Source organism: Lagopus muta, chromosome 2, assembly GCF_023343835.1.
Source record: "Lagopus muta isolate bLagMut1 chromosome 2, bLagMut1 primary, whole genome shotgun sequence".
In the NCBI taxonomy this organism is placed as follows: domain Eukaryota; kingdom Metazoa; phylum Chordata; class Aves; order Galliformes; family Phasianidae; genus Lagopus; species Lagopus muta.
In genome coordinates, this window is record NC_064434.1 from 43,735,306 (window position 1) to 43,858,602 (window position 123,297).

General features: G+C 41.1%; 3 protein-coding genes across 9 annotated transcripts; 1 reads left to right on the forward strand and 2 right to left on the reverse strand.

Annotated features, from left to right (window-relative positions):
• The first annotated feature begins 3,271 nt into the window (after positions 1–3,271).
• Positions 3,272–94,287, forward strand: LOC125689888 (uncharacterized). 4 transcript variants are annotated; one of them, XM_048937620.1, is made up of 46 exons: positions 3,272–3,366; positions 7,484–7,655; positions 9,006–9,078; positions 9,630–9,740; positions 10,404–10,517; positions 12,024–12,218; positions 12,851–13,010; positions 15,458–15,615; positions 16,582–16,734; positions 18,828–18,992; positions 22,502–22,611; positions 22,880–23,015; positions 23,121–23,324; positions 27,788–27,980; positions 29,765–29,892; positions 32,527–32,727; positions 33,682–33,803; positions 34,825–35,053; positions 38,084–38,286; positions 42,482–42,637; positions 43,741–43,831; positions 45,062–45,199; positions 47,892–48,046; positions 48,574–48,685; positions 50,783–50,832; positions 52,033–52,206; positions 57,187–57,304; positions 58,562–58,724; positions 61,244–61,382; positions 65,958–66,111; positions 67,257–67,352; positions 67,774–67,929; positions 68,929–69,161; positions 70,486–70,624; positions 71,220–71,340; positions 72,235–72,344; positions 73,094–73,243; positions 73,418–73,471; positions 76,056–76,223; positions 77,120–77,272; positions 80,385–80,519; positions 82,049–82,201; positions 85,107–85,310; positions 87,098–87,218; positions 88,977–89,107; positions 89,422–94,287. In XM_048937620.1, exons 2-46 carry the CDS (start codon positions 7,519–7,521, stop codon positions 89,533–89,535), a joined length of 6,480 nt encoding a protein of 2,159 aa, XP_048793577.1. In that variant the 5' UTR covers positions 3,272–3,366; positions 7,484–7,518; the 3' UTR covers positions 89,536–94,287. The 4 variants fall into 4 exon arrangements, with proteins under 4 accessions (XP_048793577.1, XP_048793578.1, XP_048793579.1 ...); XM_048937621.1 differs by lacking the exons at positions 3,272–3,366; positions 7,484–7,655; positions 9,006–9,078; ... (4 more) ...; positions 15,458–15,615; positions 16,582–16,734 and adding an exon at positions 17,056–17,162; XM_048937622.1 differs by lacking the exons at positions 3,272–3,366; positions 7,484–7,655; positions 9,006–9,078; ... (4 more) ...; positions 15,458–15,615; positions 16,582–16,734 and adding an exon at positions 17,781–18,015.
• Positions 94,288–95,019: 732 nt separating this feature from the next.
• CD164 (CD164 molecule) lies at positions 95,020–104,451 on the reverse strand. Its single transcript, XM_048937649.1, has 6 exons — positions 104,189–104,451; positions 102,265–102,348; positions 100,607–100,684; positions 97,880–98,008; positions 96,560–96,643; positions 95,020–95,722 (listed from the first exon to the last, which is right to left on the reverse strand). The coding sequence occupies exons 1-6, from the start codon at positions 104,307–104,309 to the stop codon at positions 95,562–95,564; spliced, it is 657 nt and encodes a 218-aa protein (XP_048793606.1). The 5' UTR covers positions 104,310–104,451; the 3' UTR covers positions 95,020–95,561.
• Positions 104,452–109,007: 4,556 nt separating this feature from the next.
• Positions 109,008–119,403, reverse strand: PPIL6 (peptidylprolyl isomerase like 6). 4 transcript variants are annotated; one of them, XM_048935554.1, is made up of 9 exons: positions 119,311–119,403; positions 118,685–118,780; positions 116,195–116,383; positions 114,978–115,040; positions 114,686–114,833; positions 113,059–113,112; positions 111,269–111,404; positions 109,921–110,054; positions 109,008–109,168 (listed from the first exon to the last, which is right to left on the reverse strand). In XM_048935554.1, exons 1-8 carry the CDS (start codon positions 119,395–119,397, stop codon positions 109,943–109,945), a joined length of 885 nt encoding a protein of 294 aa, XP_048791511.1. In that variant the 5' UTR covers positions 119,398–119,403; the 3' UTR covers positions 109,008–109,168; positions 109,921–109,942. The 4 variants fall into 4 exon arrangements, with proteins under 4 accessions (XP_048791511.1, XP_048791509.1, XP_048791512.1 ...); XM_048935552.1 differs by having other exon boundaries at positions 109,008–110,054; XM_048935555.1 differs by lacking the exon at positions 114,978–115,040 and having other exon boundaries at positions 109,008–110,054.
• Positions 119,404–123,297: the final 3,894 nt, after the last annotated feature.

Consider the following 123,297-nt stretch of genomic DNA (forward strand, 5'->3'; position numbering starts at 1 on the left):
TCTACCAAAAGAAAGCTGGAGGGGGACAAAGACTCTTTATCAAGGGATATAGCAATAGGACAATGGGTAAGGGCTTTCACCTAAAAGAAGTTAGAGTTAGATATAAGGAGGAAATTATTTACACAAAGGGTGATGAGGCACTGGAACAGGCTACCCAGAGAAGGGCCATAAGGAGGATCGGGGGAGCTATAGGCCTGTTAGCCTGACCTCGGTACCAGGAAAATTAATGGAACAAATCATCTTGGATGAGATCACATGGCATGTGTGTGGTGTCCAGGGGATCAGCCCAGCCAGCACGGGTTCGTGAAAGGCAGGTCGTGCTTGACCAACCTCATCTCCTTCTATGACTGGGTGACCGGTCTGGTAGATGAGGGAAGGGCTGTTGATGTATTCTACCTAGACTTCAGCAAAGCCTTTGACACGGTCCCTCACAGGCTTCTTCTGGGGAAACTGGCTGCCCATGGTATGAACAGGTATACACTTCTTTGGGTAAGAAACTGGCTAGAGGGCCGTGCCCAGCAGGTAGTGGTGAATGGAGTTAAGTCCAGCTGGCGACCTGTTTCAAGTGGTGTCCCCCAGGGGTCAGTACTTGGGCCCATCTTGTTTAATATCTTTATTGATGACCTAGATGAGAGGGTTGATTGCACCTTCAGTAAGTTTGCAGATGACACCAAGCTGGGAGATGGTGTTGATCTGCCTGAGGGTAGGAGGCCCTTCAGAGGGATTTAGACAGGTTGGACTGCTGGGCTGAGGTGAATGGGATGAGGTTTAACAAGGCCAAGTGCTGGGTCCTGCACTTTGGGCACAACAACCCCATGCAGCTCTACAGGTTTGTGGATGAGTGGCTGGATGAGTGTGAAGAAGAGAGGGACCTGGGGGTGTTGGTTGATGCTCGGCTGAACATGAGCCGACAGTGTGCCCAGGTGGCCAAGAGGGCCAACGGCATCCTGGCCTGCATTAGAAATAGTGCAGCCAGCAGGAGCAGGGAGGTGATCATCCACCTCTACTCAGCACTGGTGAGGCCGCACCTCGAGTACTGTGTTCAGTTTTTGGGCTCCTCACTACAGGAAAGACATTGAGGCCCTGGAATGTGTCCAGAGAAGGGCAACGAAACTGGTGAGGGGTCTGGAGCACAAGTCTTATGAGGAGCGGCTGAAGGAGCTGGGATTGTTCAGTCTGGAGAAGAGGAGGCTCAGGGGAGACCTCATTGTACTGTACAACCTCCTGAAGGGAGGCTGTGGTGAAGAGGGGTTTGGCCTCTTCTCCCAGGCAGTGAGCAGGACATGGGGAAATGGCCGCAAGTTGTATCAGAGGAGGTTTAGATTAGACATAAGGAATAACTTTTTCTCTCAGAGAGTGGTCAGGCACTGGAATGGCTGCCCAGGGAGGTGGTGGAGTCGCTGTCCCTGGCAGTGTTCAAGAGGCGCCTGGATGAGGAGCTGTGTGATATGGTTTAGTGCTTGTGGTGGCAATGGTGAGGAGGAGACGGTTGGGCTAGATGATCTTATAGGTCATTTCCAACCTTGTGATTCTACTCTATGATTCTGTAGATGCCCTATCCCAGGGAGTGCTCAAGACCAGGCTGGATGGGATCTGGGCAACCTGGTCTAGTAGAAGGTGCCCCTGGCTCTGGCAGGTGGGTTGACTGAATGATCTTTAAGGTCCCTTCCAACTTGAACAATTATGTGATTCTGATTCTATGACTTGTGCTAGTAATTTGTTGAAAGAAAAACAGTGTTTTCCCTTTTCACTAAATAACTGAAGATTCAGTCGCTGTAACTGAGGCAGAAAAAGAGGAATTGTTTCTTATTTATATACTTCTTCTTTTTTATGTTACTGTTACTCATAAGATTTATCAACAATGCTAGCATTAGGGAATGCTAGGGGTTGGAAGCACAATCAAAGAGTTATGCAGCTTTGCATGTATAGCCCTCCAGATCAAAAAGCTGACTGTTTCACGATAGCTTCCCATAGAGCATCCTGATGTTTTGATATGTTTGAAGTGGCTCACTAAAAAACTCTGGAAGAAGAATAAGCAGACTTAAATAGCTTTCCTTGTGTCTATGAGTAGAAGTTTGCACAGAAATGGACATAAAGCTAATGTGACTCTGGTGGATATTGCATCAATGGGATCAGGATTGGTGACAGTGAATGTGGACATGGAGAAGGGAATAGGAGGACATAAGGAGTATGGGTAGGGAATGAGATGGCAAGAGAGATATGAGAGAGAAGGTTCGTTTGCTTGCCTTTCCAAGAAGTTATAGGTCTGTAACATTTCTTTTAGCCTCCAGGATGAGGCAATATTGAAGGGGGTAAGGGGAGAAAAAAGCCTTTAAATTTTTAAATAAATGTTCTGCTACGGATCTCAAGTACAAAGAGAATGCAGTAGGCTTTTCAAGCCCTTCTACAGGTAACAACGAAAACTGGAGATGTGGTCTGTTGTTCAGGGCTTTGAATGAAGGCTAGCAATGATGTATTGTCCTCATGGGAAGTTAAGTCTTCAGATCAGAGTAAGTTTTCCTATGGAACCTGACCAGAAAATGGATTGTGACAATCTTTGACAGAAGTGTGTGCAAGCTTTATGGGGCAGGTTTGGGGTATGCTGGTGAGGAGTTTATAGACTCTAACCAGTTTTATCAGGACCATGGAAGGTCATGCTATTCAGCTGATATGTGGGGATGATTTTCCTCCATTTTACACATTTTTTCTTATGGACTATCTCTGCGTTAGAAAAGAACATTTTGTGCTTAAAAGCACTTAAACACATTTTAAAAAGGGTGTTTTCCTGTTACGGATAGCACTGCTGAGGTAGGCATCTGCATTTCTAGGTGCTGGAATTGCTGATTATGGAGACGAGAAAAATGAGTATCTCTGCTATTAACATTTTCAGACTATGTGTATTCTGCTGCCACAAGATAAGCCTGTGCCATTCCCAGAGGTAGTTAAATAACCTCTGAAACTCTGTCCATGTGAGAGAGCAAGCAAGAAGGGCCATGCCATGTTTTAAGGAACCCAAAGCATTATATTTCATCTGGAGGTCCAGCCTGAAATAAAAATCATCAGACATTTGAAAGAGATAGAAAAATTGCCATTATTTTGCCTCAGTTGCATAAAAATGGGGAGGAGTGAGAGCAAGAAGCTCTGCGGGCTTGCATCTGAGACCATTGCAGCTCCAGTGGCTTGGCGTTGCCATGGGGAGAGCTGGGCCTGCCTGGGCAGGGAGCCCATCAGCCGTCAATAAGCTGTGACCTGGCGTTTGTTGACTATAGAAACCCGGGGAGAAGGAGCCATTTTCTGCTGGATCTGGAGAAGGAGGCCCGAGCTTTTCCTGCTGTGGAGGGCGACAGCTGTGAAACAGTCAGCGAGGTATGGGATGGGGCAGTACTTGATGAAAGTACAGTGATGAAAGCATTGAATAGCTTCAAATGCACCTGGCTGCCAACAGAGCCCAGAATCTCTTCTCTGTTCCATTTTCTGGGGAACGAGGGATTGGGGGGAAGGGGAAAACTGCTAAAGCTGCTCCTGTCAGCAGCTCAGCAGGGAAGTGCAGGAGGTCAACGCATGCCTTTATTTGTTGGCACGTTCAGTCTGAAGCAGTTGTCAACCACATGAGGTAAGTCTTCAAAGTAATCCACAGCAATAAGTGGTGATGTAGAAACCACGATGATGAAGGGAACCTTGTGCATAAGTGCTGGCACAGCCCAGGTCCCAGGAGGTTCAGGTCAGTGGGATCTGAACGCTTCCCTTCTTACACTCTAAAGAAGTGCTGGCTTTGGACTCCATAAACATATATTTGGAGAAAGTGCAGTGGTTAGAGCAGTCTTTTTATAAGAACAGTATGTTTTGGCTTCGTGAATGCTTGCTGTACTCTTTTACAGATCCTCGTTTTTGATTTATATCTTGAGCGTTCTTGTTTGTCTTCTCAGATGAAGGCTATATATTCCTTTTCATTTTATAAATGTTTTGAATCTAGCTATAAAGGGCAACACATGAAAACACACAGTAATGCCCCCAGAAAGATGAATTGGTTTATTAACTCAAAATCCTGGCTCTTTTTTGCTGAGTTGAACAAAACTTGTCACAGAGAGAATTATCACTGACAACAGGTTTTGTTGGTATTTTAATCTAGGGCCGTATTTTGTGGCTAAACAGTACAGAAATTAGACAAACTATGAAGGTCAAGCAGTATAATTAAAAATACAGAGCAGCAAATTGTATCCAGTAATAATTCACTTTCCTGCTGCTAATGAAATATGCTAGCACAAATTAATGGCTTGTTACTTAAGCCTGCTGGAAAGACTTTGTCCCAGTACAGAAGGCATTCAGCCTGAAAATGTGTGCATAACAATCTTCTAACCAGCAAACGAGAGGTTGGACATAGCTATAAATCCAGCGTGTTCTGGGAATAGAAACTGGCAAAAACACTCTTCACAAAATATCAGGGCAGGATCTCACTGGGATTTGGACGGCGGCTGATGTAACAGAGTGCAGATGTTTATGTGGACCGAAAGACATTCCCAGAATAAGAATATCATACAAACACATGCTGATTTTTACAGCAGAAAAACAAGGAAGTGGGGATAATAGAGCATATGTTCTTATTTCTGATGAAGCATTTGTTGTTTTGCTCAATGTGCCCGTACTGGCAAGGCAGCCTCTGCGGGGTCTGCAAGTCGTTTGGGTTGTGAGTCTGGGCCTGACCAAATGTGAAGACCTTTCCTCTGATTTCTAGGGAACTTGTGTTAACTCTTCATGGTGACAGAAGTACTGTGTAAGTATCGGGCTGCTGATGGGCTGTGGATCCTATGCGTGACACTGCATGCAAACTTTTGTCCGGCCGCTTTCATGACAGCCTCTCATGCTTTGGCCTAAGTGTGGATCCCCTTTCCAAAACCACTCTCATCTCGCTTTCCCATGAAGAGTAGTCTCGCTGACCCAAAACTAGGAGACAGGATCTCACTGGTCTGTTGTTGAAGAAGAATAATGGAATATTGTCAGGCCTTATGGCTTATTGAGTCCTTTCCTTTATTACCATACAACTCCTCATTCTCCAATTTTCTTCAAAGACCTAGAGGGTTATATATGAAACTAAGCAGGCTGTTTGCCATACTCAAACTCTCTTCTCATATTCATATTCACTTCTTATACAGTTGTACTTTTCTGATGCTCAAGATATATATTTTTTGTAAGTGGAGTTTATTTATGGCCAGATTTACTATTTTGCCAGAAGTTTTGCTTTATCTGGTGAAGTGGCAATTTATATTCCCACTGCTTCACTTCCTTCAGCCAATTCAACCTTATTTCCATTTTCACTACTGTAGCCCATTCAGAAAAATCTGAACAAAGTAATTCCCATTAGTTTACAGCCATATCTGAATGATCTTCATCTGAGTTCCGCTGCCTTCAGAGTGGCTTCTTCCCTCTTGCTTCATTCTTTTTTAATAGCTGTAGGATAGCCTGCTTTTTATTTTTGTTAGCAATGTTTAGCTTAACTGGTATTTTTTCTTTAGCTCCAGGCTGCCCAGTGCTCCCATTTTTTTTCTTTTTCTGCTTTCATTCTCTACTTATGCTCAATAACTCATCGGTTGGCTTATCACCCTTGCTTACAAACCCTTCCCCTGTCTTTTGAGTACAAGTTTTGGTTAGCTTTTTACCACTGATTTAAAGATTCTCTAGCTTCTCTAGTGTTAAAATCTTTAGGGATATTTGTTGAATTTGACTTTTCTAATTATATTTGTTAATTTCTTTAAATTTGTCCTTCTGAACTTGATATACAGGTCTGTTTTATTGTTCTGTTATAACCTAGATTATGGTCTCTAACATTTTCACTGCTTACTTAAAAAGTCACAACTCTCATTTTAGCTCAATGACTGTTTGAAGGCATTTGTAAAGCATGGCAAACTTTATTTTTTAGTACTACTCTAGTAAAAATCTTTATCTTCATTCTTTAAGTAAATCTAATGCAAATAACTCTTTAACTTGTGCTGGCTATTCTTAAGTATAAATTCATTAAAATACCAGACTATCCTATCACATTTACCATAAATTCAGTCTTTCCAAAATATCTCACAACCTGCTGCAAAAGAGTGATTACTCTTTTGCCTTTTTTATATGTCTTATGTTAGAGACATATATGAGAGTTCAGGCTCTCACCTAGTGAACTGTTGTAGTGCAAAGACTGGTTTCCTCCCACCCAATTAGCTCAGTTTCTTGTCTGGGTTCAGTAAAATCTTGTACTTCATTTTTTTGTCAACAGTAACTCTTCCTTTCTTGCTCTTTTGCCATCCTGTCTCCTGTCGTTTCGTTGCGTCCTCTTTTATCTGAATTTCCTCTTCTTTCAGATGTGAAGCCCAGAGATCTGAACTGTCCAGTTCCTTCCCAAGGTTTCTTAGTTTGCAACTCTTATTATCAGGCCAGTCCAGTGGCAAGAGATGAAATTTACCTTAGGTATTAGGATACCATCAACCAAGGAGGTACAAGGACCAATAAAGTACATGCTACACTTGCGTTTGGCCTTGTGGTTGCCTCTTGTGCTTTAAATTAGACATTGTAAGTCTAGTGATCTGACTAAGTTTACTAGCTATTTTATTTTCAGTGGGTTTTTGTTTCTTTGTTGTTGTTGTTTTAAGAAAAAGGCAGAAACCATATGCCCACATCTGCCTAACAGATTCTGCAGACCACTGAAAAACTGATGGTAGAGAGCATTGCTCAGAAGCTGGCTACGAGTAACTTACCTCTTCCTTCCCTTTGCTCTCAAGAAAGAAAACTCAAGTCTTTCTGCAAAGATTTGTTTCTTCCTTTAAAAAGACAACTTTTTTTTTTTTTTTTAATTGATGATGCACTTGACAAGTGAGCAGAATGACTGTAATTCCAGATGTGAAGGGAGCACAAATACTCCAGAAATTCTCACAAATCAAGTGATTTTGCATCACAACTGAGTGGTAAAAGTGGATTATTTATAGACAGTACAGTTGTCAAAAAGTGGCATTTCTTTCAAGTTCTTTAAATTTTGGTCGATTTAAATAGTAGTTTTGAGTGAGAGAAACTGGGAGAACAGATCTTGAGTGTCAGTATATTTTGTTCCTGAAAAAAAATGAAAGCAAAAAGTTTCAATTATTTTCTTGTAAAAGATTTTGAAACTTCGAATTTCATGTTTGATTACCTAAGCTTTCTAGAGTGTCCCTGACAAACTAAATGAAGAAAGGAGGGGATATCATTTGTTAGTGAAATGCAGGGGGATGGCATTCTTGAAAAATTTTGGCCCATTATGGTTCCCTCCTGTTTTCCTCAGGCTAGCAATCAAAATGGGAAAAATCATTTTCACCCTGTTGTTCCAGCTATTAAAGAAAATTCCTCTCATTAAAGGAAATGCTGAATAATTAGCTCTTTAATGAATATTCTATGTGTTGTTTATATATACCTTATATATAGATATCTATAGGACTGGGAATTTATGCTATTTACATGAACAGTTCTGGTCCAGAGTTCACAGGTGATTTATTCTTGAGAAGGAGCAAGATGGATGAAGTATACCACATCTCTTCTACTGAGAAGGTCCAGCAGCTGGAAAGAGAACTAGCAGCACAGCTGGCAGAGCTGAAGGCACAAATAGAAGACAATGGGGTACTTCAGGGAACACCAAACAGGGCATACAGGTACCAATAGTTTCCTGGGGAATGAGGGAGAGAGTGAGATTGTAGCAATGCATTGTCCTCTCCTCATTGCAAATGAATGTCATGTGTCTAAATATTCATTTTAGAAGCCTGAAGGCCCTCATGGGAGCCAGGAATAGCAGCTTTTTCATTGTCAGTCTGCCCCAGTGTTGCAGCCGAAATGGAAGAGAATGTGAAAACATAAACTAAATCCCATTTCATGTCATGTATTGCAAACAAAACGTTCAATCTCCTTAGCACGTCAAGTATTTCCTCCTTATGGTGAAGAGGAAGTAGCTTTAAATATTATGCTGGGATGTCTAAACAGAATGGTTGCAAGTAAGACAGCTGCTCTTGCTCTCCTCAGCCATGATGAGATATTAGATGTGACAATGCATCCACGTTTGGCTTCAGGAAAGCTGTAGACCACCTAGAGAATATTTGGAGGAAAACAGAGGTCAAGAAAGTTTGACTAAGACACTTAAGACAAAAAGGAAAGCAGCTGGACTTGTGTCTCCACTGAGTTTTGTCTGGATTATAAATCTTCAGACACATGGGAGAATTCCTGTAAAGATGAGGGGAATAAATTCCTGTTTCCTCTTACGAATAGAACAGAAATCATGGGCTAAAATTCAAACATTCCCAAGAGAGTATTAATTAAACACTGATGTCTAGGTGAGGAGGTTGCTCTATCATGATTAGAAGCCTTTAAGAACAAGACTGATGAACACCTGTAAGCAATAAATATGCTTTTCCTGCCTTAGAGCAGTGGGAGGGCTTGGTGATCACAAAATCCTCCACAGCCCAACATTGTTGTGGTTCTAAACTTTTCCATTTGCACCTGCCGAGTATTTTTTTTGGCCAAGATTCAGAAGATGTTTTTACTGATCCAGTTTTCATCTGTGTTTTTAATTTACATGCATTCATTTTTGTACATTTAACAAAAAATTTGCAGTGTGTGCTTGCTATAAGTATGTAGACACGTGAGAATTAGAACAGTTTTCTTCCAGAATTTTTCACAGCTCCTTGTCATGAAGGCATCTTAGGAAGGAAGCTGGCTAAATGATGAAGGATGATTGTCAGGGAACTCTGCTACATAGCTGTGGGCTGTCATATGTACACAGAGAATTGATAAGCATCCAGATGGATTATTAAAAGGCTTTGACTTAAAAATAAATAAATAAAAATTAAAAAATCTTCTAATTAATCCAATCATACTGCTTGAATGTAAGTTTTTATGCCATTAAACTTTCTTACTGTTGATCTTGCCATTTGAGTTGTGTTGTGCCTGACCAATATTTGCTTTCCACCAGTTTGCATGTAACATCTTGCTGAACCATTTTTTCCTTGCAGTTCTGTTCCAGTTCCAAAAGATGCAACTTATTTCAGAAAAGAAAGAGAGAGAATACTGAAGAGAGTCTTACAGGTAGGTAGCTAAAGCCTAAATCAGCTTAAAAAAATCTCTTTGCTCTTAGAATCATAGAACAGTTTGAGTTGGAAGGGACCTTTGAAGGCCATATAGTTCAACTCCTCTGCAATGAACAGGGACACCCACAGTTAGATCAGGGTGCTCAGAGCCTCATCCAGCCTAGCACTGAATGTAGCCAAAGATGGGGCATCTGCCACCTCTCTGGGCAACCTGTTCCAGTGCCTCACCACACCTTACTATAAAAAAAACTTCATTCTTACATCCAACCTAAATCTCCCTTCTTTTAGTTTGAAACAATTTCCCCTTATCTTATTACAACAGACCCTCCTAAAGAGTCTGTTCCTGTCGTTATAGGCCTTTACCAAGTAGTAACTCAAAGTAGTAGTAATTCAAATTGCAGAAATGGATATGTTTTGTGAAATGAAGAACAGTCTGAGCCTGTAGCATTTGTTTATGTGATAAAGCCTAATAAAAGACTTCTCTTTATTTAACACTATTTATTTTCAATGGCCTGAAAAGGAGATCTGTTCACCACCCGCTGTTTGCAGGTGGCAGAAGCGAAGCCCCTTGTTATTCAGGCTGATGTCATGCAGAGGGAGTTAGAGAGCTGCTGGACAAGGGAGTACACAGCAACAACCTTGCCGCTGCTGCTGCACCAGGTGAGTTCGTGCTCGCTGCATAGCTCGGGGAGGCTTCCCCCAGCCCTGCAGGCTGCACTGTGATGTTAAAATAGGAATGGTATGCAGCTCCTGCCTGAAAACAGGCACGAAAGCGTTGTATTTGCTGTATAAAACACTTCCTTCTATGACGTGAAAAATGCTGCTCTTCGCTTCTTTGAAGAATGGGAATCTCAGTCAAATCAGATGGGTAGGAGCAATGTTCATGTATTCCCCTGATGCTTTTGCTCTATTCTATTACAACAGTGTTGTGGATTATTTTTATTCCCTTTTTTAAAGTAGAGAAATAGTGCTCAAATTGCTATGTCCAATGAATGGAATTCTGCCATCTTCCTTACGTGCTTTCTTCATTCCCATGATAACACTTTGTTCTTCTTTTTTTTTTCCTTTTTTTTTCTTCTCACTAGAACAACTTCTACTTCATAGTATAAATGTATACAATATTTATATTGTGAATAATAAATATAAGTCACTGTTTGTGGTGGCTAATTACCTATTCTTTTGGTGTTACTCTCTGATGCCAATGATGATCTATAAACTGCTTAAGCTTCCTGTGATGCTTAACAGCTGGTGTTTTTTTTTTGTTGTTTGTTTGTTTGTTTTTACTAATATGTGGTATGTTTGTTATTTTTTATTTTATTCAAGTTTTTTACAGACAGAATCACTCAGCTAGTCCAAAGTAAATATTTGCACATGCTCAGATGGAAAAGATTTTGCACGCACAGCAGTGTTATTGAGCAGCTTTATCCTCTCTATCAGGTAGGATCCCAAATCCAACATCTAACAGGAGTTAACAATGGCTTTCTTTTCATCCAAAGGAAGAACTACTAACATTAAGGATGATGTATAAAACTTGAAAGTCTTTAGATTTTATTATCTGTTACAGCAGCATCCGTAGCACAGATTAATATGGTTTCAAGCACTGCAACACTTATCTGGAATATTACTCCCATCCCTCCTTACACCTGACAGTACATAATACAATTATATATATATTAGGCATTTAATTCTGTTTAACTTAAGGTGCTATGGTTTATTGAACAAATGTGAACAAAAGGAAGATGGAAGGTTTTAACTTTTCATGTCTACTTTTTTGTTCTTATTTGTTGTAAAAGCAGTCTTTTTTTTTTTTAAGTTCAGTATCATTGATATCCCAGAATAAGCAGCTTTTTCTGCAAATAAACTGAGTTCTCTTACAGCTGAATATGTTTTTCTCTCTTCAGACATGAATAAATGTCAAGCAGAATAGTTTACGTAACTGTCTTGCCACTATTCTTTAGAGTTGTAATTCACACTTGTTGATTAAATCTTGTATTAAATCATCCATTTGTCTGTATTGTCAGTGACTGTATTTTCTATTGGGCATGGTTGTGTCAGCATTTTCAGTAAAACTTTCACTCTTTAGGTGGTTTGAGCTTTCTAGAGGTCATAATTGCAGGGGATCATGGTGGTAGAGCTTGGTAAAGAAGACAGTAAAGAGATTCACCACTTTCCCACACGAACTTAATGCCAAGAAACAGAACTGCCACTTGCTGTTTGGGAAATGTGTGAGCTGAGGCCGGGAGAGAGAGAAAAGATTCTCTGATGTAAGCAGGGAAGTGGCAAATGGCTGCGTGTGTTGATTACTAGGCCCTGTGCTATTAACACTACCATGGTAACTCATGCCATTATTGATAGTTCAGTAAAAGGCAAAATGTTGAGTAGAAGATGGTCAAAGTGCATTTCCAGTTCCTGGCCAGTTCCAGATTGACTCTAATCAGCATAGATGAGCATTTAGATGTGTGGTTCCCTAATGGGAAGTTTTCTTACAAGGTCAGCAATATGTGCTTCTAAAAAATTGCACTTCTGCTCAGTCTTTTAAAGGAGCAAGTTGAGGAAACTAGGCATTTGTATTTGAAAAGTCTTCAGGTAGTGCCTTCTCTGGTCCTACTTGAAGAGTCTGACTTATTTTAGTGGATAGGACATGAAAAGATCACTACACGTTCTTCACTGTTATCAATCTGTCTGCATTCACACCGATGTCTTGTTATACTCTCATACTGTCTGCTCATGGTCAGTATTAGACACTCAGAAATATTCACTATTTAAACTGAAATTCACTTTAGTCCTTTTGAAATATAGTTCTTCAGCATTTAGGATGCAAATAAACCTTAGAGGCTACTTTCAAACTGAGATTTCTTAAGGAATACAATGACCTTCTAGCTAATAAGAGAAAAAGATGCATGTGTGCAAAGATGATAGCATCTCTTCTGTATACCTAAACAGAAGCAAGTTAGTCACATCATGGATGAATACAATGATGCAGTTCAGAGGGCTGCAAGGCTTTCAGTGGCAAGGGAGAACTTCCTGACAGGAAAGAAAAATGCAATGAATGTAGTGACAAAGGAAGATCTGCTGATTTACACCCAATGGTTAGTGTGCCACCTACACTCTGTGAAGGGCATTCACCGTTTTCTCCAGGTAAGATGAGCATTTTGGGCAGTAAAATGTAATTATACAACATTCAAACCTTTGTAAACTGAGGAAGATAAAAGTCAGTGCAAAATCTAAGGGTTTGATGGTACTAAGCCAGACTGCATACATTTGACTTTCAATTCTTTTAGCACAATGATTTTGTTGGAAAGGAAATATGTAAATTTAGCTTTGTAATCGTTGTAAGTGAAATAACGAGTTCCCTGGCTGCAGAGTAGACAGTGCTGGGCTGTGTGGATTTAAGGAGATCCAGAATGAGAAGAAAACTTGATTTTTTTTTTTCCATACTTGTTACTGTGGTGATGTTTTGATAGAGCAGAATGTTATGAAAGGGTTGAGTCATCTTGATGAATAGTCTGTAGATTTGAGGATTATTTGTTTAAGTATCACCCTTTGAAGACAAATATGAACACATCCTTATTTTATATAGTTGCTTTAATATTTTATTACATGAGTGCTACAAGTCATCGACAGTGAATGATCTTCTAAATTTATATACAATAGATAATTATGATTTTCTTTCTCTTTCTTGTGTTTAATTTTATTATTTATTTTGCAGCTGAATAATTGCATGGCTTCTAGCTGACTGAGAATAACAACAAACATGTTTTTAACTCCAGGTTCTCCAGCATTTGCCTGTTTCTCACAAACTGAGTGTGGTTGATGAGAAATGTCCTGACGTGATCCAAGACAAATGGGACAAATTAAGGAGTGCCTTTGACAGACATTCAGATGTTTTTAATACTGATGTGTTTTGCTGTTCAAAATTTTTAAGAAATGGTGAGAAATGATCAGCTTTCCTTTAGAAATCCTATGGATAATGCATTTGTTTATGTATATTCTTCAAGACCGGTCAACAGCGCAAATCTGGGAAACATTGAATGCTGTGTTTGGGTTGTATGCTTGAAAAATTTGGAGTGTGGCTTCTACAGTCAGCAAGAATCCTGGAAACCTGGTGTCCAGATTCCAAGGGGTGCAGCCTTGAATTTGTGGCAGTCACTCCTCTGGCCTTGCTGTGCACTGGGCTGCAGAAACAGGCAGTTTAGAAGAATACTTGTGGGATCGGCTCAGTGGAGAATTCAGGATGTTGTCCTGATTACGCCAAGCCCTGAAACTCACCCTTTTAACTTTCTGCAAAAATATTATTCAAAATATTTCAGTGGGTGGCTGGTTTCTGGAGAAACTAAAACAAGAAGAGAAATGTTGTTTCAAGACACATAATGAAGTATCTCCAGAAAAATCTCCTTGTGGTCAGTTTCAAGTTCCGTTTCATTTTGGAGGAAGGGAGGGAGTGATACTGCTTGTATGGAGTTATCCATGTGAACAGCACTTAAGGCAGCATTCCTGTTGCAGAGTATTTGACTCCAGTGGTTAATTCTGTGCTTTTACAGAGTGGGAATGATGTCGCACTGCAGGATCTCATGGAATGGGCTCTGGGAAAATGCAGCCATGGCTTCTCTTCTGGGGATGAGGCACACCGTTTGCCTCCTTGAACTCACAAAGAGCAGAGTGGAGGAACAAAGAGGGGCTGTGACTTGCCCTCCCTCTTCTTTCTGTCCACTGTAAACTTCTACCGCAGAATGTGGGCCTGTAGGTCTGCAGGGGCCTAGAAGTGGCACCTGAGGGAGAGCAACGTTGTAGTGGATGTGATGGAGCATAACAATAAGGAAATGTACATTTACCTGGGAAGGATAAGGGACCTTCAGTGCTCAGTTAGTTGTCATACTAAGGTCTAACTGGTCTTGCTGGTGCTGCCCTCTTTCACTCCTCAGCCCAAAAGTGGTGCCAGGTATGGTTCTGCTCTGCCTCAGGAGTGCAGTGTATCAGGGTTAAGGCACAGGGAGAGGCAAGTAATGTTTCTTTCATGAGTGGGCTATGAGAGGGAGGGACAAGGAGAGGGCAGATCTCCAGTGTATACAGTTCATCTGCACCATTAATTTTGCAGAGGAACAGACAGTTACTGTTATTTAAACAGCAACTCAGAAGTGACTTAGCTCATTTTGATCTTCAGTATCTACTTATCTAATATTTGAGGTACAGTATCATATTACCATCATAAGCTCCATTCATCTTCTATCTGGATCTGAGCTTCATAGATGAAACATCAGAATGATTAAAGAAGACATGAAAAGCAAAGATGAAGTGAAGCTAAGATGGAACAAAAGAGCAGATGGCCCTTTATTGCTGAAACAATGAGATAATAAATTAGATTACCTGTAGTTCCACTAAACCCCAAGAGTTTTGATGAACTTTAGCAAGCAGTAGCTTTCCTATTAGTATCTTTGTGTGTATAAGCAGTATCATCAGTATAGGGTAAAGGAGAATGAACTGGCACTTTTTTGGACTTTCAAAGATATTTGGAAAAAACATGGCAGATAAAATGCTACTGTTTGTTTTGGCTTGGTGTGAGATGGAAACCAGGGAGTTTGAACAGTGGTCACTTTTCTGTGGAGAAAGATGGTGGCACAGGGCAAATGGTTTCTGCATTTAAAAAAACAACAATCAATCAAACAAACAAAAACCAAAACTGTGTAAAACATTATTTTCAAAGCATTGAATAAAGCTCTTTATGAAAAGATGACAAAAGCTACAGGAACACAGTAGTTTTGGCTGTTCAAGAATGAAGGAATACTGATATTCTCCAAGGCCTGAACAAGGTTAAGTAGGAGAAAATATTTCAATTTTTCTAAAAATGGGTGCTATGTCACAGACAGACTCTTCAACACATACTCTAAGCTCCTCAACCATCCCTAGTACACTCTTGTTTCAGAAGTTTGTGATAGCAGCATCATGCCAGTATCAGGTACTGGAGGAGTGATAACCCTTAAATAGCAATGTACTTGAAGTTCTTATGGCGTGACCTGGGAGGTGTGTGTGAGAGAGAAGAATGTTGTATACCCCTGAGCTATTACTTCTTGTTCAAGCAGCAGGATCTGTTACTTGGCATCCTTTCAAGGCATGCTTTCTTCCAAAGGCTGTGGAGGTGTCCTGAGCTGCAACAGCTGGTAGAATTTAAGGGTGTTGTGGAAGGCCCTTTCCTAAAAGTAAAACAAAAATCCATACAAGTGTAGATTGTTTTTCATTCTCTCTCCTGCTTATTTCTGCTTCTGGATGAAAAAATGAAATTACATCTTTGTGTGGATGCAAAGCAAGAGGCACTGATAGTACTGCTTTCAGTCATGTTGCTTGAAACGTTGACATTCTCCAGCTGATTATAATTATTGCAGAATCTTGCCACAAGGACACTGGATTCATTCTGCCCTGTCACAGCACTGAAACCAAGGAGCTGAAAGCCCAGCTCCAACTTCTGCTGGATCACTTTGATATTGACTACAACCTTAAAGATCTCAAGGACCCAGCTGATGAGATGAAGCTCTTTTATTTGGTAACTGCTTTTTGATATTTAAAAACAAAAAGTAAGAAATATCTTTAAAAGTATGGAAGAATGTTCTATTTATGATAAGTCAATGTTTTGTGTTATGGAAAAAAAGCTTGTGGGAACTTTGGATCTTTACAGAAAGCAGCAGAGAGGCCTGGATTACTCTCATTAGGCTGTAGCAAACACCAACAGTTTTGCAGAGTTTATACTTTGTGTTATTGCTTGAGTCTGTACCTTTGCTCTCCCAGCTCAAACGTGCACCTTTTGCATGCTTTTTTTTCTGCCCCTGTGTTGTGCATCCCAGCACTGCAATACTTCCACTAGAGGTCAGCTGATGCACATCATGACACAGGCATGCAGTGAGTAGCTCCTCAGTTCAGTGATTAACAGCAGGAAAATTCTGTTTTTGATCCATTTCACCAACCACAAGGCAAAATGTCTAAACCTCCGTCTTTTGTTCAGTGCCCAAAAGAGATGTGTAGATGTAAATAACGTTGTTTTTAAATACTTGCCTTGTCTTACAAATTGTGGCCTGTAGTAGTGCTGGTGGTACAGGTTTGGTTACATAAACAGGTCTGTAAGTCTGCCACGAACACAGCGTTTGAAATAACGTAGAATAACTTCATTGTAGGCCAGCAGTGGCTTATTAATTTTTGACAGGCTTTTCAAAGTACCTCCTTCTTTTGGCCAATGCTATTCCTAGCAGAGCTGATGACAGTAGATTTGGCATTGACTGAAAGACAGTGTGAGTTGTTGAAAATCTCATCTTCTTCTTAGGTGCTTCAGAGTTAACTGCAGGGAGTTTTATTATGTCTGATGGAAAGGGAAAAAACACAGGACCAAACTGTCTCCTTTGTCACTTTCCTGCTTCAGTTATTTATTTCAGCTGATAATATGCAGTGTTGCTTTTTTATAGAATTCAATATCCTGCTTGTGAAGTTTATTACACTATCATCTCCTTTTGTGCTACAGGTGGTCCAAAAATTTAGGAGCATCTTCTGCAAACAGCAGACAATGAGAACATTTCCAGATTATGACACAGAGATTTCTAGATTAAAGAACTGGGGCATGTCAGATCCAACCAGGGCTTTGAAGAAGAGAGCCAACTGGATCCCTTTTATAAAGGTAACTATGAGTAACTCTCCTTTTTCAGCTGTCATAATAAAAAGTCCTAATCAGTCTTCAGGATGTATCATGGTATATTTCAACAACTAAATTCTATAATGTTTCTTTTGACAAACAGTAATTATTTTTGAACAGTTCAGTTCTTAAGTACCTGCTGTACTTCTGCATATTAGTATAGTGAAGAAAGAACTCCTATACATGTCTGTTAAAAATAAAAAAGTAAAAGTGAATGTGTTGCACTTTCCTTTCTAAATATTGCTTCTCAAAATGAAAAAATAATATGGAGTGATATTCATACATTTTGTGGTTACTCTTCTGTCAAACAGATTAAGCCTAAAGTAGATCCCTGGCAGCAAAAGCTTTTGATAAAAATGAAACAATGGAAAAAAGTGGATAAGATGCTGAACGTTCATTCAAAATTTGTAGAGGTAATATAACTTAATTTCAAGATGTTTTAACTTATTTATTCACTTCCAATGAAACTGAAACATCTATAGAAAGGCTGCCTCAGGTTTATGTGTCATTTGTATACGCCTGAATTCACTGAAGACCCATTACTAAGGTGCTTGCTATAGAGAGATTTCTTTCTTCTCTCTTTCTTACTTTCTTTCTCTCTTTCTTTCTCTCTTGCTTTCTCAGTTCAGTGGTTTCCAAAGGCAACTTCAACACTTGCATAAATATTCAAAAGCTCTGAACTTCACCCAAGTCAGGTTAAAACCAGCCCTGGAATTTATGTGTGAAAGGTGTTTAAAAAATTGCTCAGAACGTGCTTTCTTTTTTGTGACCAAGGTTCGGGCCTGTGGTCAAAAGACAAGGTGAGATACTGCACTTGTGAGGCACAAGTCTAAAATTTAGTAGGGCATAGGACAAAATGCAGCCTAAGCCATGCTTCCAGTCCATGTGAGACTTTTATTCCTGAAATGTCACCATGCTTCTTGGTTTCCTCTTGCTGCCTTCTTCAGGGGCTGCATGGGGATTGTGGGTGGCGCAGGGTAGAAATGGGAAATGGATGTCAAAAATAACCCACAACCAAAACAACATGAAAACAACCAGAAACAGGCAGAAGCAGGCAGATCTGGCTCAGTGCGGTTTTGCTACCTCTGTGTTGGTGCCAAGGGCTGCATGTGGGGATGGTGTTTTCTCTGCTGCCTACCTGCTCTGTGCTGGACATCCATTACTTAAGATCTCATCACTGTCCTGCATCCTCTTTAGCTACTTGCTTTGTCCACACCTGAAGCTGACATCAGTGGAAGTAAGCCAAATGACTACAGATAGTGCTCTGTATGTATTTATTTTTCCTGATTCTTATTCAGTATTTACTTTCAGGGTTCTCTCATGAAGCATCTAAGGGCAATCTATGCTTTTTATTTTTATATGTGTAAATTTTGCAGCTTATTTAAATTTTTTTGCAGAAAAACTGAAATTGTCTTTAAAATATGCCAGTTAATCGAATGTTTTTCAGTGTTTTTGATGATACTCTCTTAAGAAATAAAAAGATTAGGTATTTACTGTAGCTTTTTTATTTTTTTTTTAATTTAGGACTGCAATAATCTTTCTTTTGTGATCCCTGTTTTCATACCCTTTAACCATGCCAGATATTTCACAAAGAAACCATTCTTTCATATCTTGCCACAGCACAGCATATAATTTCTCTGGAAAACTTGTGCAAAAGCCATCATCACCACAGAAAGAAAGTAATAAGAGCTTTGCAGCTCACTGAGACAATGAAAAATCATTGTCCTTGCCTTTTCCATGTGGCTTGCCCTGAAAATACTGTATTTTTAGGTTTGGTCAAGAAATATGTGTTTCTCCTTAAGGATGAGGAGTAACAGCAAAGGAGAGAGGAATTACTAAGAAGTCCCACCCCTCCATAAAACTCAGTTAGAAAAAAAGTGATCCTATATCCTTTATTATCTTTATTATGGTGCCTTCTTTCCATATGCTAGGACAGAGAAGTCTATCTATATTTTTACCTTACAGAGTACTGGTCAATGCTCACTGGGTGCTCTGAATTGCTCCTGATGTGCTGACTGGTATGCTGACTTGTTTGCCTTGTGAATCTTTCCTCTGTTTTTGATGTGGTTTGTAACAAGGTCTCAGACGTGGAGAAGGTGATGGAGGGTCTCCAGGATCATGCAGCAGCCGTGCTCAAACCACATCCTTTGCGGTCAGGTTCTGCCACTTGTTCTCATGCCTCAGAACAGCAGAACTACGATGACATCTGGAAGGAAGTCTACGCCTTCACTGAACGTCACCAGGTATTTGGAAGAGGAAATGATGAGTAATAGTCAATTAACATGTCTAGAAAGCATTTTTCAGTCCTGACAGAGGGGTCCTCTGATGTCAGAGTCCCCCTTTTTCAAAATTCAGTCTCCTGCTCTTTCTGCTAGACAGGGCCTTCTCATCGAACCGTGTACAGGATACCCCTCGGCCCTGGAGCTCACTAGTGGCTGTGCAGCAGTTGCTGGAGGCTATCCAGCAGCTGAACACCTGTGGATCTGACAGCAGATCTCTGATTTCTGCAGAGACCTGTTCTCACACCTGCATGGAAGCAAGTTCCTCTTCTCAAGGGGGAAGTGGAATTAGTGGGCATGGCCTTAAGAAGCCACAGTCGCTGCAAGAACAGAAGCTATAAGAGATCTTAAGTTTCAGAGAGAGGAAACAAAAACCCACTGAGTGGCTTGACAGAGTTGTGAAGAAGTAGGACTGACCTATCTCTCTGGTATCTGGGGAATTTGTCACATTGCTTAAGTGGCATGCTCAAGCTCTGTGACCAGTCTGCTGAACCTGAAAGTATGAAAGTATGATGAAGATGGACTTTGATTACCTATTTCTTTATCGCCCTCCTTTATTGCCATCATTCACAGCCACTGCTTTAAAGAACATAAAAGCATTACGTACAGAACTTCTAAATCTCAGATGTTCCCGTATCTGTAGTCAGATGCTTCATTTGGCTTGCTATGCTGTTGTCAGGCTGCCTGCACCAGTGGGCCTTGTTGGCAAGTCAAGAAAGTGCTGATGAATCTCCTTGCCCCGCTGTTCTTTTATTGCATCATTATTTTTATTGTTTTTTTTTTTAAAGAGGACAGGTCTCAGTTGCTAGAGCTGGATGCAGCCCCAGTGTCATAGTAGCCCACGTCCCTCCATCCTGCTGAGGGCCAGGCTCAGGCAGGGCAGTGAGTGATATAGGAGCAGGAGAAAAGCAGCAGAGGCAGAAAGATATCCCTTCATACCTCTCTCCTGGTGATGAATCTGCTCCAAGACTGATCCCAACTCTGTTTAAAAACAAACCCACACATTTTTGTTAGGAAAAGCTCCCACATGTAAAAACATGCAATTCTTCTTACTTCAGGCTGACTTAAACCCAGGATACAGGAAATATTTGGTTACTTAATGAAAACTTCAGGAAAGAAATGAAAAAGCACTGCATTGTACATCTCCTGTCAAGTGCATTGATTCTACAGTTGGGCTGGGAGAGATCTCTTGCCTTTTGCAAGAGACATGACTGATCTCAGCAGCATTAGGTTAATTATAAGCCTAATTTTGAAACTTGTCTTGTCACAATGGCATAGCAGTGCTAAACTTAGATCTTCCACAAAAGAAACATTACTCAAGTCTCAGTGTTTTTAAAATAAAAATTTAGCTGTTACCCAAAAAAGTGACATTGGTCATCTCACTCATTTTCAGACTGCATTTTCTGTAATACATTAGTGTGAAAATTTTAAGTGGACTTGCTTAATAATTATTCAAATAATTATACCAATATTTAAGAGATGAGCAATCAGTACTGTTGAATAACAAAACTATACTTTAATTCTATCTGACCTCACATTATTTTAAATAATAGAGATGGAAGATCTTATTTTTTCTAAAATTTAAGCAATTAGACATTCTTTACATTCAACAAGAACAGGATAAGAAAGGATGATCCTACTTGGAAGAGAGGTAAAAACAGGAAAATCAGCTAACAGGTAATGTATCATTGCAAGGATTACACAAAAGAACTTTGTATAAGTGTTTTGTGTAAGTGTTTGACAGTTTCTTGTGATTTGTTTGGCTTGAAGGAATTTTTGAGTGCTAAATACTCGTGTCAACTTGCAAATGTATGTGACAGTCCAGTCCTGAGTTTGTGTCCCTTGTATGTGCACTGTTGCTAGATTGTCTTATGTTGAATGGGATACATTTTACAAGCACTAATTTGTGAATTAATATTAATAGGATTTTTGATAATCAGAAAAAAAAATGGCAGAATCAATATTATAAAACCTTTATCACTCTGAAGAGAATTCCAACTGACTCCATCCAAGCTCAAATGAAGTAATAAAATAAATTGGAATAGAGAAGTGGTTTAAATGGTCAACATTTTATATATATATATTTTATTGTTTGCTGAAATTAATTGGATGACACTTAGAAAATCACTGCCCCTAATGTTCCACAATTAATAAATACTGTGTAATCCACAGTGATCATCTCATCTACACTGCTTCTAATGCCAACTTAATTTCACTGATGTTAGTGGAGTAATGCATGTGAGTAAACCTTGATGGGAGGGACATAAACAGGCTCGAGCAGTGAGCCCAGGAGAACCTCATGGTGTTCAACAAAACCAAATACAACATCTTGTACCCGGCTTGTGGCAACCCCAATATCAGTACAAGCTGTGAGATGGAGGGATGGAGCATAGCCCTGCTGAAAAGGACGTGGAAGTACCGCTGGATGCAAACTGGACATGAGCCAGCAAAGTGCCCAGAAATCCAACTATACCTTGGGCTGCATCAAAGGAAGTGTGGCCAGCAGGTCGAAGGAAGAAATGCTTCCCCTCTGCTCTGTTCTGGTGAGAACTCGCCTGGAGTACTGCATCCAGATATGGAGTCTTCAGTACAGGAGAGACGTAGACTTGTTGGATTGTGTCCAGAGGAGACCCACAAAAATGGTTGAAGGGATGGAACACCTCTGCTATGAGGACAAGCTGAGAGAGCTGGGGCTGTTCAGTCTGGAGAGGAGAAGGCTCCAGGGTGACCTGACAGTGGCCTTTCAATATCTGATGGGGGACTGTGAGAAGAAACGGGACAGATTCTAGCAGGTTTTGTTGTAACAGGACAAGGGAAATGGTTTCAAACTACAAAAGAAGAGATTTAGATTGGATGTAAAAAATATTTTTTATGGTAGGAGTGGTGAGGCGATGGAACAGGTAGCCCAGAGAGGTGACAGATGTTTCATTCTTGTGGACATCCAAGGTCAGGCTTGAGGGGCTCTGAGCAACCTGATCTAGCTGTGCATGTCCCTGTTCATTGCAGGGGAGTTGGACTAGATTACTTTTAAAAAGTTACATCCAATTCAAACAGTTCTGCATTTCTAACATCTGCAGGAGCCCAGAAATCATTTTCTTCTACAGAAGGTAAAAGGGGGACAGACTAATTGGTCAGATATGTCACTAACCATGGTTTGCTTGAGCTTTTGATAAAACAGATTTTCGGAACTTTTTGGAAGTGTTCTTTGATCTGACCCTTTCTGCTGACTTGTCTTTAACATTAGGATAGTTCTTTCATACTGCCCAGGGACATTATAAGGACAGGAAATCAATCAAATATTATAGAGTTATTTGTCATGACAATTTGATGTCTGGCTGAATCATGAATTTGATCCTGTATGGCAATTTCTTTTGTTTTTCTTTTGTTATGCTAAAGCCTATGCATAAAGCTGGCAAGTAAGAAACAGATGCAGACTCCCCGAAGCAGACTCTAACTGTTTGTGTTGTCACTAGGAACTAAACACTGAGGGTGATAACAAAGCTGTGGCTTGCAGTGAGGAAGGTGTAGGAGACAGCAGCTCCAGAAAGCTTCCAGGATCCTACAGAAAGAAGAATGAAAGAGGGTAAAAAAAAAAAATTGTTTATATGTACATAAATACATATATATTTAATAAAACCTGAAGAAAGTTGTTATCAGCCAATGTTTCTCTGATAAAAACAGTGGTGTCATCCTTTTTCATTATTCTGTACTTTAGGTTTCCATGACAGTGAGTCTTGCAGGCAGCAGCATACTCTTAGCCAATGGGCATAGCAAAAATTTTTTGCTTTAATATGTTTAGAAATCTCCTTGAGTAGCAAAACTACAATTATGTTTTTCCTGCCTGGAAAAAGGTATGGTTACATGAGCACCTGGCAGCTCCTGGGACTGGAAGAAGGACCAGCAATTGCCAACAAGGAAGACGTGGTGACAAGAGGAACCTATCTTTCCTTTCTTCTCCTACGTCACTTGAGGCTCCGAGAGCTAAAGGTTAAAAAAAAAATTCTGCATGGATCAAAGTTATTTGGTTTTCATGATGAGGGGGCTGTCCTTCAACTGAAAACACAACCATGTTTTTGTTCTGGTTCGTTTCAGAGAGTGTGCCTGGGAATCCTGAACTACTTCAGATCTGTGGAGAGAAGCCTTACTATCAGTACTGCAGGCCTCAACCTCAAGGCTGGTTGTCTGATTCCCAGTGCAGAAGACACCTCCTGGATCAGTGCTGCCAAAGGAGGCACTGGTGCTTCTGGTGGCTTGCACTCTCAGCCCTATGTTCACTACACACCAGCTGACTACAAGGTGAGGTACCACCTAGCCTGAAGTCTTCCAAAGAATGAATGTGTATGTTTGGTGGCCCTGCTAGGCAGGGGGGTTGTAACTACATGATCCTTGAGGTCCCTTCCAACCCGGGTGATTCTGTGATTCTGTGATTCTGTAATGCACCTTGGCAGGTTCTGATGTATTCCTCTGCTTCCATGCAGACTGTGCTGTGATAAATGGCTCAGTCATCTGAGGGATTCGGTCCAGCTTGTTCCTCAAAGCTATGCACTGTGCATTCATGGACTTTATGCCTCTATCTACTAGTGACCTGTAACAAATCCCTGAGAATCTCCAAGCACACAGCAGTACAATGCTGCCTAGATGCCCATTAACTTAGACTGGTACTGCTGGCTCACTCTAAGACCATTATGCCTGTGGGATTTTCACACACAGTAGAGGTTCCTGGGTCATCTAAGGCATTTTGCAATCTATGGAAATAAGTAACTCCTAATGATTTCTGAAATGTATTATTTAGACATAGATACAGCTTAAGGTTTATTGTTTTGAATTTTGAATGAGAGTATATGGTTGAAATGATAAAATCAGTACAATTATTTCCACAGATTGAAAAAATTATCTTCCAATAGCATTCCTAAGCTTTACCAAGCTTTCATTTCCCCAATTTTCTTTGTAAAATATACTGAAGAGGAAGTCATATAGTGCTGACAGTGGTTCAGTGTGATAAAAAATCTTGTCTTCTGAGCTGTAGAATTTCCTTTCAGTTCTTCTACCTAACATTTGTACCAAAATTCTCATGCAAAAAATCCTGAAGAAGTATTATAGTATTTTAATAGAGTTTTATAAAAGCATTTTTGAGTTCACATTTATTTCTCATTTACAGAAAAATTATTTGTTTTGCTGTAGAAATATACAGAACCAGATACACAAGCTAATTAATGGAGGAATTAAGACTAGAACTAAAAAGGAAGTAGGCTTCCTGCCCACATTTTTTTCTTAGATTAAAGCTTTAAAAAAAGGAAAACAAACCATAACAACCCCAAAACTTCCTGTCTCTAGACATGATAAAAGTCTCTTTAGCAATAAAATGTGTGGGGAGGGCATGGAGTTTCTGATATTTTTAATTTCTGATATTTTATCATGGAAACAAACAAACAAACAAAAAACTAATCACCTAAAATTCCTAATTGAAAAGTTACATGAAACTTGAAAATTGTGATTTTCCACTTCCTATTGAATGTGCTGGTTTATCATCTTCATAGTCTCAAATCAGAAAAGATTGAAAAATTATCCTTTCCAGTGGAGGATTCCATTTTCCTGGAAGCTGGCATTGTGAAAAGCTTTTCTTTTGATTCTGGAACTTTGTGTAATACATCTTTATTTGCAGCCCCTTTTCCTGTTGTGAAGCGAGAGAAACGATGCACAGCGTGAGCACTCACTGATCTAGAAATGAGAGAGACATGATTATACAGTGACCTCTCTTTCCCCTAGACTAATACAGAGATATAGTTATAAACGTTTGAACTTCAACCAAAGCCTAAATAAATATTTACTAATCCTATTACAGTTTAAGTGGCAACAAATTTAAAAGCATGGGCAACAGTATTTCCTTAGTAACAATTTCTAACATGATTTTCTTTTTTTAAATTTTCATATATTGCATTCTGCAATTCTGTCTCCCAGGAACTGAAACAATAATAGAGCCAAACTAATCGAGACCTACCTAACACACTCTGATGTGTGCTATAAAACCAAGACTGTATGACACTGTTTTGTTTTTCTTTTAAATAGTTTCAGTACCTAATCTGTGGCCAAAACTGTGATATGAATCGTTTCAGATAATAATCACAGTATCACACAATGGCCAGGGTTGGAAGGGACCTCAAGGATGATGAATCTCCAACCCCCCTACCACATGCAGGGCCACCAACGTCCCCATTTAACACCAGACCAGGCTGCCCAGGGCCCCATCCAACCTGGCCTTGAACACCTCCAAAGACGGGGCTTCCACAGCCTCTCTGGGCAGCCTGTTCCAGCACCTCACCACTCTCTGGGTAAAGAATTTCCCCCTGATGTCCAACCTAAATCTCCCCTCCCTCAACTTCAAACCATTTCCCCTTGTCCTGCTGTTATCAACCCTTTCAAAGAGTTGATTCCCCTCCTGTTTGTAGGCTCCCTTTAGGTATTGAAAGGCTGCAATGAGGTCACCCCGCAGCCTTCTTTTCTCAGGCTGAACAAGCCCAGCTCCCTCAGCCTGTCCTCAACAGGGGAGGTGCGCCAGTCCCCTGATCATCCTAGTGGTTCTCCTCTGGACGTCTGGGCCACTGTGATGGCTCAGTACAAAATATGTCTGAAAATAAGATTTGGAGGCAGTTTTTTACCTTCAGGAGCAGACTGCTTGGGATGGATGTTGTCAATAACATGGGTTTCAATGATAGAAGGCCCTGCAAACAATGCATTACTTTAAATTAAAACTTTTTTCTGTCCCATGCTGAGATTGAATTTGGAAGAATATAGAAGTATATGTGGGAACATGAACATTGCTTCATAACCCAAAAGGGAATTGCTAAGCTCCAGTAAACCTGCCCAAAGTTAGAGGAAGAAAACAAAAACCTCCATGTAAGCAGTATCTCACACAAATAACCAGTCAATTGTTTTGTTGCTACAGATGTGTAGCTGGGTATTAATGTTTTTATGGTCATAAGATATATTTAAATGGCTTGGAAGTCTTTAAATATGACTCAAAACAAATACTACAGAGATAAAGTCTTTTTTTTTTTTAAGGTTTGCTTTGTGAGAGCTCTCCAGTTTTTCAGTCACATGCTCTTTCTACAAAATATAATTGTCTTTAAGCAAGATTTTTAGGAGTGGAAAGTGGTGCAGGAATCACTAAAAAAAAATCCCTCAAGAGACTGAAAGGTGAAATATTTTAATAATGTTGTCTCTGAAGGTATTTAAAAACATAACTGAAAACCCCTCTACCTGCTATGGTGAAGTAACACTGGCTTTTGCTGAGTTATTTACCTAAATCAATATGAAACTGATTATTCTATAAACAATTCTGCACCCTGTCACAAGGAGTGCTGAAACAAATAATCCCTTTAGAAGAATAAGGAAAGAACAGTTCTCACCAAAAGAAAAAAAAGAAAAAGAAAAAAAAGGAATCTTTCTGATGAGGCTGATCCAACATTTTGTTCAAATGAGGTGTCTGTTTTGCACAGCTGTCTTATTAACTTTAAGAGAATGAGTAAGTTCTGATCCAATGTAGTTCTGCGAAGCTGGCAAGCTGTTCTCAGTACATTTGCACTTGAATGCTGAAGTTTCCTATGACTAAAGCAAATACCTTTTCTCTGTCTTTTCTTTAAATAGAATTTTGACATATCCAGATGAGAGCAAGATAAGTTTGGGTAGCACTGGGGATTGAGTAAAGGCAAGCATTAGCAAAGCTAGTGAAAGGAGGAAGCGCCAATATACAGTGCATTTTTTTTTGGCACTAAAATGAGAACAAAGGTGCACTGAAAACAAGGAAGTAATAAAGACAAACAGTTGAAAACTAGGAGCTTGTGTTTACTTGCTATATTCTTATAAAAAGAATCATTTCTAAAGGCTTCTATTGCTGTACACATACACTAAATAAACCAAGCATTTATTTACAGTGGGAGATTAATTTCTGTAATTATACACCTAGAGATAGGCATGTGTAATTCCCTTTGTGGCACTCCTACTCAAGAAACAGAATATTTTGAAACCTAATGCGTCACTTCTGCTGAATGTAGAATTCCTGCCTGGGGTGTTACCAAGTTAGCAGTGACTCATTGCACATGTAGACGATTCTCCTCTTAAAATGCTGAGTTTTTTTAGGAAAGTGAGGTCACTGTTCAGCTATTCTGTTGAACAAATGCTGACCTTACAAAAATCTGGAACATCAGTCAATGGGTGTTCCTTCTAATTACTGCTAAATACTTCGCCTATGTGAGCTTCTCTACAAACCTTGCCAGTGTTATTTACCCAAGAAGTCTTCAGAAAATGTGTTGACTTCAGATTAAAATGTCAGAATTTAAGACTTCTTTTGCTAAATTTGAGCTAAAAACAAACAAACAAACAAACAAACAAACAACAACAACAACAAAAAAAAAAAAAAAAAAAAAGAAGAAATTCTATCCTAGGTCAAAAGCTCTCATTTTGAAGCCTCTTTGGATCTTTTTGTGGACTTTGATATATGAAGGAAAAGCTAGCCACAATAGAAATTTCATACAGTTTATTTTTTAACTCTTTACGGTATGAAGTGTAGTCTATAAAGTATGAAGAGTGTAGGTGTTACTGAAAAAAAGTGTATTTTGACAATATTTTATTTTTTTGTTCTTTGATAATGACAAAACTCCGTGTTACCAGGCCTGATCCATTAGTAGATTGGCTGATTATACCAAATTGCAGTAGAACTGACTGCTTCTATCTCTGTTTCTCTTGAATTTTTTTGCTTGCAGGTTCACAGCACTCAGTTCATGGAGTTTGCAGATGTGGAAAACCATGATGACTTTCACACTCGTGAAGATGGATATATCCACACACAGGACCAGCATGGGACTTATATCATATATGATGTGGCACTGAAGGACCTAAAGGAGCTTGAGAACCAGTTGCTGCTTGTGGCCAGCCAGTACATCGAGAAAGATCAAAGTAAGATATCTACTGGTCCAAACCACATGGGATAGAATGGTTTGCTGTTTTCAAGGTGGACCAAGCCTATGCCTTCTTGAATAGTTGTACTTCTTCAGAACCATGTTCTGACTGAATGTTTGAGAACTTCATCTTACTAGTTAAGTGATAAATGTGGTATGAAGACCTAAGTAGGCATGTGAAATTGCTTGTCATATATTGTTAATGTCACAATTGTGCACTCATATGGGGTCACTGACATGAAAGTCATCCTGGAGGCAAAATAACACAGCAAGGACATGTATTGATGTATTTAAATAATACAATGAGCAAATACATCTTCAAGGCATAAAGACAGTCAGAAAAGAAAATGTTAATTATTTCTGAATGTTTTCATTTAATGTATTTGATGGCTTTTCTGCAGACTTAAATGTACCTCTGAACACTTTAAAACTTTTCTTGGTTGTAAATAAGAAGCTGCATAATATTTGGTGCTGCATACTTTTTTGTTTACCTTGCTTCTTTTTTGTTATAGTTGGAACAAGATGAGGCAGACTGGATTAAAGATTTCTAAAAAGAGCAGCCATACTTAACAGTAGAATAGTGAGGAGAAAGGAGCTAGAAATTGTAGAAAACTTGGGAGGAGGCATTAGAAAACAGTACGTAAATGGCACATACACATATGATATTCAAAGAAATGTAGAAAATATTTCTTGAGTTACTGGAATAGATTTCCGTATGGATGGGATAATATTTTGGGAGTTTTACCATACTTCCCTAAAACCGAATGTGTGGACATTCTATGTTAAAAAGGGGAGAAGTGCTGCCCCTGAAAAAACAGTCAGGAACAGGATGAGAGCCTGTGGGCTAAAATTTGGGACTGGACAAATAAAGGACAGCTGTTGATTGGGCTCTACTACAGGCCACCTTGATCAAGGGGAGGCTGTTGACAAGGCCTTCTTGCTTCATCTGCAAGTGACGTCACACTTGCAGGCTCTCATCCTGATGAGGGATTTCAACCATTCAGATATCTGCTGGGAAACAATGCAGCGAGCTGCAAGCAGTCCAGGAGGCTTCTAGAGTACATTGGCATCAACTTTCTCGTTCAGGTAATAGACATACCCACCAGAGGTGAAGCACTGCTGGACCTGTTGCTCACCAACAGTGAAAAGATCATAAAAGAGGTTAAGATTAGAGGCAGCCTGGGCTGCAGCGACCGTGCCCTGGTCAAGTTCATGATCTTGAGTAACATGGGCCCTGAAAAAACTGGAATCAGGATGCTGAATTTCAGGGGAGCGGACTTCAGGCTGCTAAAGGAATTGTTGGAGGAGATCTTCTGGAAAGCTGTCCTTAGAGGCAAACGAGTGGAGCAGAGCTGTCTATCCTTTAAGGATTTTTTACCCTTTAACTTTTCTGAGAGCTCAAGAGCTCTCCACCCCCCACAGTAAGATATCAGGCAGACGAGGCATGAAACCAGCCTGTGTTTTCTCTGTCTCTGCCTCTTTATGTGGGTCTCTTTGGACTCTGGCCCTTGCCTTTTACTTCAAAGAATACTTATCAAAAGATGATAGATGAGATATGTTAAACTAAATGCCTAGTGCACTTGTTCTTTGCTTCATAGAGTACTCTGGGGCCCTCCAAATCTTATGGGACTTGACTTTTCCTGGACTTGAGCTCCCTGGTGAGCAAAAAGCGCAACCCTGTGCTATAAATAAAAATAAGTACCACAAGCTCTAGGACTGCAGGCATGTGGAAATCTCTCTGATACTGACATCTGCTTGTTTCCTACTTTTTGTTTTCCTTAGGCAATGTAACTTGTGGGAAATCCAGTGGCAGCAATATCGTTGAGTGGGCACATGCCTTTGTGGATCGGTTTGCAGTGTTGTTTGATCTTTGGACCTGTGAAACTGCTCTCTTGGAAAAAAAATGCCAGGTACAGGTATTTTTCTTGGTCTGGAAACAGTGACTTGCAATCAGCTCACTTCAGGTTGTTTTAAGGCTCCCTTTCAGCAGTATTTCCTGTTGTGAATACATGTGGATGGTGGTACAAGTTCCAGATGCACAGGGACGTGCTGCTGGGCTGGGATGAGCCCAGAGGGCTGGAGCTATTGGGTACTGTAAATTGGGCCCACGTCCTTATTTTGCAATAAGGAAACGGAACTGTTCTTGTCAGGTGCATTTGTAGCTGCTGTGCCAGGGGTTGTCAGCATATCTGCAAGGTCTCAGTGAAACTGCCCATCAGGGTAAGGGATGATTAGGAAGGACAAGGCTACATGATGAGTGCTGGGGTAAACCCCTGCAGAGCTTGAGTCCTCAAAGAGTCCCAGATACCAATTTTATTCTGTAGTCCCGAAAAGAAGAGGTTCAGTCTGCAGCTGGTTGGGCTGGATTACCCTTTGTCAGAAGAAAGGAGAGAGGTATTTTACAGGATATACTATAGAAGATAGTCCTTTCATCAGTACAAGTGATATATAACACTATATACATTACAAATTTGTTTCTTCTTTCTTAGTTAATCTACTTGAGCCAAAAATGCCATGATTTTCTGTGGGATAAATTTTGTTTAAAAAATACTAGTTATGTCTATTAAGTGGACTGTAGCTTTGCTGTTTACTATGGCTGCTGCATATTCTGCAGGTATTCTCTTTCCTCTCTGAATCTAGTCATGTGTCTGTATTTTGCTATGGAACATGTATATATATTGTTTTTGCACAAAGATTAGCCTTGATATTAGACAAGTTCAGATTAGGAGACCCAGAGGAACTTGGAAATGTTTTGGGGGGGAGAGGGAGGGTTGGACTCGATGATCTCTGGAGGTCCTACGATTCTGTGATTCTGTGTATGGGACTCACCAGACCCCAGAACAACAAAGAGAACGTCAGGTAAAGTAGCAGATAGACCACTTCAGAAGCAGAAAGAAAAGGCAGTAATTAAGGTCGCTTTAGTATACTTGAAATGTTTTCTTTTCAATCCTGGGATAGCACAGGGCAGTTCTCAGAATAGGAATGCCAGAGGATGTTAGGGAATCTCCTGTGTGCCACTGAAGAGGCTTTAAATAGAAAAGCTTTTAAACTAAAACAGTTGTAGGTAGTTTAAGAATCTCATAGGACCCCTCTCCTGTTTTCATAGTGGTGCCTTGTGTAACAGCTATGTAATTGCCTAGCCCATAAGTTTCTGCTCTCATGCCAATAGACCTCACTTTCCACTGCTGCATCATTACCTCTGCAAATCTACCTTTTATTTTTATCACAGATCTTCTGTATTAAGAAACTTGCTTTTTTTGGGGGGGGAGGGGGTGGAATTCCAGTAGAGAAGAATGAAGCATCTACACCAGCAGTGCACTAATTCTCTTTTGACAATGTCAAGGAGCATATCCTGGAACCACTCTCACAATACAACTCTCTAGGCAGAATTAAATGTATAAATATGCTTTTCCTGAATGTTTCTTGCATTCAACTCAAATGAAATAGAATTGAGTCTCTCTAGCTTTGTTCCAAGCTGGGACAAAATTCTTTCTGTGTGAGGAAACAAAAGCGTTTTGTTCAGCAGCTGAGACAGCTTGGCTTAGCCAATATAAAACTTGTCTATGACGTATTGCTCAAGCACTGTATTAACCTCCTCCAAACAGTTCAGTTCAGACAGGTCTAAACCAGAGAACTTGTCTTCTTCCATTGAAATCTGCATTTTTATCTACCGAGTTATTTCTGAGCCCTTTTGCAACTTCCTCTTCCACAGTTTCCTGGATTCAGCATGGGAAGTAGCGTGGATAAGTTTCTACTTCTGTGTCAATGCAAAATAACCTACTGCAGATCATTTCATATTGATATGACCAATTTGTCCAAAAGCAATAGTAACCCCAGTTCATATTTTCTATCTCATAGTTGCTATTGACCAAAAAGTACTACAGTGAGGATTTAGGTGCTGCTTTTTCCATCCCAGGCTTTGGGAATTTGTAATTAAAATCATTAGTTCAATAAAGCTTTACAGCTGTTCTTGGTAGAGGAGTCTGGAGAGGGCATGTGACTTTCTGCATCTTTAATTACATATTGAATTAATTGGAATTTCTCAAAAAATACATGATTAACTGAGATGCTAATTGCTATATGAGATAACAGAGAGTCTTGCATGAATCTGCAAGTTTCAGGTTAGGGGAAACTGTTTTTCAAAGACATGACAACAGTGTGTGGGCTGGAGAAGAAAAAGAGCATGAATTAGATCTGGAAAATGGTAGGTGCTTTTTAAGTAGTAATCTGCTACTTGCTATTTTACAAGAGGAAGAATATATAGAATAAAAATCTTCATGCTTCAGTAAGAAAACATAACAAGGCAAGGTGTAAATAAAATATTTCCTGCAGACAGGAGGTATTCTATGCATTCTATGCTCTGTTCCTGATCCTTCTGATGAAGTGTCTTATGATATTCTGTGACAAAAACCAGATGCCATGATGGCAGGTCACAGTAAGTTTCATACAGGTGGCAACTTCCATGTTCAGAAATGTTTTGCCAAAATGAAATGAATATTTGGATGAATAAACAATTCTAAATGTGTTTCTGAATACCTTCCCAGCTTCTAGATGTTTACTTAGAGGCCTACCAACATGCTTTGGACCCAGAGGAAAGATTTGCTTTGGCCCAAGCAATAACTGACATCATGCATAAACATCCACGGTTTGATCTTGAGCTTGAATATTTTGTGAACATCTACAGAGATGAATGCATCTGTTTACAACTTCAAGCCCAGCTGCTGAGGGACATAGTAAACCAACAAGTATGTTGAATTTACAGTATATCCATCTTGGGCGAGCGGGAGGTGAAACTTTGGTTGTAGCCTGCGCTGCTTTACAGTGCCAACTTCAGTTACTACTAGTTTGATAGTGAAATCTATGCATGCTTTGTAAATTGAAATAAAAAAATTGAAAGTTGAAAGCTATGATTTCATCAGTATCAGAAAGAGAGCGCTGGAAAGGGTTCAGAGCTTCATGTGTCACATTAAAGTCACATCTGCTATCAGCTGAGATAGGTGGAAACAGTAGTTGAGAGGTGCAGAAGCAGGACAAAATTATAATGCGTAGATCTGTAATGCAGTGGATAAGAAAAGAGTCTTGTTTAGAGTCCATTCTCTGATCTTACAAAGAACATACAAACAAAATTTGCACTTTGAAGTCTAAAATGCAGTATATTTCAGATAGCTGGGATTTCTTTTGCTAATAATTAAGATACAGCATTTTAAACGCTCAGATTTTAATGCTCATTTAAAATCTGCCTAAGCTTCCTCTGTATCCTGACACAAGGTACTTCACTTCTTTGAGTTTCTAGTTCAGAAGTTTAATAAGTTATCCTTTGTAACGTATCTTTTGGTCTACAAATGGAAGTTTTTATTTCAGTGCAAGAGACCACTGTTAAGCTATTGTTGCCATGAATGATGCCATATTGGTAGCTATTAGAATTGGAAGGTTGTCAGCATCACTGGTGCTCTAAGTTTATTTAGGAAAAATATGACAGATTTCAAAATAATTTTAGAAGGAATAACTCAGCTCGAGTGGGTATTTATACAAACAACTTGAAATGATAATTTTTAACATATATATAATATAAAAATAAAACAATAAATTTATTATGTAAAAGTTTTTATAGCTTGAGTTTAAATGAAGAGTAGAAATCAGGATGCCTGACTGGATGTTGTTCTTGGCTAATATCATTTGTGTTTATTGCTAACTTTTAGATAGATGTCCAGAGAGAATACGTCCCCAAGATTTGGCGGAAAGGTCAGAAAGGTGGCATCAATGAATTTGGACTTCCTCATAATGTGATTACTAAGCAACTTGTCTCTCTTAACACTAGCTGGTGAGTGACTTCACACTTTTATTTTTCTGGAGAGTAACTCTTTCTGATCTAGTTTCTGTGACTGATGAAAAGAATTGAGGGCCAACACATGAAAAGTAAGACTGTTTGAGAAAACAACAGTCATAAGGTGAATTAGGCAGTAATATTTCATGTTATTTAGTCTTGTGCTATTTAGAATACCATTGGATGTGCCAGAAAAACATTCAAGAAAGAAAAGTGATTCCTCCCCCATCTTTGCTCTTCCCTGCTTTGACAGTGGGTTTGCTTAATTCATCTTGCACCACAGTGGGAAATTAATATTCCTGTGGATAAAGTAGCTGTGAAAGTGCATGTTTAACTTTAGCCTTGCTTTGGACTTACTGCCTTGATATTCAAACATGGCTTTTCAGTTTACACTGCCTTCTTGCCACCGTCTGTTACACATTCTCACCCAAGTGTCCAGTTGGATAGGTACGTACTGTATTTTCACACGAGAGCCATCTATTACCCATAACACAGACCTGTGCCACATTCCCCCTCCTGCAGCTATGCAACATTGTGGATTGTATGAAGGATTTAGCAGCTGATACATACACTGATACATACCCAGAAGCCAAGAGTCCCCGGCCTCTAGTCCTCTGTCTGAATCCCCTTGCCTCTATTCCTCCTACTGCACGCACATTTTGATTGTGTTGGTTACTCAAGGCCTAATTTTGAAGTGTAGACACTTTTAATGGATGGGCATGACATGAAAATGTGGCTAACAGACATGAAAATGTGGCTAATAAAGCAGATCAGCTAGCAAAAGATAATTTAGAACATTCTGTTTTCATTAGCAATTGAGACTACTTAAATGTGTTCCAACATAATTATGTTTATTAAGGTTTCAGCTCTATTTTTAGATTTGAAGATTGATTTCTGATCTACAGCTAAAGCCATTGCAATTTATTCTTGCCAATTAAGCAATTTCAGAGTTTCCTTATTTGAGAGCTTTGTTCTTTTTGTTGTCATTATTTATTTATTTATTTTTGTTATTTTTAAGTGCTGCTTCGAAGAATATTTATTTGCTGGAGTTTCATCCTTCTCTTGGTCTGGTGTGCTCAATCCCCAAGGCTCTGGAGTGTATCTACCAGGAGTTCTACAGCATCTCTAGACCCAAAACAGCCAGTAGAGCAATTAAGCTAGAAAAAAAAGTGCTTCAGCTGGTACTTGATGAATGGCTGACTATGGAAAAGCCAGAATCTTTCTACAGCTCTCAGATTCAAAAAGATGTAAGTTCCACTTTTGCTTGTGTTGGAAGTAACTGTTTACAGCCAAATCCCAGCCCAGTTCAATTTATGTTCAACTGATATACTTCATGGTTAGTATTAGGTATGTGATTCTTAATATCAGGCCAGTTATTTTTTTCAAGCTTGGAGAAGATCCATACCATCCATCTTTAAAATAAAATATGTCTGTATTTCTGTGAAAGAACACAGGTAGAACTCTTGATCTCACACTAGTATAAAATAAGAGCAGTCATATTAGGGAGAGGCTAAATACAGACATTTTAAAGCAGGACGAGATCACAGTAAGTCTCCAGGTTTTGCATTTGTGCATATACAGTTCTTAAACATCAGTAACAAAAAAGACTGGACATTAAAGCAAATATTGTTATAGGTGGAGCTGGTTATTACTATAATGTGCATCATTTCCTGATGTAAGACTCTTAACTTGGCTGGTTATAGTTTTATAAATACTAATTTTTGTGAATGAAATTACTGATGCTAGATGTCTCCATCAGGTTGTTTTTCGTATTTTTATTATTTTTTTAGCCAGCTTAGTTAATGCTGACAGCAAGAAATGAAAAATAAATGAATTTATCTCTTTTGTCTACAAGTTCATAATATAGTTATGTTCTTGAGCACATCACTAAATTTTGGAAAGGCTCATTAGGTACTGATATGCTACGCTTTAATTCCTGCCAAGTTTGGCCAACATAAATTAAATGAAAATATGCAATTGCACCAGAAAATATGCAATTGCACCATGTTCAATTGGAAGACAAGATGTGAAGTTTGTGTGCACTGGTGTATCTGTAACATGAATCAAATCAGAACCAATGTTACTCCAGAAATATCTCTGGACTAAGTAGTTTGTGTTTGATTTGGATCTGAGCACTTGAAGTGGGCACAAGGAGCTACTCGCTCTCACTGTCACATTACCTGCAGTGGAGACAGTGGTGGGCAAGAAAATAGAGACCAATGCAAGGTAGAAGGGCGTAGCCATTTCAGATACTTTCTTGCCCTGCCATTGTACAAATCCCAAGAATTTCTTATCCAGCATCTCTTTGATGCCAATAAAATCCTCTGGCAGTGCTCCAGTCTTCCTGCACATTGCAGATGACAAATGATTCTTTTTTTTTTATTTTTTATTTTTTTTAGTTTCGAATCCTAGAAATCAGTGGCAGAGATCTATGTATAGATCTTAAAGTTACTGCTCTGCTATTGCCAAGGCAGAAAGAGAAACTTCTTTTCCATTCCTTTTCTCTAAGACAAGCTGTGGATGAGAAAAATGCACACAAGAAGGCAATGTTTAGAAAACACTAAGACTGTTGCAGTCAAGCATATTTTAGGAAATTTACCTTTGCCAGCATGAATTTAGTTTGGTTTCCATTTGCATAGTCATGATGAGTGTGTCTCTGTATTGTCACACTGGGGTGTTTTTTTGGCTCATTTTTACAAAATAAACATAACTGACCTTCCTGAACTGCTCCATTTGTGACCCTTGACCATATTCTTTCATGTTTTTCCAACTTTTCACTGAAGAAGGTTTTACAAGATCCAATATGTATTCCCCATTTGACTTCCTAAACGTCTTTCAACTTCATAATAAACAAGTTACCTAGCTGCAAGGTACAGATGCTGCAGGGCTTGCAACATGTACTTGGGAAGATGAGAGATGTTTCTCTTACCCAAGCCATGATCAGCTATTCAGAAGAAGTTGCCTAGAGAGGTGGTGGAAGCCCTGTCCCTGGAGACATTCAAGATCAGGCTGGTTGGGGCTCTGAGCAGCCTGATCTAGCTGTAGGTATCCCTGTTCATTGTAGGGAAGTTGGACGAGGTGGCCTTTAAAGGTCCCTTCCAATCAAACGATTCCAACTCAAATTATTCTATGAGATCAAGAGCTGTTCTGTTCATAAACACACCATTTGATAGACTCACCCAATTGGTCTATTCTCATGCTTCACCAGCATCACCAAGTTCTCTTTAAAGCCTAGCATAGATTTGCTTTAATGGAATCTAAGCTTATTTGCTCTTGCTTTCTCTGGAAATGGGGAGCATGGTTTTTGTAGCAGCTCTGGGAGGAAGCACATAGGTTGCTGTGTCCCACCTATCCAGAGTCACAGTTACAAAAGCACGTTGGGGAAGAGGGACAAACTGAAAAATGTTGCACAATTTCTGACACTTGTCTTTGGGTTGTGGTCATTTCAAAATGTTTTTTTTTCAGTGTAGCCCTTAAGATTTAGTAAATGGCAGGTGTTGAAATCTAGAATTTATTACTAATAACAGCACGTCTGGCTTCAGATTTCCTCATATTCTGTGATTCACTCATCACAGATGGCAAAGCATGAATCCATTCAGTTACAGCAGTGGCCATGACAATCTGCCTGACAGAAGCAGGGTGGCATGGTTGTGCAAATTGTGACAGCTGGAGACAGAGCATCTTTTTCTTCACAAAGAGCCAAAAGCTGTTTCTGCCACTTCTTCCAAAGCACAACAGCCATTTTCTTCTTTCTGGCTCTCCACTTTACCAGGCTGTAGCCTTTCATCATTTTCCATTCCTGATATTGCTGCTCCTTTGGGTCCTTCCACCATTCCAGTAGCCTAGATGAGTTGCTGCCCCCATTTTGGGAGCATCATACTTGTACATATGTACAAGTACACGCTCATTGTAAGAGGAATAGCAGCACATAGTAATGTGAACCCAGTCACAGAGCCCCTGCCTTAGAAGGATGCATACCTCTGAAAGTCTTCTGAATTTTTATTAAAATAAAAAAAGGGCAAATATCGTGTATTCCAGGAATTGGAAAGTCCTTTGAAGAAAGTAAAGTTTATGAATTCAGTGACTGTACCTTTGAAGCAAGTGCCAAAACTCCAGTATATTTTCAGAGGTCAGAGTGGACCCAGTCCTGACCTTGCATGTGTTGCATGTCAGAAGCAATTCCAATCACGATTTACTCCAGAAAAAATATTCAAAGGCCTTTTGTTGTCTTCGTATGAATTACACTTGCATTAACATTTTTTTCACTTACCTTCCAGTTGTTTGCAGAGATACTCATAGAGGACCCTGTGCTGGTGCAAGACATTGCTTTGTCACTATTAGAGGAGAGAGCAGATGAAGAAAGAAAAGAAGGCAGAGAAAGGCAGCTCTTTATCCTGGATTCATTCTCCTTGCTCCTGGAACTGATCACACTCCGGCATCGGTTGATTGAGGTGGCAACAGAGAGCTCACAGTTAGCCAGGTTGGTGGATTGACAGTGCAGGTTTAGCTATGAGGACGTGAGAGAGGCAGTTTGGAGGGGAGAAGTAAATCCTTTCAAATTGGTCAGTTAGTATAGTTGGAAAAAGTCAGAGAGAGAGCACATGCATTTGTGTTGTGGGAAATATTTTTATCCAATATGTGGAAAGAGAGTCTGTCTGGGGTTTGCAAGGTGTTTATTAGCTGAGAGACAAATCAAGGCTTAACAGAACAGGCCCTTTGCCCAGTGAAAATGGGAGTTCTGTGATTCAATGAAATTTTGTCAAAAGATGGAGCAGCAGGAGGAATCTGCTGTTTCAGTGAAGATTGCCTCAATCACCTTCTTATGAACAGTATTAAAATATAACAAAAATCACACAGGAAGTGCATATAAGCTTTGTTCACTACCGGAAGTAGGAAAGCGTAAAGATTGTCCTGTATGTACTGATCCTTGCGGAGGATAAAGTAAAATATTCTGCACAAAGGAAATCAGTGTCGTGCATTAAGGAAATTATCCCGTAAGCTGGAGAAAATGACATTTGTACAGAGAAACAAGGAAGATAAGGGCTGAGCTAAAGGGGAGATCTATCCTCTGCAGGATAGTGTTGACCTGCTGTCTTGGATGCAAGTTGTTACTGAAGTTCTCCTTGCTCAGCTGCATATTATCTCACATTTTTATTAATGAGTTAAGTAGAAAGTATAAGGGCATGTTATTACAATCAGGACATTAGAGTGGTGGAAGATAAAACTGATACAGAAAATAAATGAAATATCTTAGAAAGATATTAGAAAGAACGCGTAGTTCTAAGGTATGAAGTAGCAGGAAGGAGATAAACATCACTAACACAAAGCTTAAGGCTATGCATAATAATAGGCAATTCTGTAAACTTCTTTGGAAACAGGAGGAGGAAGAACTGGGTGTATAGCTGGCAATTGAATAACTACATATTGCAACCGTGATGGGGGAGGAAGTCACGATATCCTACTGTGAATCAGGCAATGAGTTTTGTTTTCCATGGAGATCAGAACTGATGCCTTTTATGTGATTCTGGCGAGGCTTCACCCGGATTATTAAGTATAGTTTCGAGATTTATCTTCAGGAAAGATAAATGCAGAATGGAATGGAAGCAGAAATGATCTAATAGGATGATGAGGGGAAATAGAGAATGCATTTTACAGAAGTAAATGAAATATCTTGGCTTGTTTGTCCTAGCAAAATGAAGTCTGAGAGAAGATATGATTGTTCTCTATAAATACATTGGGAAGATAAGCATTGGGAATGGAGAACAGCTATTTAGGGGCAATTTTGGCAGCAGAACAAATGGAGCTAATCACTGTGAATAAATTTAAACTAAAAATTAAAAGGAGATTTCTAAGAATCAGACAAAAAAAGTTCTGGAACATAAAGAGCTGAGGGAAGAAAATGAACATAATTTTAAAATGTAGCTTAATTCATGTATGAAAGTATTTGTCATGATTTCATGCAATAGCAAAGTTGTGCATTTTGGACAGATGACCCTTCAGCCATATTTTCCCCTTGTAACAACTCTTTATCCAGCTTTCCTCTGTAAAATGTGAACTCCAAATTAAAAAAGTCAGAAGCATTTATTTTCAGCAGCTAAAAACCTAGATGTATCATAAAATCATAGAATCATATCATAGAATAGGTTGGGTAGGAAGGGACCTCAAGGATCATCAAGGTCCAATCCCCTGCCATGATTAGATTGGCCAGGGCCCCATTCAAACTGGCCTTGAACACCTCCAGGGGCAGGGCATCCACAGCCTGTCTTGGCAACCTGTCCCAACACCTCACCACTCTCTGAGTGAAAAGCTTCCCCCTGACATCTAATGTAAATCTCCCTTCCTTTAGTTTAAAACCATTCCCCCTTGTCCTATTACTATCTACCCATGTAAAAAATTTATTTCCCTCCTGTTTGTAATCTCCCTTTAAAGATTGGAAGGTCATAATGAGGTCTAATTCTAATTAAACTTATTACTCTGCTTTGGTTATCTCTATGTTCCAGTACTCATACATGCTCTCACATAAATTTTCTGGTAATTAACAAGGACTAAGGTTATAGTGCAACTTTTCATTTAGCTGAAAAATCAATATAAAATCACCTTTTTTCTTGAAGCCTATAAGAACTTAATATTTCAAAAGCCCTGTCTCCATGTCAGATTTCATTGGTGCTCACCAAATGATTTAGAAGTTATCTAGAGGAGATAGATGAGCTGACGGATTGGTTACGTGGTTGCATTTGTTTTGTGAAGAAGGCTAAGACCTACTCACCTGAGGTGACATACTTAGAATTCCCTGAAAGGCAGCAGGAAATTGTCTTTTTTTTCTCGCAAAGGATGGGAATTCAGTAGAAAGTTATGTCAGAAAGTAAGATTTCACAATGCATATGCAAGGTCATTAAGCATAACACTATCTTCATTTAATAGAAGATGATTAAGTCAGCCTAAATATCAGTATAAACATACGTAGTTTATTCAGGGTGACATTTTGAGGGGCTATTTTTACACCCTCACATGATATGATGAAATTCACTGTTCATTATAATATCAACTCAGATTCAGACTGAAGCATCAGAAAGGCTGGTAATCTTTCTTCCTGCTGTGCAGAGCAACATGAAATGAGTGCACATACGTTTATAGATTCCTCTTGTCTCATACTATAGGTTCTACCAGACTTTTGGGAGATTTGCAAGGATTACTCCCATCACTTGCCTATCTGTTCATTCCTGAAGCTTCTTTCTGTCTATAAAAACATATTTAAGTTGTATGCACTATTCCTAATAGCCCTTGTTGCTTCTCTTTGTTCCTCAGTCTTTCAATCTTCACCTTCGATTATCTAGTGAAAAGAAAAAGGACATCCTTTGGTACAACTAAACAATGCCAATTTAGTCTGAATTTTGCTTCTCTCTCCCTCTCTCTCTCTCTCTCCCTCTCTCCCTCTCTTTTTTTAATATATTCACCTTTTTGATATCTTTCCTTTTTCTCTATTTTTTTTCCTTTGCACAGTACTAGTAAGCTTATCTGTGTATTGCTGTTTGTGCTGTAAAGGCTATCCATGCATTTGTATTTTGTTACCTGTGAGATCAGCATTTGTAGTCATTACAGAGGGTTTTATTCAACCTTAGAGCTGATTTGTATAATTATGGATTGATGTTCATGGTGTCCTCCATATCCTGTTTTGTCTTCTGCCCTTTTCTTTCTGTAACTTTGCAGGCAGAGAATTCTACATGTTTTTAAAGAACTGGGAACTGTGACTTCTGGGTCCTATTTGTGTCTTTATCACGTTCTCACACCTTAACTTCTCTTTGACATATTTTCTTGATTGATAAAACACCTGCCTGTAGATGTTAGCAGGAAGCAAGGGATTATCTTATTTCTTCGCAGTCTGTTTCAAAAAGAAATTTTCTCTTTATAACATCTTCTTATACTATATGAAAAGAAGGATCACAGATCAGATTTTCTGTGTTTTTGTGGTTTTGCATTTGAAGGAAGAGACTGATAGATCCCTAGGGAGGGAGTATAGACTGTGTCCAACTTCAGGCACCTGGGGCTTTAGAGGCCTCCTGAACTACTGGTTGCATCTAGACGGTGTGTTTACTGCTGGTCGACTGTCCTGGTCTTTTGTTGTACTGCAGAGATACTGCTGGGATTGTGTCACACTGAGAATAAAGCTCTCTTAAGTTATAAAATTACTATTTTCATAGTAATAACATGTCTGAGTTCTGCTTGGCTATGAAACTTCTTTTGCAATCTGCCTTCCTTCTAGTTCCTAGCCTAAAGCTGTCTTCCCCTCTGTCAATCCCTTCTAAATAGAACATTTAGCACCTTTTCCTTGATTTTTCTATGTAATGTCATAAACTCTTGACTTACTGTCCTTTGTTTTGTAACTCCAAGTTCATATATATAACTCTGTAGTTCAATCTATGCTGATTGAACTGTCAATACTAAACAAAAATCAGCTCTCAGGGTGGAATGCTCATTTGCCATAACACTTGAGATGACAATAAATGTTTAAAGTTGGATGCAGATTTCTTCTTGAAATGAACCTTCTGGATGTAGATTTCTAAGCGAGCATTACTTAAACAGAGAGAAAATTTGTTTTTGAAATGCATCCATGTTTTTGTGTGGTTTTGTTGCTTGTTTTTGTTTTGTTTTTTTTTTTTTGTTTTTTCCCTTTCTAGCTTATATAAGGCTTTTGCAATGGAAGCAGGTTTTGGGGAGTTCCATTTGTATCTGAGGCCAGTGCAATTTGAATCTGCTCTTCACAAGGAGAAAGCAGACCATCTGCCACCAACATTTATTACCTCTCTCCTGGAAGATGACAGCTGTGTTGACAGGTAGACTGAACTTCTTTGTGTTTCAGAGAACATAGTCTTTTCTAGATTGGATGTGATCAAGTCTTCAAATAGATTAGGCTAAAATATAAAAACTTCCATGCATAAAACATACAAAATTATTCAGGTAAGAAATGTAAAATGCTACATGATTTCTTTTCTTTTTCTGTAGAGTTTGAGATCAAATATTTCTAATTTGAAGCCATTGAGCAGTGAAAGCAAGGTGGCACTGAATTTGCATGCAACTGTGGCAATTTTGGAAATAAAATGCGTTCTCTTCAAAGCAGAGGATGCACAACAAGCCATCTTTACTCTTTGAAGAGTTCATATGTATGTTTGTATTTACATATATGTGTATTTGTGTATAGCAAATACATGTACATACACAATATACACATGTTTGTAATTACACATACACACTTTGTTTATCTGTGTGTGTGTTTTAGACCAAGTTTTAAGATGAAGAAAGGCAACAGCCTGTGAATTTTCTTACTAAATTTAGGAAGGATATTCCTGTCATTTCCTAACATAAGTACAAGGGCTCTCTTTTTACCTTTGTGTGTACCACTTGCAGTCGTGTGCTATTACTTGCTTCCCATTCACTTGTGTACATGCTTACTTGCTGCAGAAATCTGTTTCTGCAGATTTCAAGTTAGTTTAGCAATTGCAAGCAACCTGGAATGAAATTTCAGCTGTGAATTGCACTGTGGGCAGCGGTGGACATCAGAGTACAGGAGATAGGACAGCACAAAAAAGAGTTAGGAAACAATGGAAGACCAACAAGATACCAGCACAATAAACAAGCAGATTTTTCAATGGTTTAGACCAGGATTATCTAGGAGAAGCTGAAGAATCATCGTAAACCACAAAACATCATGGGTTATAGTCTTTTTCTTACAAAACTACTTCCAAAAAGTAAAGCAACATTCCAAGATCACCTATTTAGGAACTAGAGTAACAGATTTCCTTATGTAATCTAAATGTAAAGGGTAAATAAACGGAAAGTATTTCTGAACTAATCACTATTTTCATTTCACTTTGGCTTCATTTCAATTTGGCTTCTTTCTGTGTCATACTTTGTGTTTATAAAAAATCTTCTATTGCAGATATATTCCAAGTAGCTTACCATTAAGCATTCAAGAGATCGACACTCACGTTGGAAAATTTAGTTTCAGGACAAGACATGGTGTTATGCAGGTGAATGGATTAATTTGCAGAATAAGCAACAAATATGTGTTATGTTGTCATTTATTTACTGGGTAGATAATGGCCTCAAGTCATGTATTTGCTAGATGCTAGATAAAATTCTCTACACTTGGTTTTTGAATGAAAATACTGTTTTATAAAGTGATGTTAGTGTGGCTTAATATAGAAATCCTTGCTGAGGTTAAATTCATTAAGTCAACAAAGTTTTGTCTGAGGAAATTTATTAAAGAAAGCAGGATGGATGTGTGTGGCTATGCGCACACACGGTAGACATAGACTAGATGTAGAGAGTTCTCTAAAGGAAGAAAATGACTTTAGTCTTCAATACCATCTTGTATACTTAATCCTTTCCTCTACTGTATGAATGTGTAAAACCAGTATTGCACGGTGCCACGCCATGGAGCTTTCTTTTTCTGCCCAGGGAGGCGATGGAATCGCCATCCCTGTAGGTTTTGAAGAAACATCTAAATGCGGTACTGAGGGGCATGGTTAGTGGGCATGGTGGCAGTGATTGGCAGTTGGACCAGATGTATTTCAACTGTAATGATTCTATAAAAATTCAACGATTCTTTAAAACTCTCCTCAAAATTTTCTTTCCATTAACTCACTCATTACCTGTATTCTACAGCATGTAATTACAAATTTACCAAGGAAAATTAAGTTCTTTACAGGGAGAGTGGTGAGGTGCTGGAACAGGCTGCCCAGAGAGGTTGTGGATGCCCGGTCTCTGGAGGTGTTCAAGGCCAGATTGGACGGGGCCCTGGGCAGCCTGGCCTAGCATTAAATGGGGAGGTTGGTGGCCCTGCATGTGGCAGGGGGGTTGGAGCTTCATGATCCTTGAGGTCCCTTCCAACCCTGCCATTCTGTGTGAGAATCAGGTCTGTTTTATTTACTATCTACTCCTTTGCCAGCCTGTCTGCATTTACTGCATGCTCTGGTAACATCATGATTTGCAGAGGAGATCTGAGAATATAGCCTACTAAATACAAGTGATTTAACTGTTTTCTGAGTCTCTGCATTTGGTCATGTTTCAGTGATAACTACATATACAAATGTAATAGAATGTTCTCCCTTTCTCCCCTTCATTTTACTAAATTAAGCTGAAGTAATCCAAAACAAAGTGATGTCTGTAAAGCAACTTTCCTTCAAAACTGTAGAGGCAATGCCTAATAAATACTTCATGCATAAAATGAAAATATTTTTTGTTTTCACTCTCCTTAGCTCTTGTGTCCATCTGGAATAAAGAACATGCAACTTATCCTTGCCTGCCAGATCATTCAGAAAAATGCTCTTTTGGCAGCTGTTCAGCAAGCATCCTTTTGTTACCTGGTCCAGTTTACCCATTCCTTGGACATAAAGGTTAGTGATTATAATCAATTGCATGGTGATCCTGTGCGACACTGAGAACAGCATCACCGATGACTGAAGGAACTGCTGTGATTGTCTATTAGCATATGACATAAAAATAAATGGTATCACATCAGTGACTTTATTTAAAGTCTATTAGTTGGGTAAGTGATGAAGCATAGCTAAAAATATACCTCAAGGTAGGTCTGAAAGAGATTGGAGATGAATTGAATTCAAAATGCATTGATTAAATCTCATAACTTGTAATATGCAGAAAGGCTAGCAATTGCAATTTGACCTTGAAATATGTACTTTTCTGGGATGGTGATACCATTATCTCCTGCTGTTTGCATTTTTCCTGTTTTCTGAAAATAGAAATATGGTCAGCACTTTTTCAAATGGGAAATATTTATGCCAGCCTGATGCTATAATGTTGGTTTAAAAGAAATCTGCTGGGTCACCAGCCATTAATCTTCCTCATCTTATATTAGGCATCATTTTATGTTTCTTATGTGAAGCTCAGGTGCTGCCCTTGCTTCACACATGATGCATTGATGTACAGCTCTGTGGTGCATTTTTTTATGTAGGTATTTCTCTTTCAGAGATATTACAGCTATTACAGTGACGAGCTAAGCAAATTTGTATGTAGTTTGAACTTGTATGAACTTCTAAGGCAAACAGAGATTCTTTAGTCTTCTCTTGCCTTTTCTGTGCTTACATTGACATCCCTTTCCATGCTCCTTAGGACACACTCCCTTAGTCCTGTCTTGTCTTGCATCCGTATGGTCACTTGTCACCTAGCAGTATCCTCAGCCCTATTCTTTATATAAGTAGTGCCTGCGTTTGCTGTATAGCTGGGCAAGAAGTGCTTTGTTTTCGGCAAGTTTGTATCAGCATGTATACAGATACATGCTGACTGCCAGAAACCCAGTGGGAGCTGAGCAGGCCTAGTAAGATGGCAAACAATCAAACTCTCCTTGCCTTTTCCAGGGGAAGGATGGTTCCTCTCTAACTGGATGTTGGTTATGCAAAACTGGAAGGAACTTTACACCATTCAGACTTCTTCTATCAAATGTATTTAAAATTAGGCAGAGGGTTCAAAAGTTGTTAGAGATATGCTGAATAGGCTAAGGCAACCAAGCTAAAACATTTCCCATGTGACTAGTTTCTTAGTTAGTTTAAAAAGGACAAATATACTTTATCTTGGCTCCCACTTGTCTCATTTTGGGTCATTCAGAGCAGTGTGAGCAGAGAAAAGGAAAAGATGTATTATGCTATTGTTACTTGCAAGCTCCTGAGCATGAACTGCCATTCCTAGAGAAATGCATAGTGTATAGTTTCATTATATTTTCTTTCCTTACAAGTGAAAGTGCTCCTAAGGCTAAAACTCACCCCAGAGATTTTAAGCTTCTTGAAACAAAGTTGCTTCATGGCTACATAGTTTGTATCCTGTGCTAACACAAAGGAGGACAGTGATTCCTCGTTATGCAGCAGAGATCCATCATCCCAAACAAGCTGAAGTCTTGATGGCTGCCCAGAAAACTGCTCAGTATGATGCTGGCAAAGCTGTCTCCATGTTGCTGAGCAGGAATGCTTTACACAACAGACTGATCTTGTGGAAATCTGGGCAGCACCCAGAATACATCCCTGGCGTAGCTGGCTGTGCAGCCTCGCAGGGCTTTTTTGGACCAGCTCGTTGGACTGAAGAGCCCATGGTCTTGTTGGTCCCTGGTTTCCATTCCCTCTCAAGTGTGAGATTTTCTGGTTAATTTCTGACCAGATCTTGTGGCACTGAAATGTTCTGTGGAACTGAGCAGCTCTAACCTTGGTTTCCTTCCCAAATCAATCCTCGATTCTTTTGTCAGAAATGACACTGCACATGTCTGTCCATTTATTTCTAAGGCACGTTGGATATTCCCTCTGCACAGTGAAGCGGGAAGAATCATTCTTTGGGTAAGAAGTCAGTTTTCTACTAGAACAGAGCCAAGGTGTTCTTCATCAGACCCATCTGCAGACTGGCATTACTGTGAGTTAGGGTAGTAGTTAGGAGAAGGGACTCAATAAACTCACTCTCAACATGTGGCTTTTTTGTGTTTTTTTTCCTTCTGGTTTCTCTCTACTCAAAAGACAGTAGTTTTTCTTGACTTGCAGGGGAAGTGTGCATTTTTAGCTTCTTTGCAACAAATAGGGAAAACCAGAGAAATCTGGACCATGCTGTGCCAATTTTGAAATCAGACACTTAGAAAAGTACCACTTGTTCCTTCTTGAATATTAGAATTGTCGTTTTGTTTTTTTTCTCATAAATATGCAGAATTTTCTTAGTTTCCTTCATAACAGGATCTATTGGGAATACTCAAGGGGAAGCAAAATCACTTCCCCTACAAGCAGCATGGGTATGGAACTATTTGTACATATTTGAAAAAGCAAATATTTAGGAGTATTCATATTTTATTTGTAGCTGATTGGGTGTCAAGAATGTTGTCTGATTTATAAATAGAGTACTGCCTCTGACTGTGTGCCTCTACAGCTTCATTATGCCTGTGTTCCATGAGAAATGTTTCTCTTCTGTGACTTTCAGTGATCCCAGTGAGTTATTATACCATAAAGTTAGAGTAAATTAGAGTATGCAGCATTGCAAATCTACCTTGAAGACCTGCCATTCTTTATGAGAGCTAGCACAACATTTATATTCTTGATATTTTAGGAAGGAAATGTAAGTCTAACAAGTCAGAGCAGTTCAGCAAGTGGAAGAAATTCTGTATCTGGGAGCCAAGCAGAGGATCAGCTTCTGCCAGCAGCCACGCCAGCCACATCATTTTCTCCTGGGCGTTTTTCATATTTGCACCGAGCCTTTCACAGGTATTTGTTACAGACTGGCCAAGCCCTACCACTGATAGGGGTTGGTCTGGTGTATGTGCGAATCCAGAGCACATCCTGCTTTACATTTCACTGGTCCTTGGCAGTAATAAAATGTAATGATGTGCTTTCAATCACAAGGACACAGTCCTAGGCACCCCACTTCTTGGTGTGGACCAGTCTGAGCATTATGATCCTTTAACTGTACCCTATCAATGGGACTCAGGCATCAGACATCAGATCCTGTAGAGATAACCTGTTATTAATATTGTGCCACTTCTCCTGTAGAGCAGAGCCTGGTCTTCATGTTCATGTGCCCACCTACTCACCCCAGGGTTCATCTTGTCTCTGGTAGCTGCTCCAGAAAATCTAGTGCATTTATTTCTGTTATGTATAACGAGCTAGTAAAATGCATAATGTTGGAGAAATTGTGTTTGATCTAGCTAAGTCATTTGAGCAGTTCAAGTGGCACTTAGGAACCTTTTGAGAGGGGATTCTTCTGAGGTCTTATGCTCTTTTTCCCTTGTCAGGCCTCCAGAAGCTTTTGTTTCCATTCAGCTGGAGAAACAAGGGCCCCGAGATATGATGCTGAACACTTTCATCCATAAGAAAGAAACGCTGGGCAGCAGAATGCAAAACCCTGTAAGTACCTCAAGAGGCTTAGCCTTTTTGAGAGAGACTGCTGATTCCTGGTGCAAAGGCAAAGCATTACCTTTGAGATTGCACTATACTTACTCTGAGCTTTAATGAGGAAGATATTCTGTTAAGGCACCCCTCTGAGCATAGAGCACCCCATTGTGATCACCTGCCTCATAATGCAGCTGCCTGTGTAGTCTAGGAAAAGCTTCTGTAAGTCTTCAGTTTCTCTGTGAAGCAGCTTTGGGGGTCAGCAACTACCTTGCAAGTGACCAAGTACATGTGGGCTATCTGAGCGCTGGTGAACAGTTTGTGATGGTAGATGAGGAGGAGGAGGCTACAAAGCTGGGACATGGTTAGGGTGTGCGTGTCAGGCTCAGGGCTGCAGCCTCACAGCATCAGTAGTGAGTGACTTGAAGGCCCATGGAGAGTGGCTTTGAGATGTGCTGCATGGAAGTGGAGGAGAAAGCCCAGCAGTTGTATTGTAGAGGTGGAAAAAGCAAATTTTCACAGAATCATAGAATTCTTAAGGTTGGAAAAAACCTCCACCAGCACATCTCAATCGTGCCCACTAACTGTGTCCCTGAGTGCCACATAAACATGTTTCTTGAACACGTTCAGCTATGAGGACTTCACCACCACCCTGGGCAGCCTGTGCCACTGCTTCACCACTCTTTCTGAGAAAAAATTTTGTATATTTAAGAAATGCTTTATTTTTACCTCAGCAGTAGGCTGGTCTCAACTTAGGGAAGGTGGAAGGTACTCAAGAGAACCTTCTTCTGCTATGCTGTTCCCTCATGCTCTCCCGTGGGTATGGCTGTGGGGCTTGTGACAGACATGTACATGAAAAGCAACAGCAGTCTGCAGTCACATGGCTAACTAAAGGCTGTGGTCACTAGCAGGGTTTGCTCACAGACTATTTCCAAACTAAGTAAGAGGTAAACTCTGACTATAATAAGGAAGCAAATTCTGACTATTGCAGCATTTCAATACCTAAAGGAAGCCTACAGAGGGGAGGGGAATCAACTCTTTGAAAGGGTTGGTAACTGCAGGATGAGGGGAAATGGTTTTAAGTTGAAGGGGGGGAGATTTAGGTCGGACATCAGGGGGAAATTCTTTACCCAGAGAGTGGTGAGGTGCTGGAACAGGCTGCCCAGAGAGGTTGTGAACGCTCCATCCCTGGAGGTGTTCAAGGCCTGACTGGATGGGGCCCTGGGCAGCCTGGTCTGGTGTTAAATGGGGAGGTTGGTGGCCCTGCATGTGGCAGGGGGGTTGGAGCTTCATGATCATTGAGGTCCCTTCCAACCCTGGCCATTCTGTGATTCTATGATTCTGTGATTCTGTGACTATAGTAATACTGGGTACAGAACTGTTCTTGGCTTTTATGCACAAATCACCCAACAATGGTTCTAACTAGAGACAGCCACTGCATGAGGAAGGCTTACTACCATAACTATTTCTAGCAGCTTTTTAAAAATAATCATTCTATTTTAGAAGAAATTGAGAGTCATAGAAAATTGTATAAATACCATGACAGCCAGAGATATGGCCTTTCGCACTCTTTATCCAGTGCCTAGATAAAGGTGAATACATGGATCCTGAATTAAGCTGCTTGTGATTCTGTATCTTTTGCTGAGTACATTAGATTAGATGTGGTCATTAAGAACTTAATAGTTAGTAAAAAGCAAACTCTCTGCACAGACCTTTGAATGTCAACAGAATTTATTTAGTTCAATGTTGTCATAACCTCCTTGCCAACTCGGTAGGCAAGATGTGTGTATGAGGAAATAACTGCTAGCTGCAAACTCTTCTGGGAAATGTTACACAAATTTTGAACAAAATTAGGTAAACCAGACGTGAATAAAATAATTCTGGATTTATTTACAAGACTGCCTTAAATGTTGGCTTTATCTGTCATTCTGGTTGAAATATTTCTCAACATTTATCCTCCTTGCAGTTTTGGAATTATAATGCTGAGATATCTGTATCATATATATCATTATATATATCATTATATAATATGTTATAATGTAACAAGTAGTTTGAGCTTTGTTAGATTTCCAGCACATCTAAGTCCTACTTGAAAATATTGTCTCATTATAGGATGAAATTCTGCAACTGAAAAGAGACATTATTGCTGAATATTGTCTTAAGTAAGTATATCTGATATAGAAAATTACTGTATGTCTAGCATATAATCAATTTATATCTGGTATAGACATATCCATGCAAACACATCATGTTTTAAACATAACTCTTGTGCTGGGGCTTTCTGTTTCATGTGGATAATATGAACGTATGAACTTTCTTTTCAGAATATTATGAATAGACCTGTAGGCCATTCTGCAAAATAAGGAAAATTAAAACACTTAGAGTGATTTAGAGATAATGTTACAGGCAATACAAGATGAGTTGCTGGATGAGGAGGAAATATGCCACTTACTTTCTTTATGAAGGGAAGGGGCTGTTTACTAGGAGTGAGTCAAGTGCAGAAAGGCCATGAAATATTGTCAAAATTAATGAAAATTATCCGCAGTGGATAAGAGAATGGAATAGTGTTGATGTACTGTCCTGTGATTTTCATCTACTTTGTAAAACAACTTGGAAGAAAGTAGAGTTTCAGATAGAGTTTTTCCAAGGAGCCCTGGAACAAGCTGCAAGTAGGGCAGCTGTTTCAGTATGTTTGGCAAATAAGGTAGACTCTTGGATTTGTAAGACATGTCTATTGCACTGTAAAATTGTACAATATGGGAAAGGGAAATTCTGCAGCTCACCCTTTGGTTTCACAAGCGTGGACCAAACTGGGCAGGCTACCTCCAACCCTGGTACAGCCTATCCAAGATGTAAGTAAGGCTGATCAGGTCAGTCTGGAGGTAGTGTTCAGCCAGGGCTGGACTTTCAGTGCTGCCTGAGTGATTGTGAAATCTGACTCAGAGTCACAACGTCTAATTGCAGTTCTGCAATTAACTCATCAGATTGCTTTTCTCCTTCCTGCTTCAGCTTCCTTATTGTTATGTAAGCAATAGCTACCACAAAGCAGTTGACGTATTAATTTGTGGATGCTTCTAGAGCATTGTAAAGACATTAGTCTGATGAGAAGCCAAAATTTTATTTGGGTCCTAAATGCCACTTTAGTGATTTTTATCCCTTTACTTGTCTCACTATGGAAGAAACTGATTTTTATCCCTCTAGTTTTCTTACTATGGAAGAAACATAGGCTGTAATTTTTAGCAGAGAAGTTGTAAGGGATGTCCTTACAGAAAGGTGTTAGGTTCAACAAAGACAGTACTTATTTGGGAAGGTGATGCCCTGCACAATACTGTGTATTTTAATCATATGTTACACCTTTTTAGGATGAATCAGCGTGTGTCCCAGCACGCCCTGCGAGGTCAGCTCATTGCGTTCTACAATAGCCTAAGAAGCCTCTTAGATGATTTCCCTGTTGTCAGAGACAAGTACTTTATAATTGGACTCTCTCAAGGAAAAAGAGAGCAAGAGTTAAAGGAAAACTTTGCAGCTGATCCCAGGTTTGTGTCATCTTTGAAAATGTGTTTCTGGGGGCCGTGGCCCTCAATCAGTGCATATTACTTAGCAAATGTGAATGACTACATGTTTGTATGGGGAGTGATAGCCTAAGGGTGCTCTGAGCAGTGTGTTCTGCCAGACTGCAAGCAGTTTAGATGTACAGAGAATGTGCACAGTCAGTCTCCTGCAAAAGCTGGCATACAAAGGAGGAAAACCTCAGAGATGTTCTTGCCTCTAGTCCCAAAACTGTATTTTATAGGAAACAAGTAGAGGACTGCATTTTCAGGATGGAAATCCTCTGCTTCAGTGATTAAGTATACGTATTGAAGTTATTGTCCTGTCCTTTAATTTTTTCTTTATTTAAGACTGAACTGAAAACTGTTAGTAAGTCAGTAACAGGCATGTGACTTGTCAGAAGTTAAGGAGAGGAAGAGTGCACTGGAGACAAGGGTGTGACCCTAAATCATCTGCTGCTTTCAAAAGAGACGTTTGTTTGGCCATGTTACAAGGATCTCCTTCCTCAAAACTTAAGCAAGCCCTTTTGCTGACTGTATGTCAGCCTCTGAGATGACCAAGTTAGCACCAGCCAGCAGATGATTTGGGATGTGAAAGTAGTCACCCAGTACACTGGTTTTGCTCTTATTCATCTTCTCCCCAGCAATTGAGAGGCTCAGTTGCAAGCACAGAAAAGAATATTTGTTAATGTTCAATCAAGAGCTTTAGTTCTGATAACAAAGCTTGGGAATGTGGTTACAAGCCAAACAAGTCATAAAGTATGGTTCAACCCTGTAATCACCACAGGATTGTTGACATCTCTCTGTTGTTTAACTCCATCTCATTTGTAGGTTTTTGGATATATACCAGCCTTAGGTAGCTCGGGTTTCTAGTTGCTGGAGAGTAGCCCCACCACAATCTTGAGATGTGGGTCTTTTGTTTCTATTATTTTCCTACTTTCATTACATATTGTCTAAGTCACTGCATTTTGTACTCCCACCTCAGATGTCCTCAAAAGCATTTCAGCTCAACAGTATTTTGCATACAATCACAGAAAGTTGTACATAGGCCATATAAAAGACAATTAGTTTTAGAAGGAGCTTTCTCTGAACATGGTACCAAGACATTACAGTAATCCTAGAAGCAAACTATTTTACTATGTTCCAAGCTCAGGCTACCCCTCACACCCCGTGCATTCACACAGTTCGGGGTGACAGTTCATGGTTGCACTTCTTGGAACTCATTTGGGAGCTGGAACCAAGAGAGGTTCCTTGTCACAGCAGCTGTTTTGTTCTCTAACCTAGTTTATTAGCAAGGGCTAAATCAAACATGACTTATTTGCTGAGAGCTGAGTTCTCTCAGCTGAGAGAAGCTGAGTTTGGCTGCAGAACATGTAGATCTACAGCCTTTACCTTTAATGTCTAAGAATACCTACAACTCCTACTGTCTTTGTGCTACCTGCTACACCTGGGACATCTAGCAAAGAAGGCTATGGTGCATCTCAGATGTATCTGTCCTGCAACAGAGAAGGAATGGAGGAACACTGCCTCTGGTGGGATATCCAACATCATGTACTCTTATCAGAGAGTGGCTTGTGTTTCTTGGTCCTGTAACTTTTCATCAGCAAGTAAATGGTTCAATGCACTGGAATACTTTACAGGATTACACTTCTACAGTTCTTCAAAAAGTGCAATACCAGTATTTTAACTTGTAACACAAGTGAAATGGAAACCCCTACCTACTGGAGGCAGTTAAAATGGAAGTGCTTGGAAAGCAGCTGGTGTGGATATGGCTGCAACACGCCCCTGGCTCAGTCTCACTCCCCTCCTGGGAAGCTCAGAAATGGGCATTTGTGCTAGAAAGTCATCTTAGCTGCAGGGAGCAGTAGGAGAGGCTTTAATTAAAAGTGGATCCTGCCTTCTCAACCCTTCTGTACTTTTTTCATCCTTGCCTTATCAGTTACTACTGGTTAATGTTTCAGTTTCTGTTGCTGTTTAGCAAGAGCTAAGAAGCATTGTGTAGACAGCAACTGTCAATTAGTTATAATGAAAGCAGAAATTTAGCTTCCATCTTGCCTGCATTTAGAACGTTGTAGTAGGATGTTAATTCAATTGCTTTCTTATCTTCTAAGCAATCCTCAGCGCTGCCTGCATTTGTGGCTGCTGGCCACTTGGAGCAGGTCGTGTGCTCTCCATCCCTCCCAGTGGGAAGGAGCAGCAGATGGGTGGGAGAAATGTGGATGTGGTCTGCAGGATGGTTGTTCAGTGCAGTGGTGGAGGCAGACTGATGGGGGGAAGAAGAAGAACGGTGGGAAAAAAAGAATAATGGAATAAAGAGCAAAGGGAAGGACAGATTCTGGAAAAGATGCAGAAGAAATGAGAATAGAAATATTTATAATGAAAATCTATTTGCATATCTATACATTTTCAAGAGCCTGAAGTTCATTAATATCAACAGAAATGTTCCAGAAGAGCCTATCTAACTTAAGATGCCTGTTTTTGATAAGGCTCCCCAGAGTGTCTACAGGTGGTTTAAAAGGATGAGTCATGCACCTGACCTGTTTAAGATCCATATGAATTGTGTCCTAGCAATGCCTCTGGCTCTCTCCAGCAACTCATACGGTAAAGGGAGGTGCTCATATGATAAGCACCTGCATTTGGCCAGATGGAGCCCCTTGTCCTGCCGATTCTGCCATCTCTCGCTGCAGAGCCCAGATGCAGTGGGATGAATGGGGGGCTGTGGGCACCTGCCCTGTGCCCACCCTCACCAGGAAACCCTGTGTGAGCAGAATTGAGAAAAGGGCAGGAGCACTCAGGTGCAGTGCAGGTCGTATCATACAGAAGGTAATGAAAGAGTCCTTCAGCAGGTGCTGTCCTAGAGGTAACAGTGAGAAGCAGGAAGAAAGAGGAAAATGTGCTGCTGTGGTTTTCGTGCGGCAGTACCATCCTGTCCTTCCCTTCCCCCAGCCTGTTTCTTTGTTCCCAGATTGGCATTAAAAAACTCGAACAACTAGGTCACTGTTCTTAGCCGTACACTTTTAGATGCTATAGGATCTGTGTGACCAAATATAGCATATCTTGGGTTTGGTTTTTAAGCTTTAGCTAGGATTATGTTGTGTTCTCCTGAGAGATGGTTTGGGTTGGAAGGGACCCTTAAGATCATCTGGTTCCAATCCCCCTGCTACAGGCAGGGACACCTCCCTCTATACCAGGTTGCTCACAGCCCCATCCAACCTGGCCTTAAATGCTTCAAGGGAGGAGGCATCCACAGCCTCACTGGCAACCTGTTCCAGTATCTCACCACCCTCACAGTAAAGAATTTCTTCTTAATATCTAGTCTAGTGGTGCTGGGGTTGGCAGCACCCATGTTCACATTGATGCTATGAGATGTCCTTATTTTCCTCCTGGAGAAACAAGGTACCAGGGCCACACACCACTGGGCTCCATTGCAGCCATGGCTGCAAATTAGCCACGTGTGTAATTAGCACAGTGTGCTGGAGCAGCATGGCAATTATGACACTCTAGCCCTTGTCCCCTCAACTCTGTAAAGACAGAACGCATCTGGGCAGCGTGTGTGCTTCTGCATCCGTGTTTGCTCTCTCTTCTGGTGTTGTTCACAGGCTGTGATGTCAGGAGGAGGAAACAAAGCTATACAGTGTGAGTGCTGCTCTCACTCTGAAAAGCGTCACTTGCAGTGTCCTTCGGTGCAGTTTGTGCTTACCATTGTTCTGCAAAAATTAGTGAGAGGCAGCTGGTCAAACAAACTCTGCCCAAATATAATTTCCCTGCTTACAACACAGGGTATTTAACCTTTTGTTCCTCCATCCCATCTAAACCAAAGGTCTATTTTTTTGGGCATTCAGCTTTGCTTTTCGCAGACAAAAGAAAAAAATACATATATCAAGATTTAAAACCCTGTAAAACTCACTTCAGAACAAGCTGAGCTTAATTTCCAGGCTGAATTTATGTCTTATTTTAGAATGTACTGACTGCACATTGTACCTCATGTACAAGAAATGACACCTTGTATATTATAACAGGGGAGTACATTATTCCTACAATAAATGTATTTGAATATCTTCTGGGAAAAAAAAAGACTGGCTGCCTACTAGTAACTGCACATTATTTTTTTAATACAATTATCTAGTATCTATCTGTACGCCTGCTGCTTTGCCTTATCTGTCTCCCATTCTGCAGAGCTGAAGCGCGTTCCTGGGTAAGAGGCTCTGAGTGCCCTACACGGAGCAGCTCACATCCCAGCTTTATAAATTAGATGTGTTGGTCACTCTTTGGAGACTAATTTTCTTTGTCATGGTGGGAAGGGGCCTGGCTCTGATAAATCAATGTTTTTTAATTTTGAAGACGACAAAGTTGGGGAAATAAGGTAAAACAACTGCACTCTGCTTCTTTGCCTCTTGCATTGAAGAGCAAGGGGACAATTCTTCCGAACCTGTGTCTGCTTCCCACAGGTGCTGAATGCAGCTCACATCTCCTGGGATTTATGAGGACTGGGGCTTCTTGGTGCCTTGGATGGAGTAGCTAGGTCTTTGGAGGAGCTGTCATTGGGCTCCCATCTGAGATGATGTCCCTTCCAGAGCATATTGTGGTGCATCTCTGCATGCCTGATCTTTTCTTGTCAATTTTCAGTAGTCAGTACTGTTTTGATACACAAGGGCCACTGGAGTAGGTGGCTGAGCTTAACTCGAAAGCGCTGCTGTAGAATTTCTCAACTGAGGTGTTTTATAACTTGGTTGTAAAACCAAAGAAAATTTCTGTTGAATTCAGCAGTTTTTTTAGGTCCAACCTTTAGCTTGTATTTTACACATCAAAGTTAAATAATGTAAAACACACCTGCTCCAAAACTTAGAGGCAAATCCTATGTCCAAGTAACAGCTTCATCAAACTTAAAAAATACATGTTTCTGGGAAGTGTCAAGGAGAAATGGAGTTTCAAAATGCTAAGCATCTCTTCCTTCTTGCAATCACTCAGATTCTTCCATCCTCGACCACACTGTTTGCTGTCCCCAGATGGATGCACCTTCCTTAATTTGTGGTTCATCCCTCACCCTACTGAAGTGCTGATTATGTTCAAGATGCTTTCAGAGAAGGTCAGTATTTGCTAATGGTAAAAGAGATTTTGTTCTAGTTGATAGACCATTCACATCTTTACACATGCATTACAGTACTTCTTGCCATTGGAGGTGGAGAAATATGTCAGTGTTTTTGATCTGGGTTCAGCTAGGATGTGCCAGTGATGAAGAGAGCTAATGAGGAATGCCTGCCAGGAAGGAGAGACCTTTTGTCCTTTTGGTTTAGAGGGAACCTCACTCCTATCTGCAGCTCTCTGAGGAGGGGAAGCAGAGGGAGGTGCTGAGCTCTGCTTCCTGGTACCAATGGCAGGATGGGAAGGGTACAAAGGTGTGCCAGAAGAGGACCAGACTAAGCATTAGGAAACATTTCTTTACCATGAAAGTGGTCAAACATTGGAACAGACTGCCTAGAGAGATGGGTGATACCCTGTGCCTGTCTGTGCTCAAGAGACATTTAATTTGTAACTTTTGTTAGTCCTGGAGTGGTCAGGCAGTTGGACAGAATGATCTTTGTGGGTGCCTTCCAGCTGAGCTATTCTAATATTTGTCTCCTCATATATAGAAGTGACAGATCATGACCTTTATGTGCTTTTACTTTTCTCTACCTCCTTCTCTCAGTCTGAGGAAACAGGACAGGGAGAAGGAGGTCCCTGGGCTTACCATGGCCGTGCTGCAGGGAAGACTCTAGTGAGGGGAAGGAAACAGTATGCATTTTCCTCATGCTATCTTTTCTGCCTCCAGCAAAAGGAAGCTGTTTGGAGAGAAATAAACAGTGAAAAAGACTATTGTGAGGCACCGGGGTAGCAGTTTCTAAACCAGAGGCTGTGACACCAGATGGTACACTGACAGATGTGAGCACTACCCTGAGCCTAAATTAAACCCTGCACTTGACTCTGATCTTTGGGACTGAGAGGCCATGCAGATCATCCAGCTTGAATTAGGGCTGCAGTCACAAACCTCTGTCTTGGGGACCATCCTGAGAAGTCTCACTTTGTGACAGCTGTTGTGGCCAGGGGACAAATGTGTCTGAGTAGCAGCATCCATTAGTGCTCCCATTCCTTCCTCACTAGTGGAAAGTAGATGGGATGTAAAAATTAATTCTTCAGCAAAGATCCTGTTATCTGGATCTGGGTGTATCCATCGCTAGGACTGCAGTCCAAGTGATACAGCTGACAGCAAAATCACACTTGCTCAAAAATATTTCCTACTTTAATGTATTTTTTGAAGGCCAATCGTCTGAATGGTTTTTTCTTTGCATGTGTGTCTTGGTTGCAGGCTGCTCTCAAAGCTCTCCGCCTAAGCCTGCAAATTGTTGGTGCATTTCATGATGTCGTTGCCTATCTCCTGGCTTTTGCTCAGTTAGGAAATTCACCAAGCTCTTTTTGTGCCTTAAACCCAGAGCCTCTGACTCCAGACTGGGGAGGGATTGGAAGGATTGGTAAGTAGCAGGTACTGCTTGTTCAAGGTAGATTTCTCCAAATCTGCAGAATGAGGGTGAAGTGCTGCGGATGAGAAAGGAACAAAGGAAGTGTGAGATTGATGTTAACAGAAGGCTTAAGACAAAATTCCATTCTGTTTTTTCCCCTTCCCGCTCCATTTTTCTGATGAAGGAGTGTCATTTTTAAAGTCCGTGCACAGATCTGTCGCAATCTTACAGAAAAGCAGCATACCTACCAGGTTTGTGACTTCTGCTCCAGAAGGGAACAGAAAATATAGTCCAAAAATTGCTCTTCCTCCTCTTGCAATTTTCTGTTAAGCCATCTGGTCAGCTTGTGGGGATTTTGTCTTAACCAGCAGATTAAAAAAAAAGCTGGCTTTTGTTCCATTAGTAAATCTGTCACTTGATTCTCTTTCCAAAGGCTAAAACAGATGTGGTGCATGTCATCCTGCACAAACATCATTTTGTGCGGAAACAGTACCAGATCACCTCATAATAGTTCATGTTTAAGGGTAGTGCAGGAGTGGGATGTGCCTAGCTTCACGTTACTGGCTGGGTATGTAGCTGTGATGTCTGACTACTCACTGGGTGCCTCTGCTATCACAGGACACCTTCTCTGCACACACCTTTAGAGCAGTTGCTCATCCCAAGCTAAGATGTGTTTACAGTGAACGGGATAAAGCCCTCCTTGTAGCTGCCTGTATTCCTCTACTTAATGTTGCAGGAGTGCAGCTAAACTTGATGTCTGATAAATAGGCAACTGAAGTTACAGGACAGAATGCTGGCCCAGGAGTTGAAGTGCTCTTTGTTGTGGCATTTGTTGTTTTCAGCCCCTGGATTATTCCTGCAGTGCAGTGAGTGGGAATTTCACAACATACATGTTATGTACAGTTCTTGCTCTGTGTGTGTGTATGTGTGTGTGTGTGTGTGTGTGAGAGAGAGATGCAGGGCTGGGCTGCTGCTATACCACTAGGAATGCTTACATTCATATGTCTGCGGATTTGCCATTGCTCAGACACAACTCAGGGGTAAAACCTACACCTACACAGCTTCTCTTCTGTCCTGGCATCCTCTTGAAGATGAAAAATTAATCATGGCGATTTGGTAAAGATACAAAATTATACAAGAATTGAGAAACATATGTAAATGCTCTACTTTGTCTTTTACTGCCTCCACTCTTTTTTTTTTTTTTTCCTTCTTTTTTTTTTGTGAGCAAGATTTTTATTATCAGCTCTGAATGCATCCTGAAATTTCTTTAGGGAAGGGAAGAAAGGACTCAGTGAATCATAAACACTTGTTATATAGCTTTTATTTTAATACCATGCTTGTGAGTGATTTTGAAGTGGGCTTATTTTCAACAAAAAGCACTGCCTGTTCTGTAGTGTGTGTTCACTGCACCATTAAGTGAGTATTAGTAACTTCATTTGTGTATGGGTGATAAAGCTCATGTAAATTAGCATGTTTAACGAGCTTTCAAACAATACAGAAGGCTGAGCGCAGTGAGCAATGAGAAAGCACGTAATCAAATGTAGGAGGAATATTATATGCAAGGTACTTGAATTTCAGACGTATTTAATGTGTACCTTGCTTTTAAAACAGAAAATACATGCAGTGATGGAGTCCTCAGAACTATGCTGCTTCTTCTATTGGATTTTTGTGGATAGAATTTAACTATGTTGCTCCTGGACAAAATATCTTTTTTGTTGCTGTTGTTCAGGAATATTCTCCCTCTCTCCCAGATCAGAACATTTAACTTACTTAATTGATGGCAGCTTCTGTATCCTGACAGAAAGAACGTTGGGTTTCTGTAGCAGGTGCTTGGATGTTAAATCATTTTTGTGCTGGATGTGCTTTGGGAGGCAGTCCAGCACCGTGCTCACATTTTGTGTACAGCAAGTGAGAATGGGTGCTCCAGTGGGAACATAGGGAGGCCCACTCCTTTGGGAAGTTTGTTAAGCTTAAAGAGAACCCAAAACTTCAGCATCTCAGCAGAAAAATATTCATCAGCTTGCAGGATTGAACTACAAAACCATTTTATTGAGAGTAGTTGGAAAAGCTCCCCTGACATTCCTTATCCAGTAACAACTAATTTGGGTCTTTTGAGTATGTAAAATGCCATCTTAGGATCTGATTCTGCTCCTGTTGATAAATTTAGTCTTGATATGATAGGATGAAATGTACCACTGGCCTTGTTGGCATTTAATAATTGACTTTTTAATTGGCAAAGATAATAAAAGAACTGTTTGAGATAATTGTAACTTTTAATTTTTATGCCTTTTCCTCCATGGCCTTAGTACATCTTCATATTTCTCCACCCACCATAATCTCTATTTTAAAGCCTGTTTTTATAGAGCTAGGGAGGATGTAAGTCCATTCATCTTCTGTCTGCAGGAAAAAAAAAAAGCAGGAAATAATGGGATGCAAAATATCTGGGTGGAAAAAGCATTTACAGGACTGTGGTGTTTTCATGTGCCTTTCCTGACACCTTATCTGATAAATCTACTGCTCTTGGACTGCAGGGACTGAACTGCAAGAGATACAAAGAATGATTGACAGCCTCAAGAATCCTCAGGATCCCAGCGAAGTAGCCCAGCTGCTAGCTGCTCACAGAGATGTAATGTTTCTACAGTTTGATGCAGCAATCAGGCATCGACTAAGGTAGGGATTACAGCTTGCTGAAAATGGATACGGCACTTTTTCTTTTTTTTAGAGAGATTTTTTTTGTTGTTTACAGGGAAGAAAAAAATAAAGTAGGAAAGATTAATATAAATTTTGTCCCTGAAATCCACTCTGAGTATGGGTAGAAATGTAATTCCTGGCATTCACCAAAATTAGTGAGAATCCTTAAACGCTTCACTGAGGGATCTCGATACACCATGTCCAAGTATAGCTGTCCTACTATCTGATCATTACAGCACCTTTATGTTGTGATTCATAGTTTACTAAATTAGGGGTGTCGGCATCTACAGCCAGGTGAGGGAGTCCACCATAAGGGAAACAACTCCTGGACTTGGTTCTGGATAACATGCATGACCTAGTTCAAGTTGCTACAGCTCAAGAACTGTTCTCTAAGAGCATGTTTGCAAGAAGCATCTTTGAAAGAATAGTGAAAGCCAAATAAATATCATCATAGCTGAGATCAGCTTCAAAAAGGGAAACAACAAAAACAAACAAACAAAAAAACCCAAACAACTTGATGAAGAAATAAAGTATAAGCTGGAGGAGTTAAATCCTTACAGATGGCATGGAGACTCTGGAGACATACTGGAGGTACTCAAGAAATGTGCACCACATGTAAAGAAAGACTTAAGAAAGAGTAGGAGGATGCTGACATTGCTAAGCAGCAAGATTAAACAGATCATTAAAGCAAGAGAGAAGTATCCTTAAAGAAACGGAAGTATCATTCCAAAGAAGAAAATAAAAGTGACTGTGAACTGTGATGGGCTAGATGAAAAATGATTCAGGACATTTTCAGGAACAATGTTTCTGGAGACATTAAGATAAATAATAACTCTTGTTTCAAACACACAACTACTCAAGCCTGTCTAGGTCACTCTGAATGGCATCCCATCTCTCAGGCTTGTCAACCACCCCCCATAGCTTGGTGTCATCAGCAAACTTGCTGATGGTGGACTCAACCTCACTGTTAATGTCAGAACTGACTCCTGACACCACTCATCACTGATGTCCATCCAGACATTGACCACTGTCCACTATTCTCTGGACTTGATCCTGCAGCCAGTTCTTCATCCATTGAATGGTCCACCCATCAAATCCATATCTTTCCAGTTTGGAAAGAAAGATGTTGTGGAATACCATGTCAAAGGACTTTCTGAAGTCTAGACAGATGACATCAGTGGCTCTTCCCTTGTCCATTGATGAGTTACATCTGCATAGAAAACCACTAGGTTAGCCAAGCAGGATTTGCATTTAGTGAAGCCATGCTGGTTCTCCACTGTTACTTCCCTGCCTTCCATGTGCCTTAGCATAGCTTCCAGGAGGATCTGCTTCATGATCTTTCCTGACACAGAGGTGAGACTGGCAGGTCAGTAGTTCCTGGGATCATTCTTTTTATCCTTCTTAAAAATTGATGTGATGTTGCCTTTTTTCCAGTCACCAGGGACTTCACCTGATTGCCACAAATTTTCAGATATCACTGAGAATGGCTTGGCAACTACATTAGCCAGTTCCATCAGGACTGTGGAGTGCATCTCACCAGGTCCCATAGACTTGTGGATGTAGCTGTGGATGGGCTTTGGGGATACTGGTATATGGCAAGCTGGACATGAACCAGCCATGTATCCTCATAGCCCAGAAAGCCAACCGTATCCTGGGCTGCATCAAAAGAAGCATGGCCAGCAGGTTGAGGAAGGTGATCCTGCCCCTCTCCTCTGCTCAGGAGAGACCATACCTGGAGTACTGTGTTCAGATGTGGAGTTCTCAGTATAGGAGAAACATAGACCTGCTGGAGCACATCCAGAGGAGGCCACACAAATGATCCAAGGGATGGAACACCATTCCTACTAGGACAGACTGAGAGAGCTGAGGCTGTTCAACCTGGAGAAGAGTAGGCTCTGGGGAGACATGATAGTGGCCTTTCAATATCTAGAGAGGAGCTATAAGAAAGAAGAGGGCAGACTCTTGAGCAGGGTCTGTGGTTATGTAACAAGGAGAAATGGTTTCAAACTAAAAGAGAAGATATTTAATTTGGACATATGGAATAAGCTTTTTTTACAGTAAGAGTGGTGAGGCACTGGAACAAGTTGCTGAGGGAGGTGGAGGATGTTCCATCCCTGGAGACATTCACAGTCAGGCTGGACAGGGCACTGAGCAACCTTAATTATCTGTAGATGTTCCTGTTCATTGCAGGGGAGTTGGACTAGATGTCCTAAAAGAGTCCCTTCCAACTCAAAAGATTCTATGGTTAAAAAAATATGAACACTATGTTGTGCAGGCAAGAATGACATAAAATCAAGACTGAGGCTGAGGTGATACTGTGTGCGCATAACACGGAGATATCCAGGATGCCCAGGGCAAGGGCTGACTGGAGAAGGACCTTACAAAACTAAGTGACTGCAAAAATAAAATAGATGGAACGCTGTGTGTCATTAAGCATAAAATGATGCACCTGGGGGAAAAAACGCATTCCCAAAATGTGAAATGACAGTCTCTGACTTGATTATTACCACACCGTGATGAAATCTCAGAGTTGTGATAGATAGTTCTGTCAGAATTTCAGCGCAATAGCAACAACAACAACAAAAAAAAAAACCAAAAAAAAGAAAGAAAAAAAGAAAGAAATCAATTCAATTTAGGAAATATATGGAGAGTGAAAATAAGAACACTAAATCGCTGAATAAATAAATGTTGATGAGGCTGTGCACTTCTGGTGCCCTGTAACAGAGGACACGAAGGACAGAGAACTTAGGAAGGCCACATAGATGATCAAAGATTCAGAACTGCATGGAATAAGTAGGACAGCTGAGGCGGAGCTCTGTAAAACCATGAGTCGAATGCATATGAGGAACAAAGATTGCTTCATGGTCTTCTTTAGCGTAAGATGCATCGAAGGTGAACAACAGATAGCTGTTTCTGAGCAAAGCTCTTGCAGATGGCTTGTAATTAGACTGTGGGATTTCTTGCTACAGGACACAATGGTAAAAGTTCATAGGACTCAGGGTGAGACTGCAGAGGCTTGTGGAGAAATCTACCAATGGCTATTAAACATTCAGAAGTTACCTCTGGCTGAGGAAATGTGTGAGCTACAATTTTTTAAAGAATATCTGTGGGAAATGCAGCATATGCTTGTTTTGATTTTTGCATCCTTCTCGTGAACTCACTTTGGGAGACAGGATTCTGGGCTGGAGGGACTGTTGCTCTGACCCAATGTGACCTCACTCGTGCTATCCAGTGAAATTGCCCAGTAGCTGTATGTATTTACAGACTAAGGATTTTTCTGGACACTCACACAGAGATAAAACACTTTTGTGCTTTTGTTTCTATTTTTTCCTGATTAAAATACTGTAAGGACAATTGGTAAGGGAAAACTTTTCCTCACATGAGGAACCGTGCTTTAAAAGGAAGTATAAAGAAATGCAGTCTGTCCTATTCTTCATCTTTATTACACAAGATCATGGGGGTTGGAAGGGACCTCTGGAGATCATCTTGTCCAGCCTGTTGCTGAAGCATATTCCCTACAGCAGGTTGTTCATAATGTGCAATTAGTTTCCATTTTCTTCACACCAGGGCATACAGTGTGGCAATACATCACACTTAATCTCGTATGAACATCTTTACTAAGTTTAATTCCAGAAGCTGTTATTTGTCCTTGTGACTCCTTTGTAAGTCTCCAGCTGATAAGAACTGCATGGTATTTTTAAGAGCGCTTGTGAGTGTGAAAAAAATACAAGAGCAGATCTTTTCCTTAGAGTTGCTACTCAAAGGAGCATGTGCAGCTACAGGAGTTGGAACCGATTGCTTCTCCTATTGCAAGAACCAATTTATCATGGGCTCTATGTTTTAAAGGCATGTGAATGAAATACAGGAGAACTGAGTATGACAGAGGGGCTGTGATGAAATGGCAGTTATGGCTAAGCTTGGTTGAAGGACATATTTACATGATGCATAAAATGTAGTAAAAAACAGCTTTATGCGTGCAATTGCACAGCACAATGCAGTACAAACATTATGAGTTGCTCCCAGAAGCAATATATACATGTGGTATAACAGCACTGCTGGTTTGGCAGCTTCTGCTGCTTAGCCAGGCTGTTCTGTGTCTGTGTGGCCCAGCACTTGCTGTGTGAGACCGGGTCTCATGGGAAATCAGCAGGGAGCGTCATTGCTAAACTCAGCTCTGGACCCTGGGTAACCTGTAATTCAGAATCCAAAGCTTTGCACGCACTTTTGAAAAGTATTAGTGACTGTCCCACTTTGTAGAGGAAATTTTCCCAGTATCAGGAATAGGTAATAGAGCTCTTGCATCTTTTAGCTACCTGACTGTAACCGTATGTTTTTCTGTAAATGCCCCCAGTCAGATGCGCTTTCACACATGCATCTACATCACTAAGGGTTGTATCTGTTTGTTTTAATTGGAACATCTGCAGTGATTGCTGTCCCTCACTATTATGTCAGGTTATAATGAGGAGAAGGTAAGGGATTCTGTTGAGGAACTTTTTGAGAATTTTTTAAACAATCTCAGCTCTTTAAAACACAAAAAATTTGATTCTTTCACAGGGAGACGTTTTTGTCCTCTGGGAATGTTTCAGCCTACCAGAGTATTACAGACAGGATATACCATGCACTGCCTCCACTGAGTAACTCTGTGATTCCAAGTGTGTTTGCTGCACAGCTGAGGCTCCCACAGCTGCTGGATGTTCAGAGCTGCAGAGTGAGTAAAACATACATGCAAAGACACTCTTCCTCTGTGCTGAGCTCCCTGGAGATCAAAGTACTCTGCAGTTCTTGCTGGGGTGCTCACTCTTCCCAACCCCGATCCAAAGAACTTAACAGCTAATTAAAAACATTTCCATGATCAAGGTTTACTAACTTGATTTGTCATTTGTGATTCTAGAAAACACTCTACAAAAGTGAATAATAAAAAATTAAGTTGGAATATAATCAAACTGGTGTCACCAAAATGCAATTATTCTCTATGCTCTATGTTGGAATGTTTTGCCTATCTATACTCTGCTGATATTTCTAGCATTCTGTGTTGGCTAATAATCTTTCTGAATTTTCTCATCACCTGAAGCAGTTTTCATTGCCCAATATGTCTGTCGTGGTTGTAGGTAAAGTAGTTAAGTCTGCTGCTTTCTTAGCTATAGCACTGTGCAGAATTACACAATGCCAGATCAGCTATTTAGGAGCTAAAGGAGCACCTTGAATGACACTGACAAAAAGGCTGGTGTAATGCTAAGGGAAGTAAAAGTGAGTCTTGCTGGTGATATAAGCATGTTCCAAGGTAACAGGCAGTTTGGGGTTATCATGCTAACTTCATGTTTCCTCATCTTCATCCCATCCTGCTAATTTTCCATTATTTGATAATACTGTTTTACCTTTAAAAATGTCTCTCCTGAACAGCAAGTTACAGGAATACAATCTTCTGCCACTCTCACCTTGATTTAGGTGACAGTGACACATAACAAAGCATAATGGAGAAACAACATTTGTACTTGCATGCAAAATCTCAACATCACTGATGAATTAGATGTAGGTTCCTTGGGAAGCCTTGTCCTGATGCCTCTGCAATATGAGCAACAGTAAGTGATTGACAGACACAATGTAGGGAACTAGGAGCTATCTGTGAAGACAGAAGTAGAACACTCTAGAATGACTCTTACTGCTTCCTTCCCAAGGAGAAATATTAAATGCCTCTTTCTTTTCTAATACACAGTCTACTTTCAAAATGAAAGCAGTGTATCACCTGCCAAGCAGATTGGCCTCTGTTTGCCTTTTCCTGAACATATTATATGGGATTCTCATAAGTAGTTACATGTTGTTCTTTTTTATGAACAGTCTTCTCTTATCTTTTAGACACTCATGCTTTTTCCTTGGAGGACATTCCTAATGGATGAAGGATTGTTTCCAGTCACTGTCAACAACACAATTAATTTAAATTACAACATGCAGGTACAGCATCCTTGTGCTTATGTCCAAAGACACAAAGCCAAAATCAATCTACAATGCAAGAGGAAAACACAAATACTGTCTCATTTCCCATCTTCATTTCTTAAGAGTAAAAGTGAACCAAAAAACATATCTCCCTTTTCTATTCAAAAGCCTGTTCTACCATTTACTTTATTTGATCTTACTTCAAGCAGAGCAGAGCGTTTTATGTTGACAGAGAACCTCTTATTGTCATGTTCCTGCTATGCTAGAACTAAAGAATCAAATAATTTTTATGTATATGTGTTTTAGGACCACGGTGCTAAAAGCTTTAACTTCATTTGGGCTCATAACACAGAAAAACGACACATGATCACAGTAGCTCAGATTTGCTACTGTTGGGCTCTGAGCAATAAACCTTTACAGCCTCTCTCTTCCTCTCCAGTTATGCCTGTGCAACCTGAATGATGCAGACCGGAGTGTTGCTCATGGGGAGCTAGCTGCCATGCAGTTTCTAATGGAGGATGTCCTGCAGAACCACGATGACTCTGCTGTGGATGATCATGCTGATTGTCAAGCCTCGTTAGCTAACAGTAAGCAGGTACCTCTGGCAATTCAGTTTGTATGGCATCATGCACCTTCTGTCTAGGCCTCCCTCTAGGTTTCACAAGCAAATCCCTGTGAACTTAAGAGACTCAGAACTGAAGTATGCTGTAATAACTTTACCTAGTCCTGGCCACCTGGTAAGAGGCCGAAAGAACAGCGTTCTCTCTTACAAACCCTGAGTGTTCATGAGAGAAGTGCTGGTGACAGTCTCCCTTTGAGTACCTGGTGCTATCATCAGAATTCTGGAGAAAGCCATGACTTCTCCCCACAGCCCACAAAAGATCCAACTCCTTCTTTAGAAAGAACTACTTACTGCCAAGCAGACAGGAGCAGCCTGGCCACTGTCTAAAAAAGAAGAGCTTGTCATGTATTGTGGACATGTACATGAGGGATGGCAGCTGGGGGCACTTGCCAGAACTGGAACAAAGGTTTTTTTTTCAGTGGGTGGGGAGAGATTCAAACTGCTTTGTGATGGAAAGCAGATATATTGATCGGTTTTGTGATAAAACATGTGAAGAGGACAAATTTAGTATATATTTATATATACTAAATATATATATATAGTATAATATATAATATATAGTATAATATATAATATATAGTATATATATAGTATAATATTTCAAGGTTTACTTCCTGAAAGATCTGAGCTAAGAATTTGATTTCTGTAGTCATACTTTTAGTTAGAGATAACGCAGTGTTGCTGTTGAAGATATTCACTTGAAGAAAACAGCAGTAAACAAAGGATTTAACTTCTGTGCACCTTTATTCCCATTTCTGTTGTATGGGAGTACTCATTGCAATCAAAACTGTCTTTCCTCTGCTGTGCTCTGAAGGACACTGATGTGCAGACTAGCTGTAAGTTCTGTATATGGAAGAGTTTGTCACATATCTCATTCCACTTTACATTGCATGAGATGCTTTTAAGCAAAGAAAGGCACATGAAAAACATACCATAGCTTTCTGAGGCAAAAGATTTCCCTGTAACTTTCAGCAGAACTCAGAAGAGATGACTCACGCAAGTGCTAACTGGTTGCAGAGCAGCAAAAAGATGTGCAAACTTCTGCTGAGGCATCATGATCCAGTTACATCATGTAACTTGCTAAGGTCTTTTCTGGTGCTATGGAAACAACTGGAAATATTAAAGGCAGAATGGGGCCGGCTCAAGCTGAGGACTGAGGATATCAATACAGTTCCTCTCTACAAAGAGTTCTGTGAGCGATATGGGTAAGTTAGCATGGATGCAGGAGTATTCCAAAGTGACTGAAAAGATGATAAATGAGAGAAACCTCTGACTTCTTCACCCATTTTCCTCCTGTCACTCTCTTTCACTAGTGTTTTTTGAAATTTTTATCTTTATTTTTGCTCCTGGTTGATCTAGTGCTTTTGCTTTTCTCTAAAGGCTTGGGAGCTACCTTTCTTACCTGTTTTGATATGATTGTTTTTTCTCCCTCTTTCTATGTCTATTTAGATTGTTTTCTGCTGATGCTTTCTAAGTGCCTTCTTCCCTGTTGTGTGACCTACCTCTGAATTTCAGGCCTCATAAACAGTGTTAAATTCAGTGCTTTAATAAATGGAAAATTGGGAAGCCTTTTAGATGAATTCTAGCAGAATTCTTCCAACCCCCCCTACTTGGCTTAACTCAGAGAAGTCAAGAACAAAAATCTGGATGATTTCCATGAGAGGCCCTCCTGGGAGTAGAAAATGGAACATTGCTTTTTAAAAAGCTTTGTCCCCGGAAACCACACAAAAAAAAGTGAAAGTATAAGATGACACAGTAAGGGTGAAATCTGTGCAGATGCTGAAAAACAGCTGTCATGCAGGGGAACATGGAGAAAGAAATGCATGGAGGAATTTCTGTGCTGCTGTAGCAACTCCTTCCTAGCAGGTGATCTCCCTGCTGTGAGAATGGGGCTATTTTAAAGCACATGCTGTACCCCCAAGTCCCACTGTGCTTTCCTCTCCTTGCACAGATGAGAACTTCCTACTTCCCTCTCCCTCAGCGATGTGCTAACCTTTGTGTGTCCTGCCATCAAGGATTTAAAAGGCAGTGTGATTAAAGTGTAATAAAATCTAACGAGGTATATATGCCTTGCTAATGGCTCCTTTACTTCTCAGAGCAAAGGGCGCATCAGCACTGGCACTCAGCACTCAGAAGCACTTAGCAAACCCATGACTGGGAATGAAGGGCTGCAGGCAGAGGAGGTGGGGGAGTTTTTTGGTCTGCTTCCCTGACAGTGATAGCCATGTGCTTACAGGTGATCAGATCTCCCTGATTTATTTGCTTGACTCTCTTTTTCTTCCCCTCACTTTTCTTTTAGCATTATTATAAACCTGGAGAGATTACTGAACTATGTAATAAGACAGGTTCCACAAAGAAGAGATTATCTTGCCCTTCTTGGATGTTGAGTGGGACTACTGCATATTTTGCATGGGTTAGCAAAAGGGGCTAGGGAAGGAAAAGCAAAGCTAAGGTCCAAAGATTGTACATGTAAACACAGTCATTTTGAGAAAAAATGTGTGAGAAATACCCACGTCTTGGTGATTCTAGCACAGAAATTCTGCACCCAGCCATGAAAGCCATGGCCAGGCAAATGAGCATTGAGGAGGACTTCAGAGGGCCTGTCACAAGCACTCAGCATGTACTTCCCCCAAGAGGAGTATCAGAAACTGAAATGAAAGTGCATCAGGTAAGGGGAGAATTAATAATGGGTGCACTACAGTCCAGTGGGTACCATGGAGGATATTATGGGATGTCTGGAAGATGTGGATGTCTGGGTACAGTCTGTAGCAGCACCTTGTCTTTGTGGAGGGAGGAGTGAGTCCTGGGACAGTCCACAGGAACAGGAGAACATGCCTCAGTCCAAAGCATGTGTAGCACAGAGGTAGGCACATAATCACCCCCCAAAATTATTAACATTGGTACTGTACCAGAAACGACTGTATTTTGGGAAAGAACTGAAAGAGTAGATTTGTTTTGGCTTAATTTGGTAGCTTTTGATAGTTCACAAGAGGAGTTATAAAGAGATCTGATGTGAGCTAAGTATTAAATTCTTTCAGGTTGGATATTAAGAAAAGTCTCTTCTCAGAAAGTGGTGAGGCACTGCGACAACTGCCCAGGGAGGTGGTGGAGTCACCATCCCTGGTGGTGTTCAAGACATGCAGATGTGATGCTGAGGGTCATAGTCAGTAGGCATAGTGGGGATGGGTTGGTGGTTGGACTAGATGATCTTAGTGGTCTTTTCCAACCTTAATGATTCTGTATTCTATGAAACCTGATTCCAGCTTCAAAAACTTCTGGAAAGCCTGGAAATCCACATGATCCATGATGTGCAGAAGAAGATTAAGCAGGAGATGACTCTAGTGATATCTGAAAGAGCCAGACAAGAGAGCAGCCTCCCTACTGGTAAGAAGAGTTAAAAAACCCTTGCTGGGAAACATGAGAACCACGGACTCAGAGTGGAAAAGCAGCCCTGGTGCATACTGAAGCAAAGTTTTCCTGTGTGTGAATAGGAGAGGGGCTTTGGTCTCAGCTCCCTGCATCCCCATGCAGAGGCCAGTGACCAGTTGAACCACGGGGATGGTGTAATTGATGGAAAATGGTGTCAGATTTAGATTCCTTAAACAGAAGATTTCACTTCCTCATTATAAACGAATGTTCAACCATAATCATTACAAAGACAGTGTTGCAAACAAACACTGAACACTAACTATTCTTGAGTTTGCAAGCAGTTTGAAACAGACAGATAAGACATTACTTCTCCCTTTCTCTTTAATAGAGTTGATATTTTAGGCGTAGCAGTGCAATTTAAATGCCAGACTTTTAGTGTGTTACGAGTTTGCTTTGTACTTATATTCACAGGCAAGTATAGTAAAACAAAGAAAAAGTGGAAATGAAAGGGATAAAAAATATGCCCTGCTACTGGTTGAGATTGCAGGCAGTGATAATTACTGTTCAGAAATGTTCAATCTCATACAAAATCCATGTTCTTTTCTCAATATTTACAGAAAACTCCAAGGCAGAGCTATGGGCCAGGTCATTGTTGACAAAACTGGTCCATAATGAACTAGCATTTTGGCTTTAATACCAGAACAAATTTGATAGTGCAGCTCAGCACAGCCTCTGCAATCTGTTTGCAGTGACATTTACTTTTTGTTGTAAACATTTTAGCAAAGCTGAGAAAACCTAAGCTGTACGGTGTACCCAGTGTCAAATCCTCGGGATTACTGAAGGATCAATATTTTGTGACAATGATACCCACTGTTTTTTTGTCTTTTTTTCCTCCCTCTATTCCCGCAGAGCTCTGGAAACACAGAGTAATGAAAGAAAATTTCTCTGTTGTACGACCACAGATAGTTGAAACATTTGTTCAAAGGCTGATGGAAAACTATGAAGGATCAGATACAGAGGTACATACTCTGCATTTACTGAGTAACAATTAAATTGTGTTTACAGCTTTGTTTATTAAAGCTCTTGTCAATCAGTGACCTAAAAGAGAAACACATTTATTAAGCTTTTGATTATTCTGCTTATGTTGTTTTGTAATAGCAGTTTTGGCAGCGAGCTCATGTACTGCCCCGCTGCCTTGTGACAGCTTTATTTCGGATCTCAGGATGAGTTAGGGCTGGAGGTTGATATACAACTGCAGTGCAGGATTGCAGAGCTTTATGCAAGGATTCAGCAGCCAAAACTCTTCTTCCCTGGTCAGTGCTAAATCACAGGTCCCTGCGAGATGTTGGGAGGCAGATTTAGGGTTTTTTTTCAGGGAAATGTAAAGAAAATATTTATGACAATATGACCATTTCTGGTTAAAAGTCACAATGCATGGGGGTTTTTGAGAGAAGGGACGGTGGGCACTTGAGCTGGTAAATTCATTTTTCTACTGAAAATTCTCTTTTAGCTTCAGATGGAAATTAAATACATTATACAGTCGTAGGTAGAACCAGTCAAAAAGCTGACCCATTTGTTTTCCAAATAAATCAGTGAAGTTCTAGATTGCATAAAAACATCTACATTGAATAATTATATTTTTTGCTTCATTTTGATACCACAGAAGTATTTAATTTACAATAAGTGGCCATATTTCATTTTGACATATGCCGTATATAGAAACTTGTGATTCAGGCAACCTGTAAGATTTCCTGTATTGCTTTCCTAGGTTACTTTTAAGAGAAACCACTTACAACAGTGTCTTACTGTGCTGGGCTGTGACATCATGGCCAGAGAACGCAGCAACTTTGAGACTTACTCCATGTTTTACGAAAATATCCTCCAGCAGCTGCACCATCTACTTTACCAAAAAGAGCAAGTATGCTCAGAGCATTGATTTTTCTCTTTTCAGAACTGGAGAAGGAGCTTTCTTTGGGTGGGAAGTAGTTGCTAAGTAAAAATGGAAGTCAATCTGTCAGGCTGGGAATTTGCTGAAGCAGAATTGTGCTGTTGTATAGACATAGTCACTGTGTCTCTCTGTTCATCATTTCAGGAGCTGCATGCGGTAGAAGATGGTGGCAACCAAAATGATATGTCTCTGACACAGGTAGGTGATTATGGTGTGTTGATAGCTAGTACTTGATGATCCCATTTGGGACAGAGTATCATTATGTGAAGACACGGTGACAGTCTTTGAGAAGGGAAGTAGGAGGGCCCTGGAACCACTGTTTCTGTGTTCAGTGGCAGAAGTCATGCCAGAAGGACCTGTGAAACAAAGATGACCTGAAGCAAAGGTAGCAATAGCCTGCTGTTCTCTGCTATATATCCAGAAGGGATGATAAGCTGGTAGCCTTTTAAATTAAACTTCCACTGATGAGCCTCTCTTCCTACACGAGGCGTTTTCCTGGTGCAATTCAATCATATGCAGTGAGATAGAAATAGCAGTGTGTCAGGCATGTAGGCTATACTGCAGCGTAGGTGGCAGGTAGGCTGCACTATGGTTCCATACACAACTGCTCTCAAGTTGACTTTGCAGCTTCAGCTGTGGATTTTTAGTACATGGTATGTGTGGGTGGAATTTTTAAGAAGTAAATCCAGCCAATAAATCAGAATTGCCATGCTGTGGCATCAGTAATACCCATAGAATCTATTAACTAAGCTGGAGGCTTGGTTGCATCAACACAGTCTCCTGCAGTATGGAGAACACTGCCTGGGTGTCGGGGACTCTTGCACAGCAATGCGCATTTTGGATTCCTGGGTTCATTTTCTCATCTGTCCTCATTGCTGACTAGAAGGTTTCATTTCTTCTTCTCTGTGTTTCTTATTCATTTTTTGGCCCATTTTCTCATTCTCTTTCCAGTGTTGTTTTTTTTTTTTGCCCCCATATTCTTCTCTTTAAAGTATTTTGTCAGCAACCCCTCTCCTTCCCTGATTTCATTGTCCTGCCTGCATGTCTGGGGAGGCTGAGGTGAGAGAGAAGATGAGAAAGGTGTGAGATCTGAGTTGAGTGGAAAGATATGGGAAGTCATTAGGATTTTCCAGGAGTCTGTAGGACTGGAGTCTATCCTCCCCTCCCCTTTTGGAGCCCATCACCAATTCCCTCTCTCATCTGCCACTTCCTTCAAGGACAAGACAGCTCATCCCTTGTCACTGGCCACCCTGGGCAGATCCTACTGTTTCTGGACTGTGCTTCAACCTCAGAAGAGATGTCCTGCTCCCAGTACAAGTTGCTTTCTCACAGGCCTACAGCAATTAAGGGGCTACTACAAGAAAGAACACATTCAGATACTCAGTAGAGGTGATAGAAATCATGAGAAAGGGTCAGCCATAATCAGTCGTAATGGAATGGTAGGCTGTTTCAAAGCCAAGAAGAATTCTAGGGATCAGAAAGGAACCATGTGGACTTTTAAAAATTTTGTTTCATTTCATTTTTTTCCCCTATGAACTCAGGATTTTATGAACTTTTCATCAATTTAAAAAAAAAACAACAAAACAAAACAAAACAAAAAAACTACAAACCCCCCCCAAAAAAAACCTAACACATCAAAAACAGGAAAACCTGTGCTCTGCACAGAGATCACCAGAATTTTTCAGCAGGGTCAGAATACATGTATTTTCTCCAACACTCATTTTCAGACGTCTCTTGGTTATGCTTGCTGTAAGTCAAAAAGAAACTGACACAGAACATTTCAATGAGAAAGTGAAGTTATTAGCACTCATTACTTAGATCTGGCGTGCAGAGATGCCAGGCAGCCTTAAAAGCAGACAGTGCTGTTGGCTGTCGCTACAGTGCCTATTTGTTATCTTAATAATGTAACTTGCTAAGAATGTTTTTAGCTTTCCTCCACTCTGCTCGTTTGATTGTAAATGCAGTTCAGTGGTATGGGAATGAACAAGTATTTATATCTAGCTATGACCCACCCAAGTGAAATTTAAATTCTGTCATTTAAAACTATTTAAGTTCTCCCATGCACCCTCCTATTTGTTTTCACCTGCATGCCCTTTCTGGGAGTATGTTAATTGTCAAATATCAACAAATAGAACATATAATAGTTTTTATCACATATTAAATGGTCTGTATGTACAAGCTTATCAGCAGGTGGCACATGTGCTGTGATAAGTGCATTACCTCACAGATTACCAAATGAAGCCTGGTCACAATTCTGGCTTTCCCTTTAGAGGTAGGGGATATTAGCTACAGGAGGTCAGGCTCACCTGCAGAGCAGAGCTGTGCACAGGAGCTTCTATCAAAATCAGACTCTCTCCTGCTCCCTAATCCTGCTCTCTACTCTCTGTTCCTATTCCTCTCTCCTGCACTCACATTTCCTCCTGTCAGTTCTTATACCTGCTACTAAGGACATCTTTCTTTCCTGATTACCACAAACGGACTTCATAAGGTTAAGTATGAAACTGTATGTATGAATGACATTTGTACCCTTGAAATATTGGTCTTGAATGGTCAAAATTCTCTTAAAACCAACAGAGATGTATGTAATAGATTATTACACAGCATCAGTGGGTTTCAGTCACCCACTGGGTTATAGGTTATCACCTAGCCACTCAGAAGATATTGTCACTCTGATACTTAATTCTGTACCACAGACCACATTCAGAGCTCTGAATTGTTTACTCCTAGGCAATGGCATTTGTTCATCTTTAGCTTTGCTCATTCACTTTCTCTGCTGTGATAGATTGCCAGGCTGAGTCATGGGATGATTATGGAAATAACTGCTCTCAGAGCCCAGCTCGCTGACTTGGAGGATGAAAATGCTGGTCTCAAAGAGAAGATTAGAAAAGAAGTACGGGATGAATATGAATCATTAGTGCGGAACCTATTTGGGACATGTGTCCATCTAAAAGTAGGTACAGAACAAGAGGGGTACACAACCAATCTTTTTTGCACCGCTGACAATTTGCCAGCATGTGTAGCACTCAAAGGAATAAATTGCTGTGGTGTGCCAGGTGGATGAGTGGATGAATCATTTATCATCTGCTGCATACCATAGAAACATCTTGTAAAAATGTCTGGTAAGAAAAATTCTGTACCTATTCCGAGATAGGAGGCATAGTTTTAATGGAACAAGTACCACATTAGAGAGAGTGATGGAAGCTCTTTTTAGTTACCGTGGTAGGAACTTTGTGGATATAATACTTCAGTTTGTAATGTTCTACATTATTATTCTTGAAAACTTTATGTCCAGTGTGTAATAATATTGCTCACTCTAACGATGCCTTTGTTTTTCAAGGTAGTCCACAAGTAATTCAAGTTTCTTTCCAGCAATATCATATGTCATTACTTACAAAAATAATGATACCCCATTCTTGCCTGTAGAAACTGCCAGATTCTAACATCATATTTTCAAGCACCTGCCTGTAACTGATCCCCAGGGTTTTGATTCATAGCCCAGAAGCCCATCAGTGTCTGTGGTCAAGACACTAGTGACTTGAGGAATACTGAGGGTTAGTCAATTTCTCACCAGAATGTCTATTTTATCACCACAGTGCAACTGCTTCCATTGAATGCCTACCTCCCAGGCTTGCCAATAAGGTGACTAATGATACAATTCAAACTCCACTCCTTGCAATGTCTGGATGTAAAAAGAGTATTGCTCTGTCTTTCAGATACACTGACTCGGGGAAAATAATTATCAAGAAAGACCATCTGGTTGTAGCTGAGAGACTTCTGAAATCTTCTGAATATTGCTTTCCCATATGTGCACATTTAGCCTCTAATGGGTTCTGTTTGTGATTGCAGGGAAAGTTGGACGTCTATCGACTTAGCATTGAGCAACGAGTGCTTGAAATCATCAGTGAAGTGAGAAGGGAGGGAGCTGACAATATGATTGATCTGAAGAAAAAGCTTGGCTCTCCTGAAACTAATGATGACTTGGAAGAACAGTTATCTAAAGTAAGGAAACAAATATGCCTGTAAATAAACACAAGGATAATATCTCGACTGAACTTGTTTAGGCTGGCTTAAGTTACTGCATTCTCTCTTGGATGTCATGGCCCATTACTAGACTCTGTTAATGGCTACTAGTTTGTTGGAATGTTATGAATCAGTTATCTTTGACTGGGTGTTGTGCTCCAAATACAGAAATTTTAGACTACACCCAGGAGTTAGATCCTGAGTATCAGCATGTATTTGAACTGGATTTGGTTTTAAACACAGGAACTCTGCTTTGACTCTAACTCCATACTTTCTATGTAGGTGAAAATCAGAGGTTGAACTTAGATCTGTGCAAGTATAAATGTGAGCTTGTATTCAATCATATGTCAGACTGTTTTTGTCATCTGTTGTCATTGTCTGTTTTGAATGGGGGAAAGACGAAAGGACGTTAGAGTGAGCCAGATAAATGTGTTAATAGATCTGACTATTGTGCAAGCTGTTCACGTAAAAAGTGGGAACAAAATCCTTTTTTCCATTAAGGGTTACTTAAAATCAAATATATATTCAAATTTGTTTTGAGAAAGTGTCCCTAACACTGATATTCTGGGAGATACAAACTAAAGCCTGGAAAGTAATTTCCTGGATACAATTTCCAAATCAATCCCTTTTAGAGTCAAACATATCTCTCTTCAGCAAAGTTCAATTTGTACTGAAACTATGTTAGTCAGTCAGTGAATACAAATCAGATCAAATGGATCATGGCTAAATACCTCAGTCTAAAGCAAATATGCCTGCAGATCTCTTTAAGCAGAGAAGCTTGTAAAGCAGGATAAAAATGTAATACCAACACAGTGAGAAGAGCTTTAAACCTCTGTCTGAGCCTGGGGAATAGGTATGCTCAGCAGTAAATGAGGAACTAGTGGAAATGGAAGAAGTCCATGTCTGAGAAGGCTGCAGGGCAACTTTCACATTCCCAGGTGGAAAGTATTTTGTGCCGAAGCAGTGAACAAGGAGAGCTGGAAGCTCACATGCAGACAAACATTTGTAGTGTGGGCAGAGTCACAGAAACTTGGTGAGTTGGTGCACACAGCTGGAGCATGGGCATGGATGGCTACAGGACATTTTAAGAAGGGTCAGCAGGCAAGAATTACATTCTGTGTGAGGAGTTCATTCCCTGGACTGAGATCTTGTATGAGTACGGAGACGTACTACTGAAATTCTACAAGTCAAGGTTAGAGGAAGAAAGAATACTGGTGATGATTAATGACTGTGATGAGAATCTGCTGCAGACTGCCTGGTCAAGAGTAGAAATTAGTTGTCCTGTCTACCAAGAGCTAAGAAGAATGTTTTTGGCTTGAGACTTTGGTCTTCCTGAAGGTTTTATCCATCTGGAAGTCTACTGGAAGTAGAACAAAGCATTGCAAAAGCACAGCCAGTTCTTAGACCACATTAATAATAATATCCTAAATGCAAATGCAAATGCTAAAGAGCTATCCAGGGTAAATCCATATTTCTGCTGCTCACAAATGGAGAAGATCTGGTGGTAAGTATAAGTGTAATCTGAGTGATTATGAATTGATTATGAAATGATTTCAGGACCAGGAGGAAGACTGTAAAATTATGGTGGAGAGCAAGGACTTGGAACTTCAAGAGTGCTGACTGGGACATTTTTGGAGGACTGCTAAGCAGGGAAAGTTGCTGGGAAACTGCCATGAGGGAAAAAGGTGACCAGGAAAGCTGGTTGATTTTTAAAAGAAAACTGTAAAGATTTTGTAATCAGCTGCCCTGTTATACAGGTGGACCAAGGAGATTAATGGAAACTTGACCTTATTTGACATAGCAAGGATTTTCTTAAAGGACTAAAATGCAAAAAGAGATACTCAAGTAGTGAAAGCATGAACAGGCAACAAAGACAATATGTCAGAGTTCAGACCCATAGTGATGAAATTAGGAAGGGCAAAGCCCAGCTGCTACTAAGGCTAATATGAGACACACAGGATAAGAAGGTGAGTGGACACTAGATGGTAGAGCTCCAGTGCAGAGACAGCTTGAAAAATGTGAGGAGTGGATTTACAAAAGCCTTGCAATAAAAACTATGAAGGAGATGCACAGCCCAAAGCATTGGTACAGGTACATTGAGAATGGCCAGAAGACAGCTGGGTGTTGTTATTCTACCCAGCACTGACAAGGGGGCACCTGGCACACAGCTCTTTGAAGGAGTGCAGCAGTAGGAGAGGGATGTTTGAGAAACTGACCAGTGGCACAGTGTAGAGCACTTTGCCTCCAAGGAGAAGTTAAGAGAGCTGACCTGGTTTGGTCAGGTGAAAGAGGTCATCTTGAAGCAGCCTTCACCTACAGGAAACCACAAATATGTTGGAGCCAAACTCCTGGCAGTGGCAGATGGTAAACAGTGGGCTGCAGACATTGGCTGTGGTGAGAGAGGTTCATGGCAGGCAGCAGGAAACCTTCATTAGGAGGCTGGTACAGCAGTATGGGGAGCCTGTGAGAGCTCCACCTCTGCAGTTCTTCAGGATGTGGTTAGACAAGATCTTAGTGGATGTGGCTTAGTGTTATCAACAGTCCTGCTTTCAGCAGGAGGTTCAACCAGGTGTCCTGGGGCCTGGGCCTCCAGAGGTCGTCTGCAACCCTTGCTTCTATGGTTTTTTGTGTAGTGAAGTCTGCTATTTTAAACAAAGAAAACAAAACCCAATGACTGTACTTCTCATGAATCCTCTAATTTTGTTCTTAATGAGTACACTGTAGTTAGGGTGAACCAGGCTACTGCTACTGCATGAACCAGAATCTCCATCTGGCTTAATTACAGTGTTTATCATCATTAACAGTGCTTCATTTCTGAGGGACATACCTGCTTGTTATTTTTGATTATGTTTCTTTCATTTGTTCCTCAGTTTCTGGCAATGTTCACATTTCCTGTTTCCCTGGAGACACGGTAATAGAAGTTTATTGCCATAGACTGCATTGTTTCAAACAGCAAAGTTTGAACACTTGAGAATTAAAATGAAATACAAATAGTCGCATGCTCTCACAATTGTACTTACTTCAAAAGCACGTGTACTTATTGGAGAACGTGATCTTTGTGGGTGTCTGCACTTACTGATGTCTTCTTTAGCAGGAGCAGCTGCAGCTCTTGCAGGATGAAAATATCAGCCTAAGCAAGCTGGTGTGCAAGCTGAGGACTCTGAGCTGCTGGAAACACACCACTCAGAAAGCACAGCTCTCTGCAAAGCTGAGAAACGCTGAGAAGGTTATACTTCCTATTGTTGCATCTCTGTTTCATGTTGAATTGTCTACTATGTTAATAGTCAGATTGGTCAGACTTATTATTCAGTGAGCTTATATGCTATGGTAGTAACTGAAGATTTATGTATAAATGCTGATTTCTTTTTCCCCCTGTAAGTTGTGGATGTAAGGGTGGTCTTTAGCTGTGAAGATCGTGAGACAAATCACTGATGCCTTCTTCATGACAGAATCTAGGAAGGGCGAGCAGCCTACAGTATTCCTAATTCTGCTGTTGACTCAGAAGAGTAACTATGACACTTTATCAAAATAAGCTATTTCATAACTGATGAAATCATGTCAAAAAAGAAGACAAGCAGACACGAAGTGAAAACCAATGAGGCCAAATGCTTTTGAGGTGCTGAAGGTTTTTTGTTGTTTTTTTTTCTTTTTCTTTTTGAAATTGGTATCTGCTTAAACAAAGCAGAGCACAGCATAAGCTTTGTAAATTTAATTACAGAAATACGAGATGAAGCACAAAAATGACTGAATTAAACTAAAGTGAAGGTGGACGGATAGAAGAGCGCCTCGCTGCTTTAAATGAGGCTGATTAGAATGGAATAAACAAGTTATTGATTGCCCTGTAGGTTAATTAGCCACACATGTCAAATAAATGGAGGGCAGAGAGGATCATATTTGCTGACTTATAATGAGTGAAAGCAAAGTGGCTTTTCTATGCTTGTTAATTTTAAAGTCAAATAAAGCTGGATGCGTATGTGTTCAGTTCAGCTATATCACAGTGATGCTGAATTGTTAGAATGACTTATTAATTTATATTAAGTGTAGATCAGTCAAAGATGGATTGAATTATTGCAAACTTGTAGATTTAAATAAGAGCTATTTAAAAGAAAAGTCTGAAACTGAGAAAAATAAATGGGGAAGTTTGTCTTTTCAAAATGATAAAGTAGCTCATCTCACTGAGACAGAGCTTTCTTGTGTCTGATTCTGCAGTGATCCTGCAGATCTAAGAACCTGTACTCTGCTCCAAGTGCAGAAGCTGCTGAACCTGGCTCTTGCCAGGCAGGAAAACAGAGAGGGCAGGCCATTAAATCTGTACCTGATGTAACAGCGTGCATATATATACATTTATTATTATATTATAAAATATACATTTGTGTTTGTGTTTAAAACAAACAAAAAGACCCTGCCTAGAAGGAAAACAAGCTACATTACACACATTTTTCCTTTACAGACAATGAAGGAGTAAACAGATTAGTTGGTGGACAGGTCTTTCTAATGCGTAAGGAAGATCAAATTTTGCTCTGAGCTTCTTTACACACAAGAGCTTGAATTGTTGTGAATCCAAGTAAAGATATGCAGTAGTGCTGTATGAAAGATTATTATTAAAAATCAGCCCTTGATAGAAGAAAATGTGAACAATACAATACTACTTTACTAAAAATCTCTTAGATACTACTTTTTAAGAAATCTACCATAATGTAGAAGAGAAAATCACTGCTCTTATAACTGTTCCCATCATGTACTTTCTGTCTGCAGGAAGCTCTTCAAAACAAAAAAGAGTGTCTTAATGCAAAGATGATGGCAGAACAAGAGGTGACTTCATTGCAGGGTCAGCTCATGTCTGCAAGGAAAGCTCTTGAAAAATCTCAAGCAGAAAATGACAAGCTAAAGGAGCAGCTGCATAAGCAGGTATCTGAATTAAATGGGTCCTGATTCATCAGCATAGCAAACTGAATTCTCCTCTCCACCTCGCTTGCTTTAATGAGGATTTTCCATACTGTTATTTTAGGAGAGAAACGGATTCAAAATCAAATGTGTAGTACAATTACTGAAGCTAGATATGTATTTCATAGCACAGAAATAGTGTGTTCATTTGAGCCTTTTCACCACTGCATGTAGAACTAGGAAAAACTGTAGCATTTCTAAAAAAGACTTTGAGTCCTACACCAAAATGAGAGCTGCAGGCACTATTTGCACATATGCTGTCAATAATGCTGGATATATATTTTAGCAGAGGAAAAAGATGCTCAGTATTTCATTCCACAAGAAGAAAAAAAAAGTTAGAAATCTTAAGGTTCTTAGTCTTGCACCCCATCATTAGATTTCAAGGAGACATTCAGTGATGCTGTCATTAAAAATCATTTCATGTTTTTTGTCATCTGAATAGCTTCATGGATATATCACTGCTACCACAAGCATGGGGAACAGTTCATTTCTCACAAACTGAAAAGCACACCCCTCACGTGCAACCTGATTAATGCCAGGCAAGACAACTACGGAAAATAAGCCTTGTCAAACCAACCTCACTTCATTCTCCTGATAAGATTACAAGCTAGATATATAAGCATAATGCAAGAGATATAATGTGTATTTAGAAGAATCTTATAACAGTTGGGTTAGCAGTGTACACCTTCTGTATTTTAAATTTTAATATATTATGTAGTGCCTATAAAAAATGCTAAATGGATTAAGAGCTAGGTTTTTTGATATCTAGAAATGTGTTATTTTTATTAAATGAAAATGGCTTCTGACGGATTTCTAGTGGAGTTGGTAGCAGAATTGTCAGTATTCGAGATTTTAGTCAGTGGTGTGGAAATAAATATAAAATTATGGAATATAAAGTTTGCCAATGACATATTTGAGGAGGAATGTCAGTGAATTTGTTGCTTCACAGTTAGTGAATAATGATGTAGGCAAAGCAAGTGTACAGAATCGTACAGAGAGCTTGGTAATTTGAATATTTCTCCAAGAAGGATTGTAGTGTGTAACTAGATGAAGAATGAGATGGAAAGCAAGATTTCTACAGAGCAGGATGACTGCAGCCCAGGAAAGGGCAGGGATCATAACAGGCAAATGAATGACCATGTAGTGTGGTAGTGGAAAGGATGGATGCTGCAATCTTTTGATTTATAAAAAGCAGAATAGCATAGATAGATTAAAAATGGGTTTGTATCTATGTAGAGCACATTTCAATACTGCCTCTGGTTCCAGGGTGCACTATAAAAAGATGAGAAAAGATTGAGAAGGTGTGGAAGAGGATTATAAAAAATGATTTTTGGGGGCTACTGCAAACAGTCTAGCAAAGGAATTTATATATTGTGCCTGTCTAAAAGAAGGATGACTTGATTATATTCTATAGACACTTTTGTAGGGAGAGAATAGCTGAGACTAAAGGGTGCTTAGGGAAAGGTGTAGATGAGAGGCAGTGCCTAGAAGTTGATGTCAAACTGAAAATTGGAAATGAGCAATGATGTTTTAAAAACGTGATTAATCATAGAAATGATCACATGTCTGAACACTTTCAAGTCAAGGTTGGATGCCTTTCTGGAAAAGACTGTTTTGCCAAACCAACTCACTCATTTTGGTAGAAGGGTAATCAAGGTAAATGCTGGGGCATGTGAGTTGAGTTACACTGATTGGTTGGGTCCCCATCCCTGGCTGTGTTTCAAACCATTTGGATGTGGTGTCCAAGGCCATGATTTAGTGGAGGGCTGTCAGAGTTGGGGTAGGATGGTTGGGCTGTGCTTGGACTCCATGATCTTTAAGTCTTTTCAACCTGAGCTACTAAAATGTCAAATGTGATGCTCAGTTGTGAACTTTTTGGTCTATGAACCTCCAGACTTAGTTCAGCTTAGAGATCTCCAGTGAAAAACGTTTGGGGTCTGAATGCTTTGAGCTCTGACTTTGCATTCAGGTTTTTCACTGGCATGGGGTTGCATTTGAATGGTAAATTGGTTTTCTGAATTGACAAGCTGTCAACTTACTTCTGAAGGATCCACTGCATTTACTGCCTTTTTAACAGCAGTTTTTGTGGTTTCAGTTTCAGTTTTACTTCCATTCCAGCTTCTGCTTCTTTCTCTTCTTCCTGGTTTTCTTTCCTTGGTATAGATAGCAATGAAAGTGTTTACGAATAACAGACCTCATTCCACAGCCCTTGGCTGTATGCAAGGCTTGAATTAATAGCTGGGATTTGTCATACCATTGCATCCTGTTGTGAAACATCCTGAAAGACAGCCACAGTTGCTGGTTTTCTCTGCATGCAGTATATAAACAGCAGTGTTCGAAAAAGATGTGCTCATTTCACCTCCCTCCCTTCCCTTGTTTACGCTTTGCTTTTGAAGACGAGTCTCACATGCAGACCAGAGGCTGCTTTCAGAAAGTAAATTGCAGCAAACTGAGGAAATTGGAACCAACTGCCTTCTTGTTTATTTGCAATTGAACAAGTTCAAAACACGAACATTGTTTTGAGGCTTTTCTCTCTAACAAGCAATGATCACAATGATCTCACAAGCTGTAATCACACTATTCCGTCTCCCACTTACCCTTCTCTTGCACTCTCTGTTCCTGAAAAACAGATTTTCTTTTGGATTTAGGTCTGATTCTACTCTTTTGGTAAGATCTGACAATAATTCAGATTTGTCAACAACATTTTATCCTCTTTAACACCAAGCCGTGTGGGACGGTGTCTCTCCTTATTCAGCTCAGCTGGGGATGACATTTGAGAACTGGTCACACCATTAAGAAATCTAAAAGCTATGTGTGAAAACTGGGGGAAGCAATCCAAGTCTGAAGCGTTCATGATCTCGTGTTGTAGAAACAAATGCTGTTGGAACATCAGAAGACACAAGAAGCCAGGAAAAGACAAATTCTCAGCGTGGTGAAAGCTCAAAACATGGAGAAAGTGCTTGAAGAGATGGAAGAGAAAGAGCAGAAACTGAAATGCCTGGTGAAGGAAGCTGAAAAGCCTTCTAAAACAGGACTACTTCAACAAAAAAGGGCCAAAACAGCTATGCAGCAGGTAAATTACAAATACACATTCGAAGAACAGAAACTAACCTTACTGGAGCAACGTCTCCAGTTCTAACACTGTCTGAGCACATCTAAGCATATCCTGTCAAGTGTGTGACTTTCACAGCACTTCAGAGCAGCCTTCCCACTGCTCTGGACCTGAATTCTACAGTAGTTAGGTAGGAGTTAATAGTTACAGTAGTAGTTAGGAGCCTTTGCACTGGGCTGGGTGCTCCATGCTTGGCATCATGCTCCACCATTGGATGCCATCTTGTGCTTCTGGTACTTCTCGGGGCCTTGCTGTTGAGTTTGGCTCAGTATCTTTGCCCTAGAAAGTGGTTATTATTCCTATTATTTTAGAAATAAACTACTTGGGAGTTTATGTAAGGTTCTGGTGCAATGGGAATGTGTGCACAGCCCTCAACAGCTGGGTTGACTCCCTTAGAGGAGCATGGTTTGCCCAAAGAGGCAAGGCTCTGCGTCTCCAGCCAGCCTGGCAATCTTGGTGGGGACTTCCCCTCTCTGCCCTTACCTCTTTGTTTCGCATCCATTACACCGATGTTTCCCAAATTCTGAACTACCAAGTAAACATATGGGGAAGGGGACAGCTTTAACTCAGTCTGGCCACAGAAATGGCACGAGTCTTAACTGAACTCATGCCATGGTACCAAACTGATATATTGGGTACTGATAAGTTGGTTACTGCGTTGCTAATCCTGAATTTAGTATAATTGAGTAACAAGGTCCACTTTAAGAGTATCCCCCTGTAAAAAGAACTGTAGAGATAGCACAACTGGTAGAGTGGATCCTTTTGCTGTGAAAAATGCAGTGTTTCTTTTGTAGTGTAGTCTACAAAACAAAAGTTTGGTAACCACTTGATTAGACTTTAATTAGTGGAATCAATCTCCTAATTGACAACTCTGCAGCCACTGAAGACTGCTAGCCCTCGTGTTTTTGATCTAGAGAGAAAAAACTTAGTAATGTACCTGAATGCCTCTCCTGCAAGCCAAGCAAATGCATTCTGTCTTCAGTCTCCTGAGGCATCAAGGTGAAAGCATTGACTGTTCATTCTGCAGAAAGAGTCAGAATGACAAACGCTATTCTGCTGGGAATAATTCCTCATGCTGCTGGCACATTCTCTGAGCAAAATCATATGGCAGTAAGACTTCTGCCAAAGTAGTGGCTGTGGACATGAGGCCACAGATTTGTTTTCAGTCCATGATGGGGCCCTGAACTGTTTTCCTGTGCTTACAAAATAATCCATGAAGAAAATAGAGGTGCCAACAGCTGGATTAGCTTCAAGGAGAGCATAAAGGACAACAGCAATGCAGCAGGGAGGGTTTTATTACCACACAGCAGCCTCAGGCAGCACCTACACGATCATTGACACCCATAAGCTCTATATTTAAATTTGGTTATCAAACTATGCAGTCTTCCAGAGAGATGAGCAAAAGGCACTTGCTTTTTTTCACACAAGTCTGCCCTGGAATTGGAGGGAGGGCTATACACAGAGAGCAGTAAGAAAAGTTCTCTGTATTGTTTTTGCTTTCCTCCTGCGATGCCTTCTTATTAAACAATAACCAAAGTGGCAATTTGCCTTGTTTCTGTTGTATTATGCTTTCAGGGGGTTCACAGATATGTTTAGCAAAACTGTAATCATGGAAGCAATGGCCTCTCATTCACAAGAGCTCACAGGGCATCAACATCCCTTCCTTTAAATCTAGGCCCCTGATGTGAGCTAGAGTTGTTAGATGATGAATTTTTGTTGCTGCCATTAATCCTTTTACCATCTTTCAGATAAGAAGCCAGTTAACCCAAGAGTTCAGCTTAAACCTGGAGGCCTTCCAGAACATTGATGAAGTGCCGTGTCAAGTTTATGACCTGGAAGCTGCAGTTTCCCAGAGGAACGTGACTGCAGGTAAAGATAGATTGTATGTTGCAACCTGCTTTCTCAGGGCAGTAAGTCTTATGGGCTATGTGCCACCTTCCTGGATCCCTCCTTAACCTTTGAACCAATTGGCAACTTCAGCCAAGTTCTGAAAGAGAAGCCTTAGTCCATATCGAAAGTGTATAGGTGGAAGAGAAAGGCCTAAAATAATCTTGAGGAAAAGCCGGAACTCAAAAGCCACATGCCTTTTTTCACTGCAGCTGCTCAAGCAGCACAAGAAACACTGAGTCCCACATTAATAGTTTTCAACCACAGCTCACGTCATCTTTTGCACTGTAAGAATATCATGGGAAATCTGAGTGGGGCTACATTCAAGGGAGGAGACAGTTAGAAAACCAAGGATCTCGAGTGGTAGGAAATTGGCTTCATTAGTGGCTCTAGTCTTCTAACAGCTTGCTTACACATCGTGAGGAGCAGCCAAACTGGTAATTCAAGGAGATGCATGACTATGATTCTAAGTGTCTCTAGAGGAGCTCAAAACAGCAGTGAGAATTTTTCTGATCTTAACTGTCTTAATTTGGAACTTAAAGCTTTTCCAGAAATTGTTCTTCTCTGCTGTTTCTTTTCTTCTTTGTTTTTGTTTTTTACAGTGCTTACATAATTCAAGTACCTTAGAACAGTGATTAAGGATTTTTATTCCTACCTGCCTGAACTGGCTGCTTTTCTCCATGGTAGCAAAATCCTGCTGGCCCTTCAGTTTGACTAATTCATGCAGATGGGCAATCCCTAAATTCCACACCAAATAAATAAATAAGAACAACAACAACAAGCTTTCAAGGTGAATTTCTATGCCATGAAGAATAAAGTACCACAAATTCAGTTATTGTTTCCTTCTGCAGGAAGGGAAGATGTTAGTTATTCCTGCCTGAGAAAACTGAGAAATGTTCCTTATCACACTGCTAAGACACTATATGAACCAATTCTGCAGAACTAAAGCACAGGGAGGTATCACTAATTAATGCACACATGTGTATGTGGTTTCTATGTAAAAATCTGTCTTTTGTATTTATCTGAGTAATACAGTTCTATTCCTTTGCTATTAATCTGAGTAACACTAACCGTCCTCAGTCCTACAGAACTTGCAATAGCTCTTTTTGATTGAAAAGGCAAAGGTTTTTTGTTTTGTTTTGTTTTTTTTTAATGGGGCAAATTACCTCTAGGAACTACCCCAAGCTGTACTCAGGTATCAGGCTGTTAGTTGATATTAGGCATAATGGCAACCACAGCATTTGATTCAGGGTTCTTTTTATATTGTCTGAAGGGGTAGCATTAAGTGGCTGCACCTCTGCTTTTGAGAAGCCTGAAAGAATTTTAGAAATTTAGAATTTGCCAGGGAATATATTATAAACTACTCCACTCCTGCATCTTTTCATCCTAACTTTGAACAGTACCACAAAAGCCAGAGTTGCAAGGAGAGTAGATGTACACGATGAGGCAGCAAGAATTTCCTGCTTCATTAACCCATCTACTACTGGGGGTATAAGTGTTCATACTCTCATTACTATGAAAGAGAAGGGCTTCGGGTGAGCTGATACACAAAAACACTGCAAATAATTTTTGTTCTGCCTTGTGTGAATATCATATACAAACCACTTTTTCCAGACTAAGAAGTGTGCTACTGTTAGTACTAGCCTGAGTGTTTTTCATTTTGCTAGACATCAGAAACAACAGCCTTGGAATTTATTCAATTCAAATTCCACTTTAACTGTGTTGTCAATAACACTCCAGGTTCTGCAGCTCAGGTCCGGAATAATAAGACTGCAGCATTCGCTCAGCTTGAGGATTATAAGCAGGAGCCTTTGAATCCTGATCCAAGAAACAGCACCGTTAAAAGAAGAAACACTCAAAGACCGAAGACAGTAAGCATCACTGATGTTGGTGGTTAACAGTCTGATAGGGTTGCAAAACAAGTAACTCATTTGCTACTTTGCAAGCTGTGGCTTGCATGTATACCCAGGCAGGTTTCAGCCATCCCTTCCCAGAATTGTCTTCAAAGACAAGGTGACCACTGTGTATGACTAGCAAAAAAGGAAAACATTTCCACTTGATTTTTCATACTGTTGAAAAATGGAGGGACTTGGGGGGTGGCAGCATTTAGCAGTCCAGGAAACTCCCCCCAGCCTGGGGTACCATGCCGTGGTTGGTGACTCTTCTGTGTTGCTTATGCTTTCAGGTACCTAGCAGATGGAAGCAGAGTATGGCAGATAGGCTGTTGCCACACCTCAATGAAAAATCTCTTCCTACTGTCTTCGCACAGCTACAGGAACACAGGCTGGTCTGGAAGTAAACCTAGTTGTATTTTTAGTCACCCCAGGGCATTTTAGAAATTACTGCTAAGTTGGCAGTGTTAAAGAGAAGTACAATTTATACACAAATCAAAGGGAGGCAGCAGCTCCCCAGTGCTGTGCACATATACTTCAATACCATAGAATGGCCAACCACCAGACCAGGCTGCCTAGAGCCACATCCAGCCTGGCCTTGAATGCCTCCAGGGATGGGGCATCCACAGCCTCCTTAGGTCACCACCCTCTGTGTGAAAAACTTCCTCCTAATATCTAACCTAAAGCTCCTGTTTCAGTTTAAAACCATTCCCCCTTGTGCTATCACTATCCACCCTCGTAAACAGCCATTCCCCCTCCTGTTTATACACTCCATTCAAGTACTGGAAGGCCACAATTAGGTCTCCCAGGAGCCTTCTCTTCTCCAAGCTAAACAATCCCAGTTCCCTCAATCTTTCCTCACAGGAGAGCTGCTCCAGCCCTCCGATCATCTTAGTGGCCCTCCTCTGGATCTTCTCCAAGAGCTCCATGTCCTTCCTGTGCTGGGGGCCCCAGGCCTGGACGCAGTACTCCCAGCTAGGGCCTTACAAGAGCTGAGTAGAGGGGGACAATCACCTCCCTCTCCCTGCTGGCCACCCATTTTTTAATGCAGCCCAGAACACAGTTGGCCTTCCAGGCTGCAAGTGCATACTGCTGGCTCATGTCCAGGTTCTCATGCACCAGGACCCCCAAGTCCTTTTCTCCAGGGCTGCTCTCAAGGACATCTTCCCCCAGTTTGTATAAATACTTGGGATTGCCCCAACCCAAGTACTTATTGAATCTCATTAGGTTTTCATAGGCCCACTTCTTCAGCCTGTCCAGGTCCTTCTGGATGGCTTCCCCTCCTTCCAATGAATTGACTGCACTGCTCAGCTTGGTGTCATCTGCAAACTTGCTGATTCAATGCCATATATTTAGATGCAGCATCAGTACCAGCTGTGGTCAGTTAATCCACTGATCTGCTTCAGGTATTGAGTGGTCATCCTTCCAAGCAAGAGCAGCATTACCTGTTCTATCTTCTCAGGCAGTGTAGCTCAATGAAGATATCAGTCAAAACTAAAATGCTTCCTTTTATTGCAGTAGCCTTGGAACATGGCAGTGCAAAGCATAGCTAAGTTCTCAGAGCAAAACTGTTGATGTTAGGCGTTTTATATTATTATTTTTTAAACTGCTTGCCTATTGCAACCCTTAAAACACCACATCCTGTCTGCTGACTGCTTTTACTCCCAGAGGTTGCTGCCTTAGAGTGAATCTTTAATGTTTAAAAATGAATCATCAGAAATGTCAGCATCTCTACCTTCCTAGAATCTTCTCCCTCTTCCCCCTAGAAAAGGGAAGAACAGCTCCTTGCACAGTGCTGTACTACTAGAATTAAAAAAGAGAAAACTGCGTAGATAATACATCATTATCTGCAATTCTCTTGCACATCAAAAATGCTTGCTTTTATAAACTAGCCAATAAAAGAGTCAGAGCTGTTTGTTTTTCATAGATGTGTCAAACTGTACTGCAACTTTTGATGATGAGCTACTATTCAAACCTATGTGCTTTTCAGAATCTAGAAGCTGGATGCTTGTGGATATGAGTAACTGGACATCTTATTACTCATTTCTAAATAACCAAGACCTAGAACGAGAATTCTGGCAACCCTTAACAGCATTGCATTGGTTTAAACACTAATTAAAAAAAAATAAATCTAACTTTTGTTAGAAACCTTGCAGTATATAGAGAGTATTCCTAGAATAAGGCTGACATTCTTCACGAACACTGAAGAGAGCCTTCTTATTTCATTCAAGCATGCCACTACAGCGCTGCATTAGAACTAGTCACAGAGCAATCAGAATACTGTGGAAGCAGTTACAAATAATACATGTGCTTTCTAAAGCCTTAAAATAAAAAGGGGACTGAGAATTATCTACAGTCAAACATTGCTAAAGAAGCTATCAAGTGCGATTGTAGCCCATCCCAAGAACCAGAAGCCAATTTAGAACACTATGCCCAGTAAGAAGCACTTACATACCTCTGTAGTGGTAAAAAGGAAAGAGATGTCCCAGGACAATTTTAGTATCTTGAGAAAATACTTCTTTTGGAACTCAATAGAACAACATTTAAAGGTGATTCAAAGATGCATTTTCAATGAATGCTCTGTCTGGAGTAAAGCTCCCTCCAAGAAAAGCAGTAAGGCAGGTGCTATACAGAAAAACAATCCCACATAAGCTTTCACTGCTGCATTGTAACAAAAATGTAATACAGTCCCCGACTGCACGATGTAATGGATGATTCTCTGGAAGGCAGAATTTTAAACCCACTGGGGAACTCCAGGTTTACTTCATTTCCACACAGCTTTTCCAGAAGCACAAGTACTTCAGTTTTGGAAGACTTCTCACAACAGACTGAATTATGCCAGTACTACCCTTGTGACACATTCACAACTCTCAAAACCATCAAAATCATGGTGTGAAACTACCGAGGTTAGTTCACTCAGAGCTGTTCAGTTTTAGTCAGTGTTACTACATAATTGCATGCTCTCAGTTCTCTTTTTCAAGCATACTCTGACAATTATTTCCTGGCAAATACTTGTCTTTGTGTATGTAATTAAGAGAGAAAGTCCAGAGCAATGCCTTTTGTTTTTATGAAAACTAGGGATCTTAACACAAACGAATGCTATGATGTAGAGGATCATTATTAACAGCTTGCCTGGTGCCACACAACACAGCCCCTCTCGACCTTACAGGCCAACAAGTATTATAGCTATGGGAAAGTGGAGCATTAGGCATCAGACTTGCAGGTTGCCACAAATGGAACAAGTAATAATCACAAGGCTGTGCTTTGGCTTTAAGGCAAGGAAATGTTTCACCTAACATAGAAAACATGACCTAAAATGAAAATATATTGTGAAGACCATTCTAAATCTGAATTTATATTTTGTACACACCAAGTGCTAACTTAAAACTATTTCAGAGAGTTAGATTAACTTGTCAAACTTTTCACTCCCCTGCTTTCCTCGGTGTTGAACTGCCACAGAAAACAGCTCTTATCTCCAGAAACTTGGCAGACAGTCATGCTCACATGAAAGAAAGTTTACAAGTAAAATTCCATTCAACAGATTTTATTTATCAATTTGGTTTTGTGATTACAACTGTTTCAGTTTTCTTCCACTGAAGACAGAACAAACTTTTACAGCAACACTTGCAAAGAACATTCATAAGCTAACAGCTTGCTATTTGCACAACTGGCTTCAAGAAAAAGCCAGGCAACTTGAAGAGTCACTACAGTTCAGTGCCTAAAACCGATTCAGGGGCAAATGCAACTACAGATCTATGAGCTACCTTCCACTTCAAAACACAAGGCTGAGAAAAAACTGCAAGTTATTATTTCAGGTTATTTGCTAGTACACAGCACAGATTAGCTGATACTGCAGTTTCACAGAGGAGCAATTCATTTCTATAGTGAGACAGCCAAGCACACGGTGACGATGTATAATCCAGCCTTCCCTCCCCCAGACAACTGAACGAGAAAAGCTGAAGCCACAACTCTATCAACTGTGGATTACATCTTGTTGGCAAGGCTAATGAGCAACCAACGTGCAGTGCAGGCCTTCCAGTACGCAACTGAATTGATGCAGTACAAGCTTGAGTTTTTGAGACTGGCATCTGTACACATCAAAAACCCTGGGTTTCCTAAAGTATTGGAAAGTAGCAATTGCTGGCACCAAGAAAACTTTAGTAACTAAGGCAAGGTATTCATTCTACCCTTTTAAATAAAATTTGAGGCATAAAGATTAAGCAATTTTAAGGCACTTGAAAAATTATTTTAGTTTGTTTTACCAACATACTTTACAACTTAAATCAGAATTAGCATAGCTCATGAATAAGCATTTTAACAACATTTTACAGAGCAATGCTTTTGCAGCAAAGTCTTCCATGCTATGAAGTGTTCTCTAGCATTTTTCTGCAAGTTTTCCCAAAAGATAGCCCTTGGAGGCCAAACATATATGTATGTACTAGAAATACAGTTTGCTTTGCTGAGCTGAGAATTGTCACGCTGTAGGAGAGTATTTGGCTCACTTCAAAGCACAGAATACAAGCTCATGGATATCTTTTTAAACATGTAATAAAATAGTTCTGAGATAGGGAAAGGGCAGATTAAATGATTTCACAATAAGGCCAAGGTTATACCATCTAACCCACACGCTGTTGCTGGAAGCTGGCTGCTCACTTCTGTTTTAAAGAACCTGAGCTGATTGTCTTAGTTTTGTTTAGAAAACCACAAGCTCATGAACTCGAAGATACAGTACTTGTGAATAAATTTTGTATTCTGATAGTAATTTGAGTTTTTCTACGCAGCACAATAATGTCATTTGAACTAGAAGAACACCAAAAAGCAATTGTGCACTTCAGTAATTTGCAAACAATTTATTCAATATCTAAGCTACACTACCATGACGGTTACCTGCATTAATGTTGTCCTTTCATTGCATTGGTGCCAAATTCTAGTCAGATCAGAGCTAGTAAGACAGTATTACAGATCACTCTGATGATCAAGGGGTATAATCAAAAGCTACCATCATGTGCTATACCCACTGCTTCATTTTATCTGTACTTCAGTTTTTCCTGTGGGCTTATTCTTGAAGGTGTTTGGCAATGACATACCTTTTGCTTACTCTCAGATCACAGGGGTGATCCAGCCAAGTTTAAAAAAAAAAAAGAAAAAAAAAAAAGAGATAGCATTTGGCTGAATAGATTTCCTTAACCAGTTCACTGCAAGGTCATACAAAACTGATAGCACGAATGAGGCTGGGGAAAAAGAAACAGTCCTGGCAGTACCAGGACAGCAATCCTGACTCAAATCAAATCAGCAGATTCTCTGATTACTTTGAATAGCTCCTGCAGCAAGCAGACACACACAAAGGTTAAAAAGAATTGAAATGAAATTTTAACAAGTAAGCTTAAGAAAAAAAGTCAGGATTTCCCTAAACACTAGTTCAAGTATAAATACAAATGGTTGCCTTTTTAAACAGGGAGTGAACAGTATCTTGAACTTTATCACTTCAGTTTTATGGTTGGCCTTTGCATGTTAGAACAAAAAAGGTAAACAACTTAAAGCTAGCCTGTAGCTGAATATTACTGTACCATGCTCCCTCACCCTCAAAAACAGTCAATAAGGGCCAGTTATTCAGTGTAAAGATTCTGAAACTGGAATGCTCAATCACACATACTCAAGTTTCTGTTCTCCTATATAAAGCTAGTACCTAAATATTGACTTATCTTTGAGATAGGTGGGACGCTTTTGCAGCGTACTAATTTTCAGTCATTTAAGGCACTGATTTTCATTTCCTCTTTATGAGAATTATCCCATATACATCCTCTCCACCTTCAGCATTAGTTAGAAAGGATGCAGGATTTCAGTTTGGAATGCAGTATTTTATCTAGCAATCTTTTTTTTCCTGTGTAAAAAAAAAAAAAAAAAAGTATCTGTATGGGTTTTTTGATTCCACTAAGACATTATCTACTTCTACAATTTTGCTCACCTTTCTAGCAGCACACTGTGCGAGTTACAAGCTAGTACAAATGGTATTTCACTCCCTGAAGTCAGTCACCAATAATTCACTTCTTGATAAAACTGAAGGGATACTTTTATCAAATGTTGATTAAATTAGCCTTTACAATAAGTCATGAGATTATCTACTCAAGACAGTGTTGCCACTGAATATGAATCTCCAAATATCTACATTTGGCATATCAAAAAAAGTCCCACAGCAGCAGCCACTAAAGAAAAGACAGCCATTAGAACCCATGCAGAATATTGCAAGTAAACCTGCTGGAGAGATTCACATTACCTCTTGCCAAGTATAATGTTGCAAAAATATTCTTTCCAAGTCTTCTTTTAGAGATTTAAAGGGTATTATGAACTGCTGTCTTCCATGAGCAACAGAAAAATATTTTGGTTCAGTGAACTACAGGTATTGAGCTACTAGTCCATTATAAAGTGACAGGTCCTAAAGTGTGTGGTAGTTTCGGTCTTTCGACCTGCAGAATTTGTACAGAAAGAAAATAACAGCCTGCAGACCCAGAACAAGGACAATTCCACCTATGAAACTGGCAGCATCAAACGTAGACTTGCGCGAAGAAGGTGCAGGAGTCACAGTAGCATTTGTACCTGTGAAACAACACACAGCAATTAGAGTTCACAAGGCTTACAGTTTAAGCAATTTTAGCAGTGGCTTCGTGTATTTTTTGAGATTCCTCAGACAAAACATCCAAACATCATTAAAAGTAAAGGTATGGCTAAATGCAGCTGCTGGCAACTGCAGCAGCACTTGCAGTGTCATTTAATTAAGTAATGTTTGCAAAAAGACTAGCCATTATTGCCAGACTGCTTTGGACCTCAGTACTGAGCAAGTCTTCCTCCTTTCCACAGAAATATAATATTGTATATGGTCAGTGAAAATGTATTTTCCAGACTTCCCTGCTTGTTCCAATTTTGTGCCTGAATTCACATCATCTTCCTTCTATTGTAAGCATAATTCCCAGAGTAAAGAAACCAACTGACGCCGCAACACATGAACCTAGAAGCAACCTGCTTCTAACGGGCTTCACCTCATCATAGCTTTGCATGAAACAGCATATTCCAGGCAGATGCTAGAATAGAATACTACAAGTTACCTATTACCATCACTAGATGTCTTTTTTTTTTTTTTAATAAAGGTATGCCATTATTACACTGTGAGATAAAAGAGCAGCTTTCAAAGTAAGTCCTTTACAAGCAACTTCCAGTCACGCTATCATGAAGTGGCCAGTTTATACAGTCTGACCAATGTGCTTCTGACATTAAATGTCTCATCAACTGGACTTGTTGCACAGGCTGTTACCTTGCTACGTCACTTCAATGAAGTTAAATTAGGCACAAAGCTAAGCATCTTTCAAGACAACACTTCTCAATTAACGTAAACGTCTAAGTGGCTTATGCTTCAACTATACTAATAATAGCCATTACCTGGAACACTGGTTGTTTTGGCAGCTGAAGTAATGGGAGTTGTAGATACAGGAGCAAGCGTAGTGGTATTGGTGATGTTTGGAGCTGTTTGAGAGAAAACTTAAGTTCAGACAGCGTGCACATACAGTAAGCTTCAAGAGCAAAGTTTGCAAATGTGCAAGTTCTTACATAAATGATTTATCTTGTTTTGCTTCAGTGAGAATAAGCTTTGATCTCAGAGTGTACCCCACACAACTCAGATGTTCAGCTGCATGGCATTAAGCCAGCTTTCTGCAAGAAGGATTTATTTATTTAAGCTCATAGCCTAACCACATGGTTGTTATCCAAATATTTCAAGGTTCTTCACATATCAGTGATTTTTCACTTAAATAAAAATCACCTTTGTAACAAAAATAAATGTTGGTATGTGAAGAAGAAACAAGACAGCTGCATCAAGGCAAAGGATTTTCAATAACTAGCCTTTAGAAACAGTGTTTATCGTACATAAATACTTAAATGTAGTACCTCTAGGCAGGAGATAAATATTGGATACTGAACACTTGTCCCCAGAAATTCATTGACAACCACGACATCACTGGAATGTGTGAACACTCACCTGTAGCTAGACTGTCTCATAACACTTCTTTGTTTATCAAAACAGAATTACGCGTCTCTGGCCTTTCCCACCCCACAAGATTAGTGTTACTAACAACTAATGAGTATTTCACTATGTGCCTGGGATAAGTGCCAGCATTTGTTCTTCTGCTCAAAGCTAAATGTCACCTCACTGTACACTGACACTTTATGCTGTAAGCAGTTGTGAGCGCCCTCAAGCACCAACTCCAGTTACCTCCCAGCTACTTGAAGCAGTGGATGCTTTCAAGGATAAGATTTTTAAAACTTCACTGTTAAGACAACAGCACGTGGGAGAACAAAAGATTCTGGATAGAATAACAAAAAGCCAATCTGCAGAAACTCATTATTAGTGGAAATGACCAACGTAACTCAATTACCACTGAGAAAATATTGGAAGAAAACACTTCCACTGTTACAGTTTATACAGTTCGCTTCCTGCAGGCCTTGGAATCATTTGTGTTATTTCATACCTCAGATGTTAAGCAGCCACGCTACCACAGCGATCTGCAGAAAAAAAATCCCTCGTTCTCTTTTTCATTCACTAAGTCCTAGCTTCCTGCCATTCTACCAGGGACAACAGAAGCAACCTCAGCAGTGCATACTGCATTACGACTGGCACTACATTTTCAAGCTCACTCAGCTGTTTGCTAAGCAATCTCACACATGCGCTTCATGGGCTCCCTGAGTCACATTTCTTCATATTACCTGTGGTAAGATGAGCTGTGGTAACAGAACCAGATGTGGTATTGGAAGATGGCGTAGTAGCATTGGAAGGTGATGCTGTAGTATTGGAAGGCAGCGTAGTAGTATTAGAAAAAGGAACAGATGTAGGAGCTATGAAAGAATAAAAAGTGGCATTAAAAAAACATTAACGACAGCTTTTAACTAGAGAATAGTAGTAGGCTGAGCTCTAGGGACTCATATAACACTGAATACTATTGCAGTTCTGATCTGAAATTACAAACACCACACAGATGTTTGAAATGAATAGATGAAAAAAAATTGTCACAGGCAGATAGTTCAGTGTTCAACCTCACGGTGCAAATTTGTGTACAACATCCCTGTTGACTACATCAACTAAGATTCCTCAAAGCAAACCAAAAGGGAGAACAGCACTACTGCATGAGCAAACTGCATAGGTTTTATGCTGTAGCCAACTAGGTAATCAGTATTGCTTCCCTTCCTCACTGGAGGTGTGAGTGAATGTGTTGGCCTACTAAGGCCAACTAGAAATCAGAGTGGTTTGACAGCTGAATCCAGAGGTGGGAGCGGTGACTAGGACATCCTCAAGGATGTTGTCATCCTCTGAATGTTTAACTAAAGCTGTCTATTCTGATGGCTGTTGCTAGTATAGGTGTAAAAATCCTAGTAAAGAACTTTCTACAGTTCACTGCATTATCGCAGCTAATCCCACGTGGACAGCTCATCTAACCTGCTGCTTGATAACACTGTGAACACTCATGACTCAGCAAACTTCCTGCCAAAACACCATTATGTCCAAAAGCCTTTAGAATTCATTATTTTTTTTCAGCATCTTGAAGCAATTCTGCACAGTAGAAAACCAGAGCAGCCCGATTCTACAGACACACTTTGGATGCACCAGAATAAGCACTCCTTTCGGTTCTACTTGCATCAAGTAGACCAGCTGAGATCCGCCTTAATGTTTTTCTATTGCAACCCCTAAAATGTAGGGCTGAACCGTGACACTGTCTCATAAAAAAAATCCAATTAACAATGGATAGTGCTAATCCCACATCCCTGGATGCGTTCAAGGCCAGGCTGGATGTGGCTCTGGGCAGCCTGGTCTGGTAGTTGGTGACCCTGCACGTAGCAGGGAGGTTGAAACTAGATGAGCATTGTGATCCTTTTCAACCCAGGCCATTCTATGATTCTAATGTAACTCTTCTGTTAAAATGGAAATACTCAGCAGGAGGAATCAATCCTAGCTGGGGAGTGGAGAAAAGATTGGTGAGCAGAGCTGTCATCTTACTTTCCCCAACCATCCACATTACAGCCAACTGATTTTAGCTGACTTACAGAGAAGGATCGTCACAGTTGGTCCAGGTCCATTGCTCCTCCAGCTTGACTGGGCTATGTGAGCAGAGGCCAGCAAGAGAAGCTGGGCAGGAAACGGCTACTGGACAAAGTTTTGTGATGCTACTATCACCCTACCCACTTACAGCCCAGTGCTTCCATGGCAACACTGCTCACTGCCAGCTCCCATGCACAAAAGTAGGCCAGATGTAACATGATACAGGCTGTACCATACAAATCACACTACTCAGGGTACACTAGTTTTCTTCTACCTTGGATAATGGAGAGCTGATGAGGTATACAGGTTCTTCTGATACCAAACAAGATTCTCTACTAAAGGTTACAATTAAATTCCCATGAATATGCAGAAACTGAATGCAACATCCCAGTAGCCTCGCTACAAGGTTTAATATGAACAGATGGTAGAGATGCTACTCTTAGGTATACAACAAAACATTTTAATAGCATGCTATTTTTGGAAAGCACTGAAAAAACTGGTACTTTGGAATTTTCCACTGATTAAGGAGCAGTTGTTACAGTTTTAGAAATAACACAGAAGTTCAAGCCCAGCAGCATTCTGACCAGCCACTACCACCAGAAGCAGCATGAAAGCTTCATCCCCATTGGTGTGAGCCAGCCTCTTCCAGCAGCACTCTTGAGCTAATCAAGAGCACTGCAAATTTTTCATTTTCTGCCCCGTGTCTTAAAACCAGAATATTCTATTTTAAAATCTATTTCTTGTCAGCTTTCAGAAAGATCAGGCAGATTCCACAAAAGCAAACTTCTAGATTTAATCTAAATCATTCACACTTCACAGATCTGCTTTGCACAGAAAGCACAAATTAATGAAAAGCACAAAAACTAAACACGTGACCAGGATGAAGGCTCCATGTGCAGTTCTATAACCCAGACCATACATTTCAGGACTGCACGAAGATCTGAAGTTAACAAAGCAGATTTGCTACCTTTTTTCCTCCCATTTACTACATCTCAGATGAAGCACTGATTCAGCACATGAAACACGTTTTGTTTAAAATGAAGCTCACTCTCCTAAATAGATTGAGAAGTTCCTTAACATCTTTAAAGTACTTCCAAATAGGCAAGGCAATATGCCTAACAGAAAATTTCAGCCTAAGAAACCAAGGCAGTAAGTAGGCAAACAGACTTGTCTACTCAAATACGTCAAGCTTCTTGAAGCAACAGCAGTTACTGAATGAACAATAACACTGTGCATTTTAATATCATATCACAGGTTTAAGCTGGAAGCAAAGGGCTTACTTACACACTTGTACAATCATATGTAAATCGTAGAAGGCATTAAAGCTCAACAAATTAAGGAGGTGCAAATGAGACTTGTTATACTTCAGATATTTGGCTCCATAGCGTTTAAATACTCACTTGAACATTGTTTTTCAATTGTACAGTTCTTATACGCTTCAGAAGTTGTTTCTGTTCCATTTACACACATTTGCGAATCTGTAAAAACGAGAGTATTTAAATCAGCACAATTAAGAAAAAAGCATTTAGAGATTGTTCTTAAATGCTAATAAATTGTTCTCAGGATAAACCAAACAGCATCTTCTAGCCAGGATAACATTAAAACCACTTCCATGTACACGACCTCACTATTACATTAATGATTAAAAATTATGGAGGTTCATATTTTTTCACTACAGCGGATCTGTCACATTTAAGCAATATACTTCTTGGTTAAACACTATTTTTCTCTAACAGAATAGCTTGGTACTTTTCCTTTAAGGCCTATAAAATTAGTCAGTTTTTCTAATATTTGTGACAGTAAGTTAAATATTTCCTATCTGCAGGAACAGCATAAATCCTTACTGTCTGAGGAATTCTACATGCAGTGAAAAACATAGCCCCAGCTCTCCAATAGATCCTTGATACTGAGACATCAGTTGCTTATTTGCCACCTGGGTGCTTCTCTGCCTTGCCTTGGATTTCATCCTTTCCTCAAAGAATTTACTTAACCCAGCTGAGAGAGCTGCATGTGTGCCTGCTGGTCAGACAACGTACGTAGGATTTGTAACAGCATCTTCCTGTAAAAACGCCTCTGCTGGACAAGCAACATCCAGAATTCTTTTCATCAGTCCTGAACCAGTTTGGCTTTCATATACTACCTATCTACATTACTATTATTGCAGTCAAGCCATTCTCTACTCAAATCACTTGGTCTATATCCACCTCATTTTAAAAGTACGAATGATTCTCCTTAGAAAAGCTGTGGTCCTCATGCGACATTGTCAACAGCAGCTTTGTCAATTCATCAAGAGAGCACCAGAGGTCACTTAAATGTATTTATAACCATCTTCCCTATAATAGGGAAAAGAAAGCTCTGAATGAAGCCAGCTAATGCTTTACATTTTGGGGGCTCTATCACACCCCTTTCAGTGGGATGCAATTCATAGTTTTAGGAACAATACTTAGTTAAGACTAATCTCATTTAATGGGTTCCTTCTCAATTCCAGAGTAGTGGCTGTGATCAGGTATATGGCATGCCCAAGGAGGTTGTGGATGCCCCATCCCTGGAGGCATTCAAGGCCAGGCTGGACGTGGCTCTGGGCGGCCTGGTCTGCTGGTTGGTGACCTGGCACACAGCAGGGGGGGTTGAAACTGGACAATTGTGGTCCTTCTCAACCCAGGCCATTCTATGATTCTATGATTCATTCTATGATTCTATGATAACCTCAAAAGGACTGCAGCCTGCAGCATCAGGACGCACCTGCCTCTCAGAATCCACTCGACTCCTTCAGAGCAAGCACAAACAGGTACTTTGCTCTATTCTGAACCATCTGGAAAACATTAGCTAATCAACAGCACAGACTTAAATCAGAAGCCTTACAAATCTAGGATTTATTTTGAACATTTTCAGGTGTCTCCACCTAAGAACTTCAAATCTGCTCAGCAACAGATGCAAGTTATGAGTTAATGCTCTCTTAGGTTATCAAACAGAACAATCTATTTGCAGTAGTGAATGTTAACATAAATACATGAGATCTAGTTGGGTTAAAGGATCTGCACTGCACAGTCCTCCTTACCATTACATCTGATCCACTCGCAGCCTGTTTCATGTGTCTCATTACCAATACACGAACTACACGTAGAAATGTTTCCACAGATGTCTGGGGAAAAAAAAAAGCCCAAGAAAAAAAGAAAACAGATACACTGATTAGGACAAAACAAACCCTGTAAGAAGAGCAAGCGAGCTCATGGAAACAGTTCTTAGAGGTGTAAATTCTCATCTATAGATCTCCCAGTTTAAGGCACGATCTTTCACATTGAGCCAACTGCTCCTAAAAGTTAGTTTGTACCTTGTTAAAAGCATTTCTATTTCCCCTCACAGCACTACTGATAGCCCAAAACCAGACCTCACATATACATCAAGATTATGTCTCAAGTAACCTAACAACAGTGAATTTGGACAAAAATATGCAACTAATGAAATTACCAAAGCCACTGAATTTATATTGCAGAAACTTATTAAAGGCTCAGATGAGGAGCTTGGTTCCTTTTGATTGTGTTTCTCCGTTAAGTAATACAGCTGGCTACTAAAAAAACAAGCAGCAGAAGGGAAATAAAGACGAGAGCTTAAAGGACATCATGCACAAATGCATATAAAGGCAGGCAGAAGTCAGACTATCCGTGCTTTGATCACAGTAGAAGCCAGCCACCCAACCAGTCCAGCTGCGTTTTTATGTCAATCTCAGCCCAACACTGTAGCCTTAAAACCACAGTGTCAACACAGCCAGTATCTGGAACAAATCAACTCTGTCCCCAATCTCCAATTTCAATACATTAGTTTTGATTAAGACTTAGTCACAGTCATCATACTCAGAAAAGAAAAAAGCAACCCCAAAACCACTGCAGTCTCCAACTCGTTGAATATAATACTATCCGCTCTGCAAACCCATGGGTAACCCTTTGCTTTTCTCCATCCTGCTCCGCAGCAAAGGGAATTTGGCTAATCACAGATTTTTGGCAATCAAGATAGCAGCTCTCTAATTCAGTATTCTGGTAACTGGAATTGTGCCTGGATACAGCTGCCCTTGTTGGGTATGGCAGGATCAGACTAGAAACGCTTGTGCTATTTACTTACCATTTCCTGAGAGCAGATACAAAAAGACCTTTGCCAATTCCTACCAGCAAGGTACACAATAGTCTTGCCTCGTTCTCTTTAGACAGATAGCACTAGAACCACTTCAACAGCGATATGACTATTCCTTAATAGCGGATTTCAGGGAAAGAAAATAATTAAATTCACTTGTAGTTCTGGGCAGTGGGCAGTGAGGCAGCACCCATTCCGACAGAGCTGGCCCCTGGGAAGCCCTCACGCGTAGGCAGGCCATGCAGCACAGCCGGCTGGCACAAGCTTTCAGTTTCCCTTCCGTGCCAGACTCACACGGGGGAGTAACGCATTTTCTAAACTATGGGATCGACAGTCTTTTTTTTTTTTTTTTTTTTTTTTTTTTTTAATTAAAGGTTTCAAGAGCGGACTGCCAGCTGAGTTATTCAAACTGTGAACGAACTGCGGGGAAACAGCGAACTCCGAGCCCGGGAGCGGGCGAGGCGACGACCCTCTCTTCCCGCTGCAGGCTGCGTGCAGCACAGCTCGGGCTCACACCGCCCCCTCCCGCCGCACCGCGGGGACCGCGACCTCCGCTCTACCCGGCGGCCTCCGCCGAGCACACGGAGCGGCGGCGGGAGCGCGGCCCCGGTGACGTCAGCACCGCCCGCAGCCCGGCCAGCGCCGACTTCCCGGAGAGGAGCCGCCGCCGCCTCCGTGACTCAGCCGCAACCCCGCTAACGGGCCGCTCCGCCGGACGCTCCGTGCAGCGAGCCGCCGTTGAGGCGGCGCGCCAGGGGAAGGCGGGGGCAGGGAAGGAAGGGCTGCCCCGTCGGAAGGGCTAGGGGGGGCGGGGGGGAGAGAAGGGGGGGCGAGAGGAAAGGGCGCGGGGCACTCACCCACGGCCGCCGCGGCGGTATCGTCGCTACGCGCTTGCATCCAACTGCTCTCAACCGCCAGCCCGCAGAGCGCTGAAGCGAGGCAAAGGACGGCCAGCGGCAGCGCGGTTCTCCGGCCCATGGCGGCGGCACAGCGAGGAACGGCAACTCCCGCCCGTCGGCGCTTCCCCTCTACCCGAACCGCTCCCGCCCGCCGCCGCGCACCCTCCGAGCGCCGCCGCGTCACGTGGGCGGCACCCCAGGGAGCCGGCCCCGGCCCCGCCCCCTGCCTGCGAGGTGACGCGGTCCGTCCCGCTCCGCCTTCCTATACGCCCCCCGGCTGCTCTGCGGGAGCTTTTCCCGCGCGTCACGTGCTGCCCGTCAACGCCTCCCCGCCCCCTGCGATGGTCACGCCCCCTGGTCCGCTGAGCGGCGGACGCTGATTGGCTGGAGGGGCATCCCTTACTTCCTTGGGGCTATGAGGGGCTGACCGACCGAGTTTCCTTCTTTTCTTTTTCGCCCCTCTCTTGCCTTTTTTTGTTTTTCTTCTTCCTAAAGCAAGTTGTATCAACGTATGTCGTCAGCAGTGGAACCTGCAAATAAAAGTGCTAATCTGCCTCCACATCTTGTGCAGTGCCAACACAGGCAAATGTTGGGAAACCAAGGGAAACATACAGAGCTGTTTCTAATAAAGGGGAGCTAAGCTGGAGCTCCAAAGCACGTTTTAGCGTGGTGCCGTTGGGGTGAAAGGAGAGATGAATGAGATGCATTAAATCGGGAAAATTCTGCTGTTTCTCTTAAGCATGAGCTGAGTTGCACAGTAACAAGGAATGAGCTGCCAACTAAACTTATAAACTTAATCTTCCGTTCTCCTTTCTTGCCAGGTGGTGTTACACTGCCAGGAGACCAGAACAACATTGAAATCTTAAGATGAGCCACCTGTCGTGAGTTCTGGAAGGCTCTGGAGGACTACTGATAGTTCATGATTTGGGTGGAGATGTTTCTCTCCAAGCTGTTATGCGATGTGTGGGATGGCTCGTGCATCGCCTTCCTGCAAATGAGTCTTCCAGGGAAAGGTTGCAAAGAAAACAGCAGAGAAAATGAATGTAAGCAGGCACCTCTCAGAAGCTGTGGTGAGATGACCTGGGGTGTCCAAATGTGATGTCCTGAGTACAGGGCAGATGCAGACCTGTTGGAATCCATCCAAACGATGGAATACACCCAGAGGAAGGCCACAGAAATGTTCCAAGGGACAGAACACCTCTCCTATGAGGACAGGCTGAGAGCTGGGGCTATTCAGCCCAGAGAAGAGAAGGCTCTGGGGAGACTTTAAACAGGCCTTTCAGTAGGGCTATAAGAAGGAAGGGGACGGACTTTTTAGCGGGGTCTGTGGTAATAAGACAAGGGGAAATGGCTTCAAATGAAAAGAAGGGAGATTTCGATTGGATATAAGGAAGAAGATTTTATCATAAGAGTAGTGAGGCATTGCAAGGGTGCTGAGATATGTGATGGAAGCCTACTCCCTGGGACATTCAAGATCAGGTTGGACAGGGTTCTGGACAACCTGATCTATCTGTAGTGTCTCTGTTCGTTGCAGGGGAGTTGGACTAGATGGCCCTTTAAAGGTCTCTTCGAGTTCAGAGGATTCTATGATCTTTTTGGCTGTGAATTTTAGTGGCTTTTGAATTCAACTCTGGAAAGTGACAAAGGTAGAGAAATCACACTCACTGGTAGTGACCTTTCAGCCTGCACATGCTTTTGCTGAAGTGCCAATGTGACTTAGACTTACTCCTGTAAATGATTAAAATTGCTGGCTTTCAAATGCAAAGAAAGAGTTTACACAGCCATTATTAAAATACAGTGTTTCTGCTATGACTTTGAATCAGAAGAATGTAAAACAAAACAGCATAAATAGATACTGCCACGTGCTGCAAATGTAGAAGGTGGGAGCTTCCTGTGACTGCCTCCCATCCGCCCTGGCCATGCCACAGAAGGTTTCATGCCCTGGGACAAAGGATATCCTATGCAATCCTGCTGGACATCGTTGACTGGGTGATCTGTTGTGATTTCACCAGACATCAGGCATTATTTGAGCTCACATTTTCTCTTTTTGCAATTCTTGCAGGTTATGGGGTTAGACTCAGTGATCTCTGGAGGTCTCTTCCAACCCCTACAATGCTGTGATTATGGCACTAAGTCTATTTTCAGCAGTTTGTACAGTGTTTTGTTTTAGTGAGGCTTAACGTGAAGTGTCATGCTGGCTGCAGCCTGCATTTCATGAGGACAGCACACTAAACTTATGCCCTTTTTAGACTGAAAACAAAGAGGACATATGTTAAATGTGATTGATAAAGAACAGTGTGTATACATGTGGAAAACAGGGAGAAAATAAAGTAGATAAATAAAAATAGAGGACTGCTGTCAGGGCAAGAATTACAGCTACAGCTTGTCTCCAGAAGTGAGTGAAAATATGTCTGTCCTGTAATCCTGGGGCTGGTAGGAATCCAAGTGAGTGATAAGTGTGGTTTGTCTGCTTTTTCTTACAGTCAGCATCTCGGGACTTTGTTGAGGAATATGGTCAGCAGGACCACAGCAGTTGGGGTTGTTGTTGTTGGATTTGAAATACAAGACTCATCAGTGTATTCGTTTCTCATTGCACTGTTATATACTTAGTGGTTAGTAAAGCATTTACCTCTGCTTTGAATGTCAGGATGCAACCACTGTGTTACTGGAAATATATGTAAAGTACTTGGCAAAAATGGGTAAAACTTAAGGGTCTGCAGATGTCTGTTTTAGGGAAGCACATCTGAAATGTAGTAAATGCCCAGAAATCTCAGCAGATCACCCTGCATCAGTAGTGGTGAGCATGATGTAATGATGGGGCTTCTGAAGAGGTGCCAGGGGGAGTGTCCCACAGTTTGGGATGGTGGCAATGAGTGGAAGTAAAAATAGCAGATTAACTGAAAGGAAAATGTATTTGGTTCAGTTTGCAAACATTTGTGCTCGTTTCCGAAGTGTCATTTCATCTGCATGGCAAGTGTACATGAAATGTAAAGACGTAGTTGATGTTTTAACGAGGAAAATACGCCATCCAAAGTGTATTTGGATATTTCATACCATTATATAAAGGTGCAAGAAGAGAGGTGAGATGAGGAGAGGTGAGATGGGGCAGAAGGATAAAACCCTTCTCCTGGGCAGCTGAGACCCATCCACTGTGCTGGACAGGCTCTCAAAGAACACGAGGCATCCATCAGAGATGTGGGTTACAAAAGAAAATGTGATAAAACACAACTTTTAGGTGTGAGGTTAACATTATGAACAAGATTATTCCCTTTCTGTTTACTGTTCATCACCCAGACCTCCTCAAGTGTATCCAACTTGCACCAACTGGAGAAGCAGGGTTGAAGGACACACTCTTTTAAGTGACCTCCTCAATACTGGATGAAGGATTTCACCACAGTTTTGCTGGTAGAGCATCCTGTCTGGACGGATACAAACAATGTAATTGTTGCTGGACTGCAGGATCATTATGCCTAAAATTCAAAACATATACTGGTTGCCTTCTCCTCCTTTTGTTATAATGTTTTCCACCCAGTGTAACTCCAACCAGTTGTCCCCCACCCACTATGTTGTACATCCAGCCACTGTACTTTTTTGTCAGATCAATGTTCTTTGGCACAGGATCAGCTTTCTGATGCCTGATGTGAGCAGGCCTTTGCTACCCTGTGGGATCCCGAACACTGCCCGTCTCCAGAGCAGTGTTGCTGTGCCCCGACTGCTGCTCAGGTCAGGTCCTTTGGACTTGAAGCACACGCTGTGCTCTGGTTCAGGCTCTTGTGGGGACAGTGGGGACACAGTGGTACAGCCATGCTGCAGAGCAGACCTGCCACAAGCAAACCAGACAGCAGTAGAGAACTTTTCCTGTGCCCTCTGGATACAGCCTGCTGAAAGTTTGAAGTAGTTCAGTAAGAGGGCTGTAGACAGGTCTCAGTGCAGAAGCCAAGTAAACAGTAACAAATGACTTGTCTTCAAATAAGAAGTTGACGAATTGTCCTTTTAGAATTTTCTTCTATAACTTGCAGAAGAACTAAAATGACTTTTCTTTCACCTCCAGACATGTGCATATGATTTAAAGTCCTTGCAAAAAATAGGAGCTGTTAATCTGCATCCCCATACTGAGTTTTGAAGCCGTACCCTGTCACAGCTTTTTCTCCACTGCTCATGAAAAGAAATTTGTCAGGAAATATACTGTTCTGTTTTGTTTATTTTCACCTTTGCCACAGGACTTTGAAGTAAAAATAATTATTCTCCAGACAGTTTGATTTGAAAATTGCCTACAGTTAACTTAGTTCCTCTGCAGCAGTCTATGTATAGGTTTCAGAATTATTTAGAGAATAAAAGAAGAAAATGTGTTGACAGCTCCTTAGCCATCTGCAGACATGTCTGTATATTTTAAATTTTTGTTTCTCACAATAACTGAAGAAAAACCTGAATCCCCTTGCTAAAGTGAAGGTGTTCATTATGCTCCCTCAAAGCATGTGGGATCACTGTAGGTCTGCGGACTCTTCAAGCACTAAGTTAACCAACTTGCTAAGCAATTTGTTAAATTCGTCCCCATTTAGCAAAGAAGCATCAGAATGCTGCTTTTCCTGAAATCTCATCTTAAGCTCAGACAAAAAATGGGTTTCTCCTCATACTTTGCTAATTCCACCTCTCCCAACTTGGATGGCCTCGTTTTGCAGATTTGAACAGCTCACACAGAGAGCTCAGTGCAGGAGCAAAGGTCGCTCCCCCTGGCACAGTTTCTGTGTGGTGCTGGAAATACAGGCTGGAGATCAGTAAGCTGACTGTGTCTGCACAGCCCTGACACAGCTCTCAGAGTTGCTGTTCTTTCCTACGAGCTTCCTGTAGCACTTCCTTGTGGCCTCTCTCCAGGCTGCATTTTCATTTTCTTTTAGTGCTTCTTTGCCATTCCTTGCTGAGACCACCAGTACCCAGGCTCTGCAAAGATCATGGGAGACATCTTGCATGTATGAGATCATCAACACCAGCAATCAGTTGCGTATTACCTATTTTCATCCACAGGTAACCTTAAAATTGCCTTCTGTGCAGTAACTTTATAAACAAGATTTTACTCTGGTTTAGTGACAATAATGACTTTAATCAAAACTAATCACTTGAAATTTACACCTGTTTTAACATTTCTCATTTTTGCCTGAAGTAGCTCAGCCTGATTTCAAAGGTGTTTATTTTAGCTCACAGCAGTCACTGCAGGGTCAAATGTCTGGCATTCAGAGATACCTCAGTCCTGCAAACACTTTTTTCTGCCTTTCTCTGATATATCTGAGTTACAGCATGTAGGCTACACTTCAAGTCAGAGCTGTGCTGGGCAGTGGTGCCCTGAGCTGCACTTTGTGCTGTGTGGAGGTTGGTGGTAGAGCCAGAACTTAGCCAAGATTGGTTGGCTTTATCCCTCTGCGAGTGTTCCAGCAGTATTGTGTCTGCCTGTCACTATATAATCATACTAAGCTATTATCCAGAAACTGTAGACTGGCAGAAGTCTTTTTCTATACTTTATGTTCACATTTTTTTCTGTATACTCATATAAAAGTGTTCTTAACAGCCTACAAACACTTTTTAAACTGAGTCAAAATGACGATTCCAACACATTCACATTTGCGAGAAGTGTTTATTTTATCTTACATGAAAGCCGTTGAGGTCTATAAAAAGCTGAGCAGAAATCAGTGCTCTACCTTGCTGCAAACCAGTTGGTGATCATGGCTGGAAAGTCCCACACTTTGTAACTTTGCAGGCCACTCTGGGCCTTTCATTATACGTCGGTACAGTTTCCAGTTGCTGGAGAACCTCTGTGCCCTCAATCAGTTGCCTGCAGTAGGGAGGAATAGCAGCTTTGATCCACCTTTGCTGCCTGAGCAGTATCCCCTGTCCCTGAAGCCAGCTCTGCAGCCACCATAACAAAGCCAGGCGGGCTCTGCTCTTTATTCTTCACAATGGGGTAAAAAACACCATTGGTTCTTGATAAAATAGTTGCTGTTTAGCTTTTTAGGGGATATGAAAATACTGAGTTATGGCAGTTACATTTATTTAAAGAAACAAGTCTTGTACCAGCTACGAATGGCCATTAATTTTGAGGAGAAAGAAGTAAAAAACTATGTTATCAGAAGTGACAGTTATTGGAAGTGTTTCCCTCAGAAATACCTTTCATTTCCTCCCTTTGCAATGCCAACCTGAGTCCTTGAAAACAGTCCAACATTCTGCAATCTTTACAGTTTTCAAGATCTTTCGAAAAAGGCTTAGATAATTAAAAGCACAAATTATCTGAACTTTTCCTCTGTTTTGAAAGTGAGATGGCTACAAGAGAAAATGTTTTCCAGTTTTTCTATATGTTAATTAAGAGCTTGTCCTGCAAAGATTAGCCTCGTAACAGAGGTCAATTGTGCTCAAGGATCCTGCACCTTCCAGATTACACAGCTGGTGGCAAGGCAGGAATTGAAGGTAAACACCATGGGTTGGAAATCTATCTAGCCAGCCACCAACCTGGCTTGTTCACTGTAGCTTAGGCAGTCATGCTTTTCATGTCCTTCCAAAATACTATCTGTAACAGCGACATGAAAGCAGCACAGCAGATTTCTCTTTCTGAAGCAAACTGCACAGAGCAATGATCATCCTCATTACATTTATGAAAAGCTGAAAATCCCAACAGAGCCAGCCCTGCATTAATTTACTGAGACAGACATTCACTAAAACAATTTATCTTGGCCACGAGGGCTGAGCAGAAACTAGAGGCTTTGCTCCAAGCCCATTAGGACACACCTTCAGCTGACACCAAGCTATGCAAGCACCTCTTTGCAGCCTTTGTCCTTGAGAGATTCCAGCAGCTCTCTTAGCTTTGCCATTGGGTTTTCCAGCTTGATTAAGCCAGGCCAGGGCAAATAAATGGAAAAAAGGGTGTCACTAGACACATCAAATGTGACTTATCCATCCTCTCCCTGGCCAGAGATATCCATGTTGCAGTTGCCATGTCCTGCAGAGCTAGGGTAACCTATGTGCTGCAGCAGATGCAAGCTTGTGCATACATACCCAAAAGCCACACATTTTTTGTCCAGGTAGGGAACTGGCTGGAGCGTGATGTAGAACTGGGAGCCATTGCTGTGGCGGCCCTTGTTAGCCATCCCAAGTACTCCTCTTCCCTTGTGAGGGATGGCAAAGTTTTCATCTGGGAAAAGAGTTCAGGGATAAAAGGCAGAATCTGTACTGCTTTCTCTGTTCCTCTTTGCTTCCAGCTCCCATGACCTCCCATGTCTTTCTTTCCCACTCGCCCTTTTCCTTTTTCTACAAAGGTCCCTCATCAAGTCAAGTGTTAGTAAAGCCTGGTATGAACCAATGTCCTTCCTTGAAGCATCTTCCCACTAATATTCAGTTCTCAAGCAAGCAAAGAAGCCAATTAAAATATTTGGATTTTATCATTTTTAAAAATAATTTTTACCCTTTCTCCAAAGCTGATTCATAAAAACGGTAATTAAATGTTAACTGAATTGTTGCTCCCTGAGTGCTGACTTGTGGTTTGCAAAACATCTTCAGCAGTCTAATTTTGGATTAGAATGCTTTGTGCTATGACACGGCTCTCCTGTCCAAGTGATTCTCTGTAATTACCTCAGTACTTTGAGCTTGTCACAGTAAAATGTAGCTGCGTCCCATTAATTTCAGCAGGCATTGCAGTGAATGGAGGCGTGCCAGCCACCCAGTTTTGCAGAAAAGTTTCACCATCTGACAGAGGCATCTGTCACTGCTTGCATATATCAAAGATATTTGTCCTCTGCCCTCTGTGTAAATAGTTTGGCAGGAAGAACTCAGAAAGCAGTCTAAGCCTTAAAATAGGCATACCCAAGTGAACACCTTGCTAGGGGATGAAAAGCAATGTGCAGCTTTTAAAGAAAAAGGAGAAGAACCAGAGCCCTGGGCAGCAGAGCTCAAACCTGCCTGGCTACTCAATTCCAGCCTGCTTTGGCTTGGTCCCATAGCCTCGAGGTGGAAGCGAGCTCTTCGCTGCCTTTGAAAATAAAGTTTTCAGTGACACTTGGCACTTCTGATCTCACTGCTGGCTGCTGCCCAGCCTGCTCAAGTGTAACATTGGTAGTGACGCTGTCAGTAAGAAAGCTTTTACATAAGAGAACATAAATCAGTTTCAGAAGTGCTGTAGCTGACCTAAAATGTCTTTATGGGTAGCATTTAATCCAAACAGAATATCCCAAATGTCTATGTCAATTACATGGATTATTTCTCTTAAATATTGCATGTAATAATGTTCTTTTTTCCTTATATCTAATTACTTCCTATCAGCAGGGGGAACATGTATTGTTAAATTTGCTCACACCTGTCATTTCCTGACCTTCACAGCCTTATAGGCATTCTACATTCAGTTGGATTCAGAAGTAATTCACATTTGGAGCTGCAGAACTGACAGTGGCAATGCATGTGGTGTGCCCGAGCCTTAAAAGCTGCCTGAGATCCAGGAAATCTGGAGTTAAAGCCAACTCACTTCCATTACTTTAAACATATTTAAGCAAAAGGTATCAGCTGCCTGAAGATCTGCAGCTAATCCACTTCTGTGTGAGCGTTTGCAGTTTGAAGCAGGCAGGCAGGTGACCCTCTGCCCTGATTTTGGTGGGGAAAAGGACTGGTGGAGCTGAGCATCCAGTGCAGGGACCAAGACTGCAAGTCAGTTCTTAAGCCAAAATCTCACTGAAAATCAAACCATTTCCTCTAGGGAAACAAAGGAAAATTCTCAGGTTATTCTGTAAGATCGAATAAACAGCTTGATTTTTATTGAAATTTGACATTTGTGCAGTGAGGTAATTTAGAGAACGTACCTTCAAATGTGGGACCATAAATTGACTCGCCTCCATCTCCTTTCCCAGTTATGTCTGTTGGGTAGACATGGAGTAATGATCAGAGGTCAGGTGGATCACGGGCATAGCTCAAGGTTATCTCAATGGCTCCAGCAGAGCTTGGAGACATGAGTTGCCCATCTTCCAGGGAAGCCAAAATTACTCTTTTAATACCAACATTTTACCAGACTTTTTGGGAGAACTTTTTATGGATCACTGCATCAGCCAAGGTAGGGGCAGGCTGGGAGAAGGGCATTGGTTGCAGTGAGTGGGGTTAGAGCAAGGAAGGGGGAAAATGCAGCTATGATGTTATGGCAGATTAATACTGCTAACTTGCCTGAGAAAAATGATTTGGTAAAAGAGAAATGGAAAAAGATTTCTGATGGGCAAGGTAATAATTTTAGGTTGCTTTGTGGACTACATAGATAGCTGCTTAGACATTCTTGGACTTTTAAAGTTCATCTTCAAAGTATAAACTAAAAATGGATTTGAGCAGTCCCACTTGGAGTAGCAGGGCAAATGTGGGTAAGAAATACAGGTAGGTAAGACAGATGATTTCTACAAGAAAGACATAGAGATTTTGGAAAGGGTCCAGAGGAGGGCGACTAAGATGATCAGGGGGCTGGAGCACCTCCCCTATGAGGACAGGCTGAGGGAGTTGGGCTTGTTCAGCCTGGAGAAGAGAAGGCTGCGGGGTGACCTCATTGCAGCCTATCAATACCTGAAGGGAACCTACACCCAGGAGGGGAGTAAACTCTTCAAAAGGGCTGACAACAGCAGGACTAGGGGAAATGGTTTTAAGTTGAAGGAGGGAAGATTTAGGTTAGATGTTAGGGGGAAGTTCTTTACTAGGAGAGTGGTTAGGCCCTGGAACGGGCTGCCCAGGGAGGTTGTGGATGCCCCGTCCTTGGACGTGTTTAAGGCCAGGTTGGACGGGGTCCTGGGCAACCTGATCTGAATGTGGATGTTTGGTGGCCCTGCTAGGCAGGGGGGTTGGAACTACATGATCCTTGGGGTCCCTTCCAACCCGGGTGATTCTATGATTCTATGATTCTATGATTCTATGATTGCCAAACGGGAGTGAGTAATGAAGGCAATCTGATACAGCTCTGTATCTTGTCCTCTCTCAGGGTGTCAGACAGCCTCTGTTATGAGATCTTCACAGTGCCTTTCTCCTCTGTACGCAGTGCCTGACTCCAGGCATGGCTCTGCTGCTCAAGCAGCTCACCAGCATGTCTGACGTGGCTCTGAGACTTGACTAAGTGCCTTCATAAGTTAATCTCTCAATAAAACAAGTAATATGTTTTCCTGTGGCTATTCCTAGTGTTTTAACGTTTTCATTTAGTTTTCTAAGTACTTAGTGAAAGATCTTTTGAAGAAGTGTTGAATCATAAAAAGAACAAGTTATCTATACATTTCCTCTATTTAGAGAGTGAGATGGCTAAAGGACAAAATACTTTCCAGTTTTCATATGTATTAAAATCTTATCCTGCTCTTAATAAGACATTAGCTTTAGTTTGGTTACATCTGCTTGGACTATAACCCATGCTGGTCATCCTGTTCCAGTTCTGCTGTGACCCAAATTTACTCAGGACATTTGGAAATGCACCTCCTCCTTGGATCCACACGGGTTTTACAAACCGATGAAAATGGGAATTTTTGTAAGTGAGCTCTTGACCACTGCTGGCAGACATCACTCCTCCTTCGCACAGAGCACGGAAATTCTCACAGGTTTTGGGGCATACATCAGAAAAGAGCTGTAAAATGAGTATGAGAGAAAAAATATGAAATTCATAACTGACATCAGCTGTCCAGATTTCAGCCTCCTTTCCCTCAGGAAGTGAAAACCCAATGTTTGGTATCTTTACTCTTTGCTTTTGCTGTTCTACTCAGCCACTTACCTCAAACAGAAGTGTCCCAATGGGCTGCTCCTCAATGGTTATGTCCAAATACACAAACATGTGCTGTTTGAGCCAGAAAAACAAATCCAGTGAGGTGAAGGCCAACTTTCAGTGCAGCCCTTCCTTTCTAACACAGGTCAATGCCAGCAGCTCAGTGTGAGCCATCTCAGCATGTCTGTGGGATGGTCAGCACAGAACCATATTCCTATTGCTTTGTTTAAACAAACAAAGAGGCAAAGGATGTTTCACTCTTCTGGGCAGAAATAATCCTGCAGTGTTAGAGCCATCTTCACCCTGTACTTGTTTGTGTGCCTGTTGTGGCCCATATCACAGAATCACAGAATCACAGAATCGCAAGGTTGGAAACGACCTACAAGATCATCTAGTCCAACCACCCTCCCATTCCTATTAGTACCAGAAGCTACTAAACCATCTCTCGCAGCTCCTCATCCAGGCGCCTCTTGAACACTGCCAGGGACGGCGACTCCACCACCTCCCTGGGCAGGATATGATATGGGCAGGATAAGTGAATTAGCAAGAACAGCCATCACCCCACCAAGAGGGACAGTTCTTGATCACTGCCCTTAATTCTCAAATCCACATGGAATCAGTGTGATATTTGCTGTGCTTCAACTGAGTACTGTGTTTTATCTGGAGTACAATGTCCACTTCTGGGCTTCCCAGTTGAAGAAGGCTGGGAACTTCTAGAGAGAGTCCAGTGGAGGGCCACAAAGATGATAAGGGATCTGGAGCATCTCATTTATGCAGAAAAGCTGAGAGACATGAGACTCTTCAGCCTGGAGAAAAGAAGACTGAGGGAGTATCTTATCAATGCTTGTAAATATCTAAAGGGCAGGAGTCAAGTGGATGGGTCTGGGCTCTTTTTGGTGGTACACAGTGACAGGACAAGGGACAACAGGCACAAACTGGAACTTTCAGAAGTTTCCACGAACGTGAGGAAAAACTTCTTTACTGTGAGAGTGACAGAGCACTGGAGCAGGCTGCCCAGAGAGGCTGTGGAGTCTCCTTCTCCGGAGATGTTCAAGACCCACCTGGACACTTTCCTGGGGAACCTACTGTAGGGAACATGCTTTTAGCAGGGAGTTGTACTCAGTGATCTCCACAGGTATCTTCCAACCCCTACGATTCTGAGATTCTGTGATGATACACTCAGTTGGTTAACACACCTTGCACTCTTGTAAAACCACGTTACTTGCCTGGCTGCTCTTCAGGTGTTTGGTGTAGAAATCCTCCGTGATTGCTTGGTAAAGGGCCTCAGGCTTGAAATCGCGGTAGCCCCATTTGCAGTAGGCCCACTTGAGCAACTCCTTCTCATCGCCCAGCAGCCTTCCATTAACAAAGCACATCACGCAGGAGGCATATCCCCACACCTCGCCTCTCAGCTCCTGCATGGAAGAGGGAGAGCACAGAGCCTCAAGGGGTTATTTTCATATTTAGTAAAGATGCAATTGGTAGTGCTGTACAAACAAGGTAAAGTGCCCTGTGGTATTTTTGTGCTTCTCCTACTTTTGAACTCATAAAACTTGCCAACCCAGAGAATCTGCAGTGGTTTTGGTGAGGTGTGCTGGAAGGGAAAGCTGGCACGGCAGCTGGGCAACTGAGGCAAGGAGTAAAGCAAGGAGTAGCTGAGATCTCTTGGTTTGTTTGGCCCAGAGCAGAAGACATGGAGGGGAGGCCAAATGGTGGCCTACAACTTCTCACAGGGAGTGGAGAGGCACAGCTGAGCTGTTAGAATCATAGTATGACCAAGGTTGGAAAAGACCTCAAAGATCATCCAGTCCAACCATCCACCTACCACCAATATTTCCCCACTCAAAAATGTCCTTTAGTATAACATCTGAAAATGTCTTGAACACCTCCAGGGATGGTGACCCTGGGCAGCCCTTTCCATCACCTGACAGCTCTTTTGGAGAATTTTTTCCTAATATCCATCCTGAACTTCCCCCGGCTCAACTTGAGGCCGTTCCCTCTTGTCCTATCACTAGTTATGTGGGAGAAGAGGCCAACTCCCACCTCACCACAGCCTCCTTTCAGGGAGCTGTAGAAAGCAATAAAGTCTTTCCCTGAGCCTCCTCATCATCGGACTGAACAATCCCAATTCCCTCAGCTGTTCCTCATAAGACTTGTGCTACAGACCTCTCACCAGCTTCATTGCCCTTCTCTGGACATGCTCCAGGACCTCAGTGTCTTTCTTGTAATGAGGGGCCCAGAACTGAACACAGTAATCGAAGTGCAGCCTCACCAGAGCTGAGTACAGAGGGACAGTCCCCTTCCTGCTGGCAAAACTATTTCTGATACAAGCCAGGATGCCATTGGCCTTCTCGGCCACCTGGGCACACTGCTGGCTCATGTTCAGCCACGCATCGACCAACACCCCCAGGTCCACTTTCTCCTCACAGTCTTCCAGCCACTCTGCCCCAAGCCTGTAGCGTTAATCAGGGTTGTTGTGGCCAAAGTGCAGAACCCAGCACTTGGTCTTTTTGAACTTCATCCCACTGGCCTAAGCCCAGTGATCCAGCCTGTCCAGGCTCTGAAGGGCCTTTCTACCCTCAGGCAGATGACACTTCCTCTCAACTTGGTGTTATCTGCAAACTTAAACTGAGGGCGCACTCAATTCCCTCATCGAGGGCTGCCAGCTTCTCCAAGAGAATACTGTGGGAGACAGTATCAAAGGCTTTGCTGAAGTCTAGGTAAACTATGTCAGCAGCCTTTCCCTCATCCACCAGGTGGGTCACTCAATCACAGAAGTAGAGAAGGAGATCAGGCTGGTCAAGCAAGATCTGCCTTTTGTGAACCCATGCTGGCTGGGCCTGATCCCCCAGTTGTCCCACACATACTGCATGGTCTTGCTCAAGATGATCTGCTCCATAGCCTTTCCTGGTACTGAGGTCAGGCTGACAGGCCTATAGTTCCGTGGATCCTCTTTATGACCCTTCTTGCAGATAGGAGTCACATTGGCAAGCCTCCAATCCTCTGGGATCTCTCTGTCTGACCAAGAATGCTGACAGATGGTAGAAAGCTGCTTGGGAATCACTCCACCAGAAGGAGGAGTAGTAGGTCTCTAACTGTTTCCACCTCAATCGAGGGTGGTTTATTCTGCCCCCCATCCCAGGCTTCCAGGTCAGGAGGTAGAGTATCCTGAGGATAACTGGTCTGACTTTTAAAGACAGATCTAAAGAAGGCATTGAGAACCTCAGCCTTTTTCTTATCCTCAGTGGTCACGTTCCCTGCCACATCCAGTAGAAGACAGATTTTCTCTCCTTAGCCCTCATCTTACTGTTAATATATTTGTAAAAAAGGTTTTTGTTCTTTTACTACAGCGGCCAGGTTGAATTTAAGCTGGACTTTTACCTTTCTAGGGACAAGACCTAGGAAAATGGCATGGAGCTGCGTTAGGGCAGAGTCATGCTGGGTGTTAGGAAGAGCTTCTTCATGAGAAGGTGATCAGGCACAGAACATGCTGCCAGGCTACCCAGGCTGGTCATAACGCTGAGCTTGCTGGAGTTGAAGAATCTCCTGCACAGCATGCTCAGACATATATTTTCATTTTTAGGGAGTCCTGTGTGGAGCCAGAAGTTGGACTTAATGATCCATACAGTCCCTTCCAACTCAGGATATTCTATTACTCATAAGCCAAGATCTACTTAATTATAGACATGCAGCTATCTAATAGTTGTAAGAGTTACCTTCTTTTTCTTCTGTAAATATTCATTCCATGCAAATTCTAATAAAGGATGTACTACAGGATCTGCAAACTTGCTTGGAAACTTCAGCTTCAGCGCCTAGATATACCAAATGTGGAAAAACAGATTGCTTACAAGCAGTATAATAGCTCCACCCATCCATCCTATCCATGCTTGCACTTCCCTAATTAATTACAACCTAAGCCAAATCCTCAGTAAGTCCAATGATTGCATTACACCCGTCCTGCACTGGTGTAATTCCTGGCACCTGCAGAAGCACAAACTGCTCTGAACACCTGCTCACAAATGTTGTGGGAGATTTTGTAAAAATGTCTGCTTCACAGATATGAATTACACTCTCCTCCTCTGCCACATGAGATAGTTGCAAGCAGCAAGACATTCAAAGATATCTGAGCGTCATCAGCATGCATTTTAACAGCTGCAGTCCTGTAGGTGACTGAGCCCAGGGGCGAGGATGTGGGACAAGGCAGGACTTCATTGTGCATGGCTCTACTGTGTGTTATGTGGGACTGTTCAGCTATACCCAGCTCCGTGGAGCATCCCTGGGGCTCCCAGGCCCTCCCACCCCAATTCCATTCATTCCAATACTCCCCACTGCTCCCAGTTACCTCTGCTGTGCACTTGGCTACGTGGAAAGCTGGGTCCTGGAGCAAGCCGGTCACCTCCACCACCAAGGGCAGCCACTCACCATCCATAGCAACTCTTTGTCAACAGGGCCCAGCACCATGGCAACACAGCAAGGAGGGGGGGAAAGGAGGGTGGAAAGGGAAGGGGGTGGGGGGGCAGAGCCTGCCTGCAGCACACATACATCCTGTAGAACTCTACAGAAAGTTAGGGAATGCCCAATTTCTCTTTTTACTGAGGAGAAAGAAAAAGTGGATGACATGCAACACATGCTTACAGAACTGCAGGAGCTGGCACCCAGATCTTGTTACTGATCCCCTGAGTGCTGCAGCATCTAAAGGATTGTCCTGGGATGAGAATCCTGATCCTGACAGTGGCTGACAGCAGCTGCCCAGCAAAAGGTGCACGGGGGAGCAAACACAGCACTGCTGCTTCCCCATTGCCCTCCCAGCCTGCGGCCAGCTGCTGCGTTGGGGTTTTGCAGTACCTTAGCACTCAGTTCCCCCTCAGTGGATCTTTTCAGTATGCATTTATTTATCTCTTGTCCAAATGGAAAAGTCCCACAGTAGTGAGATCTACAGCTTAGTACCACCCTTGATAAAGAAGCATCTGCCCCAAGGGAGCTCCCAGCAGCACGCTGCAGCGGCATGTGAGATCACGGTTCCCATGCTGAACACAGCACAGTGCATCCACAAAGCAGTTCTGGAGGGGTCGTGGCTGTCACAGCAAAGTTTTCTGCTGCCCTCGCACGTCTGGTCACTTTCTGCTAAATCATCCATCCAACACAAATGCAGTCTGTGGGATGGCCATGGGCTCAGCTGGAGTTGCTGCTGTTTCACTTGTGCTGGGTCGCATGTTACAGAGGAAGCTATTAACTTTTTCATGTTTCCAATAGGAAAAAATATCACTTTTGACATATTAAAATCCCATATAGAGACAGGGCTTTAATTTGCACTACTCACACAAAGGGTGACAGAAAACAAGCTGAGATATGACTCTAACTAAACACAGCACATTGGAGGATTCAACTACAGCTGTTTGTTAGATTCCATGAGGAAAGAGAGAATCAAGGAAAAGGAATGGGAAAAGGGAGCTCTTTTCTTTCTCCTGCCTCAGGCCAGCATGATGGCTCCAAAGCTTCTGCAGCCTGTGACAAGCAGAGCCTAATTTTAGTAGAATGATCATACAGCTTGTGCTCCAGCCAAACTTCTGTAGTAGCCCTATATAAAGCCCAAAGTTAAGCAACATACCCAGAGTCAAATATAAACTAAGATACACTTCAGAAAATATTCTCTTTTTCTCCATTATTCTCTATATTTACCTTGATACACATACTGAAGTTTGGGCTTTTAAAATGCCTCTTTCCTTCTTGTCGCACTACAAAACATAAAAACTAAAACCAAAGCAATCAACCGCATACTATTTTGAAACAAAAAATTGATGCCATTATTTCCTAAGTGTGCTTAAATTTACACTCACTGTTCCTGAAATTTAATTCCATGCATAGATAAGACTGATTCCTAATCCTTTTTCTTTATTTTCTAAATAAATAAATACATAAATATGTATGATACTGTTTTGGAAGCTTAATGACAGTACTTTAATGGCTTATGAATGGCTTGTGGGAGCTAAGAGCTCATGGAGCAGTTTGCTCACACAGCCCTGTGCTTGCCTGAGAGTGGGAATTACAGTGAGGGAGAGCGTGGCAGGTGCAAGCAGTGTACAGTACATTGAAAAGATGATCCTTTCACAGACCGTGCAGCTGATGTTCTTGGAAACATGGAGATCCTTGAAATGCATGCACAAGCCCAGGCTTTCCTTCCTGGTTCTGATAGCTTGCTCTTCCAAGGTGTTTTCACCAGCTTTGCCTGCTGCCACTGCAGCTCTTTTCAGTCCAAGACAGCGTTGAGGAGACACTGAGAGAGAGGCAGATGGGATTTGTCCACAACATTGAGTGAGAGCTGCCACATAGAATCATGGAATCCCTAGAGTTGGAAGGGACCTTTGAAGATCATCTAGTCCAGCTCCCCTGCAATGAACAGGGACATGCACAACTAAGTCAGATTGTTCAGGGCTTGATCCAGCCTTGCCTTGAATGTTCCCAGGGATGGGGCATCAACCACATCTCTGGGCAACTTGTTCCAGTGCCTCACCACCCTCACTGTAAAAGATTTCTTCCTTAAATCTAACCTAAATCTACCCTCTTTGAGCTTGAAGCCATGTCCCCTTGTCCTATTACCACAGACACTGCTAAAGAGTCTTTCCCCTTCTTCCTGTAGCTCCCTTTTAGATACTGAAAGGCCGCTATCAAGTCACCTCTCAGCCTTCTATTCTCCAGGCTGAAATGAAGATGTGCTGGCAGGAAAACTGGAAGGGGCACCCAGTAGCAGTAGGACAGCCCAACGACTGCAGCAGTGCCCAGCTAGAAGCTAGGGAAAGACTAACACTTGCTGAAGACACAAATACAAAAGAGCTTCATAGCAAAGAGGTGGAGAGGAAATGCTGCACAGCTCCTCTGCTAGAGCTGCTGAACCACAACAGGGCGTGCTGCAAAGGAAAGCAACCACTGTTGCTTCGTACCAGCTGCTGTCAGGTAAATACTTTGTGGAGGAAATGCTGCTGTTACCAGCCAGCAGTCAAAGCAAACAACATGGTGATCTTCAAGAATGGGAAGAACCAAGCTGTACACTGCCAGGAGAAGTGCCCTCTAGGAATGAACCTACTCCAATAGTAATTTCAGTTTGGTGGGATTAAAATACTAGCCAGGAAATAGTGGCAAGCATACCGCAGTGAGATGCTGGAGATGCTGTTACATTTAGAATATGCCTGGATTTTTTTTTTTCCATTGGGAAGAATTGCCTGGGCCAGAGATGAGCAGTGGTCCACCTGTTGTAAAAAAACATTCATTGTTCACCATTTTTTTTATGGAAGATCTGAAAATGGATGAAGGATTGTGTAGGACTCCCACAGCTAATAGAACCGCAGGTCTGGGAGAAGCAGCCTCATCAAACCCCTGAAGCATGGCTGAAAGAGGTCCTTATACCACAGCTGTGGGAAGTACAGCATCACTAGTTCCACTCTTGAAAAGGACCTCAAAAAGGAGGAGAATTGGAAAGCAATAGTTTTACTGCAGGTAGCAAGCCAGTCTCTTTCCTGAACAACTGACAAGATCGATGCCAGGCTCAACATCCCCAGCTTCAGCCTGAACATAGACATTCAGTTTACAAGAGCTTCCCATGAGGTAGTCGACAGCTCTTCTTGCACTTCTGTAAAACCCCTCCCCTGGTTGTCCCTCTGAGCACTAAAGAGCATAAAACAAGTACAAAAACAAACTAAAACAAACAAACAAACAAACAAACCCTGCAAAACCAACCTGCGAAGCTGAAGCTTTTCCTAATTTGTTTTCACAGCTCATATGAATGCTCTCATATTCATCTGTCAAAAACAGAAGGCACACAGAGACAGCATCTCAGCTCCTGGACGCAGAACTGCATACCCTTTTGAACTTTAGATCGCTGAGGTTGAGTGTCATTTACAGCTCCAGCATGAATATAATTAGGAAGGAGGGTAAGCACACACACAATAGCCAGGCACACACTTCAGCAGAGTGGGAACCCCATGGGAATTTGCTTAAAGTTTCACCTGGGGAATCTGTCAAAACCTTCAGCAAAAAAAAAAAAAAAAAAAAAAAAAAAGGCAGTTTTTCATAAACTTGCATTTGAAAGAATAGTAAAATCACTTTAGAGGTCACGTGTGCTGAGAAACTCACAAATGTAGTGGCCTCAACATAAAACTCTGTTAATTGCTCACAAAAGCGGATCTTTCAGTAGTTACCTATTTTCCTGCATTTAAGTCCAAAATCCTAATCCTAATCATTTTAATATAGTAAGCAATGGGATGGATTTGCTAAGAAGATTATCCTGTGCAGGGAAATGAGAAGGTAAGGTGTTTATTTTAGCTAAGGAGTAAAG

What these genes read in the sequence shown, in the direction of transcription:
- LOC125689888 (XM_048937620.1), top strand. Translation starts at nt 7,519, where the DNA reads ATGGATGAAGTATACCACATCTCTTCTACTGAGAAGGTCCAGCAGCTG. An exon ending in CCTTCACTGAACGTCACCAG is followed by an intron (nt 18,993 to 22,501) that starts GTATTTGGAAGA and finishes TGTTGTCACTAG; the next exon opens with GAACTAAACACTGAGGGTGA. An exon ending in ACACACCAGCTGACTACAAG is followed by an intron (nt 23,325 to 27,787) that starts GTGAGGTACCAC and finishes TTTTGCTTGCAG; the next exon opens with GTTCACAGCACTCAGTTCAT.
- PPIL6 (XM_048935554.1), bottom strand. Translation starts at nt 119,397, where the DNA reads ATGGATGGTGAGTGGCTGCCCTTGGTGGTGGAGGTGACCGGCTTGCTC. An exon ending in AACACCTGAAGAGCAGCCAG is followed by an intron (nt 115,041 to 116,194) that starts GCAAGTAACGTG and finishes TGGCTCAAACAG; the next exon opens with CACATGTTTGTGTATTTGGA. An exon ending in TTGGGACACTTCTGTTTGAG is followed by an intron (nt 114,834 to 114,977) that starts GTAAGTGGCTGA and finishes CTCATTTTACAG; the next exon opens with CTCTTTTCTGATGTATGCCC.
- CD164 (XM_048937649.1), bottom strand. Translation starts at nt 104,309, where the DNA reads ATGGGCCGGAGAACCGCGCTGCCGCTGGCCGTCCTTTGCCTCGCTTCA. An exon ending in TACCGCCGCGGCGGCCGTGG is followed by an intron (nt 102,349 to 104,188) that starts GTGAGTGCCCCG and finishes TTTTTTCCCCAG; the next exon opens with ACATCTGTGGAAACATTTCT. An exon ending in CGAGTGGATCAGATGTAATG is followed by an intron (nt 100,685 to 102,264) that starts GTAAGGAGGACT and finishes TCGTTTTTACAG; the next exon opens with ATTCGCAAATGTGTGTAAAT.